The sequence below is a fragment of the Triturus cristatus genome, chromosome 11 (assembly GCF_964204655.1).
Source record: "Triturus cristatus chromosome 11, aTriCri1.1, whole genome shotgun sequence".
Classification (NCBI taxonomy): Eukaryota; Metazoa; Chordata; class Amphibia; order Caudata; family Salamandridae; genus Triturus; species Triturus cristatus.
Window position 1 is genome coordinate 407,867,934 of NC_140594.1, and position 144,179 is coordinate 408,012,112.

Genomic DNA, 144,179 nt, shown 5'->3' on the forward strand with positions numbered 1-144,179 from the left:
AGTAGCATTAGAAGCCAGTCTTTGCTTATGCTTTGATTAAATGAGTCAGGCTTTGACACAAAAGTGCAGTCCTGAAATATGAAGATTGTGTGCAGTTCCCTTACCACTTTCACAGTAGTGAACGATTTTTGGTAAACTCCTAGGTATAGTGGTTGTTGTCTAGAATCACACTGTGAGTCTGTGTGCATTTGGGAACCACTGTGAGAGAAGCATGTGGTAACATCGTGTATTTGCTGACAGATAACTATTTTAAAACCTGTTACGTTGTCAAGCATTAGAAGCCAGTAATTGCTTATGCGTTTATTAAATGAGTCAGGCATTGACAGTAAATTGAAGTCGTGAAATATGTAGATTGTGTGCAGTTCCCTTACCACTTGCACTGTAGTGAATGAGTTTTGGTAAACTCCTTGGGATGGTGGTGCTTGTCTAGAATCACACTGTGAGTTAGTGTGTATTTGGGACCACTGTGAGATAAGCATTTGGTAACATCATGTATTTGCTGACAGATAACTGTTTTAAAACCTGTCATGTTGTGAAGTTTTAGTAGCATTAGAATCCAGTCTTTGCTTATGCGTTGATTAAATGAGTCATGCTTTGACACTGATGTGCTGTACTTAAATATGTAGATTGTGTGCAGTACCATTAACTCTTCCAGACTAGTGAATGAGTTTTTGTAAACTCCTAGGATAGTGTTGCTTGTCTAAAATCACACTGTGAGTCTGTGTGCATTTGGGAACCACTGTGAGAGAAGCATTTGGTAACATTGTGTATTTGCTGACAGATAACTATTTTAAAACCTGTCATGTTGTCAAGTTTTAGTAGCATTAGAAGCCAGTCATTGCTTATGCGTTGATTAAATGAGTCAGGCATTGACACTAAAGTGCAGTCGTGAAATATGTAGATTGTGTGCAGTTCCCTTACCACTTCCACTGTAGTGAATGAGTTTTGGTAAGCTGCTAGGGATAGTGTTGTTTGTCTAGAATCACACTGAGTCTGTGCATTTGGGAACGACTGTGAGAGAAGTGTTTGGAAAATCTTGTATTTGCTGACAGATAACTGTTTTAAAACATGTCATGTTGTCAAGTTTTAGTAGCATTAGAAGACAGTTATGGCTTATGCTTTCATTAAATGAGTCAGGCATTTACAGTAAATTGCAGTCGTGAAATATGTAGATTGTGTGCAGAACCATTAATTCTTCCAGACTAGTGAATGAGTTTTGGTAAACTCCTAGGATAGTGTTGCTTGTCTAAAATCACACTGTGAGTCTGTGTGCATTTGGGTAAGGATGGTGAGAGAAGCATTTGGTAACATCGCGTATTTGCTGACAGAAAACTGTTTTAAAACCGGTCATTTTGTCAAGTTTTAGTAGCATTAGAAGCCAGTCTTTGCTTTGATTAAATGAGTCAGGCTTTGACATAAAAGTGCAGTCCTGAAATATGAAGATTGTGTGCAGTTCCCTTACCACTTCCACAGTAGTGAATGATTTTTGGTAAACTCCTAGGTATAGTGGTTGTTGTCTAGAATCACACTGTGAGTCTGTGTGCATTTGGGAAGCACTGTGAGAGAAGCATTTGGTAACATCATGTATTTTTTAGCAGATAACTCTTTTAAAACCTGTCATGTTGTCAAGTTTTAGTAGCATTAGAAGGTAGTCTTTGCTTATGCATTGATAAAATGAGTCAGGGTTTGACACTAAGGTGCAGTACCATGTACTATTCTGTTCACTGTGGCAGAACTGAAAATTTAAAAGTTTTACCTAAGCACTGTCCTAGAAGTAGTGTGATTATTTAGTCAGTTTCTAAGTACCAAATAGATTGCTTCAAATGTCTATGCAGTATGCATGTAGTGTTCTAACATACTATATACTTGTCTTTTACACCTTCAATTCCCTAGTCAGTATCCATACACTTCCAGGAAACACCCTGTCACTTCCTTTGCAGTCCTCTAGAGACCCATTCAACAGCATGTACTAATCCATTCACTGTGCCAAAACCCAAACACTTATAAATTCACAAAGACACTCTCTTTCCAGTACTCTAATGATTCAGTCACTGCCTAAGTATTCATGCACTGAGCCAGGTCTTAGCACATGGACTTCTTCAAACCCCTATCCACTATGCATGCAGTTCTCTAACCACCTACACACTTGTCTTTCACACCTTCAATTCCCAAGTCAGTATCCATTCGCTTCCAGCAAAAACCCTGCCACTCCCGTTGCACTCCTCTAGTGACCCATTCAGCATCATGTACTAATCCTTTCACTGCGCCAAAACCCAACCACTTATAAATTCACCCAGGCACACTCCTTGCAGTACTCTAATCATTCAGTCAGTACCCAAGTACTGATCCAGTGACCCAGGCCTTAGTATATGGACTGCTTCAAACCCCTATCCACTATGCATGCAGTTGTCTAACCACCTACACACTTGCCTTTCACACCTTCAATTCCCCAGTCAGTATCCATACACTTCCAGGAAACACCCTGTCACTCCCTTTACAGTCCTCTAGTGACCCATTCAACACTATGTACTAATCCATTCACTGTGCTAAAACCCAAACCCTTATAAATTCACCAAGATACTATCTTTGCAGTACTCTAATCATTCACTCAGTGCCTAAGTATTCATGCACTGAGCCAGGCCTTAGCACATGGACTGCTTCAAACCCCTATGCACTATGCATGCAGTCTTCTAACCACCTAGACACTTGTCTTTCACACTTTCAATTTCCTAGTCAGTATCCATACAGTCCAGCACTTGTCACTGCCTTTGCACTCCTCTAGTGACCCATTCAGTACCAAGTACTAATCCATTCCCTGTGTGCAAAGCCTAGCACTTATAAATTCTCCTAGGCACTCTCCTTGCTGTACTCTAATCATTAAGTCAGTACCCAAGTAGTCATGCAGTGAGCCAGGCCTTAGCACATGGACTGCTTTAAATGCCTATGCAGTATGGATGCAGTCGCCTAATCACCTACACAGTTGTGTTTCACACCTTCAATTCCCTAGTTAGTATTCATACTCTTCTAGCAAACACCCTGTCACTCACCCAGTGTGTCTCCTTATAGTACTGTAATCATTTAGTCAGTTAGCATGTAGAGGTTTAGTGAGGTAGGCTTTAGGGCATGAACTGCTTCAAAGTAGTATGCACTATGCATGTAGTGTTTTAACCATAGTCACACTTGTGGTTCAGGGACATAGTTTCTTAGTCAGTATTTATATAAAATGTGTTTGTACAGTAATGGAATAGTATAATTTTGAAAGTTATTAATATACATTTATTTGTGATTCTTTTTTACAGATACAGAATAGGAGTGTTTCTCATCTGTTTGCACTCTTCTCGTGCAAGATTGTTCGGATGAAGGGTCCTTAGGTGTTTCATCATACTTGCCGTGCCGCATGAGTATTTTTTGTTAGGATCCCCTCATAACAGAACTCTTTTGAAAATCTTGTGCATGAACAAGGTGGCATTGGTCTTTGTTTGCCCCTTGGGAAAAGTAAAAAATTTCCTCACCACTGAAGAAAAACGTTGTGGGCGTGGTTCCTTCTGCAAAAATATTTCCTCAGATTTGGTAAATATTTTAAAACGGCAACATTTACGGTTTTTGTAAGTTAAACTTATAAAATGTTGTTAGCTGTAGGCATTTTATAGATCTGTGATTTGTTTCTTGTGGTATTTTGTTGAGAATACCATGTTGTTTTTTTTTTAACAATCTTTCAGATTTTCCAGGTCTGTCGTCGACATCCATGGTGTCTACAGGAGTGTTCCGCCTTGTTGTTTTGTATTATTGTTGTTACATTTTGTTTATTAGTTTATCGTTCATATATATGTTAATAAAAAAATAAAGTTTGAAAATAGTTTATCGTTTACTTATTTATGATTATAAAAAATAAAGTTTGAAAAAAAAATAACGTTTTTGGTTGTTCTCTTAACTGCTGTGTGACTCTTTCTTGTTCTTATTACTGTTAATTGATGGAGTCCACCATGGTGTTAAATTTTGGGGCACTTATCGCTGGAATACTGGTGATATCTGCAGTTTGCACCAACTTCTGAATAGTGTATTAGATTTATCTCAACTATACTTCCGTTAAAGTGCTGATAATTAAATGGAGACTAGCCGTTCTCCTGCAAAAAGTCACGAGGTGCACCTTTCCAATTTATTCTAAATACTAAAATCCTGTATTGAATTGTACTGAGGTATTGGCTGTACTTACAGTGTACACACAAAATCTATTAAGAAATCTCATTGTATTTATATTGATTGGGAATAGTGCGTCAGGTGCTGGATCTTGACGAGATACACTGCTCAGTTCGTATATTGTTCTGCACACGAAAAAAATCACATCACAACTTTCACACCAATTGCAATGTGAAACAAATTCCGGCGATAAGACACGTTAGCACCAGGGATTTTACACCTGCTTTCTGCTGGTGTTAAGCAGGACAACTACCTGCACCATGAAAGGGAACACAGCCAAGAGCCACACCAGACCACCCACAGGTGCCATAGAGTCAATGAGCATGATACAGGGATACCCATGAGGGCCAGAAGACTCATCTCAACAACTCCAGGACTGCCAATGCCCCCCAAACCCACATCTTAGTAAGTGTGTCCCTGTGGTCATTTGAGATGTCATCAGTGATGTCATCAGTGATGTCACTGATCATGTCATGAGTGATGTAATAGGTGACGTCATCAGCAGTGCATTGCGGGGGCGCGAGTTATAGTTAGCTGAACTAACTATAACAGGGGAATTTCTAGGGTTTTGTACGAGGGAAATGTCCAGCTAACTAGAACGCCCCTGAAACCTATGGTTTTTTCAGTGAATTTCTAAGGTTTTTTAAATGCTAATTCCTAACTATAATGTGCCTGAAACCTATAGATAGATAGATAGATAGATAGATAGATAGATAGACAGATAGACAGACAGACAGACAGACAGACAGACAGACAGACATAACCCCTCCAGGGAAGAAAGAAGGAGGCCACACGGGAGTTACTTCGGAAGCGTTTTAATCACACAGCTTAGGCATGATGCATTTTGGCTTCCAAAGCCTTCTTCGGATGCCACTGTAATAATCAGGATACTGCCCCACCTGCGCTTTAAAATAGTCCTGCACTTTCCTATTGGTGAGAGCACCAGCAAACCCCTGTCACATGACTGCACATCGGAAGCAGTATAGTGTGCACTGAAACTCCCAGAAACCACCTCACCGGGATAGATGCTGCGCGGGGATGGACAAGATGAATTCCGTCCAGTTCAAATGAAATGCTGGGCAGGACTAAACGCAGAGTGTCCGAAATGAATCAATCCTGGATGAAAAAGTGTCCCAAAACGCCTCCTTGGCTCCCCGTATACATCCCAGCCTCGTAAAATAAGGATCCACCAGGCCGTGAGCAGGACGACAATGTAACCTGCTCCACGTGAAGTCACGAACTGTAATGCACAGCAGCCTTTGAAATTCTCACTCGATGAGGAGGGCTGAATATATATATATATATATATATATATATATATATATATATATATATATATATATATATATATATATATATTCATTTACAACAATATTTATTACAATTATATTAAAGTAAACAATATAAAATACCAACATCAGTTCTAATAACAATATTATATACAAAGAAATGATATTCTTACCTTCGATATTCTGTTCCAGTATATTTTCGTGGTGAAAGTATTTTTTCTTCTTCATACTTTTAACTGAAAGTTGGCAGCAAAGCAAACATAGTGAATAACAAATTGTTACAGTACATGTTCATAAATTCAAATCTTTAACAGTGTAGGGTACCCGTCGGTTACAATATGCCCGCAGTTATCGGTAGCATGTGTAGTGTTTCCCAACCCTCATTGTTCTCCGTGTAAGGACGAATCATCGAACGGCATGCATATCATCCCCCTGCTTTTGTTCCAAGTCCCCCAAATCTTTGTCCACTTTTGTGGACAACCTCTTACCTCGTAAATCACTATTTTCACCTGCATGCACCAGTCCATGTCCACCTCCCACTCTCAGAGTCTAGGTCCGGCCACCCCTCTCCACGTCTTTGCAATAGTACGTTTTGTGCCATACATCCCAGGGTGACCTAGGTTCTTTCTTTAGATGTAAGGGCATTGTTGTCCCAGACATTGAGGAGACACCATCGGGGCGAGATGGCTACCTCCTTACCACACAGTGTCAACATTCTCCCCGTTATTTTCTCCCAGTATTTTTGAATAATCGGGCTGTCCCACCACTGATGCTTAAAGGTTTCTATTTGACCACAGTTCCTAGCGCAGAGTGCGGAATCGGAGACGCCCATTTTGGCTAATGTCGTACTCGTGTAATATGTTCTATGCAAGACCTTTAACTGTATTAATCGGAATTAAAAACGCATTGACACCTCCCGGGGGAACGCCAGCACCTCTTGCCACTCTTCATCGCTAATGTTTCCGACATTATCCATCCATCTAGCCCGTACATTTCCCAGATGATCTGGCATAATATTTAATATCTTCTTATACGTTACTGATATTGCTTTCTTCATTAAATATTCATCTAAGAGTCTATACTCCAGGGGTGAGGAGGCCGGGAGTTCAGTACCCCTAAGAACTGCTTTTTGAAGTGCGCTACGCACCTGTAAGTATCAAAAAGTTTCTCCTACGCCAAGTACATAGTCCCTCTGGAGATCGTCAAAGGGAACTATCTCCCCATTCGCCCATAGCTCCCCGACCTTGGAGAATAGGATAAGGTCCTATTTATCAAACCCCGGTTGTTTAGCCAATAGTCCCAGTTGTGCCGACTCCAATAGTGGGGTAGCCAATGTCATCTTATTTTTCCACCCCAACATGGCTGTTGCAGTATGCAATAGTGCGATTATTGTTCATGTTGGTGTGTGCAGCGGCGCGTTTCCTTGCCCACCGTAAATCGCTCTTGTCAGAGTCGGGGATCTCTGGTTGGCGCAAGGTTGCCCTTGTGTCAAGCCGGAACCCTCTCCTCCACGTCAGGGCGCAGGATAACCCCTTTTGAATGACCCTTGCTCACCCTCTAGGTGCGTGGCGTGAGCAGCCAAGGCGATTCCTCAGGCGTTGTTGGTTAAGCACTTACAATCACACACACAGTAAATACATCAATCCCCCCAGAAACGGACACCAGACTTGGATATATATAAAAATACGCTTCTTTATGTAAAAATAGGTATATATATCTCAGCAGACTTAACACAAGACCAATAACGTTTTCGCTATGCCACCAGGTTATAAAGTAGGCAACTGTTCTTGGTTCGTAGTTTCAAATGGATACTTTGTAGTCTCTTGCAAATGTTCCTTGTAGTTCCAGTACTCACAGAGATCGGCTCCTGCTAACGGGGAAATAAGGCGTTGCGGGCCCCGAGCCCGATACTGGAACTTCTTTCGTGACGTGGAGAGTCGGCACAGGTCGGTGCGACTCTCAGCTTGGGAAGTGTTCTTGGGTCCTCAATCAGCAGGTGTGGGCAAGTAGGCAGGCGCGGCCCGCGACCCTTTAGCACGGCGGTGCAGGGGGGTCTCCACAGCGGGGGCGGCGCGGCCTGAGGTGTCCGGGGATAGCGAAGCGGGGTCGCAGGGCACAGTCAGTGCAGCTGGATGACCCGGCGTAGATCACAGTCGTCGGACGGTTTCCGGCGGGAGGGGTGATAGCGCGGTCAGCGCGCTCCAGTGGCAGGTGGTGACAGGGATGCAGGCAACCTGGCCCGGGGACAGAGAGCGGCTCTGGACGGAGCGGGGCTCTCACGGGTTTGAGGCAGGCAAGCTTCTGAGTGTCACGGCCCTAGGAGGGGCGATGAGGGGCGCAGTCTCTTTCCAGCGGGATGCACACACGGCTCGAATTGGAGGACGAGCAAAAAGCACAGAGAACCCACTGGTCCTGGGGTTCAGTTCAGGGGGCAAGCTCAGATCAAGCCCTTGGAGAATGTTCAAGCACAAAGTAGCAAAGTCTTTTCAGTAGTCTCTTCCTCTCCTTTCTCAGCAAGGCAAGCAGCAGGCCAGCTCCTCCAGCGTCTCCTTCTCCTTCTAGTCGGGCAGAGGTTCTTTGTGGTAAACAGGATTCTGATTTCTTAGGAGCCAGGCTCCTACTTTTATACCATGATTCTTTTGTTCTTTAGCGCCAGGGGGCCTAGGCCTGGCTCAGTCCAGTTCTGGAGCACTTTGTTATGGTGACTCTGCTCTTTCCTTTCAGCAGCAGGGCAGAGACATCAGCCGCCCCACAGGGGGTGGCGCCGGCTTTGTGGTGGCAGAGTACAGGTCTATTCAAGAGTCAAGGTGTACTCCTCCCACCCATCCTGGTGTCATCTCCCGGCCCACCACCTGGCAGCCAACCTGTCTCTGGGGATCCCCCCACCCTGCTCCTTACTGTTGCTAGGCAGATCACACACACACACACACAGCAGAGGCGGACTGAGATGGTCAGGTCAGTAAATACTAACTTTCTAAAAGTAGTATTTACAAACCCAGGATATTAAAATAAACTTGACTACAAGAAGTATTTTATTATCCTGAGTTCAGGCATACTAAACTTGACACTCTACCATGCTCTCTGAGTCCACTGGGGTCACCGCGTTGGCGTGATCCCAGCAGCCCATTCTGGCCTATGGAGAGCAGGTAGCCTTCAATAGTGAAAAACGAAAAGGGCTGTAATTCACTACTAAGACATGCCACACATCAGGGCATGTCCTACCTTATGCCTACAATGCACCCTGCCCTTGGGCCTACCAGAGGGGTGGCTAATATGTAGGTAAGGGAAGGTTTAGGGACTGGCAAGTGGGGGCACTTGCGCAGTCAGCGCGACGGTCCCGGACCGCGCACAGGGTCTGCGGTGGCAGACCCTAGACACATTTTACAAGGCCGCTTCCGTGGGTGGCGCAACCAGCGCTGCAAGCCCACCAGCAGCATTGGCATTCACAAGCCCTGGCACCACTGGTGCACTTTACTGGGGACTGACAGTGAATCCAATAAACCAATCATGAACATCAATTACAGGTACACTTTACCTAGGGAGCACTTGCACTGCGGCACGGATTAGCCATGGCGCAGTGCCCTGAGCGGACAACACCAGCAAAACAATCGAGGCACACCATCAAAAAGTGGAAGGGAAACTCACGCCAAGGTGCCAGGTCTAACACGTGTCCCCTCCAGCTGAAATGTGGGGAGAACTACCCTTGCCCAGGGGGTTCCTCGTCACTAAGGCGGAAATACCTGGACAGACCGTCAGCGTTGGCGTGATCTGTACCAGGACGGTGTTCCACCGTAAAGTCCATACCCTGTAGGGAGATGGACCACCTCAACAGCTTCGGGTTCTCACCCCTCATTTGCATCAACCATCTGAGGGGCCTGTGGTCCGTCTGAACCCGGAAGTGAGACCCAAACAAGTAGGGTCTTAGCTTCTTCAGCGCCCAGACCACAGCAAATGCTTCTCGCTCAATTGCACTCCACCTACTTTCCCGTGGAACTGGCCTCCTACTGATGAAGGCTACGGGTTGGTCCCAGCCCTCCTCAGTCATCTGTGAGAGAACAGCCCCTACACCATGCTCTGAAGCGTCTGTCTGCACTAGGAATTCCTTGGAGAAGTCAGGGGCCAAGAGCACGGGCGCCGTGCACATGGCAGTCTTCAGGGTGTCGAAAGCTTTCTGACAGGTGTCAGTCCAAATCACGTTCCTGGGCTGCTTCTTGGAAGTCAGCTCTGTCAAGGGGGCAACAATCGTTCCATAGCCCTTGACAAACCTCCTGTAGTACCCAGTGAGCCCCAGGAAGGCCCTCACTGCGGTCTGCGTCTTGGGGGGTTCCCAAGCCAGGATGGTCTCAATTTTGGGTTGCAAGGGTGCCACCTTGCCACTCCCCACTTGGGGTCCCAAGTACACCACGGAATCCTGCCCGATCTGGCACTTGCTTGCCTTGATCGTGAGGCCTGCTCGGCGCAGAGCCATCAACACTTCCCAGAGGTGGCGCAGGTGTTCGGGCCAGGTGGCACTGAACACTGCGATGTCATCCAGGTAGGCGGCACTGAACGCATCCAGCCCAACCAGTACCTGGTTGACCAACCTCTGAAAGGTGGCAGGGGCATTCTTCATTCCAAATGGCATGACTCAGAACTGGAAGTGCCCATCTGGTGTAGAGAATGCTGACCTCTCTTTGGCCCCTTCGGTCAAGGCGATCTGCCAGTACCCAGACGTTAAATCAAACGTGCTGAGGAACCGGGCAGCCCCCAGCCGATCAATGAGCTCATCAGCTCTGGGGATGGGGTGCGCGTCAGTCTTCGTCACTGAATTGAGTCCTCTGTAGTCCACACAGAACCGGAGTTCAGGTGTGGCTCCCGGCGCAGCAGCTTTGGGGACCAAGACCACGGGGCTGGACCAAGGACTGCTGGAGGACTCAACCACCCCTAGCGCAAGCATTTTGGAGACCTCCTCCTTGATGCAAGCTCGGACCCTGTCAGTTACCCTGTAAGCCTTGTGCTTCACAGGTAAGCTGTCTCCTGTGTCCACATCATGGACGCACCAATCTGTGACACCAGGAACCAGGGAGAATCTGTCGGAAAACTGCCCCAGCAAGTGGCGGCAATCCTCCTGTTGTTCGGGCGTCAGGGTGGGTGAGAGGTTAACTCCATCCACTGACCCATCTTTCTCAGAGGCCACTAAGAGGTCAGGAAGAGGCTTGGTCTCCTCTTCCATTCCATCATCAGTGGCCAGCAGCATGCCCACTTCGGTCCTCTCTAAGTGGGGCTTAAGGCGGTTAACATGTAGGACCCTCAAAGGGTTCCTGGGAGACTGCATGTCCACCAAGTAGGTGATAGGACTTTTGCGCTCCACAACCTCAAATGGACCTTTCCACTTATCCTGAAGTGCACAAGGCTCCACTGGGGCCAAGACCCACACCTTTTGTCCAGGTTGAAGCTCTACCAGAGTGGCATTCCGGTCGTACCACCGCTTCATCTCCTCCTGGCTGGCTTCCAGATTTGCCTCAGCAAGTTGCCTGAAACGCCGAGTCTGGTTTCGGAAGGCCAGCATGTAGCTGTATACATTCTGGGGAGGTTTCCTGGGAGATTGCTCCCAGCCTTCCTTTACCAAACTCAGAGGTCCTCTTACCGGGTGACCATACAGAAGCTCAAAGGGGCTGAATCCTAGAGACTTCTGTGGCACCTCTCGGTAAGCGAAGAGCAGGCATGGCAAGAGGACGTCCCACTTACGCCTCATTGGGCCGTCCAGGCCCATGATCATGCCTTTGAGGGTTCGGTTGAATCTCTCAACCAACCCATTTCCTTGGGGGTGGTAAGGAGTGGTGAACTTGTAAGTTACCCCACACTCCTTCCACAGGGATTTCATATATGTGGATATGAAATTGGTCCCCCTGTCGCTCACCACCTCTAGAGGGAATCCCACTCGGGAGAAAATTCCCATCAGTGCCCGTCCCACCACGGGGGCCGTCACTGTCCTCAGAGGGATGGCTTTAGGGTACCGGGTGGCATGGTCCACCAAGACCAGGATGAACCTGTTGCCCAGGGCTGTCTTGGGGTCCAGAGGCCCCACAATATCAATACCCACTCGTTGGAATGGCGTACCGACCACAGGGAAAGGTTGCAGAGGAGCCTTGTGCTTCCCTCCGCTCTTACCACTTGCCTGGCAAGTCTGACAGGTTCTGCAGTAGGAATCTGAATTCTTGTGCATTTGGGGCCAGTAAAAGTGGGTGACAAGCCTGTCATAGGTCTTGTCCATCCCCAAATGTCCTGCTAACGGCACATCATGAGCCAGCCCCAGTAGGAAGGTTCTGAACTTCTGGGGTACCACCAGCACACGGGCTGACCCAGGTTCAGCAGCCTTAGGCTCGGAATACAGGAGGTCACTCTCCCAGTACACATAGTGTGTTTTGGCCTGAACACCATTGGCCTGGTCTGCAGCCTGTTGCCGCATACCCACGAGAGAAGGGCATTCTTTCTGCTCCCTGCAGGATTCCTCCCTGGAGGGACCTCCTTCTTGCTGCCAATGGGTCAGCTCAGGCAAGTCTCCCAGTTCGGCAATCTGTTCCCCGGTAGGCTCCAGAGCATCCCCCTCAGGGTCTACTTCCTCCTGGGCCGTGGGAACTTCGGGGGCCGGTTTCCCGCGCCTCCTGCGCCTTCTCCCTAAGGCCGGTTCCTGGACCTCTCCCTCAGGCTCCAGGACCCTCTCAACACCCCTACTGGCTGCCATGGACCGGGTGGTCATGCACGCCCAGTCGGGTAGACCCACCATCCTCAGATGCGTGGTCTTCTCCACCTTTTCCCAAGGAGAGCTCTCCAGGTCGTTCCCTAGCAGACAGTCTACAGGCATGTCAGTTCTCACAGCGACTTGTAGAGTACCAGAGACCTCCCCCCACTCAAAGGGAACTTGAGCCATTGGACAACGACTCTCTATGTTGTCAGCATTGACAACCCTACAGTAGGCATTGGGTACAATCTGCTCTTGAGACACCAGGTGTTGCCTCACCGAGGTCACGCTGGCTCCTGTATCTCTAAGAGCCTCAACCTTCTTTCCATTGATGGTCACTACTTGCCCATATTTCTTAGTGTTAGAGGGCAGGTAGGTTACAGGGACCATCTCACTGTCTCCTAGCGAGACTAGGGTCATCTGCCCGGGACCCCCACCCTCCTGGACTGCTACCTCCTCCCCAAAATTAACATTAGCTACTTGCCGGGGTGGAGCACCAGTGGGTGCGGTCTTACCAAACAGGCGACACTTAGGATCAGAGGCAATGTGACCCGGGTCACCACACCTATAACAATTGAAGGGCCCCTTTGGAACAGGTCTACCTGTCGGGGCCCCGTTCTGCTGCGGGGGTGGGGGAGGCTGAGAACCCTTCTGCTGGTTCCCTTGGGAATTACTTTGGGGGCCTTTTTGGAACCCCTTCTGTTTACCCTTGTCCCCCCCACTCTTCTGCTGGGGACCCTGCCCACCTTTGGCGGAGTCTCCCACTTGACCCTTGTGGACCCTGGTGCTGAGCCAGCGGTCCGCCTCCTCAGCAAGCTTCCTCGGGTTGGACAGCTTGCTATCAATCAGGTGCTGGCGTAGCTCAGGAAAACATTGACTGGACAAGTGCTCCCATGCAATTAAATCAAGCAGCCCTTGATAATCATTCACCTTGCTACCCTTCACCCAACCATCCAGTGCTCTGCAGAAAAAGGTCACATACTCCACATACGTACTCTCAGGGATCTTCTTGGTCTCCCTGAACCTCTGTCTATATAGCTCAGGAGTTAATCCATACCTGGTCATTAAAGCTTCCTTCATATGGGGGTAGGAGACTTGGAGATCTAAGGGTAAATCTAACAGTGTGTCACGTCCTTCAGCAAGGAACCTTCCCCACAACCCCGCTCCCCAGTCTTTCTCAGGGACCCGGTGTGAAGACATGGCCACCTCATAGGCTCTAAACCACTGCCCTATGTCATCCTTTCTAAAATACTCCTTTACTACATCTTTGGGGATGTACACCTTGGACTCTACCTGCACCGGTGGAGTGCTGCCACCAGAAGGAGCGGTGTCCAAACTTTTCGCCTTCAGCTCCAACTCCTTCAATCTTATATCATGATCCATTTGGCGTTGTTGTGCCTCCAGGGCCAACTTCTGCTTTTCCATTTCCATTTGTCCTGCCAACTTTGCCATCTCCATTGCATGCGCCCTGTCTGCTGCCCTGTCTGCCAGCTCCTCTGGCGACCGGACTCTGCTGGGCTCCTCAAGGTTGTCGGGTGGAACGATGTCCCCCGCATTCCGTGGGTCTCTTGACTCCTTCCAGGCTCTCAACGCCTTGGTGTACTGGTTCTTCCTCTTGAATCCAGCATGGGGGACTCTGAATTTTACACTGTAGCCTTTCAATTGCTCCATCGTGTAGCCTTCCAGTCTCTCCCAATCCACCTCATCTATTCCAGAAATCACAGAGAGTGCTCTCCCAGCGGAGAGTGAGCTAGGCATGGTTGCAGTAACGGCAGATGTCTCAACAAAGTTCAACAAATGAAAACCTGTGGCTGCGTTATTTGGTCTGCTCTCACTATCTGGTGATTAATAATTCACTGTATGTAAATTACAAGTGCAAATCCGAAATCCCACCCGCTGCCAACAATGTCAGAGTCGGGGATCTCTGGTTGGCGCAAGGTTGCCCTTGTGTCAAGCAGGAACCCTCTCCTCCACGTCAGGGCGCAGGATAACCCCTTTTGAATGACCCTTGCTCACCTTCTAGGTGCGTGGCGTGAGCAGCCAAGGCGATTCCTCAGGCGTTGTTGGTTAAGCACTTACAATCACACACACAGTAAATACATCAATCCCCCCAGAAACGGACACCAGACTTGGATATATATAAAAATACGCTTCTTTATGTAAAAATAGGTATATATATCTCAGCAGACTTAACACAAGACCAATAACGTTTTCGCTATGCCACCAGGTTATAAAGTAGGCAACTGTTCTTGGTTCGTAGTTTCAAATGGATACTTTGTAGTCTCTTGCAAATGTTCCTTGTAGTTCCAGTACTCACAGAGATCGGCTCCTGCTAACGGGGAAATAAGGCGTTGCGGGCCCCGAGCCCGATACTGGAACTTCTTTCGTGACGTGGAGAGTCGGCACAGGTCGGTGCGACTCTCAGCTTGGGAAGTGTTCTTGGGTCCTCAATCAGCAGGTGTGGGCAAGTAGGCAGGCGCGGCCCGCGACCCTTTAGCACGGCGGTGCAGGGGGGTCTCCACAGCGGGGGCGGCGCGGCCTGAGGTGTCCGGGGATAGCGAAGCGGGGTCGCAGGGCACAGTCAGTGCAGCTGGATGACCCGGCGTAGATCACAGTCGTCGGACGGTTTCCGGCGGGAGGGGTGATAGCGCGGTCAGCGCGCTCCAGTGGCAGGCGGTGACAGGGATGCAGGCAACCTGGCCCGGGGACAGAGAGCGGCTCTGGACGGAGCGGGGCTCTCACGGGTTTGAGGCAGGCAAGCTTCTGAGTGTCACGGCCCTAGGAGGGGCGATGAGGGGCGCAGTCTCTTTCCAGCGGGATGCACACACGGCTCGAATTGGAGGACGAGCAAAAAGCACAGAGAACCCACTGGTCCTGGGGTTCAGTTCAGGGGGCAAGCTCAGATCAAGCCCTTGGAGAATGTTCAAGCACAAAGTAGCAAAGTCTTTTCAGTAGTCTCTTCCTCTCCTTTCTCAGCAAGGCAAGCAGCAGGCCAGCTCCTCCAGCGTCTCCTTCTCCTTCTAGTCGGGCAGAGGTTCTTTGTGGTAAACAGGATTCTGATTTCTTAGGAGCCAGGCTCCTACTTTTATACCATGATTCTTTTGTTCTTTAGCGCCAGGGGGCCTAGGCCTGGCTCAGTCCAGTTCTGGAGCACTTTGTTATGGTGACTCTGCTCTTTCCTTTCAGCAGCAGGGCAGAGACATCAGCCGCCCCACAGGGGGTGGCGCCGGCTTTGTGGTGGCAGAGTACAGGTCTATTCAAGAGTCAAGGTGTACTCCTCCCACCCATCCTGGTGTCATCTCCCGGCCCACCACCTGGCAGCCAACCTGTCTCTGGGGATCCCCCCACCCTGCTCCTTACTGTTGCTAGGCAGATCACACACACACACACACAGCAGAGGCGGACTGAGATGGTCAGGTCAGTAAATACTAACTTTCTAAAAGTAGTATTTACAAACCCAGGATATTAAAATAAACTTGACTACAAGAAGTATTTTATTATCCTGAGTTCAGGCATACTAAACTTGACACTCTACCATGCTCTCTGAGTCCACTGGGGTCACCGCGTTGGCGTGATCCCAGCAGCCCATTCTGGCCTATGGAGAGCAGGTAGCCTTCAATAGTGAGAAACGAAAAGGGCTGTAATTCACTACTAAGACATGCCACACATCAGGGCATGTCCTACCTTATGCCTACAATGCACCCTGCCCTTGGGCCTACCAGAGGGGTGGCTAATATGTAGGTAAGGGAAGGTTTAGGGACTGGCAAGTGGGGGCACTTGCGCAGTCAGCGCGACGGTCCCGGACCGCGCACAGGGTCTGCGGTGGCAGACCCTAGACACATTTTACAAGGCCGCTTCCGTGGGTGGCGCAACCAGCGCTGCAAGCCCACCAGCAGCATTGGCATTCACAAGCCCTGGCACCCCTGGTGCACTTTACTGGGGACTGACAGTGAATCCAATAAACCAATCATGAACATCAATTACAGGTACACTTTACCTAGGGAGCACTTGCACTGCGGCACGGATTAGCCGTGGCGCAGTGCCCTGAGCGGACAACACCAGCAAAACAATCGAGGCACACCATCAAAAAGTGGAAGGGAAACTCACGCCAAGGTGCCAGGTCTAACAGCTCTTAGGCAATTTGTGGATGACATATTGTGTCTGTCTATCCTATTTGCTGGATCTGTTTGTGGCCAGTGCACCCAGTGGTTTGTTACTGCAATTTGAGCTGGTGATGGTATTTTTGACTCCATATTTATGTCACATGATATTTTGGAATCAACGTTTGTGCCCATTTTCAGAATGTCCCTTTTCCCATGAAAAATGTGTGTGCACAACTAACAGTGATTTAATCCGCTCCGGCTCAAAGGGACCATAAGCACAATTAAAAAAATAGTGGTCAATACTCTGGGCTTAATTAGGATGTTAGGCTGATGACACCATAGCGGTCCGGAACCGCCCGACCATAGGTCGGTAGTTCCTACCGCAGCATTACGATGCGACTGCCCATAAGGCACTCGCAAACATCCATTTGTCAAGGTAAGCTTGTGTGGCAGGCGGAAAAAAAAGCCTGCAGCACATGCTTCCATAGACAAATGGATGTTTGTAAACATCCCTGCACCATGTGGTAGGCACTTCATGGTGCCTGCCACACGGTGCAGGGATGTTAAGGAGGGCCATGCTGAAAAGGCCGACATGAAAAGGCTATTGGAAAATGCCATCATAATCCAAAGGCGGAGCCGAACCTGACTCCGCTGTCATTAGGGGATTATGGTGGGTTCCAACGCACCAACGGGCTCCTTGAGCGTTGACGAAAGCAACGCGGACGGTCCCTCCTCAAGATGTCTCCACCCGCCGCATCATAATGAGGCGGGCGAACTGTAGGGACACATGTAGGTGGGTCCGACACCGATGTGCCGTCGGTGTCGGACCCACCAACATCATAAGCAGTTCCTCTATGTACAAAATGCCCACCTCTGAAAATATGTTTTTCAACTTTGTGAAGGAATCCTATCTCTAACAGGGGCACATTTACAGGGTCATATCTTAAGGTTTATTTTGCCACAAAACCAGTTGGTACTTAACTATCAAATTGCCTTTTTCTGTTTATGAACAAAGGACGCACCAGACCCTTTTTGGAAGCCTAGTTTTGTGTCCCACATGCACCGACGTACAACATTTGGGCTTCTCAAAAATATTTTTGTTAACATTGTGAAAGTCTCATATAATTAAAGTGGGCATGTTTTGAGGTATTTAATTTCAGGCAAAACATTTGTACATCGGACAAAGTGACTTGTTCTTACACAATGAGCATACCAGCTCAGTTCAGGTACTCAATTTGTAAGACTCATGTATATGATTTAACTCTGTCTAAAACTCTTGTAGTTAACATGGGCATGTTTGAGAATGTGCCATTTTCCATGAAGAAGACAGTTGCACCACTGCCAAACTACCTTACGCTACACTTAGACAAATAAAGCTTTGTTTAAGAATTCCTATTTCATGGAACCACCCGCATCCAACCACATTGGCTATGGTAGCAACAGGTGAGCATGATCGGACGCAAAACAGGAAGCTCCCATATATGTGACGATGGCTGTCCACAGAGACATGCCAAAATCTGGCATGAATGGTGGGAATATTACAGGTTGGACGTAGGCATGCTGAATGCTTCTTGATGCTATGTACTGAAAGTTTTATAGGAATGTTGCACATTGCCCAGGGAGGCTGGCTCCTCATGTTGCTTTTAATTTTATAGGTTGAGATTGTATGAAAAGCCCACTAAAATTAATTATCAAAGAATTCCTATTTTATGCCCCAAATTTAAAATGTGGGTTCTCAAAAGGATTTCTTAACTTTGTGAAAGTTCCCCATGTTTAACAGGATCACATTTTGATAATGTGTCTTTTCCCATCTAAAAGCGGTTCTACCAATGCCAATGGGATTTGTTCTACTCTTGCAAAAAGTGATGCCTAGCCCCATTTGGAAATTCAGCTGTATGTTCCACTTACAGAATTTGTGTTCTTAAAAACAACAAATGTTTTAACTTTGTTAAACAAGGCTTATGTCTGTATATGAAGGTATTTATAGAGTGAGAGCATAGGTGACTAGAAAGAGCCCCAACAGCAGGTGAAGGAAATAGTCTGAGAGAAGGAAGAGCTTTGGGAGGAGAGGCCCAGTATAGTCTAAAATTTCTCCGCCAATTATCAATGGGGTAATTCCAGTATAGCCACTGTGGAGGCTGGAATACCACTATTATCACATCACATAACTTCATTTCAATTGTGTGGATAAAGTGCACATTTACACTTGGGGGAATCTTGGTGCTGAATAACTGATGTTTATTGTTATCCAAGCCAATGACACTCATTGTATCAATCTTGGAAGGGAACAAAGCTTAGTGAAGCAGCAGAATTCAAACATGTGAGTGGAAGGTCAAGCACAAGCTCAAGTGGATACATTTGTTTACTAAGCCACCAGTCTAATACGATCTGCTTGGGGTCTTTAACATAACTATCAATACACACATCACTATGGAAACCTGAATGTGATTTTAATCATACTCTATCACTGTGGGGACTTAAACATCACTGTAATCATACACTATCTCTTTGGGGACCTGAGCATCAATATAATTGATCACACTCTACCTTTGCGAGAAATTGAATTTAATTATCATCACGCACTATCTCTTTGGGGACTGTGGTAACACTATAATCACACTCCATCTCTGTCGGGACCTGGCCATTCCTATAATCATGTACTATGTCTACGGGGACCAGGCCATTAATATAATCAATCACACACTGTCTTTGCTGGGAATTGAATGTATCATCATACACTATCTCTGTGGGGACCTGGCCATCAATATAATCAATCACACACCATTGTTGCAGGGAATTGAACATGAGTATCATCACACACTAGCTTTGTGAGGACTTGGGAATGTCTGTTATCACACACTACCTCTATGGTGACCTGGGCATCAATATAATCAATCACACACCACTATCTTTGCATGGGGTTGAATGTGACAATCATCATACACTATCTCTGTAGGGACCTGGCCATCAATATAATCAATCACACACTCTTGATATCTGGAATTGAACATGAGTATCATCACATATTATCTCTGTGGGGTCCTGAACATATCTATATTCACACACTGTCACTGTGGGACTTAAACATCAATGTGATCATACACTATTTTTGTGGTGACCTGGGCATCCCTATAATCAACCACTATCTCTGTGGGGGACCTGGGCATCAATATAATCAATCATACACCATTGTTGCATGGAATTGAACATGAGTATCATCACACATTATCTCTGTGGGGACCTGGGAATGTTTGTTATCACACACTACCTCTATGGGGACCTGGGCATCAATATACTCAATCACACACTATCTTTGCATGGTATTGAACATGAGTATCATCACACATTATCTCTGTGGGGACCTGGGAATGTCTGTTATCACACACTACCTCTATGGGGACCTGGGCATCAATATAATCAATCACACACTATCTTTACATGGAATTGAACATGAGTATCATAATACACTATCTCTGTGGGATCCCAGACATCAATATAATCAATCACACACCATTGTTGCAGGGAATTGAACATGAGTATCATCACACACGATCTCTGTGGGGACCTGTGAATGTCTGTTATCACAAACTACCTCTATGGGGACCTGGGCATCAATATAACCATTCACACTCTACCTTTGCGAGAATTTGAATGTAATTATCACCACCCACTATCTCTTTGGGGACTGTGGCAATACTATAATCCCACAGCATCTCTGTCGGGACTTGGCCATCTCTATAATCATATACTATGTCTATGGGGACCAGGCCATTAATATAATCAATCATACATTATATTTGCCGGTAATTGAATGCGAGTTTCATCACACACTATCTCTGTGGGTACCTAGCCAACAATATAATCAATCACACACTATTGTTGCAGGGAATTTAACAGGAGTATCATCACACACTCTCTCTGTGGGGACATTGCAATGTCTATAATCACACACTACCTCTGTGGGGACCTGGGTATCAATATAATCAATCACACACTATCTTTGCATGAAATTGAACATGAGTATCATAACACGATCTCAGTGGGAACCCGGGCATCAATATAATCAATCACACACTATTGCTGTGTGGAATTGAACATCAGTATCGTCACATCTCTGTGACTATATCTGTGGGGACCTGGGCATGTCTATAATCCCACACTATCTCTTTGGGGGCTTAGGCATCGACATAAACACACATTAATTCTGTGGGGACTTGAATTTGACTATCATCACACCCTATCTCTGCAGGGGCATCAACATGTCTATCATAAAAGACTGCCCCTACAGGGAGTGAACTTGACAGTTATTACACACTTTCTGTACAGGTCTATAATCACTATGTCTTTGGGGATGTGGGCATCCCTATTCTCACACACTATCTCTTTGGGGACCTTTGCTTCACTATAATCAGTCAATCTGTGCAGGTACCTGGGCAGCACTATAACTGCATGCTATTTCTGCAGGGATCTGAGCATGAATATTATAATACACCAACTTTCCAGAAACTTTAACATTACTATTACTCTCAGTATATGGGGGCTTGAACATGACTATCATAACGCTCTCTATATGGTGACTTAAATTACTGTAATCACACACTATCTCTATGGGGACTTTAACATAACTTTACTCATACACTATGTTTTCGGCTATAATCACACAGTAGCTCTACGGGGAATTGAAAGTTGCTATAATTAAAAGCTATTTCTGTGGGAATCTGGGCATTCCTGTTATGACATACTATTTCTGCATGAATGTCAACATGGCAATCATCGTACACTATCTCTATAGGGACTTGAACTTGACTATCATAACACTGTCTATGCTGGGATTTGAACATGACTATAATCACACACTATCAATGCGGGGATTTGGGAATTACTCTAATATCACACTATTTCTGCATGAACAGCAGCATGACTATCATCATACACTATCTCTAGGGGGACTTAAACCTGACTAAAACCAAAATCTATGGGCCTCATTATGAGTTTAGCGGTGCAGGAGTGAGACCGCTCTGCTTCCCACACCGCCAAACCCATGGACAAACTGCCCTCCAGATCAGGAGTTTTCTCCTGTCTGGCAGGCGGTTCTTTGGCATTCCCAGGGTGGTGTGAAATAGGCACAGAAAAGGGAACGTCAACGGCAGTACCAGCATGGCATGGACTTCTGCAGTCCATGCCGTGCAGGTACTGGTGTGCATGCACACAGGGGGCCACATTGCATGAAGTATAAGAGGGCCATGTAGGACCCCCTTTGTTTCCTCACCGCCACACTTTTCATAGCGGTCACACCGCCAAGAAAAGTGTGGCTTTGAGGAAACTCATAATATGCTTGACGGGGTTGCAGCGGCCCCACCAAGCATATTGCAGCTTCAATACCGCCACGCTGCCGCCAGGGACCTCTAATCCCTGGTGGTTATGGTGGTCCCAGGGCGGCCTGCCTGCCCTGGTCATGATGGGCTGCCACTACTGCACCCCCACGAGTCTGGCGGTCTGTGGACTGCCGGACTCGTAATAAGGTCCTATGTCTGTTGGGATCTGGACAAGAGTATAATCAGACACTAACTTTGGAGGATTTGTACATGACTATAATCACACACTCTCCGTTCAGTGACCTGGCCATCACTGTAATGATACCCTATCTAATGTGACTTCAACATAACTATCATCACACACTGTCTCTGGGGGGGTTTGAGTATGCTGATTATCACGCACTCTCTCTGGGAACTTGAGTACTGCTTTAATCACACACTATCTTTGCGGGATATGAACATAACGATCACTGTGAGGACTTGAACATAAATATCATTACACACTATGCCTACGGGGATTTGAGAATGAGTATTAACTAAACACTATGGACCTCATTTGGATGTTGGTGGGACCGCCACCAACAGGCCATCGGTGGCAGTCCCACCAACATCCAGGCCCGATGATCCGACAGCCGCATTACAATATGGATGGTCAGACCGCAGCGGTCTGGGGGACAGACCTCTGCTTCTTACAGGATCAAGGATCCCATCGGGGCGGCAGTCAGACTCCTATCCCTACCATGAGCGATTAGAATGTCTCTTTCTGACTGCCTTTAAATGTGGTCCGACCACCATGGAAAAGCAGCCGGAAAGGGACTTTGGGAGCCCCCAGCAGGGCCCAGTCCCCCACACATCCATGCATCATGTGCGAGGCACCACATGGTGCCTGGCACACGGAGCATGGATGTGCACAAAGTGCCTTTTACTACTGCGGCTTGTGCTGCAGCCCTTTTCCTGGGTCGCAATGCAAGCCGTTGTAGGAAAAGGCACTTTCTGACTGCCTGCACGGTCGTCTCATCATAATAGGGCAGGTGGGACCGCCGACTCTTCTGTGATGGCAGTTGGATGCTCTTCTGACCGCCATTGTGATAAGGGCCTATATCTGTGGGGGCCTGGTAATCAATATAATCATGCACTATCTCTACAGGCTTTGAATATGATTATCACCACACACACTCTCTTCCAGCTCTAGAGCATTACTATAATTACGTGGCATATCTTTGGGGACATTATTGCACAGCCATACAAAGATGATGCATAGTGGTGAAGTTGATGAAAAATAACTAGTTCATCTCAAATTTCTTTCCAATTTGACCACATTGTAGGATCTTTGGCCTCTGAATTACTTTAACTATGTTATTTTCTTATCTCTTAAAGTTTGCGAATACTCAGCAATAGGCTAGATTTCTGTGAATCCCTTTTCATAGACTTGATATGCTATAATTTTCAGCTGAGAAATGCATTATAATTAAAATTATTTTTCTGTGTGCTCCTGGGACACAATGAGCTATCGATATACGAGTAAGCTATCATGTAATTTAGGTACAGCACTGTAATATTGCATTTCAACGTTTATCTATTAATGTATCAAATCAAAAATAATTATTATTAAGTAAGTCCCCACAAGGAATGTAACACACATTTAAGTCCCCATAAGGAGGGTTCTGTGCGCGTGAATTAAGAACAGCATATTTGCAGATCTGCAGAAGGATCCTGAATTATTAATGGTTTTTTTTATTTCTGATATTGCCATATTTTTTAAACATTTGGAAAGGTTAGTCTCCACAAAGCAGGTGTCTACACAGTGTCCCCACAAAACAGCAATCTGACTGTAGGGAAGTCCAAGGTCAGTTTGCTGAGCTATTTTCCTTGTCTCTTGGTCAGACAACATGGTGTACCCATGTGGTGGACACTGGTGGCAGCCTCCCTGTCAAAAATAAGATTTACAGGCTGCATTACGACTGAGGCCAGCAAGATGTTAGAGCTTGGGATTATTGAACCCTCTGACAGTCCTGGGCCAACCCAACTCACGGATACTGATCCCTAAGCCTCATTCCAAAGGTGGAAAACCTGAAATTAGGTTTTTGTGTATTACAGGGGTTTAAATGTCGTTACTAAAACTGATGCTCACCCCATTCCAAGAGCAGATGAATTAATTGACAAGCTAAGTACAGCCAGGGTTTTTAATACCTTTGACTTAACATCAGGGTACTATCAGATTGGAATCATCCAGGGAGCAAAGGAGAGGACAGTATTTTCGACCCCACAAGGCCACTACTAATTAAGAGTGATACCTTTTGGATTAAAATATTTGACTGCCACCTTCCATAGGTTGGTGAATCAAGTAATTTCGGGCCTGGATGACTTTAATGCAGCACATCTAGATGACATAGCTGTCTTTAGGTCCACCTGGGTTAATCACCTAACTATCAAAGCCAGTAAGTGCCAGATAGGGCAGACCTCTGTTGTGTACTTGGGCCACCTTGTTGGTCGAGATCAAGTCCAACCTCCTCAGCCCAAGATCAAGACTATTCTGGAGTGGGAGGCTCCCAAAACTCAGGCTCAAGTCAGGCATTCCTTGACTTGACCAGATACTACAGGAGGTTTGTGAAGGGCTATGGGACCATTGTGGCCCCACTTACTGAACTTACCTCCAAAAAGCAGCCTAAGAAGATCATCTGGACCACAGGATTCCAAAAGGCTTTTGAAACCCTGACTGAGGCTATGCATTCAGCACGTGTACTGAAGGTACCTGACTATGGAAAGGAGTTCATTGTCCAAACAGACGCCTCTGAACATGGGATTGGGGCACTGTTGGTACAAACAAATAATGAGGGGAGTATCAACCAGTTGCCGGTTGCCCATATCAGCAGGCAACTCCCCCCTTGAAAACAGCGTTGCCGAGTGCCATCGAGGGGGAAGCCTTTGCTGTGGCTTGGTGCCTGAAGAAGCTGAGACCCTACTTGTTTGGGGGTCACTTAAGGGTTCAAATCGACCACAGCAGGCTCTCAGATGGCTAATGCAGATGAGAGGGGAGAACCGCAAACTGTTGAAGTGGTTCATATCCCTACTGGGTATGGACTTCACAGTGGAACACAGACCAGGGACTCACCATGCCAATGCAGATGGCCTTTCTAGGTTTCTTTCACTTAGATGATGAGAACTACAAGGGAATAGGTTAGTTGCTCATCACCTTTCATCTGGGGGAAGGCTCATGTAGGAAAGTGCCATTTTTATGGCTACTTCCCCACTTTTTGCTCTAAATGCTGATGGTTATGACTCTGATAGTGCACTGAAGTCTCCTGCCCTGGGTGCTCTCTCAAAACTGTTATGTTATGTTCAACTTGGTAATCACAAATTGTCAAAGACTTCACCCCCTTATAAGTCCCTAGTATATGGTACCAGGGGTACCTAGGGCATAGGTGGTAGAGGGGTCCCTAGGGCTGCAGTACAGTTTTGTACCACCCTGAGAGACCCAAGTAAACTACCGACAGAAGGCCTGCCATTGCTGACTGCAGGAGCAGTGCAAACTGCACAAGCTTGACTGCCCTCACAATGTGTGGTACAATCAATGCACTAATTTTAATATATGTCAGGCACCCCTAAGGAAGGCATCCTGAGGCCAGGAAGCGGGATGCATTATATCAAAGGTATGGACATATAAGTGTAAGTGTATATGTTCCTAATGCAAATGAGGTATACTCTGCACCTGTTTCAAAGCTCTTGAAACTGCCTGATTGAAACTCGTCCTAGGGTATCTCTTGTTTCCCCCAGACAGAGGGACCCCTGTGGAAGCCTGAAGCACCCTCAGACTCCCCTGGACTAGTGGTACTGGTACACTGTAAACTGCAGGTAAAACAATGCTCTGTATCCAAAGAATCCCTGGCTATCAGGCCCTCCGAGGGATCGCCCAAATCCGGATGATCTAGTGCATTGTGAGAACTGTAGTCCTTCCTTTTATGAAGTTACAGACAGCTACTGCGCGCCTCTGGAGGATCAGAGTTTGAAATTACTTTCTGCTCTACTTACCGCTGCCCAGGCTTGTTGGTCGCCAGTCCGGCAACTGTACCCTTTAATTGATTGACACAGCATCAAGAGGAAACTCCGTCCAACCTTCGACCAACATCAGCAACCACTCCATTGTGTCTTTTTGCATCTTTTTTTTCCACAGCATTGTTTCGGTGATAAAAGCAGCTCTCCCACCACTCCTGTTCAGCATCAGGGACAGCCAGGACAACTCTGCACCTAGGCTCTACTGGCCAGGTAAAATTGCACTGACTCTTGTGGCTTGGTTCTGGGACCCGCATCACCTCTACCCTGCAAGGGTACCACACAACTCAACCTACAAGTGACTGATTGTCACTAGGGATGTTTCCGATTGACCGCCATGATAATGTTTCACTGTATTGTTCTGCACTGATTTTATATTGCTTCAAAAGTCTATAACTCCAGTTATTTGTATGATATTCTGTTCATTTTGGTGTCTAAATTAAGATAAAAATACACCCTATTTTTAGAAATCAGTGTCAGATTTCTCTTGTGAATTGTGTCAATTACTTATCATCCATGTTGGTACTCTGAAATGATTAACACATGTAAGGATTTATTAGTGTGAATCCAAGGACCATCTTTGGGGTATTGTGATAGTATTACATGGTGAGGTCTCACCCCCACGCCACATAACACTCCACTTTCCTACTACTATGTTCTGAGGCATGCAGCCTTATATTTGGAGGGTTGCTGTCTTATGTTTGGAGCGGTGTTGTCTATTGCTTAAGATGATGCAGTCTTATGCCTGGATCGATGCAGTTTCATATTTGGAGGAATTATGCAGTCTATTGTTTGGAGGGTGTACCGTCTCATTCTAGAATGAATGCAGCCGCATGTTAAGAAAGTTGCAGTTTCATGTTTGAAGGAATACTGGCTCGTGGTTTAGGAAATGCTGTACCATGTTCTGCGGGACGCTGTGTTATATTTGGTGGTATGAAGTTGCATGTTTGAAGCTGTTTCGTCTATTACCTAATACAATGCAGTCTCATGCTTGGATTGATGCAGTCTCATATTTTGAAGGATGATGCAATCTCATGTTTGGAGGGTGTACAGGTCCATGTTTGAGGACATGCAGTCTCTTGTTTGAAGGCATGCTATCTCGTGGTTGAGGGAATGCTTGGCCATGTTCTGAGGGATGCTGTGCTATATCTGGAGGTATGCAGTCTCAAGTTTGGCGCTGTGTTGTCTGTTGCTCAAGACAATGCAGCCTCATGCTTGGATTGATGCAGTCTCATATTTGGAAGGATGATGCAATCTCATGTTTGGAGGGCGTACAGTCCCGTGTTTGAAGACATGCAGTCTCATGTTTGAAGACATGTACTTTCATGTGTCATGGCATGCTGCCTCATGGTTGGGGGGTGTTGACTCATCTTTGGTGTGTTGCCGCCTCTTCCTTGGGGGTGTGGGGTCAGTCTCTAGCTTTGCGGGATGTAATTTTGCCTTTGAAGTTGCGCAGTCTCATGCTTGAAGCAATGCAGTCTCATGTCTGAAGATATGCAGTCGTCTCATGCTTGAAGACAGACTGTTGCGTTTGGATAGGTGCATTGTCTTGTTTGTGGTACAGTTTCATGCTCAGATGAATGCACTCTCATGCTTGGATGGAAGCAATTTCATGCTCAGTTGGATGCACTGTCATGCTTAGATGAATGCAGTCTCATGCTTGGATGGATGCAGCCTCATGCATGGATGGATGCAGCCTCATGCTTGGATGGAAGCAGTCTCATGCTTGGTTTTATGCAGTCTCATGCTCAGATGATTGCAGTCTCATGCTTGGATGTATGCAGTCTCATGCTTGGATTTATGTAGTCTCGAGCTCGGATGGATGCAGTCTTACGCTTGAATGGATGCAATCTCATACTTGAGGGGATGCAATCTCCAGCCTGGAGAGGGTGCTTTGTTGTAGTCGAATAGATGTATTCTCCTGTTGGGAGGGACACAGTCTCTTGCTCAGAAGGATGAACTCTCTTGCTTTGGGTGCAGTCTCGTGCTTGAAGGGGTACAGTCTCGTGTTTGGAGTGAAACAAGCTTGTTGCCGTTTGGGATGCAATTCTGTCTTTGAAGGGGCACAGTTTCAAGCTTAAAGGGAGGTTGTCTCATGTTTCAGGACACGCAGACTTGTGTCTGAAGACATGCAGTCTCCTGTTTAAAGGTAAGCTGTCTCATGCTTGGAAGGATGTCCTCTCATGTTTGGTAGGATACAATCTCATGTTTGAATGGGTGCAGTGGACTATCCAGCTTAAAGAGATGCAGTCTCATGTTTAAAGACATCCAGTTTCATGTTTGAAAGCATGCTGTCTCGTTGTTAGGGAAATGCTGACTCATCTTTGAATGAGGTGCAATCTTATGGTTGGAGGGAGTCTCTTGATTGGAAGTTTGCAGTGTCTTGAATGGAGGCAATGCAGTCTCATTCTTGTATGGATGCAGTCTCATGCTTGGGGATGCAATCTTGTGTTACAATGAGTGCAGGGCAGTCTCCATCTTAAAAGGATGCTGTCTCATGTATGAAGACATGGAGTCTCCTGTCTGAAGGTGTGCTGTCTCATGCTCTGAAGGCTTCCATCTCATGATTAGAGGGATGCAATCTCTTACCTGAGAGGTTGCAGTCTTCTGTTCCGAGAGGGGCAGTCTCAAGCTTGAAGGGTTGTAGTCTCGTGTTTGGAGGTATGCTGTCTCATGTTGAGTGGAGGCAGTCTCTTACTAGTATGGGTGCAGCCCATTGCTTGGAGGGAAGCAGTGCTTAATTTGAACTGGTGCTTTCTGGTGCTCAGCACAGCCACCTAATCCTCGGCACTGGTGCTTATAGCACCAGTTAAGGACACACTTATTTAGAAGCACATGATTTTCCTGCAGACTCACAGGATGTTGAGCCACGATAAGACTGGAACCGGGTTCTCCAGCTCCGAAATCAGCAGCTCTACCCATTAGGCCAAGTCCTCTCCAGGTTAATAACTGCCGGGGCTCTAGTCAGGAGGCAGCTTGCACCAGCACATTTCTCCTGTTGGCGCTGCTGTAGAAGTGAGATATCTTATCTGTCTCACTGGTGCAGGGTCACCCTTGCTCTACGGGTTCACAAAATGAGGATCGACATTGGAATGGAACAAAACACAAGTTTATTACATCTCATGAGAGAGTCCGTCGTACAGACACTACAAGTGCCTGAGAGGGACTGATAACATGGTTTCAAACCTATCTTTTATACATTTTTGGTACAGTAAGACAAGCACAAAACCCCCTTTGTCATTGTCACATAATGCTTACACCACCCCTTTTGGCATTTTTACATAATGCGTACATGCTGAACTGTTGAATCCTGATAAACCCCTACCCACGTCATCTTTGTAGATAGGCAAGGGAGGTTACAGGCGTTGGTGGGCTAACAGATTGCAAAAACAATAGTTTATGGACAGAATGTAGAACAATGTCATACATTCACCCCAGTACAGAGATCTGGGCCTAAATCCATCGTTTTTTTGCTCACCATGCCGTTCCAGTTTGAACCCAGCCATATGCAAATCAGTCTTGACCCTGTGCCTCATGGGAACAGTCCAGCCCGAACTGCCAAGCCAGGTCCTCCTTGAACTGGAACCAAGCATCCTAGGACCGGTTTCAGATTATACATGTGTGCACTTTGGCCCTTCAGCAGGCCAGGACTCCTTACTGTGGCATGCAAGTATTATCAGTACAACCAGCTTTCCAGTGAACATGTAACTTCTGACTTTATGAAAGTCCTCGCAGAAACACAAAAATGAGGGCTGGTAGACAAAATGGAAGAGAAGTAGAGGCTAAATTAACAGAATATATTTGTTACCGTTCAACACTGTCTCCTGAGGAGAGCCCAGCATTTTTTATTTTACAAATTAACCACTGGAGGGAAGCAGTATCTTGTTTGCATGGAAGCAGTCTGTTGACTGGAGAGGGGTGGGGGGGGGTGGGGGGGGGGGGACTTAGTTGCCGAGGACAACCAAGAGCCTGCCATTTGCAGGCTTTAGGGATGACCACAGGGCACGTGGTCATTGCATTCTGATCTGCTTGGGCCCTCCCCCCTTGATCGTTGCAGGCAGCAAAGATGGCGGATTGTGTTCTTTTCTCCATTCTACATTATAAGGATTATAAATATAATGATGCAAAAATTGTGTTTGAAAAGGCCCATAAAAATAATCAAATGTAAGTGGTTTTGTGTTGAGTTTTGTAGTGGAGGAAACCGGGATACAGTCTACAGCCCAAAAATGTTTACACTGGGCCTGCACATATGTGCTACCCACCAAACAGTCTCATCGCTCAAAAAAATAGAGGCACACAAAGGATACAGATACACTGAAACACACAACCATATAGTCAAGCACATACACACATGAGAATGACACACACACTGAGGGTTGGTGGAGTTGGCAGGGTGCCATTACGTGGATTTCCACGGAGTTGCCTAAAAACTCAGTGGAATTCCGCTCTGCCCCCTGCATGCAGCATAATGCAAGCAGCAGACCTGGAGGATTGCTGCCCCTCAGACTGCCACCTGCTAGGCCTACCTGGGGCGTTCTCCGCTGTGCCAAGGCTGTCCTCCTCCTCCTGGCTGTCTCCTCTCTTCATCCGTGCAAAACCCCTAAGCTGTGTGTTTTGGGAGGACTGTGCATGCGCGCTAGTGTCTGGCACGCTAACTTGGGTGCACAAAAGGGTGTCAATGGAGGGGACAGGTGAAGTGTCCAATGTATACATAGGGTGAGGGCAGCATGAGGGACCGCACCAGCAGGCGTCTCATTGGTTGTATACTTGAAGGACAGTGACAATATGTTTGGAGAGAATGTTGAGGCTGTCAGTTCCTTAAGAGCCAATGAACAAAGTAGATATGGCGAAGCTGATAGGGCTGGGAGGGTGTGATTGCTCTTTGAGTGTCTTAACCTGGGAGGGGCTTCCAGAAGTTGGGAACAAAGCAGGCGGAACTTTGTTTGGAGGTTGGAGGGATCTTACATACTGCATACCTTGCATACTGCTTAATACCAGGCAATAGTCCATACATTGGGAGAAGAATCCTGAGTCGTTTTTCAGGGGGGCCCTGATGGACCTAGGAGGGTCACCCCTGATATCAGCTCCCTCTGCTCTGCCTTTGTCTCATTACGTTTTGCCTGTACCCTGCAGTAAGGGACAGAAACCTTAAGTCACACCAGGGCAGGTGAAAGACAACCTAAGTAACACTGCCAAATTATCCAGATCCATCAGTGATGTGTTGATGCAGTCTAGGTTTTTTTCTTTGAATTCTGGGACTTGTAGTCTTGTTTATTCTATAATGAAAGATGACTAAACGCCCAAGAATTAAAATGAGAAACACCTAGACTGGAGCAGCACATCACGCATGGACCTGAGAAACGTGGCAGCTATGCCTAAGACTCACTGGAAAAGTATAAGCACCCCAGAGTGACAGACAGTAACGATTCTTCTAGAAACTCACTACAATGAGATAGAGAACTAGATATGTTATGAATCTGGTGATGGATGATGACAGTAAAGATTGTTCTAGAAACTCACTGCAGTGAGATAGAGAACTAGGAGAGATATTTACAAGAAAATGCTGGAGCACAGTGTTACGCCAAATTTGGGAATTTGAGGCGGAAAGCCGAGAGCTTTTTTAACTTGTTCTACAACTTATTTTTAAAAAAACTTTATTGTCACTTTACCTGTGTGCACTTGCTTCTTGGCTTCTTTGATTTCCTGCGCAGCGGAGTTTCGCTGCCGCAGCCCCCACAAGCTTTTCCCGCCGCCAGCTCGGAGAGGACCGAGGCCACGCCCCCTTGCGAGGCCACGCCCCCCTGCGAAGCCACGCCCCCCACGCCACCCTTCAAAAGCGCTGATTGCTAGCGCTCGCAGCCCAGACAGACTGTGCTCTTGAGGCGGAAAGCCGAGAGCTTTTTTAACTTGTTCTACAACTTATTTTTAAAAAAACTTTATTGTCACTTTACCTGTGTGCACTTGCTTCTTGGCTTCTTTGATTTCCTGCGCAGCCGAGTTTCGCTGCCGCAGCCCCCACAAGCTTTTCCCGCCGCCAGCTCGGCGAGGACCGAGGCCATGCCCCCTTGCCAGGCCACGCCCCCACGCCATCCTTTCACTCCCAATAAATAATGTGCATCTCTCGGACGCGCAGCGGATGAGCGCAGCGGGCGCGCCGTCTGCGCGCCGAAGGCGCGCCTAAGGCAAGCCCGTCTGCGCCCGTCCGCGCCAGACCGAGCCATGGGGCATGGCACTCTGTTCCGCCCATCACTTATTCAGCCCAATCCCTTAGGGATCTTCAATATCCCGCATTTACGGCTCCCCCTACCGCCATCCGACGTACAACTGCCCTTGGCATCTCGCGCCATTACCAACTCTGCTTAGATGGACATCTACCCCCAGGTACGCCTAGCAGGAGCTCCACTTCAATCAGGGTACTCTACCTAAACACCCGCTCGCTAGTGAAACACTCCGAGGACATTTTTGTTCTCCTGTCTAACTCCAACCCCGACCTGCTCTTGCTTACGGAGACCTGGCTAACCTCCGAGGCTCTCCCTGATATCCTGGCAGCCCTCCCCCTGATTACTACATTCTCCATACCGACCGCCCTGACGACCGGCCAGGGGGAGGGGTGGCAGCCATTATATCTAAACGTCTTACCTCTATCTCCTCTAATTCCCTTGTCTTACCGGGGGTTGAGAATTTACTTTTTAGCGTACAAACCGACACTGGCACCCTCACCTTTCTCCTATTATACCGACCTCCCCACTCTATGCCCTCCTTCCCCTTCATCCTGAGTGAACAACTATCCGCGTTATTAACAGTGCACTCTGACTTCGCCATTTTCGGTGACCTAAATTATTGGTTCAACAACCCCAATGCTGGCCCTCACGCCACTGAGCTCTTTGAGACTCTTGCGAACCTGAACCTCACTCAGCATGTCTCTCATCCTACCCATATCAAGGGCCATATTTTAGACCAGATTTGGTCCTGTAATCTGGCCCTGTCTTCACCAGCTATTCTCCCCTGTACCTGGTCTGACCACCACCTGGTGGATACTACCATCACAGTCACCGGCCAGACTTTCACTCCCCTAATGGCCGGGGGACAGTCACGAAAATGGAACACCTATGATGCCCAGGGCTTTCTTTCCGCCCTTATCGAAACTTGTCCCGATCCTCACCCTTCCAGCGACATCGATCATCTGGAACAGGAAATAGGTTCCTGGCTGGAGTCCGCCAGCGACCAGTTCGCCCCCCTGGTCACTTTCCCTTGTACCAGGCATCGGTACTCTCACAGGTGGTTCTCCGACGACCTTAAGACTCTGAAATTAAAAACTCGCCAGTCAGAACGCACTTGGAGGCGCGACTATTCTGACTCAGCCAGACAGGCCTACCTGGCTACACGTAATAACTATAAATCTGCTATTAGGTCAGCAAAAATGGAACACTTCTCCAATCGGATTGCTTCAGCTACAAATAAATCCAAGGAAGTGTTCAGAGTTCTAAACGAGCTAACCACTGATGAAAGATCTCTTCCAGCTCAGACCCCTACTCAGGCCACCTGTGATACTTTGATCTCCTTTTTTTTGGAAAAAGTCATCAAAATTAAAAAATCTATCCCTCCCCCCGCCCAGCTTCCTCCTCTGGACCCTTCCCTCAATAACACCTTGACCTTCACTTCCTTTCCTGTCTTAGACACGACCTCCTTAGCGGAACTTGCCACCCGTGTGAAATCGGGCTCCCCTAATGATTGCTGCCCTCCCTATGTTCTGCGTAGCATCTGCCTTAATCTGCCAGATAGCATCTTACACTTACTCAATAGATCACTCGCCAGTGGCAGTGTCCCCACCTCTTTTAAGGAGGCCATCTTAGTGCCCCTTCTTAAGAAGCCGGGTGCTGACCCTGCCGAGCCATCGAACTATCGTCCCATCTCCCTCCTTCCCTATTTCTCTAAAATCTTGGAGGGCCATGTCACCCGCTGCCTATCAAACTTTGTTGAATCTTCCCAGTACCTCGAGCCTAACCAGGCGGGCTTCCGACCTGCCCACTCGACCGAGGCGGTCATTCTGGCAGTTCTTGATACTCTCAGGAGCAACGCTGACGTCGGGAATCCCCAAGCCCTCGTCCTTCTGGATCTGTCCGCCGCGTTCGACACGGTGGACCATAACATCCTTCTCCACCGTGTCGGGCAGGCTGGCATCCGAGGCCCTGCTCTCGAATGGGTCAGATCCTTCCTTACTGGAAGAACACAGGCAGTTCGCCTGGGCCCTTATATGGCCAAAAAATCTTCTACGCCCTGTGGAGTCCCTCAGGGCTCCTCCCTCTCTCCGCTTCTATTTAATTTGTATCTCCGGCCACTGATTCAATCCCTCCTCAAATGGGACATCACAATCTTCAATTATGCTGATGATTTGCAGCTCGTTTTCTCACTTAATTCCCCACTAGCTATCAATACGTTCCACGCAGTAATGATCCACATACAACTCTGGATGGACCAGAATCAATTAAAATTGAACCCAGGAAAAACTGAGCTCCTTCTCCCCGGCCTAAGCCACACCCATTGGGGCCCTCAGTTCTGGCCGCCGGAGCTTGGTTCCCCTCCTACTCCAGCTAAAACAATAAAAAGTCTGGGTGTAATTATCGACGTTGAACTTTCCCTCAAAGCCCAAGTTGGAGCGGTAATTTCATCATGCATGTTCCAACTTCGGAGGATTCGTAAAGTCCGTCACCTTCTCCCCTCTGCGGCACTCACTCAATCTGTCACCTCACTTGTACTCTCTCGTCTTGATTTTTCCAACTCTATTTACCACGGTCTCCCACTCTATCTGCTTAACCGCCTTCAGGTCGTACAAAATCAGGCAGCCCGCTTGATCCACGGATTACCTAGATGGCAATCCGCTAAACCCCTGCTTCACAGCCTCCATTGGCTCCCAATGAATCAAAGGGTCGCCTTTAAGGTGGCATGTCTCACCTTTAAATGTCTTCACTGCCCCAGTCCAGGGTTTCTCAACTCCCTTATCCGACCCTACCGCCCTACACGCAATCTTCGTTCTGCCCGCAATGACTTACTAATTATCCCTAAAAACAAAACCAAGAAATTTGGTGGTCGCCGCTTCTCTCATTTGGCCCCCACTTTTTGGAACTCCCTCCCTCTGTCTATCAAATCTTCCCTCTCTCTTCTTTCATTCAGAAAACTCTTAAAGACCCATCTCTTCCCACCCCTATGTTAGGTTGCTCTGTATTCCGTTTTCTCCTTCCCTGTCTAGCAGCGCCAGGAAGCTTCGGCGTTAGTGCGCTTTACAAATGGCACCTAACATAACATAACATAACATAACATAACATAACCGCACTCTGACATTTTCAAAACGCAGGGATGCACTGTATTTACAAAAATACTGTGCACCCCTGCGTGTCCCCTAGCACTGGTGCTCAAAAAGCTGCCAGGGACCCGTACAGGCACCCTTGCGCCATATTGCAAGGGTGCCTGCGCAGCAGGGGCTATTGTTTATGTGCAGGAAGGGACACCTTCCTGCACATAAACAATCAATAATGGCAATTCGCTCCTTCTAGGTGCACATTCTAAGACCAGGTATTACCTGGCCTTCATTTTTAGCGCTGCCCCAGCCTTGTAAATCTGGGGCAGCGTCAAAAAGCAATGGGTGTTGCAGTAGAACACCTACCGAAACACCCATTGCTCACCCCTTTTTCGCAGCAGACTGCGGCGGAAAGGGGAATATTTACAGGTGGTGTTAAGCCACTTTAAGTGGCTTAGCGTCACCTGGTAAATATGGGGCATGGCGCAACGCCACCGGAGCGTCAGAGAAAGTGACGCTCCAGTGGTGTAAGGGGCTTGTAAATATGCCCATAGATCTGGTATGAATCTGGTGATGGATGATAGATCCTCCAGTGAATGATATATCTCACCCGAGCCAAGACTCACCTATCAGCAGAGACTAAGACATTGCTCCTGTATGTGACTAGTTTGAAATGATCTAACTGTGACTGTTGTTAAAGATAATTAAAACTGGAGCATGACACTGCTGAGTGAGTGTGCGCACGTCTTTGTGTGAATTTTTCTATGTCCCCTGTGCAAGTAAGTTGAGACAATGCGCCTTCTTTATGAAAATGTTATTTATTTCACACGAAGAATGAGAAAATCCTTTATTCTAAATTCATGTGAAAGGGCTGAGCCTTCCCAGCAGCACCATTACCAGAATCCTGTGGGTGGAACACCTATGACATAACAGGCCCTCCAATGTGATGTCACGAGGTCCAGGGTAGTGCATAGGGGCGGCCTCCGCTGCAGCAGACAAGGAGAGGCCACTGACGGGAACATCGGGCAGGATGGGATCGCCTTTTAGGCTTATCAAGGGATCATTGTTGGGATTAAACTATTAGACTTCCTCAAGAAATGTGATTAAACTTGTGTCTTTCGAGCTCCCCCTGTTAAACTGAAACACATGGCCTCACCCATAAAGGGCTGATGTATGATTATGCGTTGCAAACCATTGTAACGTATCCTTGGTATAGAAGGCTAGTAACTAGGCAGCTGCAGCACTGCACTCATGGACACCGGACGGACGGGGAGGACTGCTGCAGGCGGTTGGAGCTGAAGCCAGAGAGAGGCCGAAGCTGCAGCAGGCCTATCAGGGCCCAAAAAGGAAGGGGGTAGGGGTGGGTCTAGGGGCACAAGGTGAGTAAATAAACCATACAAAAAGTGAAAAACGGACTTGAAACCAAACTAAAAACGGACTTGGAATTCCAATTCACTTCCTTTTTTTCACCTTCCACCCCTTCCGATCAACTTCCCTGCCAATTAACTTTCTGTCTCCTCTACTGTCCCAATCCGTTGGGAACCACCACCACTTCCCATTGCTCTTCCCAGTTCTTACCCTCTTTATTTACTCCTTTCCTTTCCTCTTCCCTTTTTCTTTTCTTTTTTTCTTCCTCCTTCTCTTCCCTTACCCCCTTAACTATGGCTTCTAGCCTCTCTGCTTCCATCCCCATCCCTCCCCATGTATCCCATCCCCTTTTCTCCCTCCCCTCAGCTCCCCTCCCTCCCCCTTCTCTTCCTTTTTCTTTCCTTCCCCACTCACCTATCTCATCTTCTCGCCTCCCCTTCTCCCCCTTACTTTCTCTTTCCATCCATTCGTTTCTTCCCTAGATCTTCTATTCTCTCCCGTACCTTTCCTCCCTATTCCCTTTCTCTACATCTTCTATCTTTCTTTTTCTTTCCCTTCATTCCTTCCTTCCCTACCTCTTTTATTCTCTACTGTTCCAAACACAGCCATGCCCTTACCAACCCTCCCTTCCCTACCCTCACACCTCCCTTCCCCTCACCCTCTCCCTCCCCTTCCCTCTTCTTCTCTTCCACTTACTCTTCCCTTCCCTTTCCCCTTTCCCCTCCTTTACTTTCCCCTTTGCCTTCCTTCCCTTTCCTTTTCCATCTGTTCCCATCAACACTTCCCTATCTATCCAATTATCTCCTTACTTTCTCCCCCTTTCTTTTTCTTTCCCCTCATTCCTTCCTTCCCTACCTCTTTTATTCTCTATTGTTCCAAACACAGCCATGCCCTTTCCACCCCTCCCTTCCCTACCCTCCTACCTCCCCTACCCTCGCCCTCTCCCTCCCCTTCCCTCTTCCTCTCTTCCACTTACTCTTCCCTTCCCTTCCCTTTCCCCTTTCCCTCCTTTACTTTCCCCTTCGCCTTCCTTCCCTTTCCTTTTGTTCCCCTTTCCCAGATCCCTCTCCCACTCTGTCCTTTTACCCCTCTCCCTCCCCTTTCACCCACCCTTCCCTTCCTTTCCCTTCCCTCCCTTACTTGGCTTACCTTGCCATTTTGTCTTCCCCTTCCTGTTTCTTCCCACACCCCCTCTCACTTACCTTCCCTTTTCTTCCCTTTCTTTTCCTTCCCTTCACTTTCCCCTTCACCTTCCTTTCCTTCCCTTTTCCCTATCTCCCCCTCTCTGTCCTTCTCCATTCTCACTGTCCTTCCACCCACCCTTCCCCTTCCCCTCACCCTTCCCTTCTCTTCCCTTTCCTTTCCTTTTCTTTCCTTCCCTTCCACCCACTTGTCCCCTCACCCTTCCCTCCCCACATTTCCCTCCCCTCCCCTCCTATCCCCTGTCATTCCCTCCCTTCCTTTCCTTTCCTTTCCTCTCCTTTCTGGGCCTTTCTCCAGCCCATCCCTTCCATTTCCTTCCACTCCCATACCCTTCTCATCCTTCCTTTGCTTCACCCCTCCCTTTCCTTCACCCCTCCCTTCCCCCTTCTCTTCTCCCCTTCCCTTTTCTTTCCTTTCCTTTCCTTCCACTCTACCCCCTCTTCCTCTCCACATTCCCTCACTCTTCTGTTTCTCCTTCGCCTTCCTTCCCTTCACTTCACTTCCCTTCCCCTTTTCCCATCTCCCCCCTCTCTGTCCTCTTATTCCTTTCCCTTCTACACAACCATCCTCTTCTCTTTCCCCCTCCCTATACCCTCCACTTCCCCTCACCACTCCCTTCCCTTTACTCCCCTTCCTGCTTTGCCGTCCCCTTCCCGTTTCTTCCCACCCCCTCCCCCTCTACCTCTTCCTCCCCCTTCCCTTCCCTTCTCTTCCCTACCCTGCCCTTCCCTTTCCTTCTCTTTCTTTCACACTACCTTTCCCATCGTTCCCTCCCCTCCGCTTTCCTCCCGTACCCCTTCCTATCTTTCCCTACCCAACCCTTCCCTACCCTACCCCTCCCTTTCCCTCCCCCTCATCTTCCCTTCCCGTCTCCCTCCCTCGTCCCCTCACCCATTCTTTTCCTTTCCCTTACCTTACCTTTCCCTTCCCTTTACTTCTCTTCCCTTACTTTCTTCCTCACTGTTCCTTCCCTTTCCCTTCCTAATCCATCACCCTTCCCTTCCTTTCAATCCCCTTCCTGCTTTGCATTTCCTGTCCTTTCCTGTCTCTTTCTCCTCCCTCCCCCTCTCTCTCCCCCTTTCCTTCCCTTCTCGTCCCACCCCTTCCCCTTTCCGTACCCTCCAGCTTTCCCTCACTGTTCCCTATCCCTTCATCTTCCCTCCACTGTTCCCTTCCATTCCCTCCCCTTTCCTATCCACAATCCTCCTTGTCACTTCTCTTCCTTTCTCTACCCTCCCCTCCCCTCCCTTTCCCTTCCCTCTTCCCTTCCCATCCATCACCTTTGCCTTCTCATCCCTTTCATTCCATTCCCTTCCCCTCCCCTCCCTTCCCTTCCATTCTAACCTTCCCTTCCAATCCCTCCCTTACTCTGTCCCTCCCTTTCCACTCACACCTTCCCCCACCATCACTGTTCCCCTCACCCTTCCTTGCACCCTTTCCCTCACCCCTCCCTTCCCTTTCATACCCTACCTCTCCCATTCTTTCCTTCCCATTCCCCTTTCTTCCCCTCTCCCCTTACCGTTTCCCCTCTCTGTCCCCTCGGTCCTTATTCCCTTCCCTTTTACTCTCCCTTTCCTTTCCACTTTACCCTCACTCTTTCCTTCTCCTTCCCCTTCCTTTCCTTTCCTTCTCTTCCCCTTTTTCCTCTCTAGCCCCCTGTCCATCCTACTTCCCTTCCCTCCCCTTCCCTTGCCTTCCCTTTTTCCCTCTTGTTCTCCCTTTTCCCTTCCATTCCCCTCCCCCTTGCTTCCCATTGCTTCTGTTGCCCTTTTTTCCCCATTTGCCCTTTCCATCCTCCCTGTCTTCCTCCCCTTCCATTTACCCCACTGTTCCATTCCCTCCTCTCCCCTCTCTGCCCCTCTCCCTCCCTCTTTCCATAACCCTCCCTCTCCCTATAACCCTCCATTTTCCCTTTCCCATCCCCTCTTTCCCTTCTGACCAATACCCTTTCCCCTCCCTTACCTGTTTGATCCCTCTCTCTTTTGCTTCCCCTCACCCATCCCCTCACCCTTACCCTCTCTATTAATTTATCTTTCCCTACTCCCTTTCTTCCCTTTCCTTCCATTTCCCCCCCCCTCCCTCCCTCCCTCTCTATCTGTCCTTCTACCCTATCCCTCTTTCCATTCTCCCTTCCCTTCCACTCTTTCCCTTCCCTTGTTTTCCCTTTCCTTCTCTCTCTCTTTCCGTTCCCTTCCTCTACCCAACCCATCGCCTTACCACCCCTCCCCTAGCCTCTTCCCTTCCGTTACCATCCCTTCTCTTCTGATCCAGTCCCTTCCCTTTTCCTTCTCTTCCCCTCAACCTCCCCCTCTCCTTCCCCTAAATTTTCCCCTCATTCATCCCCTTCCCCTCACCCTTCCCTTCCTCTACCCTAATTGCTTTCAACCTCCTCTTTTCCCATCTCTTCCATTGCCTTCCCTTCTCACCCTCACTCTTCCCTTCCTGCCCCTCCCCTCTCCTTCCCCCCAACCTTCCCCTATCTCCCTTTCACCCATCCATCACCTCTCCTGTCCCCTCGCGATTCCCCTTCCACTCACCCTTGCCCTCACATCACCGTTCCCCTAACCCTTCCTCTCGCCCTTTCCCTAACACCTCCCCTTCCCCAACCATACCCTACCTCTCCCCTTCGCTTCTGCTTCCCCACACCCTTCCCTTCCCCTCTCCATCCTTCCCTCCACTTCTCCCTTTCCCCTCACCCTTTCTGCCCCCCCTTTTTCCCTTCCCCTTCCTTCCCTTCCCTTCTGTCCTTTTACCTTCCCATCCACCTGCCCATCCTTCTTCCCTTCCTTTCTCCTTATTTTCTTTTCCTTCCCTTCCCATGTTCCCCTCTCCATCCTCCCTGTCTCCCTCCCCTTTCACCTACCCCACCCTTCCCTTCTCTCCCTTTACCCTCGCTCCTTTCCCTCCCACTCTCCCTCCCCTTTCCCTCCTCCTCTCCAAAACCCTCCCTCTCCCCTTCCCTTCCCCATTCCCCACTCTAACCCATCCCCTTTTCCTTCCATACAATATCCCTTCCCCTCGTTTACCCCTTTATTCCCCTGTCCCTTTCGCTTCCCCTCACCCTCACCCTTCCCCTTTCCATTCATATCTCTTCCCTATCCCCTTCCTTCCGCTTTTCCCATTCCCTCTCTCTCTCTGTCCTTCTCCCCTCTTCCTCTCTTTCCACTCCCCCTTCCCTTACACTCTTTCCCTTCCCTTGCTTTCCCTTTCCCTCTTCCTTGCCTTTCCTTTTCCTTCTCTCTTCCCTTTCCCTTCCCTTCCCTTTTCCCTTCTCTGCTGTTCCATTCTCTTCCCTTTTCCTTCTCTTCCCCTTTCCCTCTTCCTCCCCCTCCCTCTCCTCACCCTCACTGTCCTTCCCACCCCTTCTCCTCCCCTCTCCTTTCTCTGAACCTTGCACTCTCTCATCCTCTTCCCTTCACCATTTCCCTTCCCTTCCGCTACCCAAATTGCCTCCCCTACTCCTCTTCCCTTCTCTTTCATTGCCTTCTCTTCTCACCCACACTCTTACCTTCCTTTTAACCTTCCCTCACTCATCCCCTTCCCTTCCCCCTCCCCTACCCTTCACTTCCCCTCCCCTCTCTTACCTTCCCTTCCATTGCCATCCCTTTCCTTCCTTCCCTTTCCTTGCATTCTCATCCCTTCCCTTTCCCTCATCAATACTTTCCTTTCCATTCTCTATCTCTTGCCCTTCTGCTCTGCCTTCCCTTCTCTCTCCCTCAGGTTCCACTCACCCTTCCCCTCACCCCACCATTTTCTCTCCCCTTCTCCCTCACTATATCCTTCCCCTCCCTTCCCCATCACTCACCCTTCCCTTCCCGTTCCCCTCACCCTTGCCTGCTGTTCCTCTACCCCTCTCCCTCCCCCGCTCTGTTTTTCCCTTTGCCACTCCCTCTCCTTCTAATCATGCTTCCCCTCACCCTTCCTTTCTCTCCCTCCCCCTCTCCCTTCACCTTCCCCTCTCCCTTCTGTTTCCTTCCCTTCCTGTTCCTGTCCATTTCCTCTCCCCTTCCACTCATTTTTCCCCTTCCCCTCACCTTCCCTTTCCTTCCCCTCCGCTCCTTTTCCACTCACCCATACTCTCACCACTTCCCCTCCCTTCCACTCACACTTCCCCTCACATCACCGTTACCTCACCCTTCCTCTCACCCTTCCCCTAACCACTCCCACACTCTTCCCTTCCCCTTACCCTCCTTCTTTCCTTCCCTTCTCCCACCACTTTCCCCTCACCCTTTCCCTTTCACCATGCCCTTCCTTCCATCCCCTTCTTCTCTTTTCACTCTCCATCCCTGTCCATCCTTCTCTTCCCTTCCCTCTCCTTCACCCTTTCCCTTCCCTTTTCCCTTCCTCATTTCCCCTCCCCTGTCCTCCCCCTCCAATCCCCATCCGCCCCATAACCCCTCCTCCTCCTCTTCTATTACCCTTTCCTATTCTTCACCCTTTCCCACTCCTCCTTTCCCTTCTGTACCACCCCCTTCCCTTCTCCTTCCTTCCTTCCCCTCTCCCATTCCCTTTCCCATCTCTCACCCTTCTTAACCTTCTCCTCCCCATACCCTCAACCTTCCCCTCTCCTTCACCCTCCCTTCGGGGAGAGGGTGAGGGAGAGAATGGGATGTGAGGGGATGGGGATGGGAATAGAAGGGAAGGGAGGGGAGGGTGAGAGGAGGGTGAGGGGATGGAGAGATGGGGAAGGTCAATGGGAAAGGAAAGGAGAAGGGGGTGTGAGGGAGAGGGGCATGGGAAGGTGGAGGGAGAAGGGAAGAGAAGGGAAAGTGGAGGAATAGGGAGAGAATGTGAGGGGATAGGAAAGGGAATGGGGTGGGAAAGAGGATAGGGAAGAGGGAGAGGGGAGGAGAAGAAGAGGGTGAGGAGAAGGGGAGGGTGAGGGGATGGGTGAACGAAAGGGTAGAGAGGGGGAGGGAAAGTGGACAGGAGAAGGGATAGGAAAAGGAAAGGGTGAAGAATGAGGAAAATAGAAGAAAAGGGAAGCAAAGGGAAAGGAAAGTGAAGAGGAGGAGGTGGGTGAGTGGGAGGGAAGCCAAGGGAACAAGATGGAAGAGAAAGGAAAGGAAAAGAAAATAAAAAGGAGGGGAAGGGAAGAGGGAAAGGAGAGAGGGAAAGGGAAGAGGGAAAGGAGAGAGTGAAAGGGGAGACGGAAAGGGTGAGGGAGAGAAGGGAAGGGGAAGGGTGAGGGGATGGGAAAGGGAAGGGAAAGGGAAAGGAGAGGGGAAAGGGGTGAGGGAAGGGGATGGAAAGATAAGCAAATGGAAGCGAAGAGAAGGAGGTGGGTGAGTGGGCGGGAAGCCAAGCGAACAAGAGGGAAGGGAAAGGAAGGGAAGAGGGAAAGGAGAGAGGGAAAGGAGAAAGAGGGTGAGGGTTAGGGAGAGAGGGTGAGGGGATGGGGAAGGGAATAGAAGGGAAGGAAAGAGAGGGGAGGCAAGGTAAAAGGTATGGAGCAGAAAAGGGAAAGGTCAATGGGAAGGGAAGGGAGAAGGGACGGGGAGGGAAAGGGAAAGGGGCAGTAGAAGGAGCTGGGGAAGGTGGAGGGACAAGGGAAGAGAAGGGAAAGTAAGGGAAGGGGAGAGAAGAGAAATGAGAGAGGGGAGGGGATGAGAGAAGGGAAAAGTCAGTGGGAAGGGAAAGGAAAAAGGGTGGGTGAAGGAAAGGGGCAGGTGGAGGGGCTTGGGAAGGTGGAGCAAAAAGGGAAGAGAAAGGAAAGGGGAGGAAGTGGGAGAGGGAAGTAATGTGAGGGGATGGCAATGGGGAAGGGATAAGTGATAGGGGAGGGGAAGGAAAGGAAATGAAATGAAAGGGAAGGGGTGAGGGAAGGGAAGGGGAAGGAATGGGGAGGGAAAGGTAAGCAAAGGGAAGGAAACCAAAGAGGATGAGGTGGGTGAGGGGAGGGAAGCCAAGGGAACAAGAGGGAAGGGAAAGAGGGGGAAGAGGGAGAGGGGGATGGGACAGGGGGAGGGATAAGGAATAGGGGAAAGGAAAGGAAAGGAAAGGAAAGGGGGAGGGAGGGATGGGGAGTGAAAGGTAAGCAAAGGGAAGGAAAGTGAGGAGGAGGTGGTGGGTGAGTAGAAGGGACGTCAAGGGAACAAGAGGGAAGGGAAGAGAAGGGAAATGTAGAGGGAAAGGAGAGGGGGTAAGGGTAGAGGGAAAGGAGAAAGAGGGTGATGGAGAGATGGGAAGAGTGAGGGGATGGGGAAGGGAATAGAAAAGAAGAGAAGGGAGAGCGAAGGGAGGGGAGGGAGGGGAGTGGAGAGGAGAAGGGAAAAGTCAATGGGAAGGGAAATGAGAAGGGACTGGTGAGGGAAAGGGGCATGGGAAGTTGGAGGCCGAATGGATAAGAAGGGAAAGGGGAGGAAGAGGGGATAGGAAAGGGAATGGGGTGGGGAAGAGAAGTGAATGGGAAGATAGAGGTAGAAGGAAGATAGGGAGAGGGGAAGAGAGGGAGGGTGAGGGAGAGGGAGAGGATAAGGGGAGGGTGAGGGGATGGGGAAGGGAAAGGGTAGAGAAGGGGAAGGGAGGAGGGAGAAGGGATATGGAAAGGAAAGGGTGAAGGATGGGAGAAAGGGAAGAAAAGGGAAGTGAAGAGGAGGTTGCTGTGTGTGAGGGAAGACAAGGGAACAAAGGGGAACGGAAAGGAAGGGGGAAGGAGAGGAGGGGAAGGGATGAGGGGTTAGGGGAGATGGAAAGGGGAAAGGGAAGAGGGAAAGTGGAAAAAGAGGGGGAGGGAGAGGAGAGGGGCAGGGAAGGGAAGGGGAAGGGAGGGGATAAGTGGGAGAGCAGGAAAGGAAAAGAAAGGAAAGGGGAAGATAAGGGAAGGGATGAGAAGGGAGAGCGAGGGAAGAGATGGGAAAGAAAGGGAGGGGAAGATTTAAGGGAAGAGAAGGAAAGGTTTAGGAGAAGGGAAAGGGAAAGGGGCATGGGAAGGTGAAGGGAGAAGGAAAGGGAAAGGAAAGGGGAGGAAGGGAAAGGGAAAGGGAGGAAGAAGGAGAGGGAGAGAAGGTGAAGGGGTGGGAAAGGGAAAGGGAATGGGGATGGGGTGGGGTGGATAAGAGAAGGAAGATGAAGAGGGAGATAAGATGAGGGTGAAGGGCAGAGGAAGGGAAAGGGTACAATAGTGAAGGGGGAGGGAAAGTGGGAGGGTATAAAAGGGGTGGAAGGAAAGGGGTGGGGATGGGGAGGCAAAGATAAGCAAAGGTAATGGAAGGGAAGCGAAGATGAGGTGGGTGAGTGGGAAGGAAGCTGAGGAAAGGGAAGAGGAAAAGGGGAGTAGGAAAGGAGAAAGAGGGCGAGGGAATGGTGAAGGGAACAGAAGGGAAGGGAAGGGAGAGGGGGAGAGGCAATGGAGAGAAGGGAAAGGTCAATGGGAAGGGAAAGGAGAAGAAACAGGTGAGGGGAAGAGGCAGGTAAAGGGGCATGGGAAGGTGGAGGGTGAAGGGAAGGGGACGAAGATAGAGAGAATGTCAAGGGATAGGAAAGGGGATGGGGCGGGCTGGGGGAAGAGAAGAGGGGTGAATAGGGAAGGGAGAGGTAAAATGAAGAGAAGGAGAGAGGGGAAGGGTGAGGAATGGAATGGGAGGGGAAGGGAAAGGGTATAGATAAGGGAAGGGAAAGGGAAAAAGAAAGGAAAGGGTGAAGGATGGGTGAAGGGAAGTAAAGGGCAAGGGAAGTGAAGAGGAGGGGGTTGGTGAGTAGGAGGGTAGCCAAGGGAACACAAGGGAAGGGAAAGGGAGGGGAAAGGTGATGAGGGGAAGGGATTGGAGGGGAAGGGAAGGGGAGAGGGGAAGGGGAGAGTGAAAGGATAGAGGAAAAGAGGGTGAGGGAGAGGAGAAGGGGAGGGTGAGGGAAAGGGAAAGGGTAGAGAAGGGGAATGGAGAAGGGATAGGGAAAGGAAAAGGGATAGGGAAAGGAAAGGGTAAGGATGGGAGAAATGGAAGCAAAGGAAAGGGGAAGGGAAGAGAAAGTTGCTGTGTGGGAGGCAAGCCAATGGAACAAGAGGTAAGGAAAGGAAGGGGAAGGAGATGAGGGGGTCGGGATGAGGGGGGAGGGGAGATGGAAAGGGGAGGGGAAAAGGGAAGAGAGAAAGTGGAAAAAGAGGGGGAGAGAGGAGAAGGGTAGGGAAGGGGAAGGGAGGGGTGAGTGGGAGAGAAGGAAAGGAAAGGAAAAGAACAGAAAGGGGAAGACAAGGGAAGGGATGAGAAGGGAGAGGGAAGGAAGGGATGGGAAAGGAAGGGGAGGTTTAAGGGAAGAGAAGGGAAGGTTTAGGAGAAGGGGAAGGGCATGGGAAGTTGAAGGGAGAAGGAAAGGGAAAGGAAAGGGGAGGAGGGGAAAGGGAAAGGGAGGAAGGAGAGGGAGAGAAGGTGAAGGAATGGGAAAGGGATTGGGGATGGGGTGGGGAAGAGAAGAGAAGAGAAGAAACCAGAGATGAAGAGGGAGAGATGAAAATGAGGGTGAAGGGCCGGGGAAGAGAACGGGTGGAAAAGTGAAGGGGGAGGGAAAGCGGAAGGGAGAAGGGATAGGGATAGGGAAGGGAATGAAAGGGTGGAAGGAAAGGGGTGGGGAATTGGGAGGGAAAGGGAAGCAAAGGGAATGGAACGGAAGTGAAGAGGAGGTGGGTGAGTGAGAGGGAAGTCAAGGAAACAAGAGGAAAGGGAAGAGGGAAAGGGGAGTGGGAAAGGAGAAAGAGAGTGAGGGGGAGGAGAGGGGGAGGGAATGCTGAAGGGAACAGAAGGGAAGGGAGAGGGGAGGGATGGGAGAGGGGAGGGAGAGAAGGGAAAGGTCAATGGGAAGGGAAAGGAGAATAGACTGGTGAGGGGAAAGGGGCAGGGGAAGGGGAATGGGAAGGTGGAGGACGAAGGGAAGAGAAGGGAAAGTGGAGGAAGGTGGAGAGAATGTGAAGGGATAGGAAAGGGGATGGGGCGGGTGTGGAAGAGAAGAGGGGTGGATAGGGAAGGGAGAGGTAGATGGAAGAGAGGGAAGGAGCAGGATAAGGTTGAGGGATGGGTGGGGGTGGGGAAGGGGAAGGGGAAGAGAAAGGGCATAGATGAAGGAAAGGAAAGGGAGAAGGGAGAAGGAAAGGAAAGGAAAGGGTGAAGGATGGGGAAAGGAAGGAAAGGGGAAGACAAGTGAAGAGGAGGAGGTTGGTGAGTGGGAGGGTAGCCATGGGAACAAGAGAGAAGTGAAAAGAAGGGGAAAGGTGAGGAGGGGGAGGGAAGGGATGGGAGGGGGAGAGGGAAAGGGGAGACGGAAAGGGAAAGGGAAGAGAGAAAGAGGAAAAAGAGGGTGAGGGAGAAGACAGGGGAGGGAAAGGAGAAAGAGGGTGAGGGGGAGGAGAGGGGGAGGGAATGCTGAAGGGAACAGAAGGGAAGGTAGAGGGGAGGGATGGGAGAGGGGAGGGAGAGAAGGGAAAGGTCAATGGGAAGGGAAAGGAGAATAGACTGGTGAGGGGAAAGGGGCAGGGGAAGGGGCATGGGAAGGTGGAGGACAAAGGGAAGAGAAGGGAAAGGGGAGGAAGGTGGAGAGAATGTGAAGGGATAGGAAAGGGGATGGGGCGGGTGTGGAAGAGAAGAGGGGTGGATAGGGAAGGGAGAGGTAGATGGAAGAGAGGGAAGGAGAAGGATAAGGTTGAGGGATGGGTGGGGGTGGGGAAGGGGAAGAGAAAGGGTATAGATAAAGGAAGAGAAAGGGAGAAGGGAGAAGGAAAGGAAAGGAAAGGGTGAAGGATGGGGAAAGGAAGGAAAGGGGAAGAGAAGTGAAGAGGAGGAGGTTGGTGAGAGGGAGGGTAGCCAAGGGAACAAGAGAGAAGTGAAAAGAAGGGGAAAGGTGAGGAGGGGGAGGGAAGGGATGGGAGGGGGAGAGGGAAAGGGGAGACGGAAAGGGAAAGGGAAAGGGAAGAGAGAAAGAGGAAAAAGAGGGTGAGGGAGAAGACAGGGGAGGGGAAGGGAAGGATAGGGGAAGCGAGGGGAGGGGAAGAAGAAGGTGAGTCGGTGAGAAGGGAAGGGAAAGAACGGAGAGGGGAAGATAATGGAAGGGAGGAGAAGGGAAAGGGAGTGAAGGGAAAGAAAAGGATGGGAAAGGAAGGTTTAGGGGAAGATAAGGGAAGGGAAGGTTTAGGAGAAGAGAGGGGGAAGGAGCATGGGATGGTGGAGGGAGAACGAAGGGGAAGGGAAAGGAAAGGGGAGAAAGGGAAAGGGTGAGGAAGAAGGAAAGGGAGAGGGAGAGGGAGAGAAGGTAAGGGGATGGGAAAGGGAATGGGGTGGTGTGGGAAGAGAAGTTGATGGGGAAGGGAAGAAAGGGGAGAGGAAGAGGGAGAGAAGGGTAGGGTGAAGGGCTGGAAAATGGAAATGGTGGAGAAGTGAAGGGGAGGGAAAGGGGAAGGGAGAAAGGATAGGGGAAGGGAAGAGAAGGAAAGGGGTGAGGGATGGGGAGGGAAAGATAAGCAACGGGAAGGGAAGCAAAGAGGAGGAGGTGGGTGAGTGGGAGTGAAGTCAAGGGAACAAGTGGGAAGGGAAGACGCAAAGGAGAGAGGGAAAGGGGCGAGGGAAAGGAGAAAGAGGGTGTGGGTGAGGGTGAGGGTTTGAGGATGGGAAAGGGAATAGAAGGGAAGGAAAGGGAAGGGAGAGTGGAGGAAGAGGGAATGTAGAGGAGGAAAGGTCAATGGGAAGGGAAAGGAGAAGGGACGGGTGAGGGAAAAGGGGCATGGGAAGGTGGAGGGAGAAGGAAAGAGAAGGGAAAGGGGAGGAAGAGGGAGAGAATGTGAGGGGATAGGAAATGGAATGGGTGGCTGGGGAAGAGAAGAGGATAGGGAAGGGAAGGTAGAGAAAGAAGAGGGGAGAAGGTGGAAGTGCATGAGAGGAGAAGGGGAGGGAGTGAATATGAAGAGATGGGAAAGGTAATGGGGTGGGTAGAGAAGAGAAGAGGATAGGGAAGGGAGTGGTGGGAGAGGGGAGAAGGTGAGAGCGAGGGAGAGAAGGGGGAGGGGAGGGGAAAAGGCATGGGAAGGTGGAGGGAGAAGGGAAAAGACGAGAAAGGGAGGAAAGGGGAGGCTATGGGAAAAGGAATGGGGTGGCGAAAAGAAATGGATAGGGAAGGCAGGGGCAGGAGAGAGGAGAAAGTGGGTAGGGAGAAGTGGAGGGTGAGGGCATAGTGAAGGGAAAGGTTAGAGAAAGGGGGGAAAGGGGAAATGAGTAGGGATGGGGAAAGGAAGGGTGAAGGATGGGGAAAGGGAAGCAAAGGGAAGCAAAAGGAAAGGTAAGTGAAGAGGAGGAGGTGGGTGAGTGGGAGGGAAGCCAAAGGAACAAGAAATAAGTTAAAGGAAGGGGGAAGGAGAGGAGGGGTCAGGAAGGGAAGGGAAGAGGGAAAAGGGAGAGGGAAAGGAGAAAGAGGAAAGGGGTAGGGAGAGAAGAGAGGGTGAGGGGATGGGGAACGGAATAGATGGGAAGGGGAAGGGGAGGGTAGAGAGGGGATGGAGAGGAGAATGGAAGGTCAATGGGAAGGGAAAGAAAAGATGGGTGTGGGGCAGGGGAAGGGGAATGGGAAGGTAGAGGGAGAAGGGAAGAGAAGGGAAAGCGGTGGAAGAGGTGAGAGAATGTGAGGGAGGATGGGAAAGGAAATGGGGTGGGGAAGTGAAGAGAAGTGGATAGGGAAGGAAGAGGGAGAGGGGAGGAGTGGGGGAGGGGATGGGGAAAGTAAGGGGAGAGGGAAAAGGAAAGGGGAGAGGGGAAGTGAAAAGAGGGTGAGGGCGAGGAGAAGGGAAGGGTGACTGAGAGAAGGGGAGGGTGAGGGGATGGGGATGGGTAGGGAAAGAGGAGGAAAAAGGGAATGGGAAGGGGAAGGGAGAAGGGATTGGGGAAGGTGAGGGATGGGGAGGTAAAGGGAAGGGAAGCGAAGAGGAGGATATGGTGAGTGGGAGGAAAGCCAATGGATCAAGAGGGACGGAAGGGTATGAGAGGAGGGGAAAGGGAAGGGAAGGAAATGAAGGGAAAGAAAGGGAAGGGGAGAGGGAAAGGGAAAAGTGAGGGAGGAAAGGGGAGGCCAGAGGACGGTAAGGGTAAGGGAAGAGGAAGGGCAGGGTGAGGGAAGGGAAGGGAAGGGTGAGGGAAGGGAAGGTAAGAGAGGAGAGGAGGAGGGTGAGTGGAAGGGAAGTGGGAGGGGAACAAAAGGAAAGAGAAAGAAAAGGGAGATAGGGGGAAGTAAATGAAGGGCAAGAGGAGAGGGAATGGAAGGGAAGTAAGCGGAGGGGAGAGGAGAGGGAAAGTGGAGGCTGCAGGGATGGTGAAGGGAACCGGATGGGGAATGCAAGGGAAGGGTGAGGAAGAAGGGGGGGAGGGAAGGGAAGGAGAGAGAATGGAAGGGAAGGAACAGGAAAGCGAAGCGATGGGAAGGGGAGGGAGAGGGGGAATAGAAGGGGATGGAAGGAAAGGGAAAAGGGTGGAATTGAAAGGAAAAGGAAAGGCACAGATGAAAGAAAGGGGTAAAAGAAGGGGAAAGGATAGAAGAGGTGTGAAATAATGTAATGGAAGAAAAGGGGAGAAGGGGAGAGGAGGGATAGGAACATAAGAGAAGGAAAACCCGGAAAAGAATGGAAAGCAAGATGGAACGCAGGGGAAGGGAATGGAATTGATCTGAAGGAAAGGGAATTGGAGTTTCAAGCCAGTTTCAAGTCAGTTTTCAGTTTAGTTTCAAGTTTGGTTTTCAGTTCACTTTTCATTTGGTTTATTTACTCACCTTGCCCCCTTAAACCTACCCCTTCCATTTCTTTTTGGAGCCTGATAGGCCCGCTGCAGCTTCGGACTCTCACTGGCCTCAGCTCCAGCCGCCCGCAATGATCCGCCCCGTCCGGTGTCCATGAGGGCAGTGCTGCAGCTACCTGGTTACCAGCCTTTTATACCAAGGACACGTCACAATGGAGACTTGTCAACGAGTCATCATACATCATCAGTTCTCGGGCGATGCCATATGTTTCCGTTTAAAAAGGGGGTAGGAAAGACACTGGTTTAATGAAATATCCTGAAAACAAACAGCTAGCTGTTTAATCACAAAAAACGAATCCTCGATGAATCTAAAAGACGATCCCATCTTACTCGACGTTCTCCCCCATCAGCGGCATCTCCTTGTCTCTCTGCTGCAGCGGAGCCCCCCCCCCCCCTTTCTGCGCGTACTCTGGACCTCGTGACATCACTTTGGAGGGCCTGTTATGTCATTAGTGTTCCATTCACGGGGTTCCGCTAATGATGCTGCTGGGAAGGCGTAGACTTTTTATGTTTATTTAAAATAAGGGTCTTTCTCAGTCTTCGTTTAAAACAAATGAAATTCTCTACATTAGGCGCATTGGGGTGCACTAGGCTGTTATCAGTGGTTAATTTGTAAAAAAAAAAAAAAAGTGCCAGGGCTCTTGTTTCCCCCGTTAGTGCCGCCTAAAACAGAATCAACTACTAACAATGAAAGTGGGTGCAGGATGTGGCATAATGGCCAGATCTCCGACTTCGCAGCTGGGTAACCATGTTCGAATCTCAGCTCAACATCCTGTGATTCTGTGCAGATCACTTAATGTACCCATGTTTACCTTAAATGAATATGGCATTAACTGGTGCTCATGAAAAGCACAGGTGCTGAGCACAGAAAACCACCGGATCAAATTAAGCACAGGGGCTAATAGGCCTTTAGCCCCTTATGCTGCCCTGGACTGTTGCTGGGCTGGGGCTGCAGGGCTGGAGGCCCACCTCATCCTAAGTGTTCCGCTCTCTTCTCCTCATAACATTGCTGTTTCGCACAAAGATTAGGAGCGACTGTTAAAGATGGCCGCAGATTGGGACATTTAATGAATAGGCCCCGTAATGAGCTGACTGACTCTGGGTGGGATCAAGGTGGAAAATTGTACCCAGGAGATGGCACAGAGAAAATATGAAGCTGGGTGAGCGAAGTAAGCAAAAGAGAGTAATGTGAACAAAAGAAAGACAAATTGGAAGAGAGAGTTGGGCGCTAATGGAAGGACAACCCTGAGAGAATGGGAAGTGGTGGATACAGTGAAAGAAGCACAAAAATTGGTGAAACACAAAACAGGATGGTGCCAAGAGACGGGTGAGGTGAACACAGTGAGGGAGCGCTGTAGAGGGAGTTCCGTGATACAGGCATAGGGAGGGAGGGGCAATAAGGGACGCAGTCAAGAGGGTACTGAGGGAGAGGTGGACTAATGGACACAGACAGGGACATAGATAAAGCGAACAAGCAGAAAAATGAAATGCAGAGAACATGTCACAGAGAGAATAAAATCTGGAAAGATGGAAGCAGACGGATAGATATAATTTGAGCTACATGGGCGGCTTAAGACATGAGAAAGGGGAAATGGAAGCAGACAGAGAAGGAAAAGAACTAGAGGAACATAAAGATGGAGACTGGGCGAGACAGACACAGCCAGATGGAGAAACAAATGTGGGAGATGTGCACAGAGGGGCGGGGCAGAGGCAGAAGACACAGAGCACAGGTGAGTGGACCTGAGAATCTGATAAATGGAGAGAACCTGTGGAAGCCAGGCCTCAACAGAGAGTATACATGGGTGGAGGCTGGGGAGTCAGAGAAAGGGAGACCTCGGTGGAGAGTCAAGGGGATGGGTGGAGGCTGGGGAGGCTGATGAATGGATACCACGGTGGAGAGTCAGGAATAGGTGGAGGCTGGGATCAGATGAATGGAGACCTCGGCGGAGAGTCAGGAATGGGTGGAGGCTGGGGAGTCAGATGAAAGGAGACCTTGGTGAAGAGTCAGGAATGGGTGGAGGCTGGGGAGGCTGATGAAAGGAGACCTCAGCGGAGAGTCAGGAATGGGTGGAGGCTGGGGAGTCAGATGAAAGGAGACCTTGGTGAACAGTCAGGAATGGGTGGAGGCTGGGGAGACAGATGAAAGGAGACCTCAGCGGAGAGTCAGGAATAGGTGGAGGCTATGGTCAGATGAATGGAGACCTCGTGGAGAGTCAGGAATGGGTGGAGGCTGGGGAGACAGATGAAAGGAGACCTCAGCGGAGAGTCGGGAACGGGAGGAGACTGGGGAGTCAGATGAAGAGAGACCTTGGTGGAGAGTCAGGAATGGGTGGAGGCTGGGGAGACAGATGAAAGGAGACCTCAGCGGAGAGTCAGGAATAGGTGGAGGCTATGGTCAGATGAATGGAGACCTTGTGGAGAGTCAGGAATGGGTGGAGGCTGGGTGGTGAGATAAAGGGAGACCTCAGCGGAGAGTCAGGAATGGGTGGAGGTTGTGGAGTCAGATGAAGGGAGACTCTGGTGGACAGCCGGAAATGGGTGGAGGCTGGGGAGGTAGATAAAGGAAGACCTCTGCGGAGAGTCAAGGGGGTGGATAGAGCCTGGGGACTCAGATGAACAGAGACCTCGGCAGAGAGTCTGGGATGGGTGGAGGCTGGGTAGTCAGATGTAGCCAGATCATGGCTGAGAGTCAAGGGGGGTAGAGGCTGGGGAGTCAGAAGGAGTTGTGCGTTTAGGCAGGTGGACAGCCCTGGCAGACATTATTGGTGAGAGTGGGTGGTCAAGGCACATTGGGACTCATGGGACCACCAGAGGCTGTAGTGTCAAGCAAAGGACGAGTTGCTGCAGTGAAGATGTGGTCACGGGGAGAGGGTGGGGCTGAGGCATAGCTTTGGGGGAGATGAGAGAGGCAGTAAAGTCAGATGTGCTCAGTTTGGTGAGTGTGAACAGTAACAGAGGCTGTGGTGCAGGGGGAGAACTGGCTGCATGTGCCCCAGTGCTGGCTGTTATATTTGGGTCTGCGGTACCTGAAGGAGGAGCGCGGTGGAGGAACCAGGCTCAAGCCCCCCACACACACATACTAACACATACAGTGGGTGGACTCAGTAATGCAAGAGGTTTCCCATTGTGTGTGTTGCATGGCAGAAGGCTGGTTTTCTGAACCCTTTTCCTGCCAACCCCTATCTGCTCCCCACATAGCTATCTACCCTTCTGGTAATGCCCCAGCTTCTCGGTATGGGGTGCATTCCCCTGCCTGCACAGCCCTGGTCGTGTCTATGCATCAGGAAACAAACAGGCGAGTGGTTAGGTAGGTGGCTTGCCAGAGACTGTGCCTTTGTACTATGTTTGCCTGTTGATGTGCACCTGCCTGTCTGTTACTGGTGTTTGCTCAATGAAATTGCCTAAGCCTGTGTATATGTGTGCATGCCTGTTACACACACACTTCACCAATGTGGCAAATATGCGCTTTATTGTGGCATTACATTACGGTGAGTTCATTACTGTTGGATTGTGTTTGAAAGAAAATGGAGTGGTTGCGATTTTAAGGACACCCTAATATCTGACTGTATCTAATGATTTCACAGATGAAAGGCATCATGTCCAAAGGGTTCGTAATAGCCAGATTGTTTACCTTAGCAACTATTATGGTTTTGCTTTGCGTATTCTAGGCTATTCAAATGGTCATTGGAACCCTGCCTTTGTATCTTGAAAACTTGCCAAAGGCCTCTCATAAGAAAGATTATCCTTTTGAATGCTGTTCTGTCACTAGGGTCCTGAGCAGTGCTTAATTTGTGACGGTGTTTGCCAATGCTTGACACAGGCAGTTATTTCTAAACACCGACTCTATGGTATTACACTATACGATGACGCTGTGTGTATAATTTTCAGCAGAATTAATCAGTAAAGCATTTATTTAAAGATGATACTTGTAGGGATGCATGGCCTGGCCGAGGACGCAAAATGGCATTCGTCACCTGAGCTGCCGAGCCAGGGCTCCTAAATGTGCCAGTGACAGCATCGTAGCCGACTCCATGGGGGTGGTGGGCGACACCGGTGGAGACCTGTGAGGCAGGTGGGCGGGTGGCAGCAGTGTGAATGACCGTGATCGTTTGAATGCGTTTGCTGCCACCCTGGATCCAAGATGGCCACCTGCATCGGAGCGTTGGTCCTCGCTGTGCTTGTCTAACGCTAAGCGCTCATCCCCAGCCGGCCCTTCTAAATCAAGGCCAGGGCTTTGGGCCCTTCCATTGCAGGGTATATCCGTCCCACAGCTCCCTCACGCTGCATCTGCCAGGACCGCTGGAGGGATAGGGAGCCTTGCGTCCCCTTCGAAAGACCGCAAGAACATTAAGAACTTGTTTTCAAGCGACTGGTGCACTCCCTTAACCTGCTGTGCATGATAGATGTTAAGCGCTCCTCCCCAGCAGGACTTCTAAATCGAGGTAAGGGCTTTGGGGCCTTCCTGCCGTCCATTGCTGGGAATATCCGGCTCACGGCACCCTCCCGCTATATCTGCCCGGACCGCTGGAGGGATAACGAGCCTCGCATCCGCTTGGGAAGCCCACAAGAAGATTAAGGCTTGTTTAAAAGTGATTTGGTGCACTTCTTCTACCTGCTGTGCTTGTACAATAGTAAACACCATCAGTGAAACCGTCGAAGGAGAGGGGGGCTTCGTCTATGGCATCCTCATGCCACAAGACTTCAAGGTCCTCTAGAAAGGACATGTTAACCAATGCGAAAACCCCCAAGAGCACCAGCAGTCCTAAGGAGGAGTCCTCGGAGGATGCTGACCCTCCCCCCAGACTTATCTCTCCCTGTGAAAAAGAGAGCTATCCAGTCCTTCCTGCTGGAAATGAAGTAAGGCATTGCAGCTATGAACGTGAACTTTACTAAAGCTCTCACCAAACTGGAACCCTCTGTGAAGAGAGTCGAGACTTGCCTGGATCTGGTGGAGGCAACAGTGGCGAAATAAGACCAAACGCAGGATGGACTAGCTCGAGACACAACAATGCATTCTGGGGACATTCTAGAAGATCATGAGAACTGCTCCTGCCGCAACAATATCCAGATTAGTGGAGTGAGCACCACTTGTTCCAATGCCAAACTGGAAAGCTATAGAGAGGCACTGTTCCGCCATATCCTCCAGGACTGTGGTAAATAAAATAAATATTACCGGACTGAATTTCATGCGGAATCTTAAATTAAAGTAAATAGCTCAAAATAACGAGAGGCAGAATCCGTGGTATAAGAGGTTTTCTAATGGGCTTTATTCCATTCAAAATGGCCGACTCGAGTCGCGGCCCTCAGGTTCCGTCACCACGAAGGTTCAGGAAGTGAAGTACAATAATTCATTAACAGACATGTATTTTTATAATAAGTTCATTACAATGAAACGAATGTAGAAGGCGTGACATTTGATAAGAAAAGTGACGTGACAGTGACATAATCGAAACTAGGCGTAATAAGGAATAAAAGAAACATGATTGGTTAGAATTATCAGACATAGGTGGATCTATAAGATAATACTTGGCATAGATGCGCGCGCGGCAGCATGACGTGTAATTGACGTGCAACTAGGGGGTGAAGGGGACTTGACATTTAGCTCTACATGTGGAGACGAGAAGTCTGGGGTCAAGTCAACCTAATCCCAAATCATATCTAACATCCTATGTTTAAAGAACTATGTTATCCACAAGGAAGAACTCTTGGACAGAATCTACTCTATACTGACTGTGTGCGTGTACAAGCGTCTAAGTGTCTATATGAGATGCGAGGGGCAGAAAACTTTCCATGGCAACAGGGCTATGAATCACTTGCAGGAGGACGGAAAGGCTGAGTCCTCTGCTTGTGAGCTAAAGGATATGTTTACCTAAATCACTGGACAGGAATGCATCGGCTGGAGAGCAAAATAGATAATTCGAAGGTGAAATACAACTTCTTGGCAGACAGGCGAAAACTGGCCGAGGCAGGCACCGTTAGCTGCACAGGGAGTAGGACAAAGTTCATGGATACAGATGCGAGCTCAAACTGAAGCTGTCAGAGACAGAGAGCAGGGAAAGGCTTTGAGGACAGAATCGGGCCTACTTGCCTGAACTGTAAAAATGAAGTAACTTAGCCATATAAAGTCGGTGGCCTTTCATACTTAGGAATCGAATATCCAGCCCATTGATGGCGGATCTGACAGAGAACATGTTGACGGTAGACACACATATGTTTGCGTCTTAGAAACTGGAACTGGAGGGAACATACATGTACTTGTAACATGCATATAGAACCGTTGGGGTCCAAGATAGGGGACATAACTGATCAGGAAAATCCACATTTCCACATTCCCTCCTTGTCCCCTTCTTGCCCTTCACGAGACATCAATCTTCATCATTCCATTGATTTGCTCATGGAGCATCATTTCTTCTTCTTTCTTCTTCCGGGATCTTGAACGAAAACCTTGATGTGGAATACACGATGTGGCACACATACCACAAATCGCTGGTCCACATTGCAGGCATAGACAACAACTGAAGAGCATAAGAAGGCCAATACCTAGGAAGGATAGAACTCTCCATCCCCAGGCTGATATCACACTCCAAAACCACCCGGACCACGTCCAAGTGCCTGGATTCTCGTGTATCTGGCTTACAATCTTATGAAGGCGTGTTATAGCTTTATATACAGATGGCGAATTTTCTGGTATGAATATACAGCAGCTGGATCCGATGACCCTACAAGCTCCGCCCCTATCGGCCAGGATGACGTCAAGGACAAGACGATTCTGGAGAACAACAATTCTCATCACTGATTGTTCCTCTGTCAGATTGCCTAGGGCGGCTATAGTCTCGTTTACTACAGCTTCAAGAGTCTTGGTGAGTCTGCGTATCAGCTTACTATTTGATATTGTACCTATATAGGGAAAGATACCTTTATTGAAATCTACATACTTGTCCCATGCTGTCTCAGTATAATCGACAACTGGGAGATCTCTCCGCTCTCTATTGTGTACTAAATGAACATTTCGATAATAATCAGGAGGAGCTAGGAAAACAGGTGGCAGAAGGAATGCTATGTAACAGGTACCATCCCAATCTAGAGGCAGACGCATATATGCCGTCTGACCACATATGAAGTAAGAATGGCGAGAAGCTCTAAATGAAGATTTACCTCGATCACTATATTCTACTGTAGTAACGCATTGGCTATGGCCCATATGTATGGAACCAACTTTTCTTACACATAATTCACCCTTAACTGGAAATACTGACATAGTGGGCAGAATTAGTTCAACTTCGGATTTGACATTCAAAATCATAAGATTAGGCGTAAAATTACCTAATTTATACACTTCATTTTCTAAATCAGTTCCTGTTCTACTGAGGTGACCCTCCTTATTAGGGTGACAGACTTTGAATAAAACTAGATTCAGATTTCCCCATATCCAATGTTGTTGATAAACTGCTGTGTCTGGGTCTATGGAATTTAATAAACTAAACCATGCTCCACAGGAGCCATTGTGTGTGAACGGATGTGGAAAGAAAGGCAGAACTCCTTTGTTATTCTGATAGGGAGGAAGTCGGCCACACACCCAACAATTGGTCGCATTACTAGTCTGATGGGAATGATGTAACATACTAATGAATGTGTTATTGCGCAGCGCAAGTCTATAAGATAATTCATGTGGCGGTAGGTCACTAAAAGAATGTTCATCAGTTATATTGAAAACACGTTTAGAAACAGGATAATACATATGCAACAATATACTTGCAGTAACTATTAAAAAACTCAAGGAAGACAAAATTAATAAAGTCACAATACAGTGGTTACGCAGTAATTTACAATAAGCATGTCGTTTCATTATGATTCTGGACTCTACGTGATTCAGACCTAAGGGGTACATGTCGGGACAGATTCAACCGCTTCACCTTGGAGAGGACTTAAACAATCAAATCGTCCGACAGTTTAGATCTGGACCTGAGTTTCTGTTTATAGCACTGAGAGTCATTCTGTTCAACAAAAGGAAGTTTTGAATCAGTCTGTGAGGGAGTGCAGGGCACAGTGTCTATATCTGAAGGTAGTCCATGAAATTTTTTTGACGTGACTGGAATGAATCCACCCTTTTCGTCCCTCGATCTTCACGGCTGTTCTTGTGGTCAACAGGACCAACTTGGGTGCTTTCCACCTGGGCTCCAATTGACTTTTCCTGTCGAAGTTTCTCACAAAGACAAGATTACCCGGAACAACGTCATGGGGTTTCGCCTCAGTGTTGTCGGGAAAGGCTGCAGCTACCTGTGAACGAGAAGATTGTAGTGCAGACATCAAGGAAGCCAGGTAATCTGTCAACATGTTACAGTCAACATCAGTTATTTTACGTGGTATAGGCGTCCCCCACATATTCGGTGGTCTACCAAAGATCACCTCATACGGGGATAGCCCTGTTCTAGAGTGTGCTACCATTCTCATGTAAAAGAGTGCAACTGGTAATGCTACTATCCAGTCGACACCTTTCTCTCTACATATTTTGGACAGTCTGATTTTCAGTGTCTGGTTATGTCTTTCTACGAGACCTGCTGCCTCGGGATGTCGGACGCAGTGGAATTTCCACTGATATCCCAACAAAAGTGAGACATGTTTCATTAATTCGGATGAGAAAGGCTGACCGTTATCTGAATATACAACACGTGGTAAACCGTACCGTGGGAAGAATTCTCGAACTAGCTGCTTGGCAGTAGTCGGGGCAGTGTAATCTGATACGGGATACGCCTCTGTCCAACGGGAGAGAGCGCAGACAACTACGAGGACATATTTGAATCCTCGACAACGTTCCATCTGAATATAATCCATCTGGAGGACTTCAAAAGGATGGTCAGGAGGCTGAAATCCACCCTGCTCTACGGGAACACTCTTTCCTGGATTAAACTGACAACATATCATACAGGTACGAACTTTTTGTTTAGCTGCTGCTCGTAAATGTTTGTTGAACCAAATGTGCTGAATACTGTCTAGCATAGCCTTCTCTCCTAAATGTGCTGGACTGTGAACTGTAGCTATAATGGCTTGAACCATGGAATCAGGGAGAAACCATACAGATTTCTCCTTCGTCATCCATCCTTGATCTGTCTGGATCCCTCCTAGTTCAGTCCACTTCTTTATTTCTTCTGCTGTGGCATGTGTCTGTATGTCAATTACGTCAAGTGCGGGATCCTTAATTGCCATACACTGTGTTGGGGTCTGAACTATTGGCTTTGTCATGTCTAATGTGCGATTCTGAGCAGTCTGTTTAGCTGTTCTGTCAGCTAAATCATTGCCTTGAGAAATGGTATCAGTAACCTTCGTGTGTGCTTTACATTTCATAATCGATATAGCAGTGGGTAGATGTATTGCGTCTAACAAGGCATGAATGAGGGGTCCGTGCTGAATGTGGGCACCATGGGACGTTAGATAACCTCTCTCTCGCCACAGCACACCGAAGTCGTGTACAACTCCGAATGCATAACGTGAGTCAGTGTATATATTAACTTTCTTATTTGTGGCTTGAATACAGGCTTGCGTTAGAGCTATAAGTTCTGCTGCTTGGGCTGACAGAGTATCTATACAATGTGTCTCAATAACTTCAGTGTCTGTTGTGACTGCATACGCGGCCACTAAATCTCCTGTACTTGCTCTCATGCATGATCCGTCTACATACAACGTCAGGTCTGGATCTAACAATGGAACGTCTGTCAAGTCTTGTCTAGGTTTCGTCTTTATTTCAATGATTTCAACACAATCATGAGCTAGTGGGTCTGTTCCAATTACAGGTAATAGTGTAGCAGGATTCAATGTATTACACCGTCGGATCTCTATGTGTGGTTGAAACAATGTCAGTTCATAACCGGTAAGTCTTGCTATGGTCAAGTGTTGTGTTTGTGTTCGGTTCACAAGAACCTCTACTGCATGTGGTACTTGTACTGTCAATGGGTGTCCTAATACTATGGCATCGCTTTGTCTGATTGCTAAAGCTGTCGCTGCCACTGATTTCAGGCATGCAGGCAAAGCCTGAGCTACGGGATCTAATGTACTGGAAAAATAAGCACATGGCTTGCGTGATCCTGCTTGATCCTGAGTGAGTACTGACAAGGCAGTACCTTCGCGTTCTGTAACAAAGAGTGTAAAAGGTTTGCTATAACATGGTGTTGCTAAAACAGGTGCTTGACATAAAGCTTCCTTTAGGCTTTCAAAAGCTTGTGTATGTTCCTGAGTCCAAGGGAGAACAGTCGATGTGGCTGCCTCCTGTGTGGTTAACTGAATGAGTGGTTTTGCTAGAAATGCGTACTGAGGGATCCACTGCCTACAATATGAAGTGAGGCCTATAAAAGCCCGCACCTCCTTTTGTGTCTGGGGTATTGACATATTAGCAATTAACTGGATGCGATCTGGTGTAAGCTGCCTTCCCTCCTTGGACAGCGAGTGACCAAGATAAATAACTCGCTGAACACAGAATTGCAGCTTAGAAGGGGACACCTTGTGCCCCTTGTCGGCTAGGAAATGTAAAACTGTCAGAGAAGCTTTTTCACATTCTGGCTCGCTTCTCGCGGTGATCAGCAGATCATCGACATATTGAAGCAGTGCAGTATTGACTGGCATGTGGATACTGTCAAGTTCTCGTTTCAATGCTTGGCTGTAGATGCTGGGGCTTTCTGTAAATCCTTGGGGAGCGCGTGAGAATTTAAAGCTGCGCCCATTTAAACTGAATCCGAACAAGTATTGGCTTTCCGGATCTATTGGGACGCTGAAAAAGGCATTCTTGAGATCAATTACAGTAAAGAATGTTGCTTCGGAATCAATTGCTGTCAACAATGATGATATATCAGGGACCACGGGGAATTGTGGTACAATACACTTGTTTAGTTCACGCAAATCAATAACCAATCGGTACACTGGTGGAGCAGTAGGATCAGTTCGTTTAAGAATCGGAATTATCGGTGAATTACATACATTGGAGTCTGTTTCTACAACTACTCCCTGGGCAATTAGCTCATCAATGATTTTCAACAAAGCCACTACAGCATCATGCGGTAACTTGTATTGTCGCATTCGTGGTAGTACCACTCCTGCTTTCAATGTAACTCGATAGGGTGTAATGTTCATGCAACCAACATCCGTAGGGCCTTGTGCCCATAGATGTACTGGTAAAGTCTGTAGTCGGGGATCCATGTCTCTAGACACATAGTGACCTTTAAAATCACGCAAAAACAACCTTACTCCTTCCGGAGAACAACATATTATGGCTCCTAGTGCTTTCAGAGTTTTAATTCCTAACAAATTTTCTGGGCATGATTTAGTAAGCAATAAATCTGTAGTTCGTGTCAAAGGTCCTATCGTAAGTGGTAGAGGCTGTGATACTTCATTAACAATAGGTTTTCCTGAAAAACCAAGGGAAACATTTTGAGAGCCTGAGAGGGGTGCCCCTGGAACTTCACTACGTTTTATGGTTGTTCGACTTGCCCCTGTATCGAGTAAGAATTTTCTATCTTGACCTAATAATTCACTATGTACATAAGGTCCTTCTTGATCTACCGGAATCTCGATAAGCGGTAAGTCAACTTCCCTCTCTAGGCTGGTTCATGCGTAACGCTGATACTCAGGGTATTCATACTGTGCAGTCTGATACATTTGTTGTGTTGTGGTTTGTGTGGCAGTAGCAGGCAACGGTGGTGCAGCTGGCACAAACTGTATGGGTTGCTGTGAGGCTGGCATAGACTGTTGCTGAACTGGCACGGACTGTCCATGCTGCATAGCTCCTTTTTCATTCTGATCTTGTCTAACTAATCGTGGTCTCTCTTTTGCAATACCTGTAGCTATATTTCGTTTCAGGACTTGACAATCATGTACATAATGGCCTAGTTGTTTACAGTAATTGCAGGTTCCTTTTACAGGAACTGCAGAATCACCAGAATGTGTCACACCCTTTTTGTGACCATCTGCTGGTACTGTCTGAGAAACTAGCATTTTCATTTTTGTATCCTTCATGCGTCTATGCTCGTGTTCTTGTTCATCCCTAATTCTATTGTGATGATACTGTAACATTTGTAGCATTTGCGACGGAGTGTTACTTTGCCAGGTACTCTCGAATTTCAATATTCTATTCTTCACTGGAGGCAATGCATTTTCCACTAATTTTGTCACAAATAAATGTGGATATGAATCACTACTTGCTTTTATACCACTATTTATACCAAAACATTTTTCAAATCGAGCATAATAATCGCTTGTGTCTTCATCTTGCTTTTGTTTACAGGCTGTGATTGCACCCCAATCTTCCTTTTTTGTAGTTAATAAACGTGGCAGTACCTGTACTAGTAAACCTGGTAATAGTTTAACTTTATCCCCGAGCCCTGAACCTGCAGCTCGGCCTCTTTCTTCCTCTGCTAATGCTGTCCAGTCTATCTTTTGGTCTCCCACTTCCCACTCTTTTTCTTTCAGTTTTTCATATATGCCAGCAGGCAAAAGCACTTTTAATATCGTCATAATATCAGGAAAGGTGTACTCTCCCATCAGTAACATGTCTTTAATTTCTCGGTGGAAACCCGCTGGGTCTTTGTCATGACTAGGTACTACTTTTTTCATTTCTAATAATTCCATTTTTGATATGGGTGTGTAAACAAATACACGGTGAAACTCATTGTCTTCGCCTTTTATTGGGTGCACTTCTCGTTGGGGATTTTGTCTATCCATGTAGTACGGCGCTCTCTCTCTGTGGGGCAGCGAGAGAGAATCCGGACTTACAAAAAGGACATACTGCTTACGTGACACTAATATCTCTTTAATTAGCTTGTTACTAGAACCTCTCCATCTGTTCGTGAGTAGTTCCGTTAATATATCAGGTAAAGGACCAGGGTCAGCATGTTGGCTCTTATATAATATGAGGAGTTGCTGAATCATATATATTCCAGCTAAACGTTGTTCATCTGTACTGAGGTTGAGAAACGTGTGTGCTACGGTCTCATCACCGTATTTTTCAGGACTAACAATCCAGTGAACGGCTGATCTGGCTAATTCTTGCTCATCCATGGAATCGAGGAGGTGGTAACCTCTTCGTTCTCGTAGTATTTTATCTGCGGCTTGAAACAAATGTTCAGGAGATTTCAGATTTATTACAGGCGTCGGATACGTTCTGCTATTATTTGGACATACAGAGTGTATGGGATCAGAAAAACATCTAGTATTTTCACAAGATCTTCCTCTGCCTACATAGGCTATTGTCTCTGACTGTCTTGCAGAGTTCCCTGATTCGGACACTTCATCTTGCTCAAACTCGTCTGTTCCCAATCTCTCTTCATGAATACGCTCTATTTCTTTACGGATTTTTCGGCACATGGCTATTATACAATTTTGCTTATCGTGTCTCCCTTCCGATATATTCTGACTCCATCTTGTAAGAGTAAACATTGCATTCGGGTCTACCCCCGGACGATCTTGATTTCTGATCACACAGTTTATGAGGAAACGTAACAGTTCCCCCTGTATCTCTACTTTCTGGAATTCCATAGCTCTGTTAATACATCCTGGATCTCGTCCTGTTTGAACAAAATGATATATGTTATCTAGATGCGTAGTCATTCCTGGTAACCTTGCTAAATACTCTGCGGCTCGTCTGATACGTAATGATGCCAGGACCATTTCGTCCTCTTTACCAACCACCGGGTCATATCTACAATTTACAAGGAGTTCCTTAAGCGTACGTTCATTTACGAACTTAGGTGTACGTGAATGTGCTGACTCTTGAAAGACAAGTTTATTTATTCTAGGTGGTGTAAAAGTACTGCTAGCACCTCCCGTGGCCCCATCTGGGGCGTCGGGTGTGAAAGGGTTCGTCGAACGTGATACAGCAACTATGGGTGTCGATACCCCTGTAGAGTCGACTGCGGAGACAGATGCGGAAACAGATGTGCTTGCCGAAGCTTGTATCGGGACTTGCTGTTGCACGGGGACAGATACCTGATCCTGACGTTGAATCCCTCCGCCAGACGGTCTATGTGGTGTGGCGTTAGCATACTCGGGGGCTGCATCGTCTAGATATGAGGAAAGAAAAACATCTTCTGCGGTTCTGGGATGCCCCTTTGGATGTACCTTAATTGGAAATAATGGGGGTGGCAAGTCTTTTGGCACCTCCGTAACAGCCTTAGGTAGTCCTTCGGCTAGAAGGGGATACATACCATTCATAAGAGCATTTCTTTGTCTATTTACTTGTTCTGATTTCACTCGGATACCTTCCTCAATTAATAGATTTTCTTGAACTTTATTTGAACTCTCTTTACTCCTTTCTTCTTGTCTACGTGCTTTTTCTGTTCGTCTATGAGATTCTTTACGCCATAACTCAACAGCGTCTTTCTGTGACTGTCTGACCTTTCTTTTCCATAACTCTTCCTCCACTTTCATGATGCACTCTGCATCCCAGGTTCCCGCTATGGGCCACCTTTGACTTTCCGGTAATCCTTTGGTATAATCTACCCATAGATCAAGAAACAATATGGCATCTAAGCCATGTTTATGGTACATGAAATGTCCTGGAGTGTCTCTAGGAGGAATAGGAACTGCTTCTTCAAGCACCCCTTTTCTGGTAGTAATCTGTCTTAACTTCGAGAAGAGCGGCATATTGACAACTGACCTGATACTTACTCTTGAACTTACTTAATACGAGAAACACAATAATGAACAGTGAACAATGAACAGTCATTCATACCACAATATGCAAGACATTTTCTGAATACTTTAAACATTAAACATTAAACATTATAACAATGATCGACAATGATGACAGTCTGCTTAACTAATCACCACGCTGAATTCTTGACAATAACTGAATACTTCGGAATACTTGATATACTGCTAAACAGTACATATACACTGCTAAACAGTGCAGACCGGATTTGTGTACCCAAATCCGTCTTGACCGGCACAACCTATGTGCGCGTCAACATGCCTCCCCGGCGATGGTACTCACCGAGTAGCTCCTTGAAACGGAAGGCCTCAGAGAATGGACAGGACTCGATAACTGCGGACATCGGACCCTCTGGACGTCGGAATTTCGGAAAACCTGGTGGGCCTCTGTATACCTCGGATCTTGCTCTCTCAGCTAGGCTCTGGTCGGGATACTTCGCACTTCTCACCGCCTCGTCTGGGTTGATCGCAGCCTCAGTCGCCCCCGCTTGACCGGAGGGAGCTTACAGGAAATCCTGCTGGTACGCGTTTATGGTCCGTCCAGCTGTGGCAGGAGACCGGGCCTGCAACGCACCGCCGGCGCGTGAGATGAGAAAGTGTCCCTATTCGGGCGCCATTATGTGGTAAATAAAATAAATATTACCGGACTGAATTTCATGCGGAATCTTAAATTAAAGTAAATAGCTCAAAATAACGAGAGGCAGAATCCGTGGTATAAGAGGTTTTCTAATGGGCTTTATTCCATTCAAAATGGCCGACTCGAGTCGCGGCCCTCAGGTTCCGTCACCACGAAGGTTCAGGAAGTGAAGTACAATAATTCATTAACAGACATGTATTTTTATAATAAGTTCATTACAATGAAACGAATGTAGAAGGCGTGACATTTGATAAGAAAAGTGACGTGACAGTGACATAATCGAAACTAGGCGTAATAAGGAATAAAAGAAACATGATTGGTTAGAATTATCAGACATAGGTGGATCTATAAGATAATACTTGGCATAGATGCGCGCGCGGCAGCATGACGTGTAATTGACGTGCAACTAGGGGGTGAAGGGGACTTGACATTTAGCTCTACATGTGGAGACGAGAAGTCTGGGGTCAAGTCAACCTAATCCCAAATCATATCTAACATCCTATGTTTAAAGAACTATGTTATCCACAAGGAAGAACTCTTGGACAGAATCTACTCTATACTGACTGTGTGCGTGTACAAGCGTCTAAGTGTCTATATGAGATGCGAGGGGCAGAAAACTTTCCATGGCAACAGGGCTATGAATCACTTGCAGGAGGACGGAAAGGCTGAGTCCTCTGCTTGTGAGCTAAAGGATATGTTTACCTAAATCACTGGACAGGAATGCATCGGCTGGAGAGCAAAATAGATAATTCGAAGGTGAAATACAACTTCTTGGCAGACAGGCGAAAACTGGCCGAGGCAGGCACCGTTAGCTGCACAGGGAGTAGGACAAAGTTCATGGATACAGATGCGAGCTCAAACTGAAGCTGTCAGAGACAGAGAGCAGGGAAAGGCTTTGAGGACAGAATCGGGCCTACTTGCCTGAACTGTAAAAATGAAGTAACTTAGCCATATAAAGTCGGTGGCCTTTCATACTTAGGAATCGAATATCCAGCCCATTGATGGCGGATCTGACAGAGAACATGTTGACGGTAGACACACATATGTTTGCGTCTTAGAAACTGGAACTGGAGGGAACATACATGTACTTGTAACATGCATATAGAACCGTTGGGGTCCAAGATAGGGGACATAACTGATCAGGAAAATCCACATTTCCACAGGACTCTGAAAGTAGAGCTCTTACCCTGGACCGCACTCATTGTGTCTTCTCCACATACCAGCAACGGAATCAACTTGCGCCCAATGTACTCACCAGAGTCCACTTCTACCAGGTCAAGGAAGATATCCTGACAGTATCCCGGAAATTAGACTCTATTGCCTTCAGAGGCGATAGATTCCATCACCCTTTTCCAAGACCTAAGATAGGTCAATCAAGACCTATCAATCCAGACGCTGGAAAGGCATCACGACTTCAGGGAAATGCCATCTGAATGAAAAGAAAATACTGTATCGCTGGGGCTGCCTGCTATGCCTAATCTTCACGGTTGACAACATGCGAGTGGCCGTATGCAACCGCGACCAGCCGGGGGTAAGATTTTCCAACGTCAAAAGACACTCCTGCACCCGGCGCCCCACGGCCCCCTGTGCCCAACTCCTGGGTGCCTACCTATCCTCCAAGATCCCAACTTAGCCCTCGAAGTGTTGGTCGCTCCTGAAGATCCTCCGTCCCCGAGCCTGCAGCCTTTGTTCACTTTCCAAGATCTCCACTGAATAACATTGAGCGACCGACGGCTCAAATGCACCCTGCACCCAGCCGCCCGAGTGCCCCTGGCAGTGCAACCTATGTCCTAATCTACTTCCCCATTTGCCCTGAGCAAGTGACCAGGAGCCTAGCTCCCACAGCCGCGTGGCCTGCTCGCCAGCAGCCACCAACCGAAGGCCCCCTGCCTCTCATTGGATAACATTGGGCCTAGCTATCTCTGTACCCGGCTGCCCCTGTGCCGCTGAGGGTGTACCAACTGTACCTACCTGACCCTGGGAGACCCCTGAGTCCATGCCCAGAACCTTAACTCTGCCAGTCGAGTACTTACCTAAAAGCCGATAACTCACTTTTCTTCCACAGGCTAACATTGACTGGTGTTACTTGGAAATTCTTTTTAAGTGTGGAGTTTTGGAACTTTAAAATATTCATCTAAAATCAGCCGAACAACGAATTCCGATTTACTCACCTGTTATCAGGAGAGACCTCAGTGCTGCATCTTGTAGCTCAGTACTGACCCTGAAAAGTAAATTTTAACCGTACTTACCCGTAACTTGAATTTCCTTCCATAGGATATCATTGCCTGCTTTTTGCTGAAAAAGTTTGTGTCGATTTTTGAAACTTACAAATATTCTTTAAAACTCGTACCAACTGTGAAAACGTAATTACTTACCTGTTTTAGATAGATGCCCCAGTACTGAGCCTAGGAGCCCAGCATTGGATTATAAAAGTAACGAGAACATACTTTACCCGTAACTTGAATTTTCTTCCATAGGAAACCATTGACTGTTTTTCTATGAAATTTCTTCTAAGTGTCGATTTTGCAAACTTATAAATATTCCTTAAAAATCGCCTGTATAACTTAAACGCAGTTTCTCAACTGCTTACAGGTGGTACACTAGTGCTGGATCTAGGATCCAACAATGACCAAGAAAAAGTACCCATAACCCCACTTACCTGATAAGTGAATTTCCTTCCATAGGATAACATTGGTAATTTGATCAGAAAATGTTTCCAAGTGTCAACTTTTAAAATAGCCAAATATTGCTTAAAAATCACAACAGTCACTAAAACGTGTTTACTCACTTGTTTCCAAGAACTGTCCCCGGACTGAATCTAGGATCCAGTCCTGGAGTTAGAAAAGTAATCCTGAAAGTTATCAATTGCATATAACTTAAAATTCCCGTTGAGCTCAATGTATTATTGTGTTTGAAATTGTGTTGCCTATTGCAACAAACTGTAACTATTACCTACAAAAGTCAATTGCAAATTGCAAAGTATTTAACTAAAGCATCTCATTCTGAGAAAGTATATTTTAATACCTATTGTTGGTTCTAAAATAAAACAACCTCATATTTTTATACAAACCATTGGCCTAGAGTTCAGTTCTTGAGTGTGTGAGACCATTTGCTGACTGAGTGTGTACAACAAATGCTTTACACTGTCCTCTGATACTGCCTTACTGCTCAACCAAGCTACCACTTTAGAGAGTAGGGTTATATCTAACTTTAGCCTCTGCCAAACCTCTGGGGACTGTGGATTCTATACACACTGTACCTATTTGGAAACAGTATATATAGAGCCACTTTCCTACATTGGTGGATCAGCGGTGGGATACAAACTTGCATTTGTTGGACAACTTGGTTACCATCTGATCACACGATAGAACTCTTAAAATTGCCTTTAGAATTCTGATTGGTCTTTCCAAAATACTAAAAGTCTTGTCAGGGCCTTGCTTAAGTGCCATTAGAATTTTTTTTAAATAAAAGTCACTGTAGTCAAGGATAGAGGGTTAGAACTGTCAGGTTAGAATGTCTCAAAGAAACCCAGCTATTAGTGAAAATAATACCATGCAGGACCTGGTGGAGGAGCTCTACCTCACACCTTACTTACACTTGTCTTTCAAGGAATTGAGGTCCCTATGCAAACTTAAAAATTTACCAATGGGCCCGCATCCAACCAAACTAGGGCTCCACTTTAGAGAGTAAGGTTAGATCTAACTTTACCCTCTGCCAAACCTCTGGGGACTGTGGATTTTATACACACTGTACCTATTTGGGAACAGTATATATAGAGCCACTTTCCTACAATTCTCAATTATTTATTCATAAACGATGAGATGAGATCCAGTCAATGAGCATTTTTTATATAATACAATCAGCAACCCAATGCATTTTGGGTCAATAACACGACCCTTCATCAGGGGTCATCATTCAAGTTTCTAAAAAGCAAAGGAAACAAGAGTCTAAACTCTAAACAGTCCTACAGGTCGTCATGCATCATCAAACAATTCAACACAGGGGTGAAAACGTCCAGATATGTACGCTAATTAGTAAGACACAAACCGCTAAAAAAAACATGTCTTAAACTACACACGTAGTTCAGAAGCACACTAGCGTTTAAATAAGCTGAGCACATTTGCATCTGAATAATTGCATGTGAGTAGAGATGCCGTCTTCGAGTTTGGTTTTCACAACGGTTTGATTTTAATCCCGTGCTCTGGGGTGACTTTGTTAAGCTTTCCGCACTCTTTCTAAGCCGAGCACATTTGCATACACATAACGGTATGTGAGTATAGACGCCGCCTTTTGAGTCTTAATGTCACAGTGGTTTCATTTGATTCTTGAGTCCTGGTGTCCAAGCTTTGAGCAACTAAGTGTACCACACTTGCACAGTGTGCTTTTGTCACGCGTTTTATTTGATTTTGCACAGCTATTGCACTTTTCCTTCGCGTATGGTGTTTGCTACTGATATTTGCACGGTCACTTTTGGGCACTGAGTGGTGGTTTGTAAACACAGTAACTACATGTGTAGTTTAAGACACGTTTTCTTTAGCGGTTTTTGTCTTACTAATTAGCGCACATATCTGGACATTTTCACCCCGTTGTTGAATTGTTTGGTGATGCATGACGACCTGTGTCCTACAGAGTTTAGACTCTTATTTCTTTTGCTTTTAAGAAACTTGAATGATGACCCTTGATGAAGGGTCGTGTTATTGACCCGAAATGCATTGGGTTGCTGATCGTATTATAGAAAAAATGATCATTGACTGGATCTCATCTCATCGTTTATGAACGAATAATCGAGAATAAACTTCTTTGAAATTTGAATAAGAGTTGAATCAAAATGGATCAATTGGACTACAACTTGAGTTAATTTGTTGATACCAATTGATTTTGTTATTGGTTTAGTGCTCCCGCCAGTGGGAAGGTGTTCCTCCTACAGACTTGTGCAGATGAGAGTTAGCCTGTGATAGGGTTCTTTGTGTTGATGTTCAGTGGAAATCCCTTTGATCCTTTCTTGGTGGTGGTGCGTTATCCTCATGCAAGGTCTCAGAGACTGTCTGAGCTGCAGGAACACTCCAATGTATAGTTCCTTTGCTTCAGCTAATGGTGAAGAAGTGTGTGACTTTGTGGGCGCTTTTTGGTTTTAGGAGTTAAGACGTTGAGGCTAAAAGATGATGGTATAGCGCTAGTACAGGTAGAGCATGCACATCCTGCACCCAGCCGAGAGCAGGGTGGAATCAGATATGGGAGGGATTACATCGCACTTCGGTCTAACTTAGACATAGAGAAGTGTGATGGATATGAAGGTGATTTTGTACCCTATTAGGCTCTTGGGTGTACTTGGAAAAGGTCTTAATGAAGCTCTGGATGCGTTGGCTCTATAGGAATAGCTTGCGAGGGTTTATGCCTTCTATGAGCTACCCTTTGGTTTTAAAAACATCATGTGTTGACAGTATCAACAATGTGTTGTGGAGTAACCAGACTGTAGCATAATTTCGGAAAGATATCCTAGACACTATTTCTTTATCTGATAAAGAGTGGCTGAACACTGGCTAAACACATAGGTGCTGGCACTGGGTTTCTTGGCTCACTTAAGTAACCCTTTATTGGCTTACTTCATTGATTCTTACGGTGGCAAAAAGAATATACTCAGCGGCCAGCTACCGCAAAGAGCTTTCATGTCCTTGCTCCCGTGCTGCCTATGTTAGGGAGCGCAGGCAATTTGTGAAGACTAGGGTGACCAACCGTCCGTAAATTTCACAGAATACCCATTATTTGGGCCTCTTGTCCATTGTCTGTGGGGAATCCTTTCACGGACGCCTTTTGTCCATAATTTCAGACATTGGAGCGAGCTGCCCCCTGCAAGCAGCCTGAGAGTCCTGTACCTCTCACTGCAGGGGCCAGCTCATGCTCTTGCTGCGATCAATGGCCTGCAGCAGCCCCTCCCCGACCTGGCACAGACTACTATCGGTCCATTATCATTCTGTATGTTGGCCTAATTATCACATACGGAATGATAATGAGCCTCTCTGTACAGTGACAGCATTTGCTGGGCCTCCTCCTGCCAGAGCCCAGGGCATGGCAAACTGCTCTTGTTTGTAGGGCTCCTGTCACCTCACCAGTGACCAAGCTTTGGGGAGGTGGAGGTTTCATTTTGGCATATGTTACCTAGGTGCATCCACTGTTAGCCTCTTAAACTGTCACACAAGCAGTGATAATGGTACAAATACAATTGTCCTTGACTTTTTATTTCTTCTGCTCCAATAGTGCAAAGTTTCTGCATTTGTCCTGTTATTATTTTCATGTTTACCCTGCCCGCCACCCGATCCCCCTTAGCTTTTACATGTCACATCCTCTAGGGATGATTGATCGGGTCGGATGTTTTTTTTCTATGGGGCAAGGGGGCATTTAAGATCTGAGAAGCCTTCAGCTTTGATCTTTTTTTTCATTTTATTTTTAATATGCAAACACAGGTGTTTAAGTTTCACTCGCACACACAACAGATGCAGTGAAAGGTTGTCTCAACCTAATATAAAGTAATTTTGACTTGTACTTGTGCTGGTTGTTCCGAATTTCTGTCCTGAATTCTGACTTTCTGTCCTGAATTTTTGTCCTGACTTTTGACTCTTTGTCCTGAATTTTTACACTCACTGTTCTAAATTTGCACCCATGCCAGTTGGTCACCCTGGTGAAGTCCTCACTTGCTGGTCATGCAGGTAATGCAAACATGTTATGGACTGATTAGAGTTTAGTAGGTAAGTAATGTTTCTGTGATTCTATGAAGATTCTGCTTCCACATAGCTCCCGGTCGCCTAAGTTTCACACCACTGCGCTGCTGTGTGATTGGCAGTCAAAGTATTGGCACACTCCCACACTACCTTCAGACCTTGTTTATTTCAAGTAAATAGTTGCTCTTAGGCCAAGTTTTGCATAGAGTGTACACTGTGCATAGTAGATATTTCTATGGTAGGAGTTTCGCTGTCTGCAAACAGTGTGGCACAGAGTAAACTCTCTCCATAGAGCAAACACTGTTAACCTACCCACTTTTCTACTCATATCCACTTCATCTGTCAATGTATGTTCAGTGACTTTCAAGCGTTTGGTACAGGTAAAGAGTGTCTGAAGTAGGGCATTAGTTATGTAACGGCTTGAGTATATCTTGAGGAACTTGGTTTACCCTGAACAATTGAATACAGATTCAGCACTGTGTGCAGGATAGGTTACCCTTTCATCTGTGGTTCATAGTTGTTGCAAGGTGAAAGTATTTTGTGATATGGCTGAGAAGGCTTATCATGCAATACTAACACAAATACACAGAGATGGACCTTGGATTCACCCTTAGAAACCTTAGCTCGGTCCAGGTAGAGTGGCACAGAGCAGTCAGGAGTACTCAGGGGAACACGTGTTAGGCATTACACAATACAATAATTGACAATAAGTAAGTGACATGACTGGAAAGAAATCTTGACATCAATTAATAAAAATAGAGTGTATTTTTTTAATAAATATAGGCACCAAAACAAACTTTGTTTCGTACATACAACCGGAGTTGTGGATTTTTAAAGCGTTTATAAACAAATGCAGTAAAATTGTTAAACTGGTCCCATTGGTGTCAATGGGGAAAAACACAGGTGGCACTCAGTCACTTGCAGGGTGAGTTCAAATGATCCCTCTTGTGAATTAGGTCATGTGGGTCCCTAGGTCAAGTTCCAACAGTTGTTACTTTGTTACCTCGACCAGGGAGTCCGGGTGCAGAGGTGACCTGGCTGTCCTTGGTACTGAATGGGATCCGTGGAAACTGTCAAACTTGCAGCATTTGACAAAACCGCAATTTGAGATGGGATTCCACTATACCCACAGAGAGTAGAGGCCTTTGGGGTCCTAGGACAGCTGGATTTTTCCTACCTTGCTCAGCAGGCTCCGAGTACAGAGGCTCCGAGAACAGAGGTAGCTGGTGTGAGAAGTTGGCCTGATATGTAGTGCTCACTATTCTAGTGATCACTGTGTATCATTCCAAACGACCCTTATTGATGATTGGTTGTAAGTCAACCTTTTAGACCAGCTATCCTAGTAGCGTGGATACGAGCAGTCTTAGGCTAAACTCTAGAGGGCGTGTTAAGCCAGCTGTTTACCATCACATATACCCCTTGAACACCAAGTGAAAGGACACCACACAAGTTGTTATGAAAATAAAGGATATTTATTTATAACAAGACTACCCTGGCTCTTTATGAGTCAGGGAGCTAAGCACACTACAAAACTCTTAGGAAAATACTTCAGTTGCACAATTTACACAAATGCCCGAGGGGCACGAGAAACCATCTACACTAACAGTGAAATGCGAATGGTTAGAGTCTGGAGATACTGATTCCGGAGTGATCCGATCAGTGGGACTAAACGAAAAAGGAACTGGACACTTGTAGAGCGAACCTGCGATGGAGCACCGAGATGCTCGAGTTACCTAGCCCGGAGGCTGCGGCTGCGTGAAGTTCGTCAAGATGTCGGGAGTCCTCGTGTAGTCTCAGGAGCCTGAAAGAAGAAGTTGCTGGCAGGCGACCAGTGACGATGTTCAGAGCGATCCAAGCCTGGATCGGTGGTGAAGGAAAACCTGAAAGCAGAGGGGACTCAGTTCTCAACCGCTAGCCAGCGATCGTGTGGGTACCAGGAGGGTACCGGCTGAAGTCACCTCGACCAGGTGAGTGGGTGACGTCGGACTCGGCTGTTCCTCGGACCAGGAGGCGCGGCGGCGACCAGGATGGAGGGCGAGCTGTCCCACGAAGGTGTCTGCTGTCGATGATGCTGGGCCCAGGAAGGGGCAGCTGATCTTGGCAGTGGCCACCCAGGCGGGGGAGTCAAGATGGCGTCGGGAGTGGACCAGGAGGGTCCGTGGTACTCCTCTGTTGAAGGGGAGCAAGAGCCAGTCTGGAGCAACCAGACTAGTGCTGAAACAATCGTGGTGCGTCGTGAAGAGGGCCACAAGCCGGTCGGCAAGTGGTCGAACAACGCGGTGAACAACAAGGAGCGGAAGGGCCCCCACGCAGATCTCGGGGATGCTGGGGAGGCAGACTTCGATGCTGGAGCTGCTCAGGGTTAGGGCTTCTCAAACCCTAGGTGCACTCACTCGAGGGTCCCTCGGTGGGCGTGCTAGATAAGCGTCGTGCAGGTTCTGAAGATAGCCGGTCCCGCAGGTCTCGTCACACCTACGACTCTCAGCTGAGCTGATGAGGGAGGTAAAAGGTCAGAGATGGCAGGGACTCGGGTCTCGTCGAGCTGGGCAGTCTTGATCCGTAGGAGAGACTTACAGCAAACCGCAAGCGCTTAGATGGTGCCTGCTGGTGCAGAGTGGCTACTCCTTAGCCACAAGGGAGAGTCTTCAGAAATAGTCAAGAGTTCCTTTCGTGGAAAGTGGTTCGTGATTCGGAGTTATCCGATTATCTGATTATCCAATTTGGGAAGGGGACTCGCTCCTACCTTTATTCTAAGAGAAAGGGGCTGGCCCGTGACTAGGTTCTACCTATGGGTGGAGCCAGGAGGGGGGTGGTTACACCCCCATCCTTTGTCCGGCTTCGCGCCAGCTCAGGGGCTGGTGCGCCCCCGAAACTGGTTTGAGCCGGGCTATGCACAGTGAGCACCGGGGTGCCACTTGCAGTCACCTTCCTTTCAGCCCTGCCTACCTGGGATACACAAACCCTGTCTGGGACGGTGCTAACACCGCCCTCGACAGGAAACCCTTTGTCCAAGCTCCCCTTGCTGGAAGGTCCCCCAGCAGCAGGAGGTCAGACTTGTGTCTGGTGGCAGCATCCATTTTGTGATGCTGAGGCTTGAGTCAACTTTAACCGGGGTTCAAGGTTACTTCCATGTCGTGTCCCTCTAAAAGGGGGGAATGCTAACCCCGTCACCAGGACTGGCGAGGGGTTCGTATTCCCATTCGTATGACACCTTACTCGACATGTATAGGTGATGCGATGCCAAAGTTAGCAGATAACCGCAAGGATTATAATGCCTTAAAAGTAGTTGGCCCGCGTCACCATGGAACGGCTATTAGGGCTTGGTTCCGCAAGCCGTCGACGGGCTCAGCTCGCGCCAGAGCACCGTCCCACATGATTCCCTGCACTCTGCCTTCAGGATTGATAAGGCCTGCTATAGGAGTGACTGATAGGAATCCATGTGTCCATTTTTTAGGGTTTAGGTGTAGGAATACTACACCTACAGCAACGGGTGATTACACCACGTGGCCCCAGCTGTCGTGCAGCCAGTTGTGTCAGATTTGGGCGGCCATTCCAGGGGGGGCATAATACATGCTTCAGCCCCTGGTAGGCCCTGGGTACACCGATGCCCTGGATACCTGTGGTATGCTGAGACAGGGACTGACAAGGTGGCCCAGTTCCAATTAGTGGATGCACCTAACGTACATGTGTGTTAATTTCGAGAGAGAACAGCTAGGCTGTGGGTCTGATTGGCAGGCCCACAGCCGGAGAAAGTCGTAAACCAATGAAGCAAAAGCAAAAAATCTGGGTGATCATAGGATTGCAGACCCTACTCTCCTACATGACCCCCCCCCCCAAACTTTGGGACAATAAGCTAACCTTGACCAGGTGAGTCTTCTTGCTCTAAGTGGAAATACCTGGAGAGCCCATCTGCATTGCCATGATCAGTGCCAGGTCTATGCTCCACTGTGAAGTCCATCCCCTGTAGGGAAATGGACCACCTAAGTAGTTTGGGGTTTTCACCCTTCATTTGATTTAGCCACAAGAGGGGCTTATGGTCGGTCTGAATCTTGAAGTGAGTGCCAAACAAGTATGGCCTCAACTTCTTCAGGGCCCAAACCACAGCAAAGGCCTCCCTCTCAATAGCTGACCAATTCTTCTCTCTGGGGGTCAGCCTCCTGCTAATAAAAGCTATGGGCTGGTCATGACCATCAAAATTCAGTTGCGATAGAACAGCTCCCACACCCAGCTCCGAAGCGTCTGTTTGGACAATGAATGGTTTGGAGTAGTCTGGACTCTTTAGGATAGGTGCTGTGCACATGGCCCGCTTTAGGTCATCGAACGCCTTCTGACAGCTTGCTGTCCACTGAACTTTTTTTGGCATCTTTTTACTTGTCAGGTCGTTTAGCGGGGTCACAATGGATCCATAATTTCTGACAAATTTCCGGTAATAACCAGTCAGGCCCAAGAAAGCTCGAACCTGAGTCTGGGTGGTTGGAGGAGCCCAGTCCTGGATGGCCTGTATTTTGCTCTCCAATGGTTGAACCTGGCCTCCACCTACAAGGTGGCCCAGGTATACAACCTGTGTCTGCCCTATCTGGCACTTGGTGGCCTTGATAGTGAGGCCTGCCTTCTGCAGGGCCTCTAACACTTTCCTCAGGTGGACCAGGTGATCCTCCCAGGTGGAGCTAAAGACAGCGATATCGTCCAGATACGCCGCACAGAAGTCGTCCAACCCAGTGAGAACTCGATTCACCAGCCTTTGGAAGGTGGCAGGTGCATTTTTCAAACCAAAGGGCATTACCACGAACTGATAATGCCCACCCGGGGTAGAAAATGCTGTTTTGGGCTTGGCCTCCTCAGCTAACCTGATTTGCCAATACCCAGCTGTCAGGTCAAACGTACTTAAGTAGTTGGCCGAGGCCAACCGGTCGATAAGTTCGTCTGCTCTTGGTATCGGGTGGGCGTCGGTCTTAGTGACCGCATTGAGACCTCTGTAGTCCACGCAAAACCTCATCTCTTTCTTACCGCCCTGGGTGTGAGGTTTCGGCACGAGCACTACGGGACTAGCCCAGGGGCTGTCCGAGGGTTCAATGACTCCCAGCTCCAACATTTTCTGCACCTCTGTCTTGATGCAGTCTCTGACATGATCAGGTTGCCGATAGATTTTACTCTTTACGGGCAGACTGTCCCCAGTGTCGACCTCGTGGGTACACCACTTGGTCTGACTGGGTGTCAGAGAGAACATATGTCGAAAGGATTGAAGAACCTGTTTACAATCCTCTTGTTGATGTCCAGAGAGGCTGCCACAAAAGACAACACCATCTACTGATCCATCGTCAGGGTTCTGAGAGAGCAGGTCCGGGAGAGGGTCACTCTCCTCCTCCTGTCCCTCATCTGTGGCCATGAGCAAGCCCATGCCCTCCCTGTCGACATATGCCTTGAGCCTGTTTACGTGGAGCACCCTGTGGGGGCTCCGGGGAGTTCCCAGGTCTACCAGGTAGGTGACCTCTCCCTTTTGCTCAATGATCGTGTGGGGCCCAGACCATTTGTCTTTGAGTGCTGCTGGGGCCACTGGCTCCAGCACCCACACCTTCTGTCCAGGCTGATACACAGTCAGGACAGCCTTTTGGTCGTGCCAAGCTTTCTGTAATTCTTGGCTCGCCTCAAGGTTTTTAGACGCCTTTTCCATGTACTCCGCCATCCGCGAGCGGAGACCGAGCACATAGTCCACAATGTTTGATGCCGGCTTTCTGAGAGGTCTCTCCCATCCTTCCTTTACCAAACAAAGGGGTCCCCTTACAGGATGTCCGAACAGAAGCTCAAAAGGGCTGTAGCCAACCCCCTTCTGCGGGACCTCTCTGTAGGCGAACAAGAGGCAGGGTATCAGGACATCCCATCTCCGCCGAAGCTTTTCAGGTAGTCCGTGAATCATCCCTTTTAGGGTCCGGTTGAATCTCTCAACCAGCCCATTGCATTGTGGGTGATAGGGTGTGGTGAACTTGTAGTTGACACCACATTCCTTCCACATAGCAGTCAGATATCCCGACATGAAGTTTGCACCTCTGTCTGAGACGACCTCCTTAGGGAAGCCCACTCTGGAGAACACTCCAAGTAGGGCCCGTGCCACCACAGGTGCCGTAGTGGTCCTAAGGGGAATAGCTTCAGGATACCTGGTGGCGTGGTCCACCACCACCAGTATAAACTTGTGCCCTGATGCTGTCTGGGGTTCCATTGGTCCGACAATGTCGATCCCCACTCGTTCAAAGGGTACCCCCACCACTGGTAGTGGTATGAGGGGGGCCTTTGTCGTGCCACCTGACTTACCACTGGCTTGGCAAGTGACACAGGAGCGGCAAAACTCCTTCGTATCTTCGGACATGTGGGGCCAGTGAAAGTGTGGAACAATTCTGTCCCAAGTCTTATTCTGGCCTAAGTGACCTGCAAGGGGAATCTCGTGGGCCAAGGTGAGAAGGAAACCTCTCAGAGACAAGGGGATGACCAGCCTCCTGGTCGCACCAGGTTTGGGGTCTCTTGCCTCAGAGTACAGGAGTCCATCGTCCCAGTACACTTTGTGGGTACCCGTGGCGTTCCCTGCAGCCTCAGCAGCGGCCTGCTGTCTGAGGGGTTCAAGTGAGGGGCAGTCTAACTGTGCCTTCCCCAGGTCTTCCCTGGAGGGTCCCCCTGAGCCCAGAAACTCAACCTGACCAGGTTCAAGCTCTTGCGGCTCAGTTTCCCTCAGTTCTTTAAGGTCAGCCTCCTCGGAGACTTGATCCACGACCTGGGGCAAGGGGGAAGGCGAAGCCTTACCCTTACTGCTCCTTTTCTTGGAAGGTGTCTGGTCCGTTCTTCCAGGATCCAGCACCTGTTCAGTGGGGCATCTTTTGGCCTGTGACCTGGTCACAGCAAGGACATGTGCTGGCAAACCTAACATTTCCATGTGAGTCCTCTGATCCACTTCTGACCATTGTGACGTTTCCAAATCATTGCCCAACAGACATTCTACGGGGAGGTCTGAACTAACCACAACCTTTTTCGGGCCACTTACCCCTCCCCAGGAGAAATCAACAACTGCCATACTGTGATTGGTAGTGACGTTGCTGGCATTGGTCACTAGGTAACTGGTACCTAGCATGATCTGTCCAGGGTCCACGAAGTTAGGCGTCACCATGGTGACACTGGCACACGTGTCCCTGTAGGCCTGGGCCACTCTTCCATTTATCAAAGGTGTCTGTCTGTATTTGCCCAAAGTATTGGGACTGGCATCAGGGGACATATCCATATCCCAAGGACGGCCTGAGTGAGCGTGCCGACTAAGTCGTCACTCCCCTCGGTTCCCAAGGTTAACCCAACTAATGCCTTGGGAGGCGCACTACCACTGCTGACTGTACTAGGGGGCGCAGGTGCCTTAGGGGCTGCAGTGGTAGGAGTTTGCCCTCCTTTCTTGGTGCACTCACTAAACCAGTGAGTCTTACTTTTACAGTATTGGCACCACCTTTTGGACTGGCCTTCTTGAGTCTTCTTCTTCTGTGAAGCCTGACCCCCACCCTCTTTGGTTTGTTGGGGACCTGTCGAAGACTTCTGGTCATTTTGTTCGTTCTTGTTACCCTTTTGGTCTGCTTTCTTCTGACCACCCTGGTTCTGATTCTGGTTCTGCTTGACCCTTGTTCTGACCCATCTGTCTGCCTTCTTTCCCAATTCTTGGGGAGAGGTCAGATCCGAGTCGACAAGGTGCTGATGCAACAATTGGTTCTGACAGTTGTTTAAAATCTGTTCTCGCATGATAAGATTGTACAATCCTGTGTAACCAGTAACCTTGCTACCCAGTAACCAGCCTTCCAAAGCCTTAGTGGCACAATCAACAAAGTCAGTCCAATCCTGGGACTGAATTTTCTGGGTGTCTCGGAACAGCACCCGGTACTGTTCCGTGGTTAAGCCGAACCCATCAATCAGTGTGTTCTTCAGGACTTGGTAGTTGTTAGCATCCTCAGCTCTTGTAGTGAGGAGCTTGTCCCTTCCTTTACCTTCAAAGGAAAGCCACAGTATAGCTGCCCACTGACTTGGGGGGACGCACTGGACAGTGCAGGCCCTCTCCAAGGCAGTTATCCACTTGTGGATGTCGTCCCCTTGTTTAAAGGGGGGCACTATTTTACTCAGGTGTCTAGTGTCTATACCCCTGTCTTTCTCTCTATTGAGAACGCTGCCACCAGTGGGATCTAACCCACTTAATTTCTGCTCTCGGGCTAAGGCAAGTCTTTCTTTGGCGAGGGCAAGTTCTTCCCGCTCGATCCTCAGATTGACCTCCCGCATCTTCGCTTCATGCTCCCTCCTCTGAGGGGAACTCATTCCTCTCTGAGAAGGTGCCTGAGAGACATGTGTATGAACCGATCTGCCAGAGCCTCTGGAGAGAGACCTAGCTCGTCCGCTCCCAAGGTTAAGCCTGCTTGAGCGTGGGCCCGGGGCTCCCCCAGTTCCATTCTCATGCCTGCTTAAGTTGGTCCTTGTAAGCCTGACGACTACCACTGGACCTTTGTCTGCCTCGTCTCCCGATAACTCGTCCTCGTCCTCCTCCTCTGTGTGGAGGTCGAGGTCTGGGTCACCGAGGGTTCCCTCTAAGGGAGGCATGTTCCCATCTGCACTGGGGGGACCTGGGTTAGAGGACCTCCTAGCATCGTACGCCTCTAAGAGACCTATCAGTATTGCGATGGTAGGGTTAGAACCCTGGTTTAGCTTCCTGGAGGCACACAGTTGTCTCATCTCCTTGAAGCTAAGAGTTGCATACCGTGACACGACCTGTGGAGGGTCACTGACCACTAGGGGAGTCCCTGCAGACTCTCCGTGGACCGACATGCTTTTCTAGTGAGGTGTAAGTGTTGCACCTACCTACACTATGGGTTTACCTACTGATCCCTTGCTAAGAGTTGTAGTCAGGGTGTGCTAAGCCCTGTTACACTACAACAGCCGGTTCAGTAGAACTCGGAGTATTCTAAGTTAAGTTATATGTACCTGGGTACTTATGTGATCTTTCACTGCGATATTCTTAGGATACGTGTGTGGTAAAACAACAGCAAGCTCAAATCCCAACCGCTGCTCACCAATGTGAGAAGTTGGCCTGATATGTAGTGCTCACTATTCTAGTGATCACTGTGTATCATTCCAAACGACCCTTATTGATGATTGGTTGTAAGTCAACCTTTTAGACCAGCTATCCTAGTAGCGTGGATACGAGCAGTCTTAGGCTAAACTCTAGAGGGCGTGTTAAGCCAGCTGTTTACCATCACATATACCCCTTGAACACCAAGTGAAAGGACACCACACAAGTTGTTATGAAAATAAAGGATATTTATTTATAACAAGACTACCCTGGCTCTTTATGAGTCAGGGAGCTAAGCACACTACAAAACTCTTAGGAAAATACTTCAGTTGCACAATTTACACAAATGCCCGAGGGGCACGAGAAACCATCTACACTAACAGTGAAATGCGAATGGTTAGAGTCTGGAGATACTGATTCCGGAGTGATCCGATCAGTGGGACTAAACGAAAAAGGAACTGGACACTTGTAGAGCGAACCTGCGATGGAGCACCGAGATGCTCGAGTTACCTAGCCCGGAGGCTGCGGCTGCGTGAAGTTCGTCAAGATGTCGGGAGTCCTCGTGTAGTCTCAGGAGCCTGAAAGAAGAAGTTGCTGGCAGGCGACCAGTGACGATGTTCAGAGCGATCCAAGCCTGGATCGGTGGTGAAGGAAAACCTGAAAGCAGAGGGGACTCAGTTCTCAACCGCTAGCCAGCGATCGTGTGGGTACCAGGAGGGTACCGGCTGAAGTCACCTCGACCAGGTGAGTGGGTGACGTCGGACTCGGCTGTTCCTCGGACCAGGAGGCGCGGCGGCGACCAGGATGGAGGGCGAGCTGTCCCACGAAGGTGTCTGCTGTCGATGATGCTGGGCCCAGGAAGGGGCAGCTGATCTTGGCAGTGGCCACCCAGGCGGGGGAGTCAAGATGGCGTCGGGAGTGGACCAGGAGGGTCCGTGGTACTCCTCTGTTGAAGGGGAGCAAGAGCCAGTCTGGAGCAACCAGACTAGTGCTGAAACAATCGTGGTGCGTCGTGAAGAGGGCCACAAGCCGGTCGGCAAGTGGTCGAACAACGCGGTGAACAACAAGGAGCGGAAGGGCCCCCACGCAGATCTCGGGGATGCTGGGGAGGCAGACTTCGATGCTGGAGCTGCTCAGGGTTAGGGCTTCTCAAACCCTAGGTGCACTCACTCGAGGGTCCCTCGGTGGGCGTGCTAGATAAGCGTCGTGCAGGTTCTGAAGATAGCCGGTCCCGCAGGTCTCGTCACACCTACGACTCTCAGCTGAGCTGATGAGGGAGGTAAAAGGTCAGAGATGGCAGGGACTCGGGTCTCGTCGAGCTGGGCAGTCTTGATCCGTAGGAGAGACTTACAGCAAACCGCAAGCGCTTAGATGGTGCCTGCTGGTGCAGGGTGGCTACTCCTTAGCCACAAGGGAGAGTCTTCAGAAATAGTCAAGAGTTCCTTTCGTGGAAAGTGGTTCGTGATTCGGAGTTATCCGATTATCTGATTATCCAATTTGGGAAGGGGACTCGCTCCTACCTTTATTCTAAGAGAAAGGGGCTGGCCCGTGACTAGGTTCTACCTATGGGTGGAGCCAGGAGGGGGGTGGTTACACCCCCATCCTTTGTCCGGCTTCGCGCCAGCTCAGGGGCTGGTGCGCCCCCGAAACTGGTTTGAGCCGGGCTATGCACAGTGAGCACCGGGGTGCCACTTGCAGTCACCTTCCTTTCAGCCCTGCCTACCTGGGATACACAAACCCTGTCTGGGACGGTGCTAACACCGCCCTCGACAGGAAACCCTTTGTCCAAGCTCCCCTTGCTGGAAGGTCCCCCAGCAGCAGGAGGTCAGACTTGTGTCTGGTGGCAGCATCCATTTTGTGATGCTGAGGCTTGAGTCAACTTTAACCGGGGTTCAAGGTTACTTCCATGTCGTGTCCCTCTAAAAGGGGGGAATGCTAACCCCGTCACCAGGACTGGCGAGGGGTTCGTATTCCCATTCGTATGACACCTTACTCGACATGTATAGGTGATGCGATGCCAAAGTTAGCAGATAACCGCAAGGATTATAATGCCTTAAAAGTAGTTGGCCCGCGTCACCATGGAACGGCTATTAGGGCTTGGTTCCGCAAGCCGTCGACGGGCTCAGCTCGCGCCAGAGCACCGTCCCACATGATTCCCTGCACTCTGCCTTCAGGATTGATAAGGCCTGCTATAGGAGTGACTGATAGGAATCCATGTGTCCATTTTTTAGGGTTTAGGTGTAGGAATACTACACCTACAGCAACGGGTGATTACACCACGTGGCCCCAGCTGTCGTGCAGCCAGTTGTGTCAGATTTGGGCGGCCATTCCAGGGGGGGCATAATACATGCTTCAGCCCCTGGTAGGCCCTGGGTACACCGATGCCCTGGATACCTGTGGTATGCTGAGACAGGGACTGACAAGGTGGCCCAGTTCCAATTAGTGGATGCACCTAACGTACATGTGTGTTAATTTCGAGAGAGAACAGCTAGGCTGTGGGTCTGATTGGCAGGCCCACAGCCGGAGAAAGTCGTAAACCAATGAAGCAAAAGCAAAAAATCTGGGTGATCATAGGATTGCAGACCCTACTCTCCTACATGACCCCCCCCCAAACTTTGGGACAATAAGCTAACCTTGACCAGGTGAGTCTTCTTGCTCTAAGTGGAAATACCTGGAGAGCCCATCTGCATTGCCATGATCAGTGCCAGGTCTATGCTCCACTGTGAAGTCCATCCCCTGTAGGGAAATGGACCACCTAAGTAGTTTGGGGTTTTCACCCTTCATTTGATTTAGCCACAAGAGGGGCTTATGGTCGGTCTGAATCTTGAAGTGAGTGCCAAACAAGTATGGCCTCAACTTCTTCAGGGCCCAAACCACAGCAAAGGCCTCCCTCTCAATAGCTGACCAATTCTTCTCTCTGGGGGTCAGCCTCCTGCTAATAAAAGCTATGGGCTGGTCATGACCATCAAAATTCAGTTGCGATAGAACAGCTCCCACACCCAGCTCCGAAGCGTCTGTTTGGACAATGAATGGTTTGGAGTAGTCTGGACTCTTTAGGATAGGTGCTGTGCACATGGCCCGCTTTAGGTCATCGAACGCCTTCTGACAGCTTGCTGTCCACTGAACTTTTTTTGGCATCTTTTTACTTGTCAGGTCGTTTAGCGGGGTCACAATGGATCCATAATTTCTGACAAATTTCCGGTAATAACCAGTCAGGCCCAAGAAAGCTCGAACCTGAGTCTGGGTGGTTGGAGGAGCCCAGTCCTGGATGGCCTGTATTTTGCTCTCCAATGGTTGAACCTGGCCTCCACCTACAAGGTGGCCCAGGTATACAACCTGTGTCTGCCCTATCTGGCACTTGGTGGCCTTGATAGTGAGGCCTGCCTTCTGCAGGGCCTCTAACACTTTCCTCAGGTGGACCAGGTGATCCTCCCAGGTGGAGCTAAAGACAGCGATATCGTCCAGATACGCCGCACAGAAGTCGTCCAACCCAGTGAGAACTCGATTCACCAGCCTTTGGAAGGTGGCAGGTGCATTTTTCAAACCAAAGGGCATTACCACGAACTGATAATGCCCACCCGGGGTAGAAAATGCTGTTTTGGGCTTGGCCTCCTCAGCTAACCTGATTTGCCAATACCCAGCTGTCAGGTCAAACGTACTTAAGTAGTTGGCCGAGGCCAACCGGTCGATAAGTTCGTCTGCTCTTGGTATCGGGTGGGCGTCGGTCTTAGTGACCGCATTGAGACCTCTGTAGTCCACGCAAAACCTCATCTCTTTCTTACCGCCCTGGGTGTGAGGTTTCGGCACGAGCACTACGGGACTAGCCCAGGGGCTGTCCGAGGGTTCAATGACTCCCAGCTCCAACATTTTCTGCACCTCTGTCTTGATGCAGTCTCTGACATGATCAGGTTGCCGATAGATTTTACTCTTTACGGGCAGACTGTCCCCAGTGTCGACCTCGTGGGTACACCACTTGGTCTGACTGGGTGTCAGAGAGAACATATGTCGAAAGGATTGAAGAACCTGTTTACAATCCTCTTGTTGATGTCCAGAGAGGCTGCCACAAAAGACAACACCATCTACTGATCCATCGTCAGGGTTCTGAGAGAGCAGGTCCGGGAGAGGGTCACTCTCCTCCTCCTGTCCCTCATCTGTGGCCATGAGCAAGCCCATGCCCTCCCTGTCGACATATGCCTTGAGCCTGTTTACGTGGAGCACCCTGTGGGGGCTCCGGGGAGTTCCCAGGTCTACCAGGTAGGTGACCTCTCCCTTTTGCTCAATGATCGTGTGGGGCCCAGACCATTTGTCTTTGAGTGCTGCTGGGGCCACTGGCTCCAGCACCCACACCTTCTGTCCAGGCTGATACACAGTCAGGACAGCCTTTTGGTCGTGCCAAGCTTTCTGTAATTCTTGGCTCGCCTCAAGGTTTTTAGACGCCTTTTCCATGTACTCCGCCATCCGCGAGCGGAGACCGAGCACATAGTCCACAATGTTTGATGCCGGCTTTCTGAGAGGTCTCTCCCATCCTTCCTTTACCAAACAAAGGGGTCCCCTTACAGGATGTCCGAACAGAAGCTCAAAAGGGCTGTAGCCAACCCCCTTCTGCGGGACCTCTCTGTAGGCGAACAAGAGGCAGGGTATCAGGACATCCCATCTCCGCCGAAGCTTTTCAGGTAGTCCGTGAATCATCCCTTTTAGGGTCCGGTTGAATCTCTCAACCAGCCCATTGCATTGTGGGTGATAGGGTGTGGTGAACTTGTAGTTGACACCACATTCCTTCCACATAGCAGTCAGATATCCCGACATGAAGTTTGCACCTCTGTCTGAGACGACCTCCTTAGGGAAGCCCACTCTGGAGAACACTCCAAGTAGGGCCCGTGCCACCACAGGTGCCGTAGTGGTCCTAAGGGGAATAGCTTCAGGATACCTGGTGGCGTGGTCCACCACCACCAGTATAAACTTGTGCCCTGATGCTGTCTGGGGTTCCATTGGTCCGACAATGTCGATCCCCACTCGTTCAAAGGGTACCCCCACCACTGGTAGTGGTATGAGGGGGGCCTTTGTCGTGCCACCTGACTTACCACTGGCTTGGCAAGTGACACAGGAGCGGCAAAACTCCTTCGTATCTTCGGACATGTGGGGCCAGTGAAAGTGTGGAACAATTCTGTCCCAAGTCTTATTCTGGCCTAAGTGACCTGCAAGGGGAATCTCGTGGGCCAAGGTGAGAAGGAAACCTCTCAGAGACAAGGGGATGACCAGCCTCCTGGTCGCACCAGGTTTGGGGTCTCTTGCCTCAGAGTACAGGAGTCCATCGTCCCAGTACACTTTGTGGGTACCCGTGGCGTTCCCTGCAGCCTCAGCAGCGGCCTGCTGTCTGAGGGGTTCAAGTGAGGGGCAGTCTAACTGTGCCTTCCCCAGGTCTTCCCTGGAGGGTCCCCCTGAGCCCAGAAACTCAACCTGACCAGGTTCAAGCTCTTGCGGCTCAGTTTCCCTCAGTTCTTTAAGGTCAGCCTCCTCGGAGACTTGATCCACGACCTGGGGCAAGGGGGAAGGCGAAGCCTTACCCTTACTGCTCCTTTTCTTGGAAGGTGTCTGGTCCGTTCTTCCAGGATCCAGCACCTGTTCAGTGGGGCATCTTTTGGCCTGTGACCTGGTCACAGCAAGGACATGTGCTGGCAAACCTAACATTTCCATGTGAGTCCTCTGATCCACTTCTGACCATTGTGACGTTTCCAAATCATTGCCCAACAGACATTCTACGGGGAGGTCTGAACTAACCACAACCTTTTTCGGGCCACTTACCCCTCCCCAGGAGAAATCAACAACTGCCATACTGTGATTGGTAGTGACGTTGCTGGCATTGGTCACTAGGTAACTGGTACCTAGCATGATCTGTCCAGGGTCCACGAAGTTAGGCGTCACCATGGTGACACTGGCACACGTGTCCCTGTAGGCCTGGGCCACTCTTCCATTTATCAAAGGTGTCTGTCTGTATTTGCCCAAAGTATTGGGACTGGCATCAGGGGACATATCCATATCCCCTGTACAGACAAGGACGGCCTGAGTGAGCGTGCCGACTAAGTCATCACTCCCCTCGGTTCCCAAGGTTAACCCAACTAATGCCTTGGGAGGCGCACTACCACTGCTGACTGTACTAGGGGGCGCAGGTGCCTTAGGGGCTGCAGTGGTAGGAGTTTGCCCTCCTTTCTTGGTGCACTCACTAAACCAGTGAGTCTTACTTTTACAGTATTGGCACCACCTTTTGGACTGGCCTTCTTGAGTCTTCTTCTTCTGTGAAGCCTGACCCCCACCCTCTTTGGTTTGTTGGGGACCTGTCGAAGACTTCTGGTCATTTTGTTCGTTCTTGTTACCCTTTTGGTCTGCTTTCTTCTGACCACCCTGGTTCTGATTCAGGTTCTGCTTGACCCTTGTTCTGACCCATCTGTCTGCCTTCTTTCCCAATTCTTGGGGAGAGGTCAGATCCGAGTCGACAAGGTGCTGATGCAACAATTGGTTCTGACAGTTGTTTAAAATCTGTTCTCGCATGATAAGATTGTACAATCCTGTGTAACCAGTAACCTTGCTACCCAGTAACCAGCCTTCCAAAGCCTTAGTGGCACAATCAACAAAGTCAGTCCAATCCTGGGACTGAATTTTCTGGGTGTCTCGGAACAGCACCCGGTACTGTTCCGTGGTTAAGCCGAACCCATCAATCAGTGTGTTCTTCAGGACTTGGTAGTTGTTAGCATCCTCAGCTCTTGTAGTGAGGAGCTTGTCCCTTCCTTTACCTTCAAAGGAAAGCCACAGTATAGCTGCCCACTGACTTGGGGGGACGCACTGGACAGTGCAGGCCCTCTCCAAGGCAGTTATCCACTTGTGGATGTCGTCCCCTTGTTTAAAGGGGGGCACTATTTTACTCAGGTGTCTAGTGTCTATACCCCTGTCTTTCTCTCTATTGAGAACGCTGCCACCAGTGGGATCTAACCCACTTAATTTCTGCTCTCGGGCTAAGGCAAGTCTTTCTTTGGCGAGGGCAAGTTCTTCCCGCTCGATCCTCAGATTGACCTCCCGCATCTTCGCTTCATGCTCCCTCCTCTGAGGGGAACTCATTCCTCTCTGAGAAGGTGCCTGAGAGACATGTGTATGAACCGATCTGCCAGAGCCTCTGGAGAGAGACCTAGCTCGTCCGCTCCCAAGGTTAAGCCTGCTTGAGCGTGGGCCCGGGGCTCCCCCAGTTCCATTCTCATGCCTGCTTAAGTTGGTCCTTGTAAGCCTGACGACTACCACTGGACCTTTGTCTGCCTCGTCTCCCGATAACTCGTCCTCGTCCTCCTCCTCTGTGTGGAGGTCGAGGTCTGGGTCACCGAGGGTTCCCTCTAAGGGAGGCATGTTCCCATCTGCACTGGGGGGACCTGGGTTAGAGGACCTCCTAGCATCGTACGCCTCTAAGAGACCTATCAGTATTGCGATGGTAGGGTTAGAACCCTGGTTTAGCTTCCTGGAGGCACACAGTTGTCTCATCTCCTTGAAGCTAAGAGTTGCATACCGTGACACGACCTGTGGAGGGTCACTGACCACTAGGGGAGTCCCTGCAGACTCTCCGTGGACCGACATGCTTTTCTAGTGAGGTGTAAGTGTTGCACCTACCTACACTATGGGTTTACCTACTGATCCCTTGCTAAGAGTTGTAGTCAGGGTGTGCTAAGCCCTGTTACACTACAACAGCCGGTTCAGTAGAACTCGGAGTATTCTAAGTTAAGTTATATGTACCTGGGTACTTATGTGATCTTTCACTGCGATATTCTTAGGATACGTGTGTGGTAAAACAACAGCAAGCTCAAATCCCAACCGCTGCTCACCAATGTGAGAAGTTGGCCTGATATGTAGTGCTCACTATTCTAGTGATCACTGTGTATCATTCCAAACGACCCTTATTGATGATTGGTTGTAAGTCAACCTTTTAGACCAGCTATCCTAGTAGCGTGGATACGAGCAGTCTTAGGCTAAACTCTAGAGGGCGTGTTAAGCCAGCTGTTTACCATCACATATACCCCTTGAACACCAAGTGAAAGGACACCACACAAGTTGTTATGAAAATAAAGGATATTTATTTATAACAAGACTACCCTGGCTCTTTATGAGTCAGGGAGCTAAGCACACTACAAAACTCTTAGGAAAATACTTCAGTTGCACAATTTACACAAATGCCCGAGGGGCACGAGAAACCATCTACACTAACAGTGAAATGCGAATGGTTAGAGTCTGGAGATACTGATTCCGGAGTGATCCGATCAGTGGGACTAAACGAAAAAGGAACTGGACACTTGTAGAGCGAACCTGCGATGGAGCACCGAGATGCTCGAGTTACCTAGCCCGGAGGCTGCGGCTGCGTGAAGTTCGTCAAGATGTCGGGAGTCCTCGTGTAGTCTCAGGAGCCTGAAAGAAGAAGTTGCTGGCAGGCGACCAGTGACGATGTTCAGAGCGATCCAAGCCTGGATCGGTGGTGAAGGAAAACCTGAAAGCAGAGGGGACTCAGTTCTCAACCGCTAGCCAGCGATCGTGTGGGTACCAGGAGGGTACCGGCTGAAGTCACCTCGACCAGGTGAGTGGGTGACGTCGGACTCGGCTGTTCCTCGGACCAGGAGGCGCGGCGGCGACCAGGATGGAGGGCGAGCTGTCCCACGAAGGTGTCTGCTGTCGATGATGCTGGGCCCAGGAAGGGGCAGCTGATCTTGGCAGTGGCCACCCAGGCGGGGGAGTCAAGATGGCGTCGGGAGTGGACCAGGAGGGTCCGTGGTACTCCTCTGTTGAAGGGGAGCAAGAGCCAGTCTGGAGCAACCAGACTAGTGCTGAAACAATCGTGGTGCGTCGTGAAGAGGGCCACAAGCCGGTCGGCAAGTGGTCGAACAACGCGGTGAACAACAAGGAGCGGAAGGGCCCCCACGCAGATCTCGGGGATGCTGGGGAGGCAGACTTCGATGCTGGAGCTGCTCAGGGTTAGGGCTTCTCAAACCCTAGGTGCACTCACTCGAGGGTCCCTCGGTGGGCGTGCTAGATAAGCGTCGTGCAGGTTCTGAAGATAGCCGGTCCCGCAGGTCTCGTCACACCTACGACTCTCAGCTGAGCTGATGAGGGAGGTAAAAGGTCAGAGATGGCAGGGACTCGGGTCTCGTCGAGCTGGGCAGTCTTGATCCGTAGGAGAGACTTACAGCAAACCGCAAGCGCTTAGATGGTGCCTGCTGGTGCAGGGTGGCTACTCCTTAGCCACAAGGGAGAGTCTTCAGAAATAGTCAAGAGTTCCTTTCGTGGAAAGTGGTTCGTGATTCGGAGTTATCCGATTATCTGATTATCCAATTTGGGAAGGGGACTCGCTCCTACCTTTATTCTAAGAGAAAGGGGCTGGCCCGTGACTAGGTTCTACCTATGGGTGGAGCCAGGAGGGGGGTGGTTACACCCCCATCCTTTGTCCGGCTTCGCGCCAGCTCAGGGGCTGGTGCGCCCCCGAAACTGGTTTGAGCCGGGCTATGCACAGTGAGCACCGGGGTGCCACTTGCAGTCACCTTCCTTTCAGCCCTGCCTACCTGGGATACACAAACCCTGTCTGGGACGGTGCTAACACCGCCCTCGACAGGAAACCCTTTGTCCAAGCTCCCCTTGCTGGAAGGTCCCCCAGCAGCAGGAGGTCAGACTTGTGTCTGGTGGCAGCATCCATTTTGTGATGCTGAGGCTTGAGTCAACTTTAACCGGGGTTCAAGGTTACTTCCATGTCGTGTCCCTCTAAAAGGGGGGAATGCTAACCCCGTCACCAGGACTGGCGAGGGGTTCGTATTCCCATTCGTATGACACCTTACTCGACATGTATAGGTGATGCGATGCCAAAGTTAGCAGATAACCGCAAGGATTATAATGCCTTAAAAGTAGTTGGCCCGCGTCACCATGGAACGGCTATTAGGGCTTGGTTCCGCAAGCCGTCGACGGGCTCAGCTCGCGCCAGAGCACCGTCCCACATGATTCCCTGCACTCTGCCTTCAGGATTGATAAGGCCTGCTATAGGAGTGACTGATAGGAATCCATGTGTCCATTTTTTAGGGTTTAGGTGTAGGAATACTACACCTACAGCAACGGGTGATTACACCACGTGGCCCCAGCTGTCGTGCAGCCAGTTGTGTCAGATTTGGGCGGCCATTCCAGGGGGGGCATAATACATGCTTCAGCCCCTGGTAGGCCCTGGGTACACCGATGCCCTGGATACCTGTGGTATGCTGAGACAGGGACTGACAAGGTGGCCCAGTTCCAATTAGTGGATGCACCTAACGTACATGTGTGTTAATTTCGAGAGAGAACAGCTAGGCTGTGGGTCTGATTGGCAGGCCCACAGCCGGAGAAAGTCGTAAACCAATGAAGCAAAAGCAAAAAATCTGGGTGATCATAGGATTGCAGACCCTACTCTCCTACAGCTGGCAGCTGTCACTGATGTATGTGAGTTCTTATATATGTGAGTTCTTATATAGCGCTCGACTTACCCTTGGGCATCTCGGCACTTGCATTGGGAACCCGTCCTGGTTTTTCCCTGTGAGATAACCCGTACTGGGCATCCCCAAGGTGAAAGCCAGGCATCCCGCCGCGGGGGGGCTGTTGTGGAGATTAAGCAAGCTTGTTGCCCAGAGCTGCATAGTGTGAACTCGTGCTTAGAGTGGGCACCGAAGCGAGAATTATCGAGTCCGTGGACAATTGGGCTCCGGACCCTGCCGCGTCGGGAATCGAACCCTGGTCCCGGGTCTGACCTCTGCTTCAGGGTATGCCTCCTCTAACCAGTGAGCTACACTTCTCCACTCCACTGACCGGGGCAGGTTGCGCCAAAGATGCTTTACCACACACTCGACGACTCCAACTTCAGGATGCAGGAACACAGCAGTGGGGTTGTTTCTGGTGTTGGTCGCTGTTGCTGTGAGGTGCCCTCGGGCTAGAGATGTCGTTCCAGGGGTCAATCACCGGACTGGCGATCACCAAGCCTTGGCTGTGGCAAAGTAGTAACTTTGTGGCTGAAGGTCGCTAGGAGTGGAGGAGCAGCTTGCAACTTGGTGAAAGCTTAGCTACCACTCTGGGCTTGCAGGACACCACTTCTCTTTGGGCTCACTTTTGATAGGCCCAGCACGCCGCAATTCTGGTCACGCAGCACGTCCATTTTCCTGCAGCTTGCAGGGGACTGGTCCCACCAGTCAAGGGGAGTATGCTTTGGTTTCTGGCGTCCACTGGACTCCCTCTTTCTAGGAGCAATGAGCTTTTGTCAATGGCACACATTGAACACACAGTTCCAATGTATGGTCTCTTCAGGGCACTTAAGTGTCCTCTCTTTGCGCTGTGGCAGAGTCCAAAGTCCTGTTGTCGGTGACGGCATCTTCTTTGTGCATCTTCTCAGATTCAAAGTCAGAACTGAGGTTCTGGTGCCAGGGGAGCCCCTTAAATCCTAGTTTAGAGGGTCTTTAGGGCATGAGGGACAGTGGCCAATGGGCTACTGGTCCCTGCGGCTAACCCGCCCCAGAGATGCCAACATCCTGTGGATGTACATCACTTTTTTACTCATAGTCCTCACATTTAGGGTCTTCCAACATGGCAGAACCCATCCTTGGTTCTACAGAGCTCCTAGCCCACCCTAAAAGGTGTGGCTAACCCTTTGAGGGTGTATGCTTCCTGACTACCTAATTTTCCCACCTTTCAGGTGGGACAGGGCGAGAAATGCGTTGAAAGCCTTTATCGCCCCCTGTCTCTCTTTCATTTGTCTTTCCATGTTTCTCTCTCTATCTTGTCTCCCTTCACTCTCTCTTAGCTGTTTCTGTGCCGGGATCACCCCTTTCTCATTGGATTCAGATACACCTGTCTCCTCCCCCCCCCTCTCTCAGCTGTCTCCCCCTTACTCTCTCAAACCAGTCCTTTTATATCCTCGCAGCTCGCTCTCGTTTCCTAACGGGTCCCGCTCTCTCTGATCTCTCATCACCCTCAACACCTGTCTCTTGTCTTGTCCGTTCAGTTGTCCCTCCAATCCCTCTCCCTCGTCCTCACACCTCTTGCTACCTCTCTCTTGGGTGTCTGTAATGTCCTTTTACCCACCGCCCAGCCCCTCGTCCCTCTTTGCCTCTGATGTATTTTGCTCTTTGTTCTCCGGCCAAGAAGCTTCGATGCCTCTCAGCTTGCAACAATTATTTGCCAACATTGTTGCCAATATTTTGTGCTCACTGCTCAGGGAACACCCAGTGCTGGGAGCAGGCTGTATGTACTGCTCTCAATTACTGTGCATGCTTTTTCACACAGGCTGCAGAGTTGGATGAGCCCCCCCTGCAGACTGGGCCCCTCCGCACCGCAGGGGTGTATAGAATTGTGTTATGGGGTGTGAGATATGCTCTGTGAAGTATTTTATATTGAATCAGTTTGAATCGAGCATTGCGCGAAAGGGTTATATTACTTTACACTTGGATCAATAACGTGAACCTCACTAGGCAACATTCCTATCTGGCCCCCTGGGAGAAAGACTTTGGGATAGAAATTCCGAAAGAGAAATGGAATAACATTTGGGCAAGAGTGACCAAGTCATATATCTGCACCCAAAGCAAAGGAAATGCATATACTGTCATCGCCTGATAATAATTTAACTTCACTAGGTTAAGGGCCATGTTTGAGGGATCCGTGCTGTCCTAGAAGGGATGCGGAGAAGAAGAGCTGCGCATGCACATATGGTTGTTATGCATTTGCTTCCAAGACTACAGGGAAGATGTTCCCTCATAGATGATCACTAGAATCGACCTTCCGTTGGATGGATCATATCTTTTCTAGGTGACTTGGGCGACCATAGCATCTACCGTCTGACTACCCTATAAGGTGAACCAATCACACATCTGCTACTGGCTGCAAAAGTAACAATAGCCCACATGTGGAAGTCGAAGACGCAACCCATCATCTTGCCATGCTGGACAGAAATGTGGCATTTATAGGCCATGGAACAACTCTCAGCTTCAATCCCCTAAAACCTAGGTTAAAAGGGGCCTCATGGAGTAGGAGGGATCTCTCATTTGCCAATTTTGCTTCTGAGGGCTGATCCAGGGGAATCACATTCACCTTGGAGGCAAGCAATGCTAGATGTCGGTAAATGCACGTGCTACTGTGGTAAATTGCTGGATTTTGAATTGATAACTTTGTCATATTTGTCATATTTAATGAATCAGTGTTGCTCCTCCTCCAGGACTTTCGATTTACTGAATGGCAGCCTGTGTACCTCAAATACCCTTAAATGAAGTCCCTAAAAAATAAATCACACATGTCTGGTAATGCCCATAAACATTCAATCGGTGCAATCTCTTCTCCTAGTCTCTTCGTGTGGTGCAATAAAATCATTCATGGAGGATGAGCTACGGACGTCAGACCTAGAGCAAATCACTGCATAATAATCCCAATACCATTACATTCCTTTGTTGGTCTTACACCTTAGGGCCCAATTACGATGAGGACAAAAACGTCTCCTAGCACCAGTAGGAGCCCTTCAGCCCGCATTGTAATTGGCTGGTCGGATTCCTTTCCAACCGTCCCATTTTGATGGGGTCGGTCGGAAGGGAATTCGAATCGGATTTCCGAACGGCTTTTGAAAGCCTTTAGTAATCCCTCGGACGGCTCTTTCTGGCCGAGGGATTACAATGGCAGATTCCCACACCTTTCTGTGCCGACCTTTCCGTCACAGAAAGGCCATGGGTATCTGTCTTTGGGGGGCCCCCATGGGTGCAAGGCCACCCGGGGTACAGGAATTAACTTTACAATGAGAGTATGCATTTCATTCGGAATGCATGCTCCCATTGTAAAGTATAAGAACCCTGTTCGATCGCATCCTACTTTTTGGGCTGGAACCGACGACACAAGGTCGTTCGGTTCCAGTTCCCAAACGAAGTCGGTTAGACTCCGGTCCGCCCGACATCGTAATCGGGCCCTTAGTGTTAGCTTTAATCAAAGCTACACAGGTGCCATTTTATCTTGTAAGGACAGACTTCTGTCATCTAGACCTTATTTTCAGTAAATTCATAGCACAGCTTCTGATGTTGGGCCACTCTTGCCTGTGTACTTTCCGACATCAGCCCAGCTACTTCCTTTGGTGTTGTCATCATAAATGTCGACACTGTTGGTTGAGTTTCACCATCTTGTTCTAACTTATGCGGAGTCGGACTGGGATACAGCATAAGCCCTAGCACCAAATAAAACTGGCCCCTATTAGTGAATTAGATAGCTAAAAACGTGGCCCCTGTTTCAAATTGAGGCAGTTTTGAACTTGTAAAAATATGTTGTATAAGTGTTTTGCGAGGTATGGAAGAGAGCATGGATTTCAACTTGCTGCAGCCAATGTTTGCTTTAATATCAGAGAAATTAAAAGTAATAACCGACCCAGCAGACCATAAAACAGGACCACAAACAGGCAAAAAACGGCCCACACACTGATCTTTCAGACTAGTGCATTGGGCAGTGCTTAATTTGTAAAAAATAAGTGCCGGGGCTCTTGTCAGGAGACCACTGCAGTTTGCACCACACATTGCCCCTGCTATGCTATCAATGATAGTAATAACACAACTACAAACCATTACACTCCTATAAGTGTGACAATTCAGACTATTTCAAGCTATAAGAATGACTTGGGTGGCAGGTACTAGTCTTTTTTAATGTCTATTAAATTAATAATGACCTGTTGTCGTGGTCATCTCTAAATTAGGCAGACAGTGCTACCATGTGGCAGACTGTCACAAGCGCCTATGTTGACAATTAAGTGCTAGTGCCGAGCAACGGAAACCACTAGCTCAAATTAAGTTCTGCCATCGGGTACTGTCTGATTGCCCTAAAGGCCAGCCCGAACCATTTATAAAGTTAATGTTTCTTGTTCTGTGGGGCTACCAATAGTTCTGTATTTCATTAAATGATGATTTAGAAAGCTCGTTCTCCATTGCAAGTGCAAATTCTTCAATGGAACAAAATAAATTGTGAGAGCCCTTAATTTTGCCATCTTGTAAATGAATTACACAGTTAAATTATCAGATAAGTTCATGTTAAAGTGTTATGATTTAAATGTGTAATTCATTTACAAGAGGCCAATATTAAGATCTCTCACAATTTATTGTGTACCATTGAATCATTTTGCACTTGAAAAAATCCCTTGTGGGCACCATTACCCTATTAAGTTTATCTTTTAGAAAGCCGGCATTTACTTTAGCCATTTGGTGCCTGCTGTCTGTCTCTGTTTACTCTGGGATGGATGACAACTGGGCTTTGTGTATTTCCTCTAGACAGCCACACACAACAGGCGCTTAGGTGTGACTTGATGGACCATCCTTGGAGATGGGAGGGAGGAGTTGGGCACAGGCTCACATGTACACCTTAATAGGCTGTGTCCTGTCCACATACAAAAGGCTGCATGTCCCCCTGTAGTGAGTCTGGAGCCAGGATCAATTGGATCAATGGTGTGAACCTCACTAAGGAACAGGAAGGGAGGACCTATGTGCACTTCAAAGACCCTTCTTTGAAGTCTCCCCCACTTCAAATGAACAACTGGGTATGAGTACTGGACCTCTGACACCATGCCTTCAATATACTTCTGGACCTGTGACCAGTCTGCCAGGAAGAATAATTGCTGTTCTGCTGAGAGGACTGCCACTCTTCTGGACTGCAGCTTTGTTGGACTGTTGCTCTGCTGGATTCCTATAATGCTGTACTGCACTGCTGCCTGCTTTTCCCCTACCTGGGTGGGAATGACTGGACCTGCATCACTTAAACCCAGAGGGACTCCAAGGGCTTGCTGGCATGCCTCCTGATCTGAAGTCTCAGGGACTTCCCTGAAATGACTTCCAACCCTTCTGCTGCTGCACCTGGACTCTGCCATCTGTGAGTATGCCCTGCCAAGTGGTGCCTCCCCAGTACTGGACACTTGGAAGGGAGGCCTAAGGTGCTTGCTTCAACCAAACCCACGCATCCAATCTGGAACTGGTGCATTGACGTTGTTGCATTTATGAGACCCAGCACATCCACGCCATCCACTATTTAGATGTGCCACAGAGCATTGTAAATCCTTCTTGGGTCAATCCTAGTAGATCCGTTTAATATAAAATTGTATTGAACAGTAAGTGTGAATGAGAACATTAACTAATGTTTTGGCTTACATATTTACTAGTGAGATTGGTCTTCACAACTTGCAATTTAGCGAAGGTTTGCCTCAATTGGGGACGATCCCAATGAGTTTTGTATAATATCTTTGGATATGTCACATTTCGTTGCCCTCTACAAACTCCTTTCCAGTTAATATTACAGAATTCCATTCAACTGTGGCATTTCCCAGTTGGCACTGAATGCAGGGCACAGGGGAGATCCTACCCTCCAGTGGGCCATGCTCTGCTAGAAAGCTAAGCAGGAATCTTGACTTCAGCTAGGAACCAATTAAAATTTTCTTAGCCCACCATACATTTTGTAGTTGCACTTATTCTACAAATATTTTATCTTTTATCCGCAGTTGTGTTTAAATATTAGCCATCAACCAGTTCTATTCCTGCTCTCGCTCTGTATTATTTGGCCACACAAGGAGCTTTCGCTTTTCAGCCAATATGTCTGTAACGCTCCACATACTGCTCACCAAATTGTTGAAGTGCAGCCTACTTCTTATTCCAGTGCGCCCTGTTCACATTTCATTAACTTTTTATTAGGTCTGGCAGTAGCGTAAACTGTTTCGTTTTAAAATTATACATATAATCTAATATACCTATGGACACCCTCTATATCAATTAGTCTGTTGTCATTCACACAATATGTAGGAAGCCAAATACCGGTCGGTAACGGCCGAAATTCGGTAAATATCCCGTTACCGACCGGTATTGAGGCACTTGAGATGTAGGTGGCTGATTTCTGGATTCGGTATTTACCGAATCGGAATTTTAAGAAATCGGTAAAATACCGATTCGGTAAATCCAGAAATGCTATGTAGGGGGCACTCAAGTGAGTGCATTATTAGTGTCAGGATTCGTTATTTATCACCAACTACAAGTTGATGGTAAATGACGAATACCTTTAAAAAAGCATTTTTGTGCAATTTGTGAAGTGCCATGTGGCAGACATACATGCCCTTAGGGCATGTATGTGCGCCACATGTGCACACATGCACGAATCAGGTGTGCAACAGGGTGTCAATGTGACACCCTGCCACCCATGATAATGCCTCCCCTATTACCGATTCGGTATTTACCGAATCGGTAATAGTAACTGGCTTCCCATTCATTCCTATGGGCCTCCAGGCCCATAGGAATGAATGGGAAGGGATGCATTATTACCGATTCGGTAAATACCGATTCATAAATACCGATATTTACCGAATCGGTAATGATTACTGAATAATTACCTACATACTATTTACCGATTCATAAATACCGAATCGGTAAAATTCGGTATTTATGAATCGGTAAATGTTATGTTACCTACATATGGCCCTTAGTCTCCTCCGGATAGCACAGAGAAGTGGTCAAGCCTCTTAAGCCATTGGCTAACAATGTTTGTTTGCTCTTTTGCAAGTAATACATGCACACAATAAGTCGTGCCTAGTATTTCTACTCATTAGGTCTCGCTTATGCAGCGTGCAAGCGCTGCTTTGGAGTGACCTTGAAATCGCTCAGGACTTTTGGGGAAACTCGTGCATCTACTGCACTGTTCCCAATGAGCCCTCGTGCATGTGTGGTGTTAAACTTGCAGGAGCGAGCAGCGGCTCCATCTGTTTGCAATTATCGTGCCGGCTGCTTGCTCCCACAAGGTAAACGCTGCGTGTTACTTCCACTTTCGCGGCCGCAGGGCCGCATTTGTCTTTCAGCACTTGTTCTTTCTTTTGTTTTCAAAAGCGTGGTCAGGCTCTGGTATCACTGGCAGTTCCACCAGAGCTGTTGTACTTTGCTCTGTGCTTCTGTGCCTCTTGCGCCCCTAATTGAAGGAGCTTGCTCAGTGCCTTGGGGCCTTTGTAGCCCTCTGCTATTTGCTGTGCCTTACTCCGGGACGCCTTACTCCCCCGTCGCAAATTAATCAATGATGGTGGTGCTCCCCGGAGCCTCGGTGGCTCATTAGTGGTTTGAGCGCGGTTTTGGCAGAGTTCGGTATTTCACCCGACACGCGCTTTAAGCCATCCCCCCTCTCCTCTGTTTGGATCGAGGGGGACGCGTGGATGCAGTCACGGTGGGGCTATTGACCCAGCGCTTCCTTACTGCGATGTTCCTGAAAGGGCCGCAGGCTGCGATCCGCACCGGCCATTATTGCCAGTGACGCCGGGAGATCAGCCTTCCGACGCAGCAGCGGAGTGCGGGCAAAGAACAGCAGGTCTCCCCGGACAAAATGCCTTACAGGAGTAATGGAAGCAGTTCAGACGGCTACTGATCGGTCGGCGCTGTCTATACATAAATAATTTATTGTTGAAGGTTTGAGCCAGCTAGCAGCCTCCTGGCAGTGTGAAAAGCCCTCAAGAACATCAAGCAGTGGGTACAATGTACAGTCCTAGTCTAGTTTAGCATAATTTATAAGACCACTAGGAAGGCATCTGAAGCAGGCTCCTCTTATTTTAGGTGCAGCCCAGGCAAGCTGGTATAATTAGCATTATATTAGCAACACTCATGACCACTTGATCACTGCTCCAGTATCTCTGACCTCACCTGCAACCTTTGAAAAACATTCAGATGCATTTGATTGAAGCATTACTTACAACAAAGTGGGCGAGTGAGAGGAACTTTACATAGGGACCTGTGTACATTTCCCCTGGAGATGAAATTCCCACACAAAATATCACAGTTGTACCTTTGAGTAAGATTCTCGTCAAATTAACATTTTTCACAGAATTAACTCATCCTACTCTTCAACTGAGCTAAAAATGACGCTTAAACCTCACTCGCACGAAGTGCTGTTCCTCATCGTAGGATGCACTCTGACCTAGTAGAGATGCCAGAGGTGATTTTGTAGGATCCAGCACTGGCAGTGTAGGACAATCACTGTGGAGGATCTAGAAAAAAGTATTTAAAACTGTATACTTGCAGATTATAAAACTACGTTTTTTAACACCTCCCTCGAACAAGGTTAAAAACAAACAAGCATAGGCATAGCCAATAGGTCTCGCCTTTGGGACCTTATAAGTGTTTAGCCATGCAACAGTTGATGTTGTTGCGCCAAGGATATTGTGCTGCATAACTAAATACTTATAAGGTCCCAAAAGCGAGACCTATTGGCTATGCCAATGCTTGTCTAACCTGGTGTGGAGTTTTTCGCGGATTTTTCATTGTGTTACTGTTTGAAGTGTTGCACAAATTCTTTACACATTGCCTCTTAAGTTAAGCCTGACTGCTCTGTGCCAAGCTACCAGAGGGTGAGCACAAATTAATTTAGGGTGTGTTTGTGACTTACCCTGACTATAATTGTGGTTCCTGCTTAGACAGTTTGCATACCTCTGCCAACCAGAAACCTAATTTCTAACAATGTCACCGTGCATTGCAAGGGCTAATCAGTGCCACCACTTGTGTTTTGAGGTCCGGCGTTAGCCAAGACCTTTTTATCTTACTAAAATTATATATATAATATACTTATTTTAGTGGGGTTTCAGTCAGCCCTTTTCATCCACTGATCTTTTGTTGTGTATTTTTACATTTTTCATCTGGCCACTATAGCATGTAGCACTGGGTCAGCCCATTTCAGTCCTTGGCTAACTTCAGTCACAAGAACACATCAGCAAACAAAGTAGTTCCCCTAATTTCCAGGGACTACTATAGCAATGAGTTATTTTTGAGACCGAACGCTATGCTTGCTTTCAGCCACTGTTTGCTTATTTTGTATTTGTTTTTGTATAGGCGAGGGTCCGGCAGTACCGTCAACAATAAAGTTTTACAAATAAACGGGACAAATCAAACACAACCATTGACAAAGCCAAATGTCTGGCAGCCAACACCATCCCTATTGCCTTTGCCAATATATGTTTAGCACTTGCGTTCTGCTTTAAACCGACCTCATATTATGTGGCGAAGAGAGACAAAGGTCAGTTAATAAATGTTTTGTATTTTAAGGTTGCTGATTTTTTTAAAGATTTTTTTTGCATCTTTTATATAGCGTAAACTCGACCCGAAGTTATTGGAGCGCTGTACATGAGCACCGTATTTACATTACACATTCGGGCACGGGGAGATTAATTGATTTGCCCAGAATCACAGGATGTGGACGCGACCCCGAGGCTGGAACCCTGGTTTCCAGCACCAAAGTCGGCAGTCTAGCCGACGGACCACATTCTCTCCCCATTACGGACTTTCCTGCTAAGAATATAAAAAGCACTGATCACGTTTTGTCACAAAACTATGTATTTCGGCAGAGTGTTCATGGCAAACAATGCTGGACATTAATTTGGATGAAAGATAAGCAGAAAACTACAACAGTGCTACTACCGGGCAGGAGCATAAAACAAAACAAATTCAGCAGCTACCGCTAGTTTCAAACTTTGGTCGCTAGAGGTCAGTGAAGTTCCAGAAAATAGGAACCTTGGGCTGATATGCCCCAATTTTCAGTGTTCCGAAAATGTACTCGATTTAGCACGACAGATTTATGGTATGTAAAGTAGGACTAGTAGACACGCTCATATTGGGTACTGAGAACAGCCCTGTCAACAAGCATGAGCAAAACCAACAGGTCGGTATTTAATAAACGTGTTGATCTAGGAGCGCCAAGCATGTAACGCACTTTAAGGGGTGTCCATAAGGAACGTTTTCTTCATGGCACATGGTGGAGAGGCCTTAGTGGCACAGTGGATTAAGGTATCCACTGCGGGGACCTGTGCGCGGTAATGGAAATTGTTGCACTGAAAGTACTGAGGAGAGCAGACCTTCACTTCCAAAGGTGTAAAAAAGCCACAATCGGTAATGGATTGTAAAGCGCCTGTGTCCGGTCAAACTGAGTAAAGTTGCCAATTTCTACTGTGAGAAGGTGGGAATCTACTGGGGTGATTGACGCGGAATTCTCGAGTGTTCTGTGGGTTTAATTGGTGTTCACACTCTAGTCTTTAGAGCAGATACCCTGTGGAATCGGAGAGGTGTAGGCCTCTATGCTCATGTTTCTATTGTGTGGCTTTATGCTATACTATGCCTCATTTGGAGAACTTATGCTGAAGTCTCCGCTAGGCTGACACCTTCCTGCTTTCCCTGATTTAACTAAGGGCCTGAGGTAGATCTTGACGGGCCGACTGCGGCGGTGGGCGTCAGCACTCCGTCGGGTTGACGGAGTCCCGCCCACTGTATTTAGATGTCTACGCAATACACAGAAGATCGCCGTTGCAGTGGTCTACTGTGCTGGCGACCCGCCCTCCATCGATGTCCTGACAGTGGGGTCCCACCAAGACAATTTGGATGTTCCCGTTGGGCTGGCAGTGTTCTGTCGGTGGGGTGAAGACAGGGGCGACCGTGGTAGTGGGGAGACAGGTAAATTACTTTTTTTATTTATTACACATATATGTTGTGTATGTGTCTATATGTGTATGTAGTTTATATGTAGTAACCCCATGTTGTATATTCTGCACTGCACCCTGCCAACATACACACACCATGCACTGCATACCTGAACACCCAGCGCAGTCATGGTGCGCCAGGACAGGGGTGACCTGGACGAGGTGAAGGGGACGAAACCGCAGCCTGAACCCCGAAAAAAGGTTAGTTTTCACCCCTTTTCATCTGTTTATGCCAGCTCGAAGTAGGATGGATTCCCATTGGAATTCCCTTCCAAACAAGCCAGAACAAATGCCGACGGTGGGAATCTTGGCTGGAGTTCCGCCACCACCTGCTGCAGCCCACCCTTTTGAACGGGTGGGGAGCGAAGTCCTGGTGGAATCAGCGAGACCGCAGCTCTCTTCTCGCCCATTGAACTCCAGCATCTAAATCAGGAGGGAGAACCGTCAGGTAGGCGGGCGGGAAGACCGCAAAAAAAGACCCCTCCGTCGCGATCCCACCAAGATTTAAATCAGGCCCTAGGTTCCCATAGCCTTCAACTTAAGTTTAGAATAAGTTTATGCGACTTCACATTTATTCATGTATAGACGGGAAGATCTAAACCTGTACACCGATCATCGAATTTTATTTCTTATCATCTGTAATGCCGTAATTGATTTTTGGTAAGCTTTTTTGTTAATACGTCTTAATTTTCTTCGACATTTTGGCATACCCAGGGTGATTTTGTATCTTTACTCTATGTTTCTGAGATTTATATATGTTAGTTTGGCTCTTAAATTTGTAATTTATTCCTTTACATTTACTTATCAATTCCAAGTCCTTAATGTGTAGCCAAATGGTTACAGTGCAAATTGAATTGTTCGCTTGATGTTAATCTCACTTTCCCTCTCAGGCAACTACTAAAGGTCCATCGCAGGACAAATGGTAAGACGGGCCCAGTGCTCCATCAGATGGTAGCAGATCGAGGATGGTCAATTACTGAAGTAGGAGGAGTAAGAATATGCCATTTTAAATATCTAAACCAGTCCCAATCACTAGAGCCCATGTTTCGAGTTGGAGGATCGGCGAAGTTCTAGCGGTTTGGGAGAGAGTTGTACAGACGGAGGAGTGAGTATTAATAGGGTTGCATGTTGCAGTAATTTATGCTTACCTTGAGGTGTGGTTGTGGAAATTGGATGATGTCTTGCGGAGATGTTTTGAAAGTCGTGTGAGTGTGACATTTGATACAGAGAAGTTGAAGTTATCAGGTCCGACATGGCCTAAGATCCCTGGATGGTATTAAAAAGTGTAGAAGACACCATACTGTAATTGTCTGCTATGTTTTGTGATGCTTGTCTTGGGGCATCGTCGATTTATCTTTGTGTGAGAGTAAGGTGAGGTTGGTATAGTGGATTCTTTGTGCAGGGAGAAGCTGCACCAATACCGGTGATACCACGCTGGTCGAGGTTTCACTCAACTGTCTATCTGAGTAGATTAGAGAGTGTTGCTTCAAGCTATTTCTTGTGTGATTGAACTATTGATATCCTTAGGGGAGCAGACAAAATTGTTTGTTGAAGTTGCTTTGCGTTTTGGTTTGTGTGCTTATTATTGAGAAGAGTGCGTTCATGAAATTGTGAAAGAGGGTGAACTGCTGTGAGGAGTGAGAGTGATGTCACAGTGTGCTGCACTGAGATTGGTTGGTTGGTGTGTCCTCGCACTGTTATTGGTCGATTATGTCACAGAGTGCCGCACTGGTATTGGTTGTGAACGACAGACGGGAACAAACAGCTATTTCCTGGTCCGCAACGAGAGTCTATCTGTGATTATTGACATTCTGGTTGGAAAATGAAATGTTTTAAGGTCATAGAGGATCTGATATGGGAAGATGTGACAATACCTGTTGAAGAGAGAGAAGAGGCATCTCCTGAAGATAGCCCAGGTCATCATATGATGCTAAATGTAGGGCTTCATACAAGAAGATGCACTGGCGTTTCCACGCTATGGTACATTTAACTTGAGAATCATTGAAAATCTGATGAGGATACTATATGAGATGAGTCTGCATCTTAGACCCACTTAGTTTGAAGCGCTCGATTCTTGAGAAAAGGAAAAATATAATGGAAGAGCCTGAAAGGTAGTGCATACTTATGCAGATGCTAGGTAGAATGCAGAACAAAAGAAATGGAGAACTGATATGATAGAGGGAGTCTAGCTATATCCTGCATTAACAAGTAAATAATCTGAGAAAGGGAAGGAGAAGAAATGGAAAGAAGGAAAGTGTAAAATTCAAGTAAAATAGATGACGAGGAGACTCCAATGGTGAAAGTAAAGATTAGGTTTATTCCAGTAAAGTGATCCCATCCATCCAGCAGGAGATGTCAGGTGCAACTGACTATAAACAGCAGAAGCATCCCTACACCAGGTTCTATCACCATGGTGCACTTTCAAGTATAAACAACATGACTGCAATGTGAGCAACATTAAATAAACTTATGAATTTAAGGATATTACACACTTTCCCGCTATATACAGAACAAATCCCATCCAAGTAAAATAGATGATGAGGAGACTCCAATGGTGAAAGTAAAGACTCCAAAGGTGAAAGTTTCTTTATATAGATAGATAGATGCCATCTATATATCTATATAAAGAAACAAAAATTAACAAAGAGAAATAAACATCATTACATCTGAAAATCATCAAACCTCGCTGGTAACCTGGAGGTCTCTTTTTTCCCTTGAATGGCTTTCCATTCCGCCATCCACATTAGGACTGACTCTGGAAGCAACTGAAGATGGTTTATCATTGTTGTCATTTAATTTACTGTTATTAATAATCACCACTCTGTTCAGATTCCAAACACAGGGATCTTCAGTCTTGATTGCGTTAGTGAACACTTTAATAACTCTATGAGGCTTCTGAAACAATTCAGATCCTTTCCTACCAATAGGAGCTCTAATCATAACTAAATCACCAACCTTGACTTTTGTGATTTTCACTGCTTTTCTTCAATCATAATAAAATTTCTGTGCTTTTATTTTGTCACTCTCTTTGAGTTTCCAATCATCATCAGAACTCACTAATCCTTTTTTGGATTGAATGTCATTGACCCAAAAGGGAGCAACCAAAGTATTGGCACTTCTACCTTTCAGCAGCTCAAAGGGAGTCTGACCAGTTTTGGCATGAGGAGTAATTCTGTAAATTTCAACCTTCCTAATGACCTCCTTTTTCCAATCTAAGCTATTATATTTAGCTAAGTCAATGGTCTCTTTTAGAACACGGTTAAAGCGTTCGACCATTTCGTTGCTTTCTGGGTGATATAATGCACACTTCTTATGTTTAATAGAACACTTCAATAAGAAGTCCTCCATTTCAGATGAGACCAATTGCGTACCATTATCGGTCAATATAACACCAGGTAATCCTTCTCTCCCAAAAATCTCCTTCAGAAATTCAATCACATGCAAAGTATCAATAGATTTTGTGATCCTCACTTCTGGCCACCTAGAATATAAATCAACCAAGACAAAGACATAAAACTCACTACCATTTCCACGAATGGGTCCTAAAATATCAAAGGACAATTCTTCCCATGGATTCTTTGGTTTTTCCCTGATAACCATGGGTTGGACCCTTGGTTTTTGACACTTTTCACTCATGCAACAAGGTATGCAATCTCTCACAAGTCGTACACCTTGTATGTCCATTTCTGGCCACCAATAATTAAGTCTTAACCTTTCCTTAGTCTTGCACATCCCAAGATGACCCTCATGTGCCATAACAAGGAGTTCTTCACGCAGTTTGGTGGTTGGAACTAACCTAGTACCTCTAAAAACAAGACCTTCACTTTCAGCTAACTCATCCCTCACCAGCCAATACTTTTCTCACTCGCCCTTGACTTTCTTTTCCCATCCCTTTTTTAGTAGGGATATTAACTCAAGAAATACTTTATCTTTAGCGCATTCATCTCGCCATTTATTTTCTTTCATTCCACCAGCCTCAATGGTGCAAACCCATTCATTAAAATGATCCTCCTCTAGTTCATCCTTACCATTACTTTGTACCACCAATCTCGACTAAGTGTCAGCAACACTGTTCCTTGCACCTGGTAAGTACTCAACCTTAAAGTTATAACCTTGAAGTTCTACAACCCATTTAGAAATCCTCCCTGAGATGGCATCTAGCCCTTTTTTGTTAAAAACCTGTGGTTTATGATCTGTCCTTACTTCAAATTTCACACCCCACAGCAAATTCTTGAGTTTCTTGATCGCCCAGTGTACAGCTAGTGCTTCTCTTTCTATCACAGAGTAGCGTAATTCTGCACCTCTGAGACTTCGGGATAGGAACAGACTGAGATTCTCTGAATTACCATCATTTTGTTGTAAAACACCACCCAAACCTTTCATGCTAGCATCGGTAATGAGTACAGTTCTTTTGGTTGGATCAAAACTTTTTAACTTTGGAGTTTTCTCAAGTATGTTCTTAACAGCAAGAAATTATTTTTTCACAATCATTTGACCAAATGAAATTGACACCCTTACACAACAACTTCCGCATATTCACACACATTCCAGCAACGTCCTTTATGAATTTGCTATAATATTCTGACATTCCAAGAAACTTCATGAATTCCTCCTTATTGGATGGAGAGGCTAGATTCTGAATGGCACTTACAAGTTCAGCTTTAGGTTGCACACCTTGACCTGAAATGGTGTGTCCAAGGTAATCAATTGATGACCTTTTGAATTTACATTTGTCAATCCTCACAGTAAGATTGTATTCCTGGATTTTTTTTTAAACTTCTCTGAGTATCTTGTCATGTTCTTCTTCATTCCTCCCATATACAAGCACATCATCTTAATACATTTTTACACCCATTACGCCTTTCAAAACCCTTTCCAAAGCCCTCTGGAATACAGATGCTGCAGACACCAGTCCGAATGGCAGCCTAACAAATCTGTAGGGCCCAAATGGCGTGATAAATGCTGTAAGGTCTTTAGACTCATCTTCCAATTTGATTTGGTGATAAGCAGATTTTAAGTCCACAGTAGAGAAAACACTTGCCCCATGTAACAGCATTAACATATCAGATATTTTTGGCAATGGATATCTATCAATGATGACCTGTTTATGCAATTCTCTTAAATCAATACAAAGACGCAAATTTCCATTAGATTTTCGTGCGGCTACAACTGGCACCAACCACCTACCACCTAGTGCAACTGACTAAACAGCAGAGGCATCACTACACCAGGGTCTATCACCATGGTGCACTTTCAAGTATAAACAACATGACTGCAATGTGAGCAACATTAAAGAAACTTATGAATTTAAGGATATCACAGAAAGCCAAAGGAACCAGATGATATGAGTGAGGTCAGTGATAGTGATTTTAGTGATAGTCTCCTGGACACATTGCTATCAGAAAGCTCACCTCCTTATAATGAGACCCCAGTGGAGGGAGGATGTGGTGCTGGTACCAGGGGGAATCTTGGAGTGGCAACCGCACCAGTAAATATAAATTCTATCTTGATGGGAGTCACCACAGTGAGCGTGAAAAACAACCAGATGGGAGAGAGTTCAGGGATTTGTGCCCCTGTTAACTCCTCATCTCTTAATGCCCTGGATGCCCTTACTGACACTTTTACCTTTGGTTTTGTGGTCCCTATATATAAGCCTGGTTCAATGGGGAACACAACACATAATTTGCCTGTCCCTAATGGAGTAAGTGCCCTAGGTAACACTCCTACAAGCCCAAATATGGGAGGATTTGTTCCTCTGATCCCAACAAACGCGAGTTCTCCTTGTGCTGCAAATAGCGATTCGACTTTGCAACAGATCTTGGTACGCCTGTTTGGAAACCACCTCTACATGCTAACCGTAGCACCTCTAGAGAAGGGATTGTGTCTAACACCCCTGTAGTGCAACGTAGTCTTACCGCTCAGGAGACAAATTCATGGATGAAGGTTCTCAATACTCCCCCAAGTGACAGTGAGCCAAGGAACGATTCAGTCATCAATGAGAGTACATTTGGTGGATGTGGCTAAATGAAAGTTGGAATTATATGAAATGATTAGCAGAAATCTTGAACTGGCTCGATTAGATTCTTACCAAGAAATGAACTTGCGTTTATGTGTAAAGATGTTACCAGACGTGCAAGACAAGTTTATAACAGATTATCTCAGTTAGCCCATAAATATGGGGTAGATTTGAACAGGATTAAAGCTTTACAGAGGAGTTACCGCATCTGTTTTAATGAGGAGGACATAAACAGCCTGAGAAGCTCAGGAATGAAAATGCAGATTAGAGAATTGATTCTGAACATTCAAACATGGAGTGAGCTAGATAAATAGGAAGGCAGATGGGCGAAAAAGAAAGACTCAAAGAGACCTACATGAGAACTGCCTCCTCCTATAGAAGTGGGAGGGGGCGCCTCAAATTACCCCTTGAGGGAACTGCCCAGTGGATGCTATATCCATGTGCCTTGGTGTAAGAGTGATCTTACATCATTTACTAATGATTTCCCCAAATTAAAAGAAAAGCCAGTTGAATGGTACTAACAGGTTTAGCGGGTTGTGAAAATTTTGAAGGTTTTGTGGCTTGATCTGAAAACTTTGTTCGATATTGTGGTTCCAAGCGATTTGTGGGCAGAATGTAAAATAGCCACAGAATGGTCGATGAGAAAACCAATGATGAAATGTCTGTCAACATTGGTGATGACATTTCGGAAATCAAAGGTATCGCCCAAAGACATTGATTGGGTTCAAATTGATAGGACTACCCAAGAAAACAAAGGGTCCATCCATGCCTATAACAAGAGATTGTTGAAGGCATTTAAATAGTACAGTGGAATGGTAACTATTAGGCCCAAATATATGGGACATTTTGTGTCCAAGTTTGTGACAGGATTGAGGCCTAAAATTAACAAGACGATTCAGAAGCATTTGATTTGTTGGCAGAACAAGTTAGTTGATGAAATCTTGAGGTAGGCGAAGTACTGTAATGATTAAATTGAAATGAAGAAGAAGAAATTGAAAGAATAATTGATGGTTGCACAAATAAAAGCCGCTTAGCAAGGAAGTCAAAGTCCGCCTTTCATATGGAATGTTGTTTCTATGCAAGGAGAGTATCAGCAGGGAGCTCCTGTGATGCAAAGTTGGAGCAGATTCCAACCACAAATTAGAGGTTGTGGTGTTCCAATTGATCCAAGTACTGGGACGGATGTAGTTACTTTGAAGAAAACCAACCCTTGCTACCATTGCAACAAGTTGGGGCATTGCAAGCAGGAATGTTGTCTTAATCTTGCTAATCAGGTTAAAAATTCAGGGTTTGCACAGTCCCAGAATACTGACTCTGTGCAGTCACAGAATGTGCAGAGACCAAGAATACAGAATTTCAATGTGCCCCAAGCCCCAGTGATGCAAATTCCACAACCCCTGATGCTACAGAAAAATGTGAACGGCCCCAGATTTAATTCGACCCAACTTCCAAATATGAATCAGAATGCCTTCCAGAATAATAACCTGTTTCAACAGTATCCCGTGTTTGATACTTTCGAGAACTGTGGCTCCGGTGAGTGTGCCTGACGGTGCCTGAGGAGGGAGGAATATTGTGAGCTTGGTGCACTCTTGGAGGTAGACCAGAGTGGTCCATACGTAGATGGTGAGGTGAATGGCCACCCCATGTCATTTTTGATTGACACTGGTACTACCCACTCTACTGTTAGAACAGTGGAAGTTCCAAACCTACCCCTCTCAGAAAAAATAATCCAGGTTGTAGGAGTTGCAAACAAGCAAATGTCAAGCCCCATAATGGAGGAAGTACCTGTACAAATAGGGTAATTTGAGGAAAATCATCAGTTTGTGGTATGCGATTCGAGTCCTGTGAGTCTGTTGGGATGTGATTTGTTGTGCAAGTTGAATTGCACACCAAAGGGTATGGAGTTCCAGACTCACGATGAGGACATTGCTTTTAAATTGGCCAATCAGAGCTTCACAACTGAACTGTTTCCAATGATGACAAGTGAAGGGTTACCCCCAGATCTCAAAGACACAGTGAAACCGGAGGTTTGGTATTTTTCTGGAAAGGACATTGGACTCATCAAAGGAGTTGAGCCTGTCCATATACAAATAAAGCCCAATTATGAGTACCCAAGAATCCCGCAATATAATCTGATCCCTGAAACTATTGCTGGGATCACTCCAGTGATTGAGTCAATGATACAACCAGGCATTTTAAAGGAGATTATGTGGAGTCCATGTAACTCACCCATCATGGGCTTACAGAAGCCTAGCGGTAAGCACTGCATTGTTCAGGATTTGAGAAAGATTAACTCAATTGTGGTTCCTTGTTGCTCCATGGTACCGAATCCAGCTGTGATATTATTTCAGATTCCATGTGAAGTTGAGTGGTACACTGTCATTAACTTTTGTCAGGCCCTTTTTTCCATACCGTTGCATGAGTTCCTCTTTGCATAACAGGTCAGCAACAGTGTTATGGCATGATGCCAAGTCCCACAAGGGTATACGGAGAGTCTGTCTATTTTCAATCAGATCCTTAAGAAGAAACTGGAGTCACTGATCATGCCCTGTAGCTCAGTCCTAGTTCAGTACATCGAGGACTTGTTGGTTGTGTCGAACACACAGGAGGCTTGTAAACAAGGCACTATTGCACTGTTGAACCACTTGGCCAAGAATTGACATAAAATGTCACCAAACAAAGTGCCGTACTGTTTAAGGGAAGTTCTGTATCTCGGACATCACATTGAGAAATGAGCGAGGAGGGTGTCACAGGTAAGAATCTCGGTGACCATGCAAATGAGTCTGCCAACAACCCAGAGGGAAGTCAGGATGTTTTGGGGAATGGTAGGCTACTGTTGTTAGGGGCTACCCAACTTTTCCCTAGTGCCGAAACCTTTACAGGGGCTGACACACAAGGATGTGTAGGATCCAGTACTCTGGAATAACGATTGCTTGGTTACCTTCCTAGATCTGATAGAAAGTCTCTGTCGTGCCGCAGCACTGGGACTGCCTGATTACAGTAAATCATTTGCTCTTTTCTGCAGCGAGAGGGAGAGTTGCACTGACTCAGTGCTTACACAATTGCATGGAGGTGCTCAAAGACCTGTCGCAGACTTCTCTGCTACACTTGACCGAGTAGCTGCAGTGCTGCCCGGATGTCTCAAATCCGTGGCCGCAACAGGTGTCAACATAGAGAGGAATGAAAGCATTGTGATGAGTCAACCATTGACTTCCTTTTTTCTCCACTCCGTTGAAATATTGTTAACCAGAACTCAAACACAGCATTTGACAAACAGCTGCCTCACTAAGTATGAGCAAATCATACTTACAACTGAGAATGTCATGTTAAAGCATTGTGCTATTTTAAATTCTGCTACCTTGTTGCTTCTGCCTGAGAATGATAATCAGGATTGCGAGGTGGAACATGACTGTCTCGATTTCACTGAACTGTGCATCAAGCCAAGACCAAATATACAAGATGAGCCACTACCTGAGTCTGATTTTGCATTGTTTGTGGATGGCTCGTGTTTGCTAGACCATGGAGGGTATTTGAGGGCTGCATACGCTGTCTATACAGCTTCAGGAGTAGTTGAAGTTTCATGGTTTCAAGTAGTATTCTCCACATAAGTGGCTGAATTGATTACTCTTACCAGAGCATGCTGGGTTTCAGACCAGCTGAAGGTGACAGTTTTCACTGACAGCAAGTATTTATTTGGTAGAATGCAATGCTTCAAACAGTTATGGCCCCAAAGGAGGTTTGACTTCTTCAAGCTCCTCTAATCGAAATGGAGAGCAAGTGAGGAAACTTCTTGAGGCGTTACAACTGCCTGTCCAAGTTGTGATTGTGAAATGCTCTGCACACTGCAGTGGAGAAGATTATGTGAAATTGGGCAAAAGGGATGCAGATGAGGTCACAAAGTACTGTGCTTATAATGCTTGTACATTTAATGGAGAATATGCAAATGAGGGAACAGATGAGACCAATTACAAACTTTTGCTTCCAACTGCTGATACATGGAAGGAAGTAAAGAGACTCACAAAGAGGTATCAGAGGAATAACCGCAAATTTGGGTCACAGTAGGATGTGTCAAAAGAGATGATGACATTTGAGTTTCAGGAAATGGAAAACCTGTGTTGCCAAATAGTCCTTTGCCACCTATTGCTAGGCATTATCATGGTCCTGCACATATAGGGAAGGATGCCACGGTTAGCTTGATTAGGCAAACTTGGTTTAATCCTAGATTCAGAGTGACGGCAGAAGCACTGTGGCACAGATGTGTTGTGTGTACACAGAACAATGCAGGGAAGAGAACCGCAGTAACACTGAGCAATATCGGAAGATATGGTGGTCCATTTTACAGGATGCAATTAGACTTTATCAAAATGCCAGTGTGTAATAGGCTGAGATGTGTCCTGGTGATTGTGTTTATCTTCTCGTATCTTACCCGACCAGAAGAAATGACAGTTTCACAATAGCTAAATTGTTGTTGAGGAAGTTAATACCTTGTTTCGGATTTCCTATTTCTTTAGTGTCAAACTGAGGGACACACTTCCACAATGAAATTTTGAGGATGGTGTTTGCAGCTCTACAAGTGGAACAGAGACTGCATTGTAGCTACTGACCTGAGGCTTCAAGTCTAGTGGAACAAGTTAATGGCAAGTTGAAATCCAGACTAGCAAATGTGTGTGCTTCCATGTCTTTGAAGTGGCCTGATGCTTTGCCTCTTGTGTTAATGAGTCTTCGCAGCATTTCTGATTGGAGGACAGGATTGTCCTTCCATGAAATTATCATAAGACTGCCAGCTGTACCTGCAAATGTGCTTGTGGACATTACAGATGACAGGATTCTTGATTACTGCAAAGGATTGGCCGATGTGGTATGTTCTGTGTCTCATCAGGTTGAAGCAGACACAGGCTTGCCTCATCAGGAGTAGTGCCATGAACTTAGTCCTGGAGACTGGGTCTTGGTGAGGAAAAGTTGTGTGGAGCCCCGCTGGTGTGGTCATTATCAGGTGATCCTAGTCACCACAACTGCTGTGAAGTGCGGCGGTCTCCCCAACTAGGTGCACGCTGCCCATGCTCACAGAGTTCTGTGTCCCTTGATGATGTAACAGCACCTCTTCTGGAAGAGCCAGTGGTGGTTGAGAGACTACAGGAGCTGATTAGCCAAACTGTAGAGGACCAGCAAAAGTTTTAAACAGCACTTTTTTGGCATGAGGGGGGTCTTGATGTGCCAACATTTGGAGCTGAAGCCAGAGAGGTTTGTTCTGTGGTGGAAACTGAGTAAGATCCGGACCCTGACAAAGGGCCTAGTGCTGTAGAACAACGAGTGACAGCTGGAGAGCATTGTCCCAGAAGGCAAGAAAGAGGGAGACTGAATCCGCCAGATGAAAGTGGGCTCCAACCCATTCCAGATGATACTAAGGATTCTGATATAAGTGATGGAGAAGGTGAAGGACTGACACTCAGGCGATCAAAAAGAACTAGAGTGCCTTGTCGGAGGTACTCATTCCGAGAATGGACATACTTTGCTGCCAGTGACAGGGGAAAAGAGTTCTGGGAATTTTGGAATAACCGTGCAAATCATACTGAACCTCCTTGAACTGAACATTCTGTTCGAATTGAATTTCAAATTTGCTTTACCATCAAACAGACTGATACATTTAATTCTGGGTTCGATTATCAGTGAATTTGAACTGTGCATTCACTAGAGACATTTGAATAGATTTTATAGGAGGAGAAAGAAGAATACCTAGGCCTGAGTCTGCTGAAGGAGCGTAAGTTTGTCATTTAGAAGAACACAGAGTAGGGTTAAGAAAGACTCACGAAGACTTTGTAAATAAAATAATTCCATTTCCATGCATGAACTTTGTTCTGCAATTTGCACAGGTGGAGACCAACAGAGAAGACTCCTCTGCTGCTACGTTCTACCCTCCTCTGCTGCTACGTTCCACCCAATGGTCTGATTTTAGAGAAGTAATGGAAATTAAACTTAATATCCATAGCCGTAGGTACATAATAGCAGGCTCATTAGTATTTGTTGTTGCAGTACTAATTATTTTGCTTGTGGGACTATATACACCTATATCTAGTTCAGTGGAGGATAAGCCCAACGTTGGTGATAACAGTCTTTGCCCGCTTGATGAGAAGGAGCTACATGTAGATTTGTCTAGAGGAGATTATTCTTTAAACGCTTATACAAAATTGCTTTACGAATATATGTTGACATTATGAATATGAGGGACTGTTATGTCTGCATAAAGTTAAGTTGCAGGGGTTGCAGACGGTATTATCTATTGCCACATACCTTTGACATATGTTGCCACATGTAGTCTTCTGCTGAGCCTGGTCTATGGGCAGGGTCACATCCAATATTAATTTTCAAATTATGACTTAGTCCTTTCAGTTCCCTTCTTTAAACATTCGAACCAACATTCTTCTGCACAAATCACTGATACAGCTAAAAGGTATTTTACACCTACCATGACACTAGATACAGCAAATGCATATAGCCATAATTTAACTTGCATATTGACAGATGGTGAGAAGACCTTTTTAAACCTGGTGGAAGATAGGAGGAGGGAGGTAAGGACTAAAGCATCAAACCCCACTAGGATATCTAAGTGGACCGAAGAAGAGATTGATCATTGAGCAGCAAGAAATCAAGGAGCATTGGCTTTAGATTGGCAACATAAAGGGAAGTTGTGTGGCTGGAATAATAAGAATGAACTTGACACACTATCTGTGGGAAAGAGTGAATGTGACCATACATTTGAGGTTAGATGAAGTGGGAATTATTTTTAGATGGAAACAATGCTGTGATTCCTGGAGTTTATTTTATTTGTGGAAAAATGCCTATTTCAAATTGCCTAAGAAATGGTATGCTACATGCTGCTATTTAGGAGTAGTTTTCCCAAATATTTGTCATGTGGAACATTTCAATGATCTTGTGTGGAAACAGAATTTAAGACCCAAGCGAGGTGCTGGTGAAATTGTGGGAGATATTTTGGTGCAATGATCCCATCTGCAGGGGTGATATTTAATGATTTGAAGATTAGAAAGTTGTCAACTGTAGTTGATAAGTTATCCACTAGCACTGCCGGAGGTTTGTTACTGAAATGGTAGCCATTAGATGAATAGTTTTGCAGAATAGACTTGGGTTAGACGTCTTTCATGCAAAAGAGAATGGAGTCTATCAGAGGTTAACGGTCTGACAATGTTGCACCTACATCCCTGACAACAGTAAGGACTTGAGAAAATACATCAAGAACATTACTGATCTAAATAAGAATTTGAAGGAGTTGGAAGCAACAGGTGCTTGGGAAGCAATTGGAAGTGGATTTGCTGCTGTAAGCAAATGGTTTGGAAACCCAGGCTGTGGAATATTGGGTGCCATCTTAAAACCTCTTGTGATAATTGCCCATTGTGTGATATTCCTGGTGGAGATCTGTGAGGGATATAAAGGCAAGAAAGGGAGTGAAAAGGAAGAGAGCGGTCATGGAGTTAGAGGAGAGTCAGTGTAGAATCTATGATGTCATGAGTCAAGAGTAATATTTACGTGTACTTAGCACCATATATCCTGTGTGCCTTAATACTATTAATGTAGAATGAAGCATTAAACATTCACATAAGTGTGTGCCCTAATATCTTCATTATAATGTCACAAATTGTAGTTATTTTTCACACTTACACTTGTGCATTTCGAGTTATACTGCCTTTACTGAAATGTAATTTTATGTATTCATATATTCATATATTAGTGTTTACATTTATTCTATATTCATAGGTGCATGTATAATTATGCATTTACCGTGTACACTGACTTTCTTATTAAGTCAGCTTAACCAAAGGCCTTAGACAATTAGTCTTCATTGTTGAACCTTCAATGTGAATGTTTTGCTTGTGCTGCAATCTTCTTTCTTTTGCAGGTGCGTTCACATGATTTCATAGTCAGTGAAAGGCATACTGTGTATTAGAGATAGTGAGATCTGGGAGTAGAATTCTTGGAGAGAATGAAAGGCACGAATGAACTTAGAAAAGACTCCTATTCACGTCATATCATGAGCAGGGAGACATCTAAAGGCGTCCTGATGGCCAAACAGAAAGATGGGAAAACTCAGTAAAGTTGCCAATTTCTACTGTGAGAAGGTGGGAATCTATTGGAGTTGAGGACGTGGAATTCTTCAATATACTGTGGGTTTAATTAGTGTTCACACGCTAGTCTTTAGAGATACCCTTTGGCCTCAGAGAGCTTTAAACCTCTCTGCTGATATTTCTATTGTGTGACTTTATGCTATACTATGCATCATTTGGAGAACTTCTGCTGAAGTCTCGACTATACTGATACCTTCATGGTTTCCCTGATTTAACTAGGTTCCCCTAGCCTTCAATTTTAGCTTAGAATTAGTCGAGGCAACTTCAGATTTATTCATGTGTGCAAAGGAAGATCTAAACCTGTACATGAATCATGAAATTGTATTACTTCTTGTGAGAAAGTGCCAACTTTCTTGCATGGTATGCCCCCACGTTTTGCTGAATGTACTTTGACTGAGTGTGCCCTGGACCCCTGCCAATCAGGTGCCCAGGGCCTATGTTCCTTCCCTAAAAAACACAAAACCCAAATTGTCAAACCCTGGCCACATGTCAGCCCCTGGTAAATGGTAACCTAGGTACCCAGGGCCTTGTGACCAGGGAAGGCCTCTAAGGCCTGCAGCACTCATTGTGCCACCCTTAGAGGCCCTGTACCCTAACACACACACACTGCCCTTGCAGGCTGGGTGTCTGGGTGCAAGACAAAACAAAGAGTCGACATGGCACACATCCCTGTGTGCCATGCCCATCACCTACACTGCCATGGCATACATCAGCCACCCCTCTAGCTGGGTGCCCTAAGCCATTGGTGTGGGCACAGGAGCAGGAGCCCTGTGCCCCTAAAGTACCCAGGTCCATTCCTGGGCACTGTAAGTGCAGTGCTGCCATTTAAGAGTACATGGTGCTGAGAGCTCGTCAAACACGAACTCCACAGCACCATAATGGCAACACTGACGACTGAGAAGTTTGGTATCAACCTTCTCAGCACATTAAACCCACACTGATGCCAGTGTGGGATTTAATGTACCAAGCACCCCAGAGGGCATCTTAGAGATGCCCCCTAAAACCTAATGTACAATCCACGTCTGTTCTGAAGCTGCCTAGGCTGCCACACAGCAGACATGTTGCTGGACCCCTGGGTAGGAGAGCCCCTACTCTCCTGGGCCTGCAACAATGCACATCCTGGGCGAGGAGCTAAATCTCCTCCCACATGATGGGCAGGGGGAAGCTTCAAAGGCATGCCGCCTCTGTGAGCTTCCCCAGGCCACTGCAACCCCCCACTCTGGCGGGAAGCTTGACCGGAAACCCCAAATAAGGACAGGGGATGTGCCAGCCTGCCAACCCCACCCCTCAGGTGGGGGAGGCGAGGTGAAGCACATCTCCGGGCTCTCGCCATCTTGAAGATGGGATCCCTGCCCTATCAGGACTAGGCTACTGCCCCCCTCCCACAGGAGAGAGGCAGGATAGGGGGTGTACCCACCCCAGGACAGGGACCCATTGGTCCCTGCCCTTCACCTACCTGTAACGCCCCTAAATCTAGTATTTAGGGGCACCCTGAACCTTCCTTTCCCAGATTCTAGATTCCAAAATCCCAAGAAGAGCTAGAAGAAAGAAGACCTTCCCTGCAGCTGCTAAGAAGAGGAAGACACCAACTGCTTTGGCCCCAGCCCTACCGGGCTGTAGACCCTCGAACCTGCTCCTGCTCCAACCCGGCATCTCTTGTGGCCAGCAAACTCACAAACCCCGGAGGACCTGGCTACCTTTTGACTATAAATCCCTGGGACTCCCATGAGTAGAGGCTCTACTCAAAATCTACTTCTAATCCTGGCAGCAGCCCGGAACCGCGAACCCTTCACACTTTGCACCCGCCAAGCCTGGCCTGTGCCGGAGTGAACAAAGACCACGAGGACGACCCCGCTGCAACTGTGACCACGAGTCCGGCACCCAAGGACCTCCCTCGACACTCCTGAAGAAGCCTGCAGCCTCAGAACCAGGTGCATCCCCAACCGCGATCACCAGAGGGTAAGATTTCCCAACACCAAAAGGCACCCCTGCACCCGGCGCCCCGCGGCCCCCTGTGCCCAATCCCGGGGTACCTACCTATCCTTCAGCTACCCAACTTACCTCTCGAAGTGTTGGTGGCACCTGAAGAATCTTCGTCCCCGAGCTTGCAGACTTTTTCTAAACCGGAGATTTCCCATTGAAATCAATTGAGCGCCCGAAGGCTCAAAAGCACCCTGCACCCAGCCGCCCGAGTGGCCCTGGCAGTGCAACCTCTACACCTATCTACTTACCCACTTGCCCTGAGTAAGTGACCAGGAGCCCAGCTCCCACAGCCGCGTGGTCTACTAGTCAGCAGCCACCAACCAAGGCCCCCCTACCTCTCATAGGATAACATTGGGCCTAACTCTCTCTGCACCCGGCCGCCCTTGTGCCGCTGAGGGTGAACCAACTGTACCTACCTGACCCTGGGAGACCCCTGAGTCTATGCCCAGAACCTTAACTCTGCCAGTCGAGCACTTACCTTTAAACCGATAACTCAATTTTCTCCATAGGGTAACATTGACTGGCTTCTTCTGAAATTTCTTCTAAGTGTGGACTTTTCAAAACTTAAAATATTCACCAAAAATCAGCCGAGTAACAAAAACGAAAATACTCACCTGCTCTTAGGTGAGCTCCTAGTGCTGGATCTTGGTGCCCAGCACTGACTCATAAAAATACTTACAACTGTACTTAGCAGTAACCCAATTTTCTCCCATAGGAAATCATTGACTGTTTTTCTGTGAAATTTCTTCTGTCAATTTCTGCAAAATTTAAATATTCTTTAAAAATCGTATAATTTCTGAAAACGTAATTACTTACCTGTTTTGGATAAAGGTCCCAGTACGGAGTCTAGGTACCCAGTACTGGTTTACAAAAGTAACGAGAACATACTATACCTGCAACTTGAATTTTCTGCCATAGGGAATCATTGACTGTTTTCTATGAAATATTTTCTAGGTGTCAACTTCTAAAATAGCAAAATATTGTCTAAAAATCATCACAGTAATTAAGTCGACTTTTATCACTTGATTCCAAGTACTGACCCAGGGCTGAATCTAGGATCCAGTCCTGGAATTCCAAAAGTAATCCTAAAAGTAATCTGTTGCAAATAACTTGAAACTACCTTTGAACTCAATGCATTATTGTGTTTAAAATGTTGTTGCCTATTGCAACCACTTGTAACTTTCTATAAAAGTCAATTGCATATTGCAAAAGTATTTATATAAAGCATCTCATTCTGAGAAAGTATATTTTAATACCTATGTTGGTTCTAAAATAAAACAAGCATATATTTTTTTATATACAAACCATTGGCCTAGAGTTCAGTTATTGAGTGTGTGAGACCATTTGCTGGCTGAGTGTGTGCAACAAATGCTTTACACTGTGCTCTGATACTGCCTTACTGCTCGACCAAGCTACCACTTTAGAGAGTAAGGTTATATCTAACTTTAGCCTCTGCCAAACCTCTGGGGACTGTGGACTCTGTACACCCTGTACCTATTTGGGAACAGTATATACAGAGCCACTTTCTCACACTTCTGTATTGCCTGAACTTTATTTTCGGTATGATTTTTGTTACTAAGGCTTAATTTATTCAATGTTTTGGCATACCCGTGGTGATTTTGTCACAGGGTGACAAGAAGTGCTCTGCAAATCAACTGAATGATTGATTGGTTGATTGATTGAAATATATATAGAGTTGTGTGAATGGTTGCAACTACTGTGCTAATGATTTCACGGATGTGTGATGAAAGCGCTACTGGTTTGAGGCCCAAAAAACTTACAATTCAAAGACGTAGGCTTCTAAGATTTTGTTAAATACTGGATCAGTGTTAGTGGGCTAAGGTGTACATCAATTAACAACACTGATTTGCAATGCATTAAAGTACAAGAAATTGTAAATATAAATATTACCATTCCAGTCGATGTAACAGCATTTTCCAATGCAGCGTTAAATCCTGTCTGGTGTGACTAAAACAATACTTTCTAACACGGTAAAATATACAGAATACTTTAGGGATGATGTCAGGCACTGCAATACTGCATTCAGGGGTGAGAAATGGAAGCGTGAGTGCCATGAGGTCCTAGTCAAGGATTGAGCATGTCTCTGCTGCTGAGAGAAACAGCAACATGCATGAAAGGCATGTTAAAAGATGTCCAAAAGAAAACATTTATTCAACACACAGCAAAGATTGTAATTGTAGTTGTATTTATAAAGAGCTTACTATCCCTGATGTGGCATTGAATCGCTTTACAGCGAGCAGCACGCTACTCCCGAAACGCAAGGTTAGCAGTAAATCCAGTGGTTATTGTTGGTTATTGAGATTAGTTTTGAGCTCTCAAAAAAACATACACGGATGAAGCCTGGTTACTTTGTGATATACTATATTAATACCAGTTAGGTGTGATCATTAGTGTGGGCTAGGTGGTTTCAGGTGAACGGTTGGGGTGATAGAAAGGCTGCCCGAGATTAGGTAATATTAGATTACAGGGATGGGGTTTTAAAGAGGAAGGGTAAGGGTCTATAAAATGTGGTGTCAGCCAATTGCAGATTTACAATAAGAAGGATTGAGGTAAACAAGCATTAGACTGTTTATAAGATGCAGCAGTAAGACAGTACAACCAGCACTGAAACCCCCCACAGGGTGTGGTCAAGTTGTAGTGACAACACGTGCTAAAACAGATAGTACTTCTGCTGCAAAGAAGTGTGATCATGGAAACTGCCCAGAAGCAATGCCATACAAAACATGATACACTTGCCTGGAGCACAGCATATGCAGATTTGTTTTTAACTTATCAGAATCTATAATCAATGATTGCATTATTTTAAAAAAATGTATTCACATACATAAATCTACTCAGCTCATACCATACATATTACAAATATATCTACAAATGTAGAAAACAATAAAACATTAAGTATTTTCATGGTGTTTGTAATACACATTGCATGAATATGAAATATTTTACATTATCCTATAATGTCCAAACAGAGCCAACACGTGTTTCGTCTGAAGCAAGCATTGATTATAGATTCAGATAATCTCGAAACCATTCTGCCTATTTGTGTGCATCGGGTGTGTGCATAAGGCATTAGACTGAGAGGAGGTTATACTCAGAAATGGAAGGCGTGCAGACCATGGAAGATTAAGAAGAGAGTCAGAACGCTGCATAAGGGGAGCTCGCACAGAAAAATGAAAAGGTCTCATTTAAAGACCGTTCCTCACTATTCTGTAATTAGATTTTGTTTCACTTACTCACTAAAATGAGATGTTTGGCTTCAGCTGAGAGTGTCTTGCCACTGTTAAGTCAAATTTACCATAGTTTGTTTATCTAATCCCATTCAAGTGTATGTTGTGCGTGTTTGTGTATTTGCCCATTGTAGTATGTGCATTTTATGTCTACGCGAAGCAGAGTGATGTAGTCCTGTGGGTTCCATTTTGGAAGTCCAGAGCCTGTCCATCTGAACAGGATGGGGGTGGTGTTGTGTTCCCAGACAGTAGAAGTGTATCACGAGAGATGCAGGAGGAAGGAGACTGAAACAGTCAAGTGAGAACAAACGAGACCAGGCCTCTGTAGAAATGTAATTAGATCCTTCCTGTAACACTGCCACTTGGTAGATGGTGGCATAGAAGGAGAGGGCTGCAGTCTCTGTTGTTCAGAATGAGAAGGGTCTTTTTTGGTAAAAGCACCCTTTTGTCTCTTTCTTGATCACTGTCTTTGTGGCTGGTCATAGCCAGGTCCTGATAGTCCACACCTCTTTGTGCCTCTGTTGTGACACCACCCTGCTGTGAGGAGTATCATCCCCACACAAATGCTGTGTCGGCCAAACTTAATAGAGAGGAACATGAGAAAGGACTCCACCCCAAACCAGTTCTCCTGTCTACAGAATTCGGGGGGGGGGGGAATTAGCATTTCCCTGTTTTCAAAAATGGTTGACAGGAAAGCAGAGGCTTGGCAGTTCGGGCTGGACTGTTCCCATGAGGCACAGGGTCAAGACTGATTTGCATATGGCCATGTCTAAACATGGGTGGCGTAGTGGGCAAAAGAACTATGGATTTAACCCAGATCTCTTGACTGGGGGAGAATGTCTGCATTGTCAGCATTCCGTCCATCCTTTGTTTGTTGTAACGCTTTTCGCCCTAAGTGGGATGGGTATTCCCAGACGTGGGACCCGTGCTCACTACGCCACTGGAGTCAAGCTATCCTGGCTGATGACGGCTGATAGCCAGAAACCGGTCCTAGGATGCTTGATTCCGGTCCAGGGAAGACATGGCTTGGCAGTTCGGGCTGGACTGTTCCCATGAGGCACAGGGTCAAGACTGATTTGCATATGGCCATGTCTAAACATGGGTGGCGTAGTGGGCAAAAGAACGATGGATTTAACCCAGATCTCTTGACTGGGGGAGAATGTCTGCATTGTCAGCATTCCGTCCATCCTTTGTTTGTTGTAACGCTTTTCGCCCTAAGTGGGATGGGTATTCCCAGACGTGGGACCCGTGCTCACTACGCCACTGGAGTCAAGCTATCCTGGCTGATGACGGCTGATAGCCAGAAACCGGTCCTAGGATGCTTGATTCCGGTCCAGGGAAGACATGGCTTGGCAGTTCGGGCTGGACTGTTCCCATGAGGCACAGGGTCAAGACTGATTTGCATATGGCCATGTCTAAACATGGGTGGCGTAGTGGGCAAAAGAACGATGGATTTAACCCAGATCTCTTGACTGGGGGAGAATGTCTGTATTGTCAGCATTCCGTCCATCCTTTGTTTGTTGTAACGCTTTTCGCCCTAAGTGGGATGGGTATTCCCAGACGTGGGACCCGTGCTCACTACGCCACTGGAGTCAAGCTATCCTGGCTGATGACGGCTGATAGCCAGAAACCGGTCCTAGGATGCTTGATTCCGGTCCAGAGAAGACATGGCTTGGCAGTTCGGGCTGGACTGTTCCCATGAGGCACAGGGTCAAGACTGATTTGCATATGGCCATGTCTAAACATGGGTGGCGTAGTGGGCAAAAGAATGATGGATTTAACCCAGATCTCTTGACTGGGGGAGAATGTCTGCATTGTCAGCATTCCGTCCATCCTTTGTTTGTTGTAACGCTTTTCGCCCTAAGTGGGATGGGTATTCCCAAACGTGGGACCCGTGCTCACTACGCCACTGGAGTCAAGCTATCCTGGCTGATGACGGCTGATAGCCAGAAACCGGTCCTAGGATGCTTGATTCCGGTCCAGGGAAGACATGGCTTGGCAGTTCGGGCTGGACTGTTCCCATGAGGCACAGGGTCAAGACTGATTTGCATATGGCCATGTCTAAACATGGGTGGCGTAGTGGGCAAAAGAACGATGGATTTAACCCAGATCTCTTGACTGGGGGAGAATGTCTGCATTGTCAGCATTCCGTCCATCCTTTGTTTGTTGTAACGCTTTTCGCCCTAAGTGGGATGGGTATTCCCAGACGTGGGACCCGTGCTCACTACGCCACTGGAGTCAAGCTATCCTGGCTGATGACGGCTGATAGCCAGAAACCGGTCCTAGGATGCTTGATTCCGGTCCAGGGAAGACATGGCTTGGCAGTTCGGGCTGGACTGTTCCCATGAGGCACAGGGTCAAGACTGATTTGCATATGGCCATGTCTAAACATGGGTGGCGTAGTGGGCAAAAGAACGATGGATTTAACCCAGATCTCTTGACTGGGGGAGAATGTCTGCATTGTCAGCATTCCGTCCATCCTTTGTTTGTTGTAACGCTTTTCGCCCTAAGTGGGATGGGTATTCCCAGACGTGGGACCCGTGCTCACTACGCCACTGGAGTCAAGCTATCCTGGCTGATGACGGCGGATAGCCAGAAACCGGTCCTAGGATGCTTGATTCCGGTCCAGGGAAGACATGGCTTGGCAGTTCGGGCTGGACTATTCCCATGAGGCACAGGGTCAAGACTGATTTGCATATGGCCATGTCTAAACATGGGTGGCGTAGTGGGCAAAAGAACGATGGATTTAACCCAGATCTCTTGACTGGGGGAGAATGTCTGCATTGTCAGCATTCCGTCCATCCTTTGTTTGTTGTAACGCTTTTCGCCCTAAGTGGGATGGGTATTCCCAGACGTGGGACCCGTGCTCACTACGCCACTGGAGTCAAGCTATCCTGGCTGATGACGGCTGATAGCCAGAAACCGGTCCTAGGATGCTTGATTCCGGTCCAGGGAAGACATGGCTTGGCAGTTCGGGCTGGACTGTTCCCATGAGGCACAGGGTCAAGACTGATTTGCATATGGCCATGTCTAAACATGGGTGGCGTAGTGGGCAAAAGAACGATGGATTTAACCCAGATCTCTTGACTGGGGGAGAATGTCTGCATTGTCAGCATTCCGTCTATCCTTTGTTTGTTGTAACGCTTTTCGCCCTAAGTGGGATGGGTATTCCCAGACGTGGGACCCGTGCTCACTACGCCACTGGAGTCAAGCTATCCTGGCTGATGACGGCTGATAGCCAGAAACCGGTCCTAGGATGCTTGATTCCGGTCCAGGGAAGACATGGCTTGGCAGTTCGGGCTGGACTGTTCCCATGAGGCACAGGGTCAAGACTGATTTGCATATGGCCATGTCTAAACATGGGTGGCGTAGTGGGCAAAAGAACGATGGATTTAACCCAGATCTCTTGACTGGGGGAGAATGTCTGCATTGTCAGCATTCCGTCCATCCTTTGTTTGTTGTAGAGGAAAGCAGAGGAGGCATGTTTTTATGGGTTTCAAAGCAGGACTAGCCAGCAGCTCCTATCAAAAGCAATTTATGTATGGCTCTGAGCCCTACAGTAATGGGGGATTTATAACACACCACTATAGCATGGTAGTTCCTTCAACACATGTGCCTTTGTCTCATGTGCCAGTTGGTTTGGTACCAGAGCTACAGAGGACAAAGAACACACCATCTTCTTTCAGTCTGCAGCAGAACGCCACCAGCTGCCTTTTTATTTTTGTCAATCATGCGGCTTAAATTAGGTTTTTCTAAAAGGAAACATATGTCAGCAACAAACACGAGGAGGCATGCGCCCCTCCAAACTTCCAGGGCATGAATAGTGCCTAGATCGGGCTGATGGAAGCTGTGTTCACCTCTGACCCGAACAGCTTATCGTTTAATAGGCATGCACTGGGGCACAGGGCTAGCTTTAGTGCAGTGCGACCGGTGCCGCCACACAGGGTGTTGACCCTATGGGGAGGGGTGGTGGAGGGGCACTGGCCTTCGGGGTGGTGATGTGTTTAGCAATACCTTACAATTTAAAAGCACCTGCTGCAGAGTTCTGTGTGTGCCCAGCTTCCAGGCAGCAATAAAAATGTCACAATAACTCTTTTGATTAACGCTCCTGCTAAAGAGAGAGATGGAAGTTTTGTCTAGTGGCAGTTTTGACTCCCCATAAAGTAGAGCAGAGGATTAATATGCCTGCTACAAAGAACAGATCTGCATTTTATGTGGATAGCTGAGTGGATATATGAAGCCGGCCTTTACCAGCCCTTTAAAACAAATGAAATGTATGTGAGAGAGGGACTATGGAGTGATGAAGGGCATTTTTGCGGGATGGTAGTGAGGGGTCTATGGAGGAGGTCATGGGGGGGACCAAAAAAAGATTGTCACACTGGGCCCTACCAGTGCTTAAACTGACCCTGACTGGTCCCCTGGTAGAATGCCCTTCGGGCTCCAGTGATCAGCATTCATGAATACATAATACTGAGTGAAGGGAAATGTGCCCAAACAATGGCTTCGTATTTTCAATATAGATTATACTAATAGGCAGCTACGAGCGATATACACCTACATAAACACATATATATACATGAACACATTCACACAGAAAACCACTCGTAGCGTTCAGCCACAAGATACGGGAAGGTTGAGGGACAAAACAGCAGATGGATCTGTAAGCGACCCCTTTTGACGTTGATCGCAATGCACACAATGTTTCTGTAAAGTGTGTAAAAATGTTGCAATTACGTGGTTGCTGTCAAACCCTCTGCGTGCAGAAAATAGAAATGTATTATGGGATTCTGAGGCTAGCAAGTTGTTGTTGGCACATATGGGGAACATGCTCTTGGAAGGGATTAAGGGCCTAATCATGAGCTTGGCAGTCCATTAAACAGCCGAACCCTTGGTGGCGGTCCTGCCACCGCCAAACTGCAGCACCATGCGCCACATTACTAGTGTGGAAGTCGGACCGCCACAGAACCGCTGCAGTCGCTAGGGATCCGTGATGCTGTGGCTGTGGTGCAGCTGTCAGGCAAAGTAATATGCTGGTGGCGGTGCTGCGGCACCATCAAGAATATTACGAGTTCCCTTTTTGCGACCCTTTACATTGCAGTGATCCTGCCATGGAAAGGGTGGTGGAGAGGCAACTCAGAGGGCCCTTACAAGGCCCCCTGCTGCCTCTGGGCTAGGGGATGCATGAAGGGAGGTACATGGTATACCCCCCTGGTATTGCACACGCAAGTTTCTGCATGGGAAGAAATGCACAACATGGTGCATTTCTTCCCGTGCAGACACGTGCTACGGCAGTCCCACGGTGCTGCCTTTCTAAGGCTCTCCTTTGAGCCTTAGAAAGGCACCACTGTAGGACCATCCGCCGGTTCTGGATTCCAGTCGGGGTTAGGAAGTCCTCCTGGGGACAGCTAACGTGGCGCTCCACAGGAGGACCACCAACTCATAATTAGTGAGTGCCCGAATTGCGGAGTTGTGTAGCATCTGGCTGAACCCCTGTTACCTGCAGGCGTGGCTAAGAAGAAGAGAAAATATTTTTCCCAATGCAGATGGCAGATGTGATAGTTGTGTTTAGGTAAGTTAGCGGAGAGAGTGATAGGAGTGTAGGGTTTGGAGTGCATCCAAAATGAGTGCTGATCAGTCCCACCCGCACCCACCGACTCAAATCAAGCACTGAAACTAGCCCACAGTCCAGACACAGTTCCACAAACAGCCAAAAAAACAGCCCTTACACTGACCTATCAGACCAGCCCTTCAGGCACTGCTACATTGCCCTACAGATCAGTCCAACCCTAGCCACATGGGCCAAAACGTCTTATAAATACATAAAATGCAAAATATGAAATCTCCACTTCTCTTTTCTGCAGCAGTCTTTGCATTTACAGTAAGATGTCATTAAGTAGTGCAGTAAAAGAATTTGCAACATTGAAATGGGCGTGAAAGTATGTAAGCAAATGCTAAAGACAAAGCAATGATGCCGCCACAAAAATTATTAAATGACATTCATTCCTTCAAGTTAAAAATAACAAAACAAAACATGCTAAACAAAGGCAACATCAAAGTAGGTCATGTTCCCGGCGTCTGGTAGAGCATTCTCTAAAGTAAACAGGTTATTTAAAACTGCTGCAAGTATTTCAAAGTCTATTGATGAAAATTAAAAGACATTGCCTAAAGGCTAACAGAACAGCCTCTGAAAATACCTACCCACCTGATCCAAAAAAACGAAATGCTGGGAGCAGCACAAAGAGTGTGGGGGGTGGGAGAAATGGATGAAAGGGGGTAAAAACAACAAGGACAAGAGAGCGGAGGGGGTTAAAAGCGGCACGTAAAGCATGGGTGGGGTGAAAAAGCAACAGGACATGAACAACAAAGAGAAATAAAAACAGTACTGTTATAAAGACGCCTGGAACAGGAAGGTGAAGATTCAGATACTCTTTATTACGGCCTCCACTCTGAAACCTCTAACACGTCGAGCGCAGGGCACAGCAACCAACGAACTCTGCCAGTCAGGCTGCTCTTGTAAACATTCCAAGGCAGCCTCTGGCTTAACGGCAGGAATGTTCTAAGGGGTGGAAAGAGGGAGGGGGGTAGGAGACAAATGAGAAACCAAGTCAGGGTTCCTAAAGGGACTCGTTATAAAACCTGGGAAGCAACAAGGGAAAAATAAAAGGTTAACATTATTGCATCATGAAGTCTTTATGCCATTTGGGTGAAACAACTTGTCTTCTGACGCAGCACCTTTGATGAGTTGTCCCGTCTCCGGGGTCAACAGAAGACTGGGAGCTAACGTGAGTGGTGTTCTCTGTACTTGGGCTTTTCGCTAAACGGTCCATGATCCAGTTTTGTCCATTTTCAAGAACAACTGTGTTGTTTTTGATCTCGACAATTCTTTTGGGATCATAGAACTTGGATTTGTGATCCCTCCGTCTCTTACAGCCCACTACTGGGGTTTGGTTCCATGCTTGCAATCATACTGTTCTTTGTATTTGGCATGATGAGAAGCTATTCTGGATTTGACGTTGTCAAAAGAGTTTGCTGTTACCTCCCACCCCTGATCCAGTTGGGGAAGAACTTGGTACTGGGTTTTCTTCTTCTGAGTGATGAGAAGGGAGAGATACCCGTGATCAGGTTGGGAGTGGTGTGATATGCCCAGAGCATGTCGTGTATAGAGCGTTCAACAGGTAGATGGTTGATACAAGCTAGCTGTATGTTTTCTTTCACCATTCTGTTAACTCTTCCGACTAAGCCATTAGCTCGAGGGCAGTATAGAGCCGTTTTGAGGTGGGTTATGGTTAAACTCGATAGGAAGCTGGTCATAGCTGACGGGTTGAACTGAACTCCATTGTCCGTGACCAGGGTGGACGGAAAGCCTTCAGTTACAAAAGTATCTCGCAGGAAATTGATTAGGGATTCGGTTGTAATTTGGTTCACCATTTTGATGACGACCCAGTGTGAGTGGAAATCAGTCAAATGCAAACCTTTTTGTGACACCACTTTTATTGATCGGACCGATGATTTCCAGTGCCAGTTTTTCCCATGGTTTGTCCGGAATGGAAACTGGAGATAGAGGTGCCTTCTGGGTGTGTTTAGTTTTGTCGCTATTTGCGCAAATAGTGCAGTTCTTGACTTTAGTTTCGACCATAGAGTCCATGTTAGGGAACCAATAGTGCTCTCTAAGTCTAGTTTTTGTAAGCCTTTTCCCTAGGTGGCCTTCGTGAACCAAGTCTATTATCTTGTCCTTCAACCCTTCTGGAGGTATGATTTTGTTATTTCTCCAAATATATAATCATTGTTTAAGTTGATCTCATGTCTGATTTCCCAACATTTGTCCAGATCTTGGCTAACGCTTTTGCGAGAAGTAGGCCATTCTTGCCGAGTGTATTCTTTAAGACTGGTAAGTGTGGCATCTTGAGTCATGCTCTCAATCCATTCATCTTTACATATGGTAGAAGAGTGAACCTGTAGAATGGGAAATTCAGGTGTTTCAAAATTTTCCACCAGATCTAATTGTGCCCTTGAAAGGAAGTCAGCTGCTGTGTTAAGGTCACCCGCGACATATTACAGTTTAAAAACGAAACTTTCCACCAGGCCAAGCACCCATCTAGCTACTCTGGGTGTACTGTTGGCTGTACCTGTGGAACTGAACAAGTAGATGAGGGGCTTGTGATCGGTGCGAACTGTGAACTTTATCCCCCATAAGTAAAACTTGAAATGTTTTATAGCCCAGAAACAGGCCAGGGCTTCCCTCTCAACTACAGAGTAGTTCCTTTCTGATTTGTTGAGTGTGCGAGATGCGAATGCTACAATCCGTTCAAGGCCTTTGTTACTGGCGTCGGTGGTTAGGATGGTCTTCCTGGAAGGGTCAAAATTGCATAAGTGGGAGGCACTCAATATGGTTTGTTTAATGTTATCGAAAGCTACCTGGTACTTCTCTAGCCATTTGTAAGGCGTATGGTTTTTAGTGAGTTCCCTGAGATCATTGGAAATATCAGCAAAGTTTTTGACGTATTTGGCCATGTATTCCGTGAGGCCAAGGAAAGATAATAGTTCTTGTTTGGTGGTGGGTGCATTGGCCTTTTCAACAGCATCAAGGAGGCTTAATTTGGGTTTAAATCCATCCCTTGATATGGTGTGCCCAAGGTAATCAACGGTTCCCACTCCAATTTGGTATTTTTCTTCTTTCAGGGTAAGACCCGCCTCCTTGAATCTCTCAAGGACTGTCCTGAGAGACGTGCTCATCTGGTGTTGCTCCGTAAATCAAGACATCGTCTTGGAAGCACATGGTTTTGGGGACCCCTTCTAGTATGTGCTGCATTATCTTTTGAAATACCGCTGCCGCTGAAGCGAGTCCAAACGGCATTCTGAGGAACATGTAAAACCCCAGAAGAGTGGTAAAAGCGGTTAATTCTCTGGAGTTGGGGTGTAACTCTACCTGATGGTAGGCATTAGACAGACCCAGTACACTAAAGCACGTGGCTTCTCCCATGGTACTTAACACCTCGTTGATGCGTAGAAGTGGGTGTCTTTCAATGATGACATTATAATTAAGGTCTCTGAGGTCAATACACAATCTAATGTCTTTCCCATGGGCTTTCTTAGCGATGACCACTGGTGCAACCCATGCGGTGCAATCCACGGGTTGTATAACACCTAGAGTCTGTAGTCTGGCTAGTTCAATTTTTAGGGGTTCCCACATAAGGTGAGGTATGGGCCTAGTTTTGTGTGCAATAGGTTTAGCATTGGGTTTCAATTTTATTTTGTGTTGGAAATTCTTAAGGAGCCCTAGTTCGGAAGTGAAAACTTCGGGGAACTCTTTGATGAAGGTTTTACCCGGGATGGACAAATCAATAGTAAGTACTTGTTCCGGGTTGTTATGGTCAAGTTTTATGCCTAATTCTTTTTGGTGTTGCCAACCAAGAAGATTGGACCCCTCCTCAACCATGTAAACTTTCCCTAGGGTAACACGGTCTTTGAATGTAATGTGGGTTTTAACCATGCCCTTCAAAGGGATTGATTCTCTGGTGTAGCTGCTAGGGGAAATGTCAGCTTTTATTAACTCACTTTATTTGCAAACGTCCATGTTATTAAAATCTGAAATGTTCACAAAAGTGAAGGGGGAACATCAATCCGCAAACATGTTGATTTTCTTGCCACCCAACCCAATTTCACATTGTAGGTAGTTTATTTGATTGACAGTACTGGAGTTGCGGACATAGAAGATAATTTGCTTTACTGATTGGATTTTAGACTCAGGTGTGACCTCAGCACTGTTCTGTTTACTGTGACATACCCTAGCTAAGTGGCCTTTCTTTTGCACTTCTTGCATATAGCTGATATGGCTTGGCAATTCGGATTGTTAGCAAGGTGGTTACTACTACCACAACTGTAGCATTTAAGTTTGTTAGGGTTGTTGTCACGAGCAGAGTTGAAGGTTTTAGCATTTTTAATCTTGCATATAGTATTTTCAGTGAGAGGATCAACATTCTCTGACACCTGGCTCTGGTCAGTGTGGGAGTGTTCGGGTAGAACAGGATTGGGCCTAATTTCTTTCATACAGAGGGCGGTATGTTCAATTGATATAGCCAATTCAATCGCCTCTTGTAAATTAGGTTGTTTTTGCAGTAATGTTTCTTGTATTTTACCATTATTGGTGCACCTCACCATTTGGTCCCTAATTAGGGAGTCGTTGAGATCTCCAAACTGGCGTAGCTCACTTAGACCTCTCAGCACAGCTACGTAGCTAGAAATACTTTCATGTTTTCCTTGAACTCTACAAAAGAACTTGTGGCGTTCCAGGACTATGTTGATTTTGTCTCCAAAGTGTATTTCCAATTTTATTAAAGATGTTACATAAGCATCTCCCTCTTCCTCTAGGTCTGGTTCTGGTAGAGTATCAAAAACTTTCCTCCCATGGGTACCCAGGTTGTGAAGAAGGATGTGTTGTTTCCTCAAGGCACTGAATTTCTCCCCCCCAATGGCAATCAGGTACGACTCAAAGATCTTGACCCATTCTTTCCAGGGAATGTTGGGTTCTCCACACTCATTTAAAAATGGCGGGGGCTGGGTCATGCTTGCAGCAGCCATGTTGGGATGCAAAAAAAACACTAAGAGAGGAACACAGGGAGAAGAATCTCTTGCCAGCTGTAGAATACTGGATATGTTCCACTAGAGTAACGGAAAGAGGCGATGCTTGATGCAATAAACAAGGGAAAAAAAATGGTACACAATGGATAGGTGTGCGTGCCACCGCAAATAGCTGTAGTCGAGATGGTGTAGATGCCCAGGAGATGACACGCAAAATGTCTAAGTGTGCGTATCACTGTAGAAAGGGTAGCAAACAGGGAAATCGTGTTAGCATCACAAAGGATGTGTTTGTTTCACCGCAGGGATGGTTGTAGGAAAGGAGGAGAATAATCCTGGTAGGATGACACGCAAAATGCCCAGGGAGTGTGTGTATCACTGTGGAAATAGTGACACACAGGGAAATAGTGTGTGCGTCACCGTTGTGAATAATGTAGAAGAATGAAGTGTGCGTGTCACTAAAAAGCCTTCTGACTCGCAAAATGGTGTGCGCGTCACCGGAGAGATAAATATAAACCTTCAGACACGCAAAATGTTGTGCGGGTCACCGGAGAGATAAATATAAAATGGTTATATAGAGACAGCTGTGGAAGGTAATGGAAGCGAGCATGTCACTGAATGCCTTGGAAACACGCAAGATGGTGTACGTGTCACTAGTGGCATGAAGATCCTTCTTGGTTCTGTTCAAAGGGTAGACAATGCGGGGTTCCGAGGCTCCATGACCGAATGCAGCAGCTAAACTTATCAGTTATCAGGGAAATGGAGGACGCAGAGCAAGTACCCTGGGCACGCCTCGAGAGAGACCGTGGAGCCGAGGGCGGACCGGGGCGGAGAGTGCTGCACCTCCGAAGAGTCACTGCCTCAGGCAAATTCGAGCTGAAGTCTTGAGAGGCTTAGAAGCGGGTGTGCCAAAACGCTTGTAAGGTGTGGAGAAAGGTAGCAATACACCCCCAGGGAGGTGAAAATGAGGGAACGACTACCAGGTGTGATGTATTCCTACAGATCACCTGTGGAGGAGTAGAAGCAGGCGTGGCAGCAACACCTCCAAGGCGTGGAGATACACAGGGCGAAGGATCCCGGAAGGAAGTCCAGACGGGGGTCAAAAGGAGACGAAGACTCCGTCTTTGAAAGTGAAATGAAGAGGAAAGTCACTCACTTAAGAGCTTGTGGAGCAAACAGAAGATAAAAGCGAGAGAAAGCCTCTGCACTGCCTGAATCAGCGTGAGATGAGCTGGTCGCTGGATTGAATCACTTGAAAACAGTACCTTAACCTTGTGGGCCACAAGGTCATAATTACACTGGACGTGGAGGATGTAGACAGAAGGGAAGGAGCGCTGTCCTGCTCCCTTACGCAGACCAGTCGTCGCCAGTGTTATAAAGTTGCCTTGAACAGGTTTGTGAAGATTCAGACACTCTTTATTACGGCCTCCACTCTGAAACCTCTAACACGTTGTGCGCAGGGCACAGCAACCAACAAACTCTGCCAGTCAGGCTGCTCTTGTCAACCTTCCAAGGCAGCCTCTGGCTTAACAGCAGGAATGTTCTAAGGGGTGGAAAGAGGGAGGGGGGTAGGAGACAAAGGAGAAACCAAGGCAGGGTTCCTAAAGGGTCTTGTTGTAAAACCTGGGAAGCAAGAGATTATAACAAGTACCTCAATCACGACGTGTTAAGCGGAAGGACAGCAATCAAGCTGAAGTGATCAGTACTTGGTCCATGGTCCAGCCAAAAGAAGAGGAAGTTAAGCCCTCATGCTGGCCAATTAGGAGGCAGGAAATAAGAGTGACAATTAAGTCAACGAAATGGTGAGCAAATGGCCGGCTCCAAGCACATTGTTGTATACAATATTTCTTGCAAGCCAGAGCGTATGTAGTGCATATGCTGTCGCAGGTGAGACCTAAAAATGACTAACCCTGCTCTGTTTCCATCCAGCAAAAAGGAAGCAGCACTCATAGGAATGGAAGCAGAGGTGAGGGAAGGAAGACAGGAGTATCCACATACGACCTAATACTCAGTAACACCTATTTAATCAACCTTAGTAAAAAGAAGTTTCAACAGGTGTTCCCTGGTTTATTGCAGAACAGCAAGACTTTTTCAAATTAACACAGATCAGTACAATATATACTATGTTAAGGAGAGTTACAGTGAGTAGACCGAGATTGGGGGTGACTATATTTGCTCTCAGCCCCTCTGGAGGCATAATTTAGTGCGTCACGGTAAAGTAGGTCTCTATGCAAGCCCCCTTTTCTTATGTATTGTGAAGTAGGAATATAGTGAGTGCATGGAAAATGGGTGGAGTAATGATAAAAACAAGCATTTGCTATGCAATAGGTCTCGCATTTGTCAGAGATAAAGCTATTGGCATTGCAAATAAGACCAGAGAAGCAGGTAGCAGCACTGCGTAGAGGACTTAAAATGAGGAATTACCGATGAGACCAGAAAAGCAGGTAGCAGCACTGCGTAGAGGACTTCGAATGAGGAATTACTGACAGGATCAGAGAAGCAGCTTGCAGCACTGTTTTGAGGACTTAGAATGAGGAATTACCGACGGGACCAGAGAAGCCGCGTGCCGCCTGCCACTGCTTAGAATGAAGAATAACCACTGTGACCAGAGACACAGCTGCAGTACTGCCTAGAGGACTCAGAATGAGGAATTACCACTGGGACCAGAAAAGCAGCTAGCAGCACTGGCTAGAGGACTAAGAATGAGGAATTACCGCTGGGAACAAAGACGCAGCTGCAGCACTGTCTAGAAGACTTACAGTGGAGGAATTACTAACAGGACCAAAGAAGCAGCTGCAGCACTGTGTAGAAGACTTAGAATCAGGGGCAGCTCCTCTGCTAAGGTGGAGGAGCGTGGTCCCACTGCCTTCAAGCAGGACAAAAAAGGAAAAATAAAATGATAATAAAATAATGTAATTATCATTTTATTTTGTCCTCCAGCTGCAACAGCTTGCGTGAGGTGGTGGAACTGTAGAGCAGGGGAAGAGGATACAACCCTCCTAAGTGCGCAATGACTGTTTGGTCAGCCCTCTCGGGCCACCCAAAACAGTCATGTGTACTTTCCCTGTTCTCTATTCAGGCTGCATTACAGCCTGCATGGAGAACATGCCAACCCCTTCAGCCCCTGGCTGAGAGCCTTGTCACGGCGCTCAGACCAATTACAATGCTGCATTGCAGCGTCGTGATTGGCTGCGGGGAGTGTGGGAGCCCTGATGCTTCCTGTTCCTGGAAGACAAGAGCAGGAGCAGAGACCCGGAACCCGGCAGGAAGGTAGATCTTTTTTTTTCAATTGTGACCCCCACATACCCACCCACCCCCCGAGCCCGCCCTGCCACCCGTGATCCGTGCCAGCCGTCACTGCTATGAATGAAGAATTACCACTGTGACCAGAGACATAGCTGCAGCACTGTCTGGAGGACTTAGAATGAGGAATTACAGAGGAGACCAGAGAAGCAGCTAGCAGCAACGCCTAGAGGACTAAGAAAGGGGAATTACCACTGGAAACAGAGACACAGCTGCCACATTTGTGACCAGATAAAGAAGAAGATTTACAACAGTGTTTACAGAAACGGAGGAAGGAGTTCCAAGCGAGTGAAACATAATTAATGCTAAAAACGAGGGGTGTCCACAGGCGTGGGGGGGGGGGAGGGCATTTTGCCTCAGGACTATTGATGTATGAGCTTAGTAGGTGTAGCGTGAGGCGTGGTGCCACGCTGTTCAGGGGCCACTTAACAGTTAACACATTTAAAATGCATCCGTGCATAACCCTGTCCATGATTACTTTTTGTAAAGGCAAAGGCATGTGGAAGACAGTGTGATTTGTTTGCCTATAAAATAGGAAGAAGACGCTCACTGTCAACAGGTCCTTTAGTGCTGATTTCCATCTGCCTAGGAATAATTTTTGGGGAAGCCGAGTTGTCAGCATTTGGGTTGCAACAGGCTCTTTGTCAGTATTGTAATGGTGTGCTACTGCTGTAATGGACACCAACCATGCTGACATGGCAGCATTCACCTCTTTCTATAAGTGTTAGTCAGTGCTTGTGGTAAATTAGTTCCAAGGCTCCCTCCGCGGTCTCAACTGACCTCCAGTGCCCCTTCGGAATCTCATTGCTTCACCTGCCTCCTTGCCGTACCGTGAGTACCATTTCACATACTGTTGCAGCGGCGGCACCTCCGCTATGGTGGAGCGTTCAGTGGCGCAGCTAGGGGGGACGCGGTCCGCCCCAGGCGGCACTATTTTGGGGGCGGCGGCGCGCGGCACTTGTGGCCCATGGCGGCGGCCTTTATAATTTATTTGTGGACAATCATTGACACTACTGTAAGTCACTACAGTAGTGTCAGTGGTCCCAAATAAATTATATAGGCCGCCGGCACTGAGGAGCCGGGAAGTGAAGGGCTAGCAGGCTTGGCTGTTATCCGCGTCCGATCACGCGACGGCTGCAGGCGCTGTCATCACTGTGATGAAACCGTGACGTGTGCTGCAGCGGTCAAAATAAATGTATGTTTAGTGCACATTATATGTATGACTTTATTCCAAATCATTACCATGCCCACTTGAAAGGTGGTGAGTGTATTTCCTTTTAAATAGCAAAGGTTTTCATTCATTTACGTGGGCCTGGGCGACGGAATTCACACACACGGCGCAGTCTTCCGGTTTGCTCGTTGTTTCTGGGTACTGGGGGGCAGATGTACAAGCCCCTTGCGCCACTTTTGCGTCACTTTTCCCATGTTAAAAGTGACGCAAAAGTGGAGCAAGGGGCATGTAAATCTGCCCCAGTGTTTTTATGTTAGCATCCTTGACTAGCTTAACTCAGAGAGCTAACAAAGGAAGAGATGAAATATGCTAATGCGAGCTTAGCTATGTTTTTTCGTGCGTGAGAGGCAGAAACGCGCATTTACATCTGAAATAGGAAGCTGATAAAAAGTATCCTGGCTGATGGGTGGCAGGTGACAGACAGCCGTGCTCCGCCCACACCGCGAGGTCAGAACATCGTGACCGCCTGAAGCAGACCGCCGTACAGGAATGAAAACGCCACCCAGGTTTCATGGCTTCAATAAACTTCGCTTTATATCATTTTATTTTTTTGTTGCAGTTTTATATAGCGCGAACTCGACCCGATGGTATCAGAGCGCTTTACATGAGCACCAGTTGCATCATAGACTGACATTCATTTTTTTAGGCACGGGGAGAATAATTCATTTGCCAAGAATCACAGACTGTTTGGGCCACCTGCCAGACTCAAATGGGGTTCCCCACATTGAAAGTCGGCCGCTCTAGCCGTTAAGCCACATCCTCCCACAACCCTGGTGGGAGATGGGACTAGGGAAGTCACAGCTCCCTACGGCCTCATAGTACTTAAGGGCGTTTATTGATTTACATACATTTGCTGATAACACAGAGAGAGGGAAAGTACCAGAGACCAGAAAGAATAGAGCGAGAGGAAAAAAAACACCGACAACCAGGCAGATGCAAAGGAAAACAAACAAGCATAGCGCCTGATAATGGCAGAAAGGCAGAGAGATTTGTTGGTAGATGCAGAAAAACAGCGAGAAAGAGACAAAAACACGGGGCAGGAAAATCTATTTAAATAGGTAACATCCGTTTTCACCACCTCGCAGGCCTCTTAAATGTAAACAGTAAGCTCAGTTCTCCAAAATTGGACCTGTTGGCGGGCGATACCAACTGCTCCTCCTTACGCAAAGTGTAGGCTGTAGTGATCAGCTTTCGGATAGAGTCCATTGTAACTGGTGTTGAATGTTAAGCACCGTATTAACTTCTCTTGACCGAGTGCGAACAGGATGTTACATTAACAATGCGACAACCTACCCCGTTTGTGATTGTGGGTCCCGTCCCAGGGCCGTCAATCTTGTAGCGCGCGAAAGCGCTACCAATGACGGCCCTGGGCGTAATGTTTGGCCAGCCCTTGCGCTGAAAATAGCGCAGCAATGACGCCTCACGCGCTCCACCACATCGTGCTCGCCTCTTTTCCGGCACAGGCAGCACAAGGGTTTTGCTGCAGGAATCAGAAGGATGATTTTCTGCTCACGGCGGTTCGCATCTGGTCCATCAGTTGGCGAGCAGTCGCGTCGCCGTGGTTCGATTCAGAATAGAGTGAAGTTGTTTCAGGTGAGCCGTGACTTCCATGCCCACGCCCGGTGTAATTTCCACATTGCGCCCGGCCTAATAGGGGGGCCTGCTTTACTTAAGTTGCTCTCCCGATGCACCCTCAAATCTCTGGGCGTTTTTGGTATGTGGTTGTGCCGGAGATATATACTTTGCTGGTTTTGCAACCCGATGGCCTTCAGGCTTCAGCGGTGCAGCGGGGGCCTGCCGTTCATTGAAGACTATGTTGTCTTAAGTTGCTCTCTCCGATCCACGCTCAAAACCCCTGGGCGTGTTTGTATATGGTTGTGCCGGGGATTTATACTTTGCTGGTTTACAGGCTGCTTATGCACAGTATGTAACTGGATGGCCTTCGGCGGCGCACATGGGGCCTGCTGTTCGTCGAAGAAGATGTTTGTTTTGAGCTGTTCTCCCGATACACTCTCAAATCACTGGGCGTTTTTGTATGTGGTTGGACTCGGGATATACTTCGCTGGTTTCCGGCTTCACATGCACAGTATGTAACCGGATGGCTGATGGGGGGCTTTGGCAGCGCAGCGGAGACTTTGGTTTCTCACAAGTTAATGGCAGGAGAGTGGCCAGCCGCCTAAGCGTCGACCGGGGCAACAAGGTCGATTGCTGCGCTTTGGTCGTAATCAGGTAGTAATGCTTGTTCTCAAATGCTGTCGGATATGGAACAGATGTAGTGTTCTTTTTAGGTATCGCCTGAGCCAGCGCTTTAGCGCTGCTCTCGCGAGAGCTTTTGTAAAAGGGGATCTGGAAGTGCAAACTAGTGCTTTTCAGGCCTCCAAATACAGTGCATGTGCGCCGGGCGCGCGCACCATTTGGCAGCCTGAAAAACACTGCCTGATCACTTTCTCGGACACAGCCACCATCTGTCTCCTCCGTCACGGGTCATTAAGTTACATTCCCCTCTGCCTCCGCCCGATCACTTTAACTTTCACTTTCTAGTTCAGCTGGTATGTCAGCTTTTTCTACGTGACGTCTTATGAATCATTGCAAACGCGCATGAAATGTTTCATAGGTTAACGGCCGCGAGCTTTCGCAATCTGTGCAAGCTAACTCACATTTTTTACACTGTTTTCCTCCTGTTTACTGAATTAATTTATATTTCGTGCACAGCAAATATATGCGGCACAATGGTTTAACATAAATCAATTTTCGTGAAATACAAATATGTAATCTAGAAATGCCGAGGATTGAACCCGGGGCCTCATACATGCAAAGCATGCACTCTACCATTGAGCTGCATACCCATCCATGGTGACGTACTCAATTCAGATGTATTGACTAAACAAGTCGCAGCCATGGTATTTCTTGATGATACTGACAGACACCGGATCAGGGACCGAGTATTAGAAACAGATCGCACTCTTCTCCTTTTACTAGAGTCCACCAAGCTGAGCGAGATGTGTATGTAGAAGAACAAGAACCATTAGAAAAGAGGGATAGCGCACCCGTACAATAGAATAATAGCAATCTAGAGAGCGTCGTCTGCTTAAGAATATGACATAATACTTCTTTCGAGATTTGTTTATCGCATCTCCTTCGTCCGTCTTTTCAAAATAAAGTTATATGAAGAGACAGCAGCAGATCTCAGGGTTACATTTCTTTACGGAATGTTTTTCAATTTGTAGCTTTTACGGAGCTCTCTAATTGCCGAGGTCTATGCATGTATAGGTCGCCCAGACTTTTGCTTTTTTCACTGTGCATCTGACACCTGCCCGTGGGTGATGGAGCTGATAACAAACAGCAGATTTGAGGCACTGTGAGCTGATGGGGTGCTTCAACAGCAGTCCTTAAACAGGAAACTCCCCAGTCCCAATCGGGACCTGAGCGCCGCGCGCAGCTGCAGTTATCTGTAAGTAATCTGTAGGTTAGACAGACAGATGTTCGCATTTCCGAAAGACAATTCATTCTTTCATTTATAAAGTCAGTTATATTGAGTTGGGTAAATACACCATCTGTACCTCATTATCTATTTTGTTAAAATAGTCTTTTACGCTCTTTATTGCTTATAAAAATCTGCAATTCACAAGAATGGCGTTACTGTCGGCGTCACTTCTGGTTATCTAACATAGTTAATTCACCGGTACGATTCCATGGTTCTGAATGCCGCATTTCAACCACCGCTGTTTTCCCAATGACAATAACCGTATATGGTATGTACATGATCCATAACTGTCAACTTGGTGGTATCGTACTGAAGTGTCGCATAGGCGCCCACTAGATGAGAAAAACACACACGATTGGTTTGTAAATATTCGCAGGGCACGGGAATGGTAATCTGGCAATACATTTCCAAATGCAAACAAAGGTCAAATACATCCCACGTTCCTGTCATGGTAGCGTTTATTACCGTTGTAGAGGAAGGCTGCATGGCTCACACTAAATGATGCTAATAAATGAACGGTTTCAAGGAAAAAGTAATACAGTTGCACTATTGCAAGGTATTTGTGCTTATGTACATGTACGCCATGCACAGTTACACATGATAAATGCCTTGGCATGTCATAAAGTTTGGGATTCATGAAACGATTTCAGAGCTAGGCCTGGGATAGGCACACCTTCCCAGAAGTAGTCCTGGAATCCTCTGTAAATTCCCAAAAAGTTGGATATTTGTTCTAAATGTCGATATACGCCCACAGGCTCATTTTCTTCTACCTTTAACATAGCCATTCCGAGCAAGTCATCATCATCATTATAAACTATCATTTTTCAGAGCAAGTCAAGTCGCATCACTAAATGACCACTTGAGATTGGCAATGCAAAGTATCACGCACATCACTGTGCTGGTTACTCTGATACACAGTTTGATTGGTGGATATCTGCATTCTGCATACGTCTACCTTCATCTGTTTGCTCTGTTCAGTAGTTTGAAAGTCAATCCATTTACAATAAGGCCTAGAAGTCTGAACTTTTCTGCAGACCTCAGTTTCAGATATCAATTTGCTTAGATTTCACTTGATGGTTTATTCCATTTCTAGGCACTTGAAGCACACCATGCATAACAGTCCTTATTTGACTTAATCAGTACTCTATAGTATAGTAAGGAACAGGCAATTCTCCGCACTGCAAGAGGAAGCAATTCCAGACTATACTATTAGTTACAAATCACACACTCATTGTTGACCCATCTTGTGTCCTGGACCCTACCCTGACCAGAGGGGTAGCAGTTAAAGAAAACCTAGTCCACACGCCGGTGGTGTCTTACACGGACTATTTAATCAGTATGTAACAAGGTCACCCAAGAAGACAATGAGACAATTTGAACCAGTCGTTAACCTAGCCACCTGACTAGTCCTTGTAGGATTGCAGCACATGAGTCACACATCACCATCATTTCAGTCATTGACTCCCAAATGATCAGAGTTTAACTTTGCAACAAAACTGCTTAGAACCTGGAAACATACTGAGCCAAAGTTCCCAAATACCTCAGCAAAATGACATGCCACTATAGACCGGCAGAATATTTTCCTGCTGTTGTCAAAGCAGAAGATATAACAATATCTGTTGAATTCAAACAGAACCTCAGTGAAGTATTGAGAGTTGGATAAAACACAATTGTAATTACAATGCCAATAACTCGAACTCTAACTGATGCGAGGTCTGTTGCAGTGCAAATGCTTGTTTTTACTGCGATGTGTGTGGATTTTGGGACGCAATCACGTACAGCGTGGTACTACGATCAGCATGGTTGAAAGTTGAATGCCCATACAGGCCAGGTATGTTATCGAGAATAGTTTACATAGTGGGTATCGCCATGGCAACACTGTCCGGCCCTGGCTCGACCCAAAATGGCCAGGCGGCGAAAATGGCGGCCGCCTCATACATGATGTTCATGTTTGGGTGGTTGGTTGCAGCACTTCGTGGTAATGGTTCAAACAAACAAAATGGTTATTATGGCTTGGGGGCAGTTTATTATCACAAGCGTTTATGTATTGTCCGATAGGTTCAGTATTTAAGGATGCAGAACCAGCGTTTCAGATGGCCCACATTTTCACTTTTATCCCATGGTGCAGGCAAGTCAACGCGATGTGCTCATTCGCACTTATTTACTTATTGCATTTACAAAATGTATATGGCTTCGTAGCTGTTTTATTTAAAGCGAAATTTCTATTTTATTATCAGAGCAATGTACATTTATTTGCTTGCAGCACCTACACGTGCCGGGTGTTCCCATGGCCGTGCCGTGCAGGGGGCGAAGGGGATAGCTGATTGGCACCTATTGGCTGAAAGCAGGCTCGACCAGCGCAAACCAGCAGCTCGGCCTCTTGCTGCTCATCGAGGGAAGTTTATTTTGTTACAGGGCGTCTAGAGGAAGCACAAGGGTGCTAATTCACATCCATTCCGGAGGTATCTTGGCCACCAGATGACACTAAAGGCCATTTAGGTTTGGCAAAGGCAGCGCTTGAGTGGAATGGGCAACCGTAAGTCAATGGTTATATGGTTTTGTAGTAGTTAATTGTTGAAGAAGGAAGTTTGTCTTATGGTACACGGAGGGTTTCAGGCCACCAGATGGCACTGACCCACTGTTGCTCGATAAATTAAGACGTCACAATGAATATTTGCACGTCGTTTTCAGTGTTGCGGCCTAAACATGAGGGCACTGCAGGTATTTTAGGATTATAGTCTATTTTATTTACACCTTATTCGGCTATCTGCTAATCTACTATTCAGCGTCAGGGCAATGCTGTGTGTTTTTGGGATTGCTGTTTAATTTATTTATGCGCCAGACTATAACAGGGTGTGAGAGGCCCTAACACAAATCTCAATTGCCTCAGGCCTATACCATAAATTCATTAGTCAGCTGACTCACGGACTCCGGCTGCCGCAGTGAGCATGTGCGTGATAGCATGATTGCTGGGTAAGCCTTGGGAGAGCCTGTGAGACACATATACCGATCACAGCCAGGCTGGCTGACAAATGTGTTTAAAAGTGTTTTTAAAAATAACACCAGTATAATTAAGGGAATGGCCCTGGGGTGCTGTGTGCAGCCCTCTACAACTGCGAGTTCAGATGGTTAACACTTACTTGCACTAGTTAATAGACCAATGTAAAACCAGCATTCCAATGATACATGCGAGAAATATTTGTGCCCGAAATTTGACAGTGAGTTGAGATTCAAAATTCGAGTCCAAGACTTAAGCTCACACAATCACAGGGCTGCG